This window comes from Protomyctophum bolini (genome assembly GCF_963924005.1).
Source record: "Protomyctophum bolini genome assembly, chromosome: 10".
Classification (NCBI taxonomy): domain Eukaryota; kingdom Metazoa; phylum Chordata; class Actinopteri; order Myctophiformes; family Myctophidae; genus Protomyctophum; species Protomyctophum bolini.
This window is the reverse complement of record NC_137871.1, coordinates 14,393,847-14,534,102: the sequence shown is the minus strand read 5'-3', so window position 1 is coordinate 14,534,102 and position 140,256 is coordinate 14,393,847. Positions and strand designations below refer to the sequence as shown.

General features: G+C 40.5%; 10 protein-coding genes across 15 annotated transcripts; 9 read left to right on the top strand and 1 right to left on the bottom strand.

The window, feature by feature from the left end:
• Positions 1-4,847: 4,847 nt before the first annotated feature.
• On the top strand, positions 4,848-13,245 carry tstd1 (thiosulfate sulfurtransferase like domain containing 1). 2 transcript variants are annotated; one of them, XM_080773267.1, is made up of 5 exons: positions 4,848-4,992; positions 6,022-7,530; positions 9,375-9,494; positions 11,084-11,246; positions 13,028-13,245. In XM_080773267.1, the coding sequence occupies exons 2-5, from the start codon at positions 7,518-7,520 to the stop codon at positions 13,080-13,082; spliced, it is 351 nt and encodes a 116-aa protein (XP_080629393.1). In that variant the 5' UTR covers positions 4,848-4,992; positions 6,022-7,517; the 3' UTR covers positions 13,083-13,245. The 2 variants fall into 2 exon arrangements, with proteins under 2 accessions (XP_080629393.1, XP_080629392.1); XM_080773266.1 differs by having other exon boundaries at positions 9,372-9,494.
• A 1,639-nt stretch (positions 13,246-14,884) lies between these two features.
• top6bl (TOP6B like initiator of meiotic double strand breaks) lies at positions 14,885-20,603 on the top strand (the record flags this gene model as incomplete). Its single annotated transcript, XM_080773353.1, has 13 exons — positions 14,885-14,968; positions 15,595-15,648; positions 15,785-15,903; positions 16,129-16,138; positions 16,312-16,367; positions 16,937-17,008; positions 17,336-17,547; positions 17,702-17,779; positions 18,334-18,492; positions 18,939-19,060; positions 19,178-19,288; positions 20,287-20,385; positions 20,489-20,603. The coding sequence occupies 13 exons, from the start codon at positions 14,885-14,887 to the stop codon at positions 20,534-20,536; spliced, it is 1,224 nt and encodes a 407-aa protein (XP_080629479.1). The 3' UTR covers positions 20,537-20,603.
• Positions 20,604-21,697: 1,094 nt separating this feature from the next.
• pola2 (polymerase (DNA directed), alpha 2) lies at positions 21,698-30,908 on the top strand. Its single transcript, XM_080773200.1, has 18 exons — positions 21,698-22,116; positions 22,326-22,450; positions 22,641-22,741; positions 22,853-22,916; positions 23,139-23,248; positions 23,721-23,920; positions 24,185-24,273; positions 24,404-24,556; positions 25,293-25,355; positions 25,530-25,581; positions 26,018-26,142; positions 26,898-26,936; positions 27,372-27,445; positions 28,481-28,589; positions 29,237-29,343; positions 29,647-29,703; positions 29,810-29,936; positions 30,698-30,908. The coding sequence occupies exons 1-18, from the start codon at positions 22,029-22,031 to the stop codon at positions 30,848-30,850; spliced, it is 1,836 nt and encodes a 611-aa protein (XP_080629326.1). The 5' UTR covers positions 21,698-22,028; the 3' UTR covers positions 30,851-30,908.
• Positions 30,909-37,902: 6,994 nt separating this feature from the next.
• On the top strand, positions 37,903-41,741 carry zdhhc24 (zDHHC palmitoyltransferase 24). Of its 2 annotated transcripts, none has more exons than XM_080774122.1 (3): positions 37,903-38,449; positions 38,777-39,054; positions 39,738-41,741. In XM_080774122.1, the coding sequence occupies exons 1-3, from the start codon at positions 38,136-38,138 to the stop codon at positions 39,884-39,886; spliced, it is 741 nt and encodes a 246-aa protein (XP_080630248.1). In that variant the 5' UTR covers positions 37,903-38,135; the 3' UTR covers positions 39,887-41,741. The 2 variants fall into 2 exon arrangements, with proteins under 2 accessions (XP_080630248.1, XP_080630247.1); XM_080774121.1 differs by having other exon boundaries at positions 39,733-41,741.
• An 883-nt stretch (positions 41,742-42,624) lies between these two features.
• slc24a6a (solute carrier family 24 member 6a) lies at positions 42,625-55,012 on the top strand (the record flags this gene model as incomplete). Its single annotated transcript, XM_080773997.1, has 17 exons — positions 42,625-42,739; positions 42,993-43,091; positions 44,296-44,372; positions 44,608-44,682; positions 44,798-44,882; positions 45,932-46,035; positions 48,015-48,089; positions 49,645-49,670; positions 49,955-50,008; positions 50,107-50,249; positions 50,722-50,891; positions 51,985-52,252; positions 52,348-52,514; positions 53,640-53,754; positions 54,252-54,364; positions 54,584-54,649; positions 54,902-55,012. The coding sequence occupies 17 exons, from the start codon at positions 42,625-42,627 to the stop codon at positions 55,010-55,012; spliced, it is 1,863 nt and encodes a 620-aa protein (XP_080630123.1).
• Positions 55,013-58,077: 3,065 nt separating this feature from the next.
• On the top strand, positions 58,078-66,935 carry dpf2l (D4, zinc and double PHD fingers family 2, like). Of its 2 annotated transcripts, none has more exons than XM_080774794.1 (11): positions 58,078-58,129; positions 59,039-59,199; positions 59,842-59,949; positions 62,194-62,390; positions 62,572-62,664; positions 62,800-62,884; positions 63,269-63,403; positions 63,799-63,930; positions 64,126-64,238; positions 64,842-64,923; positions 65,019-66,935. In XM_080774794.1, the coding sequence occupies exons 1-11, from the start codon at positions 58,098-58,100 to the stop codon at positions 65,102-65,104; spliced, it is 1,224 nt and encodes a 407-aa protein (XP_080630920.1). In that variant the 5' UTR covers positions 58,078-58,097; the 3' UTR covers positions 65,105-66,935. The 2 variants fall into 2 exon arrangements, with proteins under 2 accessions (XP_080630920.1, XP_080630919.1); XM_080774793.1 differs by having other exon boundaries at positions 62,191-62,390.
• Positions 66,936-69,211: 2,276 nt separating this feature from the next.
• On the top strand, positions 69,212-75,061 carry LOC308322581 (high-affinity choline transporter 1-like; the record flags this gene model as incomplete). Its single annotated transcript, XM_080773945.1, has 8 exons — positions 69,212-69,395; positions 70,726-70,839; positions 70,998-71,153; positions 71,390-71,538; positions 71,910-72,053; positions 72,458-72,611; positions 73,150-73,367; positions 74,214-75,061. The coding sequence occupies 8 exons, from the start codon at positions 69,212-69,214 to the stop codon at positions 74,709-74,711; spliced, it is 1,617 nt and encodes a 538-aa protein (XP_080630071.1). The 3' UTR covers positions 74,712-75,061.
• A 2,067-nt stretch (positions 75,062-77,128) lies between these two features.
• Positions 77,129-82,828, top strand: ttc9c (tetratricopeptide repeat domain 9C). Of its 3 annotated transcripts, none has more exons than XM_080774056.1 (4): positions 77,129-77,253; positions 79,737-80,084; positions 80,432-80,614; positions 81,653-82,828. In XM_080774056.1, exons 2-4 carry the CDS (start codon positions 79,757-79,759, stop codon positions 81,772-81,774), a joined length of 633 nt encoding a protein of 210 aa, XP_080630182.1. In that variant the 5' UTR covers positions 77,129-77,253; positions 79,737-79,756; the 3' UTR covers positions 81,775-82,828. The 3 variants fall into 3 exon arrangements, with proteins under 3 accessions (XP_080630182.1, XP_080630180.1, XP_080630181.1); XM_080774054.1 differs by having other exon boundaries at positions 81,627-82,828; XM_080774055.1 differs by having other exon boundaries at positions 77,153-77,253; positions 79,752-80,084; positions 81,627-82,828.
• Positions 82,829-83,024: 196 nt separating this feature from the next.
• LOC308322517 (uncharacterized protein) lies at positions 83,025-96,652 on the bottom strand. The gene is made up of 4 exons (XM_080773814.1): positions 95,888-96,652; positions 88,532-88,754; positions 86,324-86,542; positions 83,025-85,931 (listed from the first exon to the last, which is right to left on the bottom strand). The coding sequence occupies exons 1-4, from the start codon at positions 96,164-96,166 to the stop codon at positions 83,326-83,328; spliced, it is 3,327 nt and encodes a 1,108-aa protein (XP_080629940.1). The 5' UTR covers positions 96,167-96,652; the 3' UTR covers positions 83,025-83,325.
• Positions 96,653-102,630: 5,978 nt separating this feature from the next.
• On the top strand, positions 102,631-105,710 carry map1lc3cl (microtubule-associated protein 1 light chain 3 gamma, like). The gene is made up of 4 exons (XM_080773952.1): positions 102,631-102,796; positions 102,955-103,010; positions 103,536-103,642; positions 104,131-105,710. The coding sequence occupies exons 1-4, from the start codon at positions 102,730-102,732 to the stop codon at positions 104,315-104,317; spliced, it is 417 nt and encodes a 138-aa protein (XP_080630078.1). The 5' UTR covers positions 102,631-102,729; the 3' UTR covers positions 104,318-105,710.
• Positions 105,711-140,256: the final 34,546 nt, after the last annotated feature.

Here is a 140,256-nt window from a genome sequence, read left to right as displayed (position 1 = left end):
TTGATGGCAATTGGATGATTTGAGGCATTCAAAAATCCACCTGTTGGTGGCGCTATAACAGGCCAATGTGAAAAGGGTGGGATATATTCCTCAGCCTAGTAGGAAAGTGCGTGAAAGATTTCACGTACATTGCACGCTGCATTCATGATTTGAGGCTTTTTCTTTTCAAAACGGGCCAATCCTGCAAACTTTGAAAGCCAATGTTAGCCAATTAGGATAGAATATGAAATATCGGACAGATGGGTCTTGAGCACATGACTATAGAGATGCTGTGTAACGATTTGCAGGATTTTTGGACAAAATCTGGAGGAGGGGCCCTTTTTCCTTAATTTGGGTTAGTATTTAGTTTTGTGTGAGAGGTGTGGCCCCGTAAAATGTGTTATCTTGTGCCACAGCCTAAGTCCCTGTTTTAGTAGCTCCAACACAGCCTCACTCGTACAAATCTAACTTTGACTAGACAATTAAACACAATAAGCACAAGGAATTGACACTGCTGATTATAGTACAATTCCAATCACTGAGATTTGTGGAGAATTAAGACAGAACGAGACCTCTGAGCTGTGAATGTGACTCAAGCCGAGGCAGCTCCAACTCAGGTCTCACCGTCTCAGAGTCAACATGACTCAAGCCGAGGCAGCTCCAACTCAGGTCTCACCGTCTCAGAGTCAGGAGCGCATTCTTTTATCAAACAGAATTCGCATTAGGGGTGGTTTGAAGTGGAACTTTTCATTGTCCTAAACCTGTGTGCATGAGATAGCAAATATAGGGAAAGCGCATCAACACGCCTACAGACACACCTCCACCCGCAAATATAGGAGTCGGCAAAATGAATAATGTGTTGTGTGGCCACAAGATAACGTTTACCCATAGTGGAAGCTCCTAAATGCGTTATTCACGGAAAATGTTTATTACTTGAGGATAAAGCATGGCATAAGATGGAGCCCACCATGTAAGATATAAAATATTATTAATGACAATACTAGTTACCAGAGGCACCCAGCGCACACTCCACTCCAAGGCGGCAACAACCCAACCACCTCCCAGGCGGCAGGGCAACCATATTTTCTCATTTCTCATTTCTCATTTCATGCTCTCAGAGTACCAATATGAACATGGATCTGCACATAATCTGTGTAAGAATGATGTCTATTGATTTTGTAGTAATTGATGACATCACAATGTATAGGGCATGGTCAAGGCCAAGTTGCCAAGGTATTTAATGGGTCCCTAATCAACAGCACGTGTTGATGATAGGCAGAGGCACCGTTTTTCAACTGTGCAACAAGAGCAGTGGTCTGTATGCTGAGCGTTTGATTGTTTATTTAAGTATTTATTGTATATGCTGAGGTGACAGATCGGCTATGATAATAAATATCGTTTATTTCTGAACTCAATGAACAGTTTGTACTTCAGTTTATCAAGCACACGTCTGAACATCCTCCTTGCGTAGTGCCTTTAGTATAGGACTTTCTTTGGGCACTACAGTACAATCTGAATCATGTCCAGCATGCTCTAACAAGCCATGATGCTGGGAGTGGAGGTTTGCCGTGGGCTGGCATCTGCTATGACTCATATCTTTATATGCCCCCCACACACACACGCACACGCGCGCGCACACACACACACACACACACACACACACACACACACACACACACACACACACACACACAAACACGCGCACGCACACACACACACCACACACACACACACACACACACACACACACACACACACACACACACACACACACACACACACACACACACACACACACACAAACACACTCTCTCTCTCTCTCTCTCTCTCTCTCTCTTACTCCCTTAATTAAAACCACAGTTTGTTTCAGAAATCAACAGTATACCCCACATACAAAAGTGGACGGAGAGCAGCTAAATGTTTCATCATGTTGTTGTTGTTGTCCATGACCTATTTTGTGACAAAAATGTTGAAAGGTTGATTTATTCACCTTTATTCACCTGTATATGAGATCAGATCACACTGGAAAACCATTGGAGACAAAACATTGATAGTAATCTGGGCTCAGGTATGTTTCCTGTCTCCTGTCCCTTGCATGGTTTCACCTGAGAGTACAGTATGTGTGTCTAGACCAGACGACCATTCATCAATGATTAACAGGGCAGGTATTCATTGTATATTCTTTGGATTGGGATTTTCACAATAAAGGTACAACCAGACATACTTGAAAAAGGCAGCAAATTTGAGCCAAATGTGTGTATGTGTGATTAAACAATTACTACCTCATCATTACATACCTAATACGTATCACTGTGAACAAGTACCGTGTGTATGTAATCGTCACTCGCAGATATAGTTATATGACAGACTGAATGGATCTGAACGTTTTGACTGTTCTCCGTACTTGACAAGAGAACATTCCATGAGTCATTAGGGATGTGTGTGTGTGTGTGTGTGTGTGTGTGTGTGTGTGTGTGTGTGTGTGTGTGTGTGTGTGTGTGTGTGTGTGTGTGTGTCATACACAAAAGTATGAACTCACTAATAATACAAACAGCATATGACAATGTATCGACTCCACAGTTTCAATGAGGCCAGATTATTCACTTAACACTCCCAGGCTCATACCACACTGATTCACCACACTAAATAGCATTGTCATCACAAAACTTCAATGTATGAGTGTTCATTCCATTCAGGGACAGAGGTCAGATGCATCCGATTCATCACTGCCACGCCCACATGATCAGAATCATGAATTATCTATCTAACAATGTTACATACTTACTGTTACATAAACTCAACAGTGAGAAAACCGAGGTAGTCCTCATTGGTTCCAAATCCACACTCACCAAGCAACCCAGTTTTACCCTCACCATAGACAACTACTCAGTTTCCCCCACCCCTCAGGTTAAGAGTCTGGTGTCGTCCTTGACAGCACCCTATCTTTCCGTACCCATATCAACAACACCATCCGGTCCGCCTACTTCCACCTCCAACCGCCTCTGCCCCTCACTCACTCCCAACAGTGTCGCAATCCTGGTTCACTCTCTCGTCACCTCCTGCTTGGATTATTGTAATTCCCTCCTTTTTGGTTTCCCCCACAAACTCCTCCATAAGTTTCAACTGGTCCAGAACGCTGCTGCCCGCATAATCACCAGAACCCCTGTCATCAGTCACATCACCCCTGTTTTACACCAACTCCACTGGCTTCCCATCAAATACAGCATTGACTACAAGATCCTCCTCCATACATTCAAGGCTATTCATAACCTCGGGCCCCCCATACCGGTCTGACCTTGTCCACGTCAACATTCCCATCCGGCCTCCTGACTCTATCACCATTTTTCAAACCCACCTCAAAACCCACTTATTTAGGCAGGCATACTGACCTCTGTTGTCTCTGCTGCAAGCTGTACTTTAGTTTTTGCTAGCTTTTAACTGTTCTCTGTATTGACTGTTTTTAATCTGTTGTACTGCGACCTTGAGTGCCCTGAAAGGCACCTTATGAATAAAATGTATTATTATAATTTATTGTTTTGATTGGTTTACTGCCTGTTTTTATTTTTATTTGATCTATGTTTTACTTTCATCATTCTGGATGTTTCAGGTGTTTGGATTGTTGTTTTGTTTCACACTGTATTCTGCACTTTGTTTAAGAAATGTTATGTACATAACTAAAGTGTATTATTATTATTATTGTGTAGTAAGTTATGTTATTGAGATGTTTTAACCAATTACACATGCATTGGGCAGTGTTTATGTACAGGATTGCATTGTACACACAACACAAATGTGGTAATGGTGTACTATTATGAATTTAAATGCATAAAAACTAATGAGGAACATCATGGGCGGAGCATGAACTAAAACTCAGACAGCTTATATCACAGAAACGATCTTAAATGACTTAGTCACTTTCTGTTAACTTAACCTGATTGATTTCATCTTAAGCACACCCAACTTGTGTGTAGAATTGGTTAACAAGCAAAAAGGGGGGAACAAGTCTGTGTTGAAATAAGAACGGACAGAAGTCATGCAGATCTGGTTACACAATCATGACACCTGATCTTAAAAGGTACGATGAGCTTCAGGTTTCAGTGGCAGGAAGTTGCTTAAATGTGTTGAGATGTGAAGTTTGGTTTGATGAATGGAATACAGAACAGGAGGTGACTCTCATCATGGTCCTCCTGTTCTCCTTGCTGCAGTGTGGGTAGCGGTGGCATGTAATGACTTGTCCACTTTGCCAGGTTTGTCCCTTATAAGGGATTAAGAGGTTCAGAAAATGTTTCCCCCCCTTTCCCCTTCACGGTGGGGTTCAAAGTGGATGGAAGACGATAATAAACATGCCGCATGCATTCCTAGGACACAAACACACAAGCTTAGAGAGCTTACATATGCGCGTGAGTCAAGTGAATAAAATGCAGTTACATGAGCCTCTTATTCTTTATAAACCATGTACACACCACAAACACCCACTGAATGCAGTGGAGAATTTTAAAACAGGTCTTAAAATCAAAACCAGACACCATCAACAACTTATGAGAAACATACAAGCCTGTAGGCACAAGCCTGTCTTGTTTATAAAGAAGTTAACTTGCCAGCCAGCGCACAAAAAGTCCCTATACTCTCTCTCTCTCTCTCTCTCTCTCTCTCTCTTTCTCTCTCTCTCTCTCTCTCACACACACACACACACACACACACACACACACACACTAAAGAAGCAATGAGCAATGGGAGGGTGGGTGTAGGGACTGTGACAGAGACAAAAGAGAACTCGAGACTGGAGAGAGAGGTGGAGACTGGAGAGAGAGAGAGAGAGAGAGAGAGAGAGAGAGAGAGAGAGAGAGAGAGGCACAGAGGGGAGAAATGAAGGGGTGTTGAGGAGGAGGGGAAAGTTTTGATGGGAACAAAAACAGTGAGACGAGGAGAGCGAGCAAGCAACAGTGCATGAGGACAGAGACAGAGTGCGAGCAGTGCACAGAAGGAAACACAGAAACCATACCCATTCATCAGGTACAGTAAGACATTTTGCTGATTTGTTTGCTTTACTTCATAAAATCAATGTATGCTATGGTTAGATCCATGGTTACTCCTCAGATGGTCTGTGACTCTGTGATCTTTGATCACAACCAAAAAACTGTGGCAACAAATCTGTAACTCACTAAATGGAGAGAAAGCCTTTGGCATCGATAATTTTTATGATCAGTTTAGGGAATAGAACCAGACAGTTTATATATATTCTCATCAAATCTGTCTGGTTTGCCAACAATGATCAACAATTCTCACAATAATAATTTCCCTGACTTTGTACTTCAGCTACGTATAGTGACAAAAACATTAGCTGCATTAACATAATTGTCACTGCAAATTTTACAGATATGTATAGATAATCTAAGATTTTCTTTATTTATTTTCTAAAGCCTACACATTGTGTAGTACACAATGTCTGTGTTATAGTCAGAATCACTACTGTTGCCACACCAACCAAATGGTCCCAAGTGTCATATTTATGTACATTGATATGGTCTCAGCACTGGGGATTTTATTGTGTGCTGCTTTTGTTTATTCTTATCTTTATGCTTCACTGATTTCATCATAACACAAAGAAGTTGGGTTCTTTAGGCATTCACATATGACACGTGACGCAACGCAAACACTGAAGTAACAAACAATGAGTATCATTCTGTTATTTGCTTCACTTTGACATTTGCTTTAACGGGTGTAGTGGCTGTTCGGGGATTGGCCATCATTTGGAATGGAGGAATGCATGTTCTGGAGAGAACCAACAATCAACTTCACAATCGTTCATCATTTAAACGAACGGTTCTCTTCTCGAGATATGAGAAGGAAAGGCATACATATACAGACAGACAGACAGACAGACAGACAGACAGACAGACATACGGTACAGATGAAAAGTGCATTATAAATAAAATATTGCAGCCACAGTTTACCCATTTTGGTCATTATATCTTGATAGTGATGCACTATCTATCTTCTTACAAATATCTAAGAATCAACTTTTGTCATTTCTTTTCACAGAGATCATGTCACTTCACTGGAATCTGGCTGTGCTTATACTGCTGCTGACCCCTACCTCCTTCCTCCATCCTTCTTCATCCCACCTCCCATCCCTTCTCTGTGCCCATGCCTTACCCACTTCCCCCTCTGTCACCCGTCCACGGATTTTGATCATTAATGAGGGCCCAGACGATGACTACAAAGACTATGACGACGATGACCACAGCTCCCCTCCAAGTGTGCCTTCCATTACAAAATCTACATTCATCCTCCACCAAGAACCCCCCAAGCCCTGCAAATACAACCCTTGCATGGAAGATCAGCAGCCTTGTGCGCAGCTCTCAGAGCAAACTGGGTGCCTCTGTCCTGGCGTCAGCCGAGCTGACCAGCGGCCTCACGCTCCACTGCTCAAGGGGCTAGTCCCCGTCAGAGGCAAGGTAGAGGTCCAGTGGTGTGCCCCGTCCTCGGTGGTATCCAAGTACAGAGTGGTGGTTGAGGGGAGGGCAGCCCTGGAATTCGGGGAGGCATTGCGGAGGGGCCTGGTAGAGCCCCTGGACGTTGGGGACAATGTGTGCGTAGAGGCAGTGAACAAGGCAGGACACAGTGTTCCTTCAGAGTCCTCTTGCATGCAGTATGAGCTTGCAGAATCATCCAGCCATGGAGTGATGGCTTGGGTCATAGGAGGAGGGGTGGCCTTCATCATACTCCTCTCCCTAGCCGCTGTCATCCTCTGGAAGCGTAAGGCGTGTAGAAAAACAACATCAGACACTCCTAATGGACTGGGGAACCCTTCTTACAGCACAGAAGGACCTCTGTGAGCTGTAATGGAGAAGCCACTTATTAATTGCACTGTCAAGCCCAGAGAGGATGCGGGAAACGACTGCAGGCTAATGTGAGACAAAGCTAAATGGCTGTAAAAAAGAAACTGTGGTGTAGAAGTGCTGACATTGGGATTCAAATCATGCCTACTGTACAAGACATCAGACCCGATATAGGCCATATTAACATCTATTGACGGGTCACTAACTACCGGTTGTGTAACAATATTGTATTAGGATTGTGTTGTGTCCAGCGGCACAATGCGAAAGTTGTTTACATTATTTTTGTACATCGAAAAATATACAATTATTGTATAGTTGACATAAGAACATTTGATTTTTGTTAATGCTAAAAATAATGTGCTATATGAACTATTTTTAACTAAATTAAACTACAGGTTTATTTGCTGGCAAATTAACATCTGTAGATTTATGATTATGATAAGGTTACTAATGCTATGACAGATGGATGTAAATATTAATCTGCCCAAACTTTTGTAATAAACTAAAAGTTAAAAAAATAAGTGCATTTTGTTTTGAATGTAGTTTTCAATAATAACAATAATAATAATAGATTAACTTTTATTTTGAAGCCCTAGGTGGAAAACTGGAAATAGGAAGTAGCTGGCGAGCAAACAATGAAGGGTTGTTTTATCTCTCAAGTGTCAATGATTACCTTCATACTACACAATAGTCACAATGGCAAACGCAGGTGAGGTTTTCATATTGTATAGTGTATATAGTATATGGATCGGTTTCGTTGTATTGTACCACGTCCACGTTCGTCTAGGCTATTGCGAAAGTTTTATGTCTGAGATACCCAACCGAACCATCTCAACGGTATATTGTTGTTTGTTTGTTGGTATACCTGTGTAAAATGTTAACAAGACGATATTTGTTCAACAGTCGCTAAAGGATTTAGGTTTTAGTAGCATTCTCATTACCGTGTGCCTAGGCTAACTCCGCATGGACAATTATTGTGTATTCCAGTTCAACCATGTTGTAAACTACACTATCTCTGTAATGTCCACAAATTATACAAATAACATGATAGTTTATCTGAATGTGTTCCTCCTCGAAATGGTCTTCAGTTGGTCTAGCAAGGTTTAGTACTGTTGTAATACAGCAATGAATGACTTCGCAAAAAAATAATAGTCTCTGACTCTCTTGACTGCTGTGCCTGACATCTTGGACTAGATCGGGTTAGTTGGGAGGTGGGGGGGTGGGATTGTCAAATTTGTCACTACCTTTATCTTTCATCCCCCGTGAAGAACATATACGGTAGCTATAGACTCAGAGGCAGGATGACACATCAGGAGAGCATTTCAAATGTCACCTGCCAATTGTGTCTTGAAAACTTGATTTTTCTTTTGTTTACATATACATGTATATACGTGCTAAGTTAAGTAGCAGGGTCGGTTTAAAATGGTTTATTTAGTCTTTGTACAGCATTACACTACCATGCAAGTGGTGTATTATGTAGGAAATTAAAACCTGGCCAATCATAATTGGACTGTCTGCATGCCACACTATATCAAAGGTAATTATGGGAATTGCACACACTTGCAATGTTTGACCTAAAAGGGAATGTGAGTACTCACATGGCAAAGCAATCTTCTGGAATGGAATGTTATGTGCCCCATGAGAGATGGTTGCCATGTGCCCCATGAGAGATGGTTGCCATGTGAGCTTTTTCTTTTTTCGTGTTCAGCACATTTGACTCAAGGTAGGCACCTCGTGAGTCGTGCCCTAGCCCTGAAACATGAGTCTGTCATGATTATGAAGTACGAGCGTCATGTGAACCATGGCTATTCTTGCATAATACATCGTTACAATATTATACAGGTTTGCAAATTTCACATGACTATCCCTTTATCAAAATAAATAAAACATGTTTTTCTAAATACCGGTATGTTTGTTTACAATGAAACCTTATGACCGAGATAATCACAGCCTAGCCGGGTGCCTACAGTAAAACCACAGCTGAATCTCCTTCAAATGTCATTCTCAAGCTTTTCCAATCCTACAAAAAATCCAAAAGCCTTTCTTTTCTTCAGATGATGAATATCCTCATCTCTGACTATATATACCAGCAATACGCTCTCCCTCAGTCAGCCCACATGCACAAAGAACATAGTCTGACACTCAGCGGCTCAGCCTGATTTTTAATTAACCTTTTATTAATGAAAAAATAAGAATTGTACATTTGTACTAGTAAATCAAAGAGACAAAACAAAATGGGTATGAGAGCAGGGAGTAAGAATATCAGTGGAAGGGTGTAAGATTTGGTGTATACAGTAGCCTATGTGTGTGATTATACGAATGTGGGTGCTTTTGTTGGTGGGGCTCACATTGGACATTGGACATCAATGGACATTGATGAAGGGTGCCTAACTGCCCACCCAGTGCCCACAGTGTGAGGGTTGGAGGTTTGATGTTTTTTCCAGGAGGTTTATTGTGTGCAATGTTTATTGGGATTTCAGTTCATAAAAGGATAGTTTACGTTTTGTCTTTTCTTTTAATTTAGTCTTATTGTTTTTTTCCTTTTTCTAGCAGATATTTCCTATGCAGATCTTAAGGCACTCCTGAACAAGAGCCAGAGTCTTCTGTTGGTTGATGTTCGATCTAAAGAAGAAGTGGATAAAGGATGCATCGCAGGTTCTATCCACATCCCCGGTGAGTTTAGCTAAGAATTAGTGGGGATTATCTACACTCAAATAAATTGCTGTGAGAATTTTCACATTTTCTGATATCTTCTAGTTTCTCTCTTTTGTTGTTGAAAAGTCACAGGTCTCGTACACATACAGAGAAAGGGTGGAAAACATATTATTTTCTTTGTTTTTTTTTGTATTATATATATCTTTATTTGGATGATTCAGATGTATGTAATATAATATACCATACATAATTCATGTATGGTATATTACATATTAACTATATTGTATAATCTGTAGTGTACTTTACATCAGTAGTGTATCTCTAGTGCAAGGTTCGGCAACTTTTTGACATGAAGTGCCATGTTTTAATTTTCTTGATAGTCAAAATTATAATGTCCAACTGAATTTGATTGTCCATAGGATATACTGTACATAATGACCTTTGTTTTATTCTTCTTCTTTAGAAATATTTTCTTTCACATCAGGATCATTAGACTCAGAGAGCCATAACCCAACGATGATCTCCCAGATCAGAGTTTGTAGTTTGAATGAATGTAGAATTATGTGCAGAATGTAATTTGTATATTGATGTAATAGGACTTAATGTAACTGACTAAACCTTCTTTTGAATATTTAATTTTAAAAGAAAAAAACTCTCACACTTATGCCAGTATGCCAGTGATCACCCTCAGCTGCGCCAATGTTTGCAGCACCTGTGTGCCTAAGGTTGCTTACCCCTGCCCTGTTCTAGTGTATTGTGGCTTTATGGCAATGAAAGCATACATATTTGTAAAGCTCAACTAGGAACAAGAGTTGAAAATTAGCAATAGCTATAAACTGTGCAGCATCAGTGTCATGCTCTTTATTGGAACTGCAGTATGTTCATTTGCGTCATCCTGAGAGAAGCAACCTTCTTTTGTTGCTATTCACACAATGTGAGAAAGATCTGTCCATAAACACTATCAAACGTCCTCACGCACTGTATACAGCCCTGGGTTCTACCAAAGTTCAGCATCCCTCTAAACAGTAATATGTAAACAAGCATGCATGACGGGGACCTCACTAGTACACTAAAGTAAACTAAACAAGGACACTCACAAAATGTGTACGGTCGTATGCACAGTGCACACCCGTATGCAGCATGACCTGATGAAAAGTGACTTTGAGACCTTAGTGTCCCGGGCTGTCCCCAAGTGTCAACCCTTGAGAGTATGTGAATAGAACATAACTACCACATCTGCAGTGGTTGGAGATGGTCTCCTTATTCTTCCACTGTGGAATGTAGACTCAGGCTCAGGGTAGGACGCATACGGTACTGGTTGACAAGTACAGAGCCCAATAACTCTGGACAAGCAGGAATTCCGCCATGGATTTTTGTGGTAGATGTCTGACCTCCCTCACTAGAGAACCGGCTTTGAATCCTGAGTGATGCGAATGCAATCCTACGGATTCTCGCTTTAAACTAAAGCTGTCCAGCATTGTTCCTTCTAGAACACTATAAACATTCACATCTGCAATGTATTACATGAATGAAAGCCCTTAAAAGTAGTGTAGGTCAAATCATGAATACTTTACTCTAATGTTAATTGTGTTTCCTATCTTCCCTAGTTGATACAGTGGAAAGTGCTCTTGCACTGGACCCTGCAGAATTCAAGACAAAATATGGGGTGACCAAGCCACAGCTGGATGCACCAGAACTAATCTTCCATTGCCAGATGGGCAAACGAGGGGGGATGGCCACAGACAAGGCACGTGCACAGGGATTCCAGAAGTAAATACAGTATATGAATTGATTACTTTACATAATAATAGTAGAAGTTTCACACATAGCCTTAACGCACCATGTACACCAAGATGTTGTTTTTACTGTGCAAAGCGTATGTTTTTAATTGTTTACAATGGGTGTGATTTTGGAAACTCCAGCAGCGTTATGAGGTGCTGACTGCAATGCTGAGCGTCTGTTTTTTTATCTGCTTGCTGAGAGCAGTAATATTTTCAACTCAGGCGTTTGGAAGTGTGTTTAAGTGGTGTGCCTGGCATATTCAGCTGGGAATAAACGCTTTGGTGGACAGACACAGCCTAAAGGATGACTTGTTGTGGATATGTAATCATTACTACTGATGGTCACAGTAGTCAGTTGAAGCAATACAATGTCTGCTGCTGCTCTCAGAGCCTCGCTGACATGTACCAGACAGTATACATTGTGGGCATGGTTTTCGTCACCAAATAGTATTTACAATTCATGATATACAGTAACTGCAGAATGAATGTCAAGAAGAACCTCTAAGGTTTGTGAGTTGGTCAGGTTACTTCCTTTGCATTCGTTCCTGTGGTTCACAGTCACATAGGGTTACAACAATTGATTATTTTCTAAGCAGTTCTAATATCGATAACTGACTAGTACATTTTTTTAAATACAAATCGATTTTTTAAAATACTAGTCGCATACGGTACTTAAAACCGTGGCACACACAAAGGTAGTGAAAATAACCAATCGATTCACAACATGTCACATGGTGTCAGGGCATCAGAGTATTTGAAAGACAATTTTCCCAAGTTTGTTCTATAGACAAATCCACAGAACGCTGCACCGTTGCAGTGCCAAACTGTGCAGCTTGACACTGCAGTTATTATTGCCGCTCTGTGGATCCATCTCTAGGTGGGTGGCATCAGATTGTTGTTGTTGCTTCCTCTACTATTGTGGAAGTGACTCACTTTTTTAAGTAGTTCGTCAGGTATGTGGGCATTGAGAGCAAAGCCCCACTATCTTGTATTGCTTAACCCTGTTTTCTACCCTGAGCCATCCCAGACTAGCATGTGTTGGAAATAGGTGGGGTCATGTAGCCTGGCGCGGCCAGACTCATAGCGAGGGTTCACTGATGTTTCCTCTGGGAAGAATCTTCAGTGAATCCCCGCTATAAGGCTGGCCAAGCCAGGCTAGGGGTCATGGGCCCCAGGCCAAGAAGTAGTCGAATCAGTTTGATTTGGGAGGTCTGAAGCTTATAGCCTTTAGGGACATTAGGATGTTGGAGAACCAAGAGGTACAGTACAAGCGTAGTCAAAGTGGCATTTAGGTAAACTCTTCTGTTCTTGATATCGTCAACTCTGACCTTGACATACTGTAATTTGCATTACATTACTGAGGGAATGTTTGGACTGAAAAAACGATTCCGTTTTACCAAGATGTATTCGGAAAGCCAAGTACGAATTTTACAAGTCAGAGCTTCCTCAACCTGCATTTGGTCCTCGCTCAAGATCAAGAGTGCTGAGTCATAAGTGAACAAGAACAATTTGCAGTTACAGGCTGCTTTCATGTCGTTAATGTATAGAAGGAACAGTAACAGTAAACAGTTCTATGCAATGCCATAATGTACATACATGTAATACATAAGGCAATGTACATTCATCTTTATGACAAAATGGAAAAAGAAAGACAATTTAAGGGTCTATTTCCTCACAGAAGTACAATTGCCTATTGCATTTTTTTAAAACTTACTATCATGATGCTCTTGTTTTGATTCCTACATTCGGTGCCTTTGTCTTTTGTTTCAGCGCTCGTAACTACGCTGGTGGATACAAGGAGTGGTCTGAGAAAGAAGGGAAATGATTTAATTTAAGAAGTTGGAGAGCATGATGACTAATGTGGCAGCCTTCTGCAATAAACTATTTTTTTAATTCTTTTTTTGAAAAATGTTGAATGTTTTTTTTTTTTTACAACAAATGAATAACTGCTAGCGTAACATTAATAAATAAAGTCATATTTTAACCTATCCTTTGAAAAATGTCAAACTTTGTGGTTCACTCAAGACATTGCACCACTGAACATCAACAACTACAAGCAAGAATACTGTACAACAATCAGGCTGAACTGGACCGACAACACAGAGCAAGCTGTACTGCCATGACAAACGAATTTCCAATGTCTATCTATTGTGTGTCTTCTATGTGATACAGATCTAAAAACTTTGAGCTGGGTCCCTTAATCATCATTGTTATTCTGCACGATTTTGACACTCAATTTGGACACTTTAGATTAGTGAGGTATTATGTCAGACAGTTAGCTGTAGCAGGTTTAAACTATCTACTAATAAGATGCCCTGGCCTGAGGGCGTACACGCATCCGCCTGGGTGACGGCAGACTGCTAGGCGAGCGCTGTCGCTTTGGCATGGGGGTTCAGATCAACATATGGAATGAATTCTGTACTGGCCATATATGGAGCGTGTTCGAGTGTACAGGGTTTGATTAGATCAACATAATGGAATGTCAGAACGGATCAGCTTCATTATGGAGATCTAAGGTTTGAGGTCAGATGTAGAGTTGCTGGCTGGCTTCATGGAGATCTATTCTAGATGTCTGGTGATCCAGTCTTCTCCATATATGTCTATCCAGGGTTTGATGAGGTCAGTGTCGTGATCTTCATATATGGAGGTGGCCATATATGGTGGCGTGACGTGTCACAAGGTGTGACCATATATGGAGATGGAGGCGTGACACAACGCACTGATGAGAACACGAACACATATTGAAAGCCTGTATTTTAAATTGTTATTAAAGTCACATCTTACTAGGTCTACCGTATTTTCAAGAATTTTGACTTTTTCCAGCTAAACAATACATTTTCTGGTGGGTGGTTGCACATTTTCAATCAACCAGAAGAGGGCACCCAGGTCCAATGTGATGAGTTTTTTTATTACGTGGGGTAGGCCTATGGCCTAATTAAACCCACGCTATACGTTGATTATATGTTGGAATTAGATAACCATCAAATTCCAAAAAAGGAAAATAATCCAATTTGGTGTGGTCACTGTGGCGAGTGAATGTATGTATGATTCCATAAATTATAAAAACAATTTCATAAAATGATTGATTGGCTGCACTCTGGAAGGAACAGCAAGCGACACCGTCGTACTACGGAACATACATTTGGCTTTTGGGGGAAGTAGGGGAAAAATAATCTGGCGCGAAGCAGGAACCTAACCAGCTGTTCAATTCAACAGCAACTCATCAAGAGAACGACACTGAAGATATGCTGAGAGAAATACATAAGGCAAGTTTTACGACTTCCTTTGTACCGTTATACACTATAGCTAGCAATTATTATTAGCCTAACCAAATGTCTGAAAGAGAACTGAACATGTATAAGCTTAGTATAGCCCGTGCGGCCCGTGCCTAAATTCAATTAGTTGCAGGCAGGAAACAATTTATAATTAGGAGGCCGCAGGCATTTTCAAGGAAATCAGTTCAAGTCAGTTCACAAGGAATTAAGTTAAGGCAATCAAATATAGTAGCATTCCAATGTTGCAAGTAACGAAAAATAACCCACCATTATCAGAGGGAGACAGGGAGTCATCTTTATTTCCTTTTTTTTATTTTTTTATAATAATAATATAACCGTTATAGATTGTACAATGGCTGATGCTGTTAAGGAAGCAGAGAGAGGTGCCAGCTGGTCAGGGTTCCTCAGCAGCCTCAGCAGCCTCAGCAACAGGAGGGTTGTTGGTGCTCTTGTGGTCTAGAGCTGAAAATCACCACTGTACTGGTAAACAATTACTGTATATGATATCACACTTACAGTAACAATGACAACCACAGAGTGTATAGTCTGACATAATTCCAACTGTGTCTTAATTCTTAAAACAGCACAGGACCTGCTTGTTCCACGGTTTGAAACAAAAACAAAACTGCTTCAAAGTTGTAGATTATCGGTAGGACTAACTGGCAACAAAAATGTTGTGCTATGTTTTGGCCATAATTAGTCAAATTTCATTTATCTCAAGAAAATCAGACCTGTCTGAAGTGAGTGGTACTGTACTGTACTGTACTGTACTGTACTGTACTGTACTGTACTGTACTGTACTGTACTGTACAAGGCTACAAGCCCTTCTCCATGTGGCCTGTGTGTGTCTGTGTGTTAGGCTGCACAACAGTGACACTCGGTGGTGAACAAACGCTATAATGCTATTTTCGTGCTCAGACACGGGGACAGACCCAGGGACCCAGCCACACACATAGCTATCTATAGGAGTGGTTGCACCACTCAAAATCAAGATACAACCTGCCTTTCCAAAGCTCAAAATGTGTATACTGCCTGTGGTGTCATCTCTGACTGTGTTTACAGTTGCAGCTGCAGGTCCATGGTGCGCAGATATACTATTGGATGAAGTCCAACCAGGTACACAAACACACGCATGCTAGCACACACACACACACACACACACACACACACACACACACACACACACACACAGCCTATACTGTGCATATTTTCTTCCACTCACGCTGCCCTCTGCCTGTGTTGGTCCAAACAGACTTGTATCAAAGCCTGTTTCCTTCTACTGTCCTGTGCTCTGCCCCAGAGCCTGGCATTCAGGAACTGCGTGGCTTCACTGACATGTATGGTCCCCCCCACTTCCTGCTCTCCCTTCAGGTGACCACTTGGCAGAAGTATTTTTGCATGATTTAATAATATAAGTTCCCTTGTTTATTCCCTCTTCAATAATTATTGAAATCAAATCATTAATGTTTTCATGTCTCTAAATTAAATTGGAACTACTGTAATTTGAGTGAAAATCTTTTATATAATGATGAAGGGTGTGATGAACCTATGTCAGTATTCTGTAATTTACTTTTTTTTCCTTTTCTGTATCCCTAGTCCAGAGTGGGTACGCCGTTCAGTCCAGGGTGGCGTTTGTGTGCAGAGGATTTTTTACATGGGCTTAGTCTGGTAAACGCAGGGGTGAGGAAGGACTCATTTTAGTTGGTCATCCATCATTAGTCAAAATATTATAACCAATAGATTGTCATCTGAAAGTTGCCTCTTCTCATCTTTTCACAGGTGAATATCCACCTCAAAATGGACACGGATGAGGAGAAATGTGAACGAATATTTAGGTATGCCTTTCTTGTCCCCAATTTGGTTTTTACAACAAGAAACGAAACATAATATAGGTTCAAAATATAGAAACATGTACTGTAGGACTCATTTACTAAATGGAAAATTTGTGTCATAGATGTAAAATACTCAACCCACCGCCGCAGCGACCCGGGTTCGATACGTGGCTGTGGTAGGGTTCTTAAAGGACCACTTCACCACTTTTCAACTTCTCTTCCTATAATTGGTCCTAACTAATGTTCATGATAAAATACCACCATTTTGTCCTACTCAGTCTGTGTCTCATAGGAAGGCTGTGGGCAGTTCAGAAACCCGTCCACCAGTGACATCATCGATGGTGAATCCAAGCTAATAGAAATGGCAGGCTTTCTTTTCCTGAAAAGTTGCAATGCAAAAGTTGAAGCCATCGTTCTCAAAGCCCTCCTATGAGACACAGACTGAGTAGGAAAAAATTAGCAGACAAGAGAGATGCTTTGGCAGGCACACTGCTTTCCTCCGGCTGCCTCCGGGTCTTCCCGTCCTTCCTTAAATATTTTGCCATGTTATTGTTTTCCATGTGTGCTTGCAGTGGGAAAATACAGAGCAAAGTTATGTTGAATGACCAGTCAGCAATGATCTTGGATGTCACCTGCAGTGCACAGTGAGTAGTGTGTGTGTGTGTGTGTGTGTGTGTGTGTGTGTGTGTGTGTGTGTGTGTGTGTGTGTGTGCGTGTGTGTGTGCGTGTGCGTGTGCGTGTGCGTGCGCATTTTGTTCCTTTTTATTTATTCAAGAATGTGAAATACCAAAACAGGATGTTGTTTAGCCATCCCTGCGTTATTAGACAACACAGTGGAGGTAGACAGGAGCGAATGACGTGGCACAGGTCTTGCTTCAAATGCAGACCTACAATGTTTTCAGTATGCACAATAAGTGGTTGATCCCTCAAGATGCCCCTTGAACTTATTCCTTCCTTCCGGTTGTTTGCAGGCTGCCAGCGTGCATAGGAGAAAGAGTCTGCTGTCAGGGAGGGCACCCTGACCTTGGAGCCAAGTTGCCAATCACTATCCCCACTGAAGCCATGGACAGAGGCCTCTTTGGAGAGCTCAGCCTCCAGCCACTCACCATAATCAGCCCCTGTGTGCTGCCATACCCCAACCTGGCAACTCGGCTTACACACATAAAAATATCCTTTACCTTTTGTATTACAATATGAGATGGACGTATCATATATCATAATAGTGTGTATATTGACATATGCAAAAATACTGTAGATATATATTATCTTCCTTGATTGTATATGTGACCAGGTGTTGGTTTACAGCCCCAGTAACTTGCCACTCCTGGGTCCCTCAGCTTTCCTCAATGACCTGCCCACTAGTCTTGATTGCCAGGACCTGGGATTGAGTGGCCTCCACTGCTCCACCTTCACAGGTAACCCTCCACCTTCACATGCATGCACATACGAGTGTATATTTTCTAAAGTCTTACTTGTTTTATGTTTATTGGTTATATGTTTATTCTTCTCACATCTAGATTGTGTTTTTAGTTTAGTTTTTGTTAACTCCCCCTTTTTACCTCCTTTTTGATGATTTCCAGTTTTTTGTTATATAAGTGTATGTATTTGTATGTCTCTAAATGTTCAGATTAATTGAAAATGGTGGACCCTATTGTAAACAAGTGTAATGCTTTATGGTGTCGTCCAGAAGACAATCAATGAGTGACATTCAGTGAAATCAAATGTCACATAAAAATGCTTGTTTGTTATACAGCTCAATGCCTTTCCAAAAGAAAGACTGCTGGTAATTACAACATGTCAAAGACTTTCAATAACAAAGTATTGCACAAATGCAGTATTTACCAAAATGCCTCCAAAGTTTACTTACTCTCGAAACCAGATGCCATCATACTGGACACTTATTTTCTTCTCTTTCTGTTTCTCATCTTCTTCTCTACTTTGAAAAAGTAATATGTAATGTGTGCTGTAGATCCTATGCACAGCAGTGGCACTGTATACAGTGTGGAGCATGAAAACAGAGAAGAGTTGGAGACAGAATGGAGCATTGCCGCTATAAAGCAGAGTCTCACGCTAATTCTCTTCCTGCAACACAGTGACCCTTTCACCATTCAGCTCTCTGATGTTATGGGTGAGTCACAGCTGGATACAGCTGGAACCCATTGCCTCTGTGCACTCTCCCCCTACGTCGTCCTCAGTGGGCCATGATTTCATAATTCATACTGTGAGATGTTTTAAGGAACCATATAGGCTCTATAGGCTATGTTTGTGTATGGGTTTCCAAGAACAAATTATAAGCCATTATGTATATAGTGGTTCATTGGTTTTCACATAATTATCAAACCTCAAAACAACAGAAGATTTGCCAGAGGAGGACAATTGATTATGAACTTGAGATGAAAAAGTAGAGCCCTCAATACCCTGGAAGTACATAGCACCACAGCCTTTTTGTACCATTAAATCATTAACATAACTAACAGATTTTCAATGTTGCAATGATCTCAGCAGAACACACCTGCCAGTCAGTAGTACCCATCAGGAATGAATGTATTGATAACATTTGTAACCCTCCTGCAGCCACAGAAGAGTTGTTAGAGCGACACCTGGAGGACATTTTGAGTCACAACAAACAGGCAGTAACAACAGCACTGCAGACACAGCTAAAGAATACATTTCAAGTCCAGAGACGGAGACACAAGGTAAGCCACATCAGAGGCACAATAAAGCCAAAAATGTTACATGTTAAATATTGCCTTGTTATAGTACCGTATATAATGCACTTTAGACTTATTTGTGTTTTTACGATGATGTGTCAGGCCCAAGAGAAGCTGTGCTCAGCTCGTGAGGTGATTGTGAGTTCTGTCATCTCTATTGTGAGCAGCAGCAGTAATGTGGACTTCAGGAGTGCCTGTCTGGACAGTATGAGGGTATGTAGGAACACAGCAGCATAATGCATACATATATTCTATGCTTAAAGATTTAGAGTGAATCTCTCATTTATCAACGCGGCGTACGCCAAAATATGGGCGCACGCCGAAATCGCCGCAATTTTGTTGCGTCCAAATATCACGTCAGGTCGGGAGCTGTCGTAGGCTTTGTCCTCACCTGTTTTTCTGTCGTAGACAAGCGGAGCAGCATTGTCTGACCAGCTGACAGGCTGTCACAGGCATCTAAACCTATGTATTCACTTAGTTCTAAATGTATAAAACTAATACATATTATACACGTGAAAAAAATGATATTTTGTAAAGGCATGTCATATGAAATTGGTAAGATATTTCCAAGTGTACAAGCAATTAAAATCGCACAATTAAAAACAATGTTAAGTTAGAAGTTGGAGAGTGCAGAGTAGACTGCTGCAGCTGTGTGTGTGTCAGTGTGTGTGCGTGTGTGTGTTGTTCATGTTGCAAAAACGAGGGCGAGGCTTGATTTCATAGGGCTTAATTGCTAGATTTATTTCAGCCGTCACATTTATCAACACTAGGGCTGAAATTAAGCAAGGATCAGCTGAAGTGCGATCACTTCATAAATGCCAAACCGACGCTCGAATTTGAGGCAGATTTTACCCTCCATTGATAAATGAGGGCCTGAGTGTGGAATTCTGTTATTCCTTTTAAATTGTCTTCACAATTATGACAAGCATTTTAGCTGTACGACCTTTCGATGCGATCCTTGTGAGCTTGTAGATGATCTGCTATTTTCACTATTTGTGAAAGATTTTGACTATTTTTGACAATAATATAGAGTCATAATCTACCGATATGTTGTTATGAATGTGAGCATATTTTGAAACTGAACAGTGAAAACAAAATGCCAAATGATGTAGTTTTACTCTTAACCAGTAGTTAACCAACAGACTGATTAATGAAATTGTTTTGGGATATGTGTGCTAAAGAGTAAACGGGTGTGACATATCTGCTCCCAGGTTCATGACACTCATGAGTTGTCAACATCACTGCATGATACACTGAGGAAGGTCATATCATGTAAACTCGTTCCCAGGAAAAAGTGCTACTTGACACAGGTGAGTGGTTGGTTGCGCTCAGTCATCCAGTATCAGCCAACCCTGGAAACATATGAGCTTTATTTGTATCCATAGTATTTTACTACTTTTATTACTTCAACAGATGGACACACCTCCTGATAACAGCACTCCAACCAGGAGAGAAATCTAAGAATCCCTGTGTTTCCATATGATCAGTTCTTGAATGTGTTGTGTTTTACAGTGAATGCAATGGAGGCAATTCCTTTTTGAAAATATATTTATTTTCATGCATTACAGTGAAAGCCATTATTATTAATTCATTGCCTGTTTAACAGACAGAAATTCAACAGCATTGTAAGATAAGTTGAATATAGATAGGCCTATGTGTTTAACTGTGGGCTATAGTTTTTTCACACAGTGTTCATTTAGAACTTCATTTAGGTTTATTTATTATTGTATTTCGTCCTGGGAAAAAGTTAATACAAAAGTACACAGAACACAGTTTATTGCAGTGTTTAAACATTTGACACACACATAATGAATGTATATGTAACACTGGTTGACTTTTGTGTAATGTGGAAACCAGTTGGTCCAGATTGAGATAAACAAATTGGTATTCACATGATATGCTCAAGGCCAGTTTGGTGAGTTGGTGTACAATATATTGTAATATGCAACACAGTCAGTGTACACAGTCAAGATGTCATATGAATTAGAATAGCAAAATGTACACTAGCATTTTTTATATACTGTTATGACCACCTCAAAGGTTGCAACATAAAGAGGGACGCACAACACGAGGTTAGATGTAAAATAATACATTTATTTACAAAAGAAAAAAAGGATAAAATAAGAACAACAGGTAATTAGCAAATTCCAAAATGGGCAGTAGATGGCACTATCTCTACCCTACAGAGTTCAATTTAATTATGTTACATACCATTCCAAATCATTCCTTCTGCTCTATTGTTTTGTAAAAAAAAAAGGGGGAAAAAAGGAATAGTAAGTTAGAAAGACAATACTGGAATAGATGAGAGGAGGTCCTAATGCACATTGCCTGAATATTGGTTCACAGGACTTATCTGTAGCAAGAGTGAATTCAGCATGTCATGCATGTCATTCAAGGTTCAAGATTGTATGTTTATTGTCACATTCACATTAGCCTCGGTGCATTCACATACATATGCTGGCACCTTGGCTAGCCATCTAATAAAATGACCAGCTCAGTTCCATGTCGACTCCTGAGCAGTAGGTGGTGATAATGCACCTAACGCAGATTGGCAGTCGCCGTAAAAAACACTAAAGGAAGTGTCACGTTTTGCTTTGTGACGCAAATTCCGGCCGCCAACGACGGACGGGAGCATTTTTCCCGCGGCAAAATGAAAAGTACAGTGACAGCAAATTGATTTCGATATTATATTGTTTTGTTATTATGCATAATTGAATGGTTGTTTTGTTTGAATGGCCTTTTCCAGGAATTGAGAATTGTAGCATTTGTAAAGGGAATCGCTTTGTTATGACTGAGAGGAAAGGCTAAACTAGCAAGAGACCATCACAACATTGATCTCCTGCTGCCTTCCATTCAGCTGCTACAGTTTTGCTACAGTTTTGTAGCCTACGAGCACTTGGACTGACATTTAAGACATTAAACCGGCTAACTAATCGAAATATTACATAAAGCAATGGCGTCGTTGGTCACATCAGAAGGTTTAAAGGCAGAACTGGACGTATTCGACATAGCATGCGACGATGATTTGGTTCTGGACAAGAGTAAGTAAATGGGGTATACTGGTTAGGTTAACACACACAATGTAATTTTTTTTGTTTTAGTACAGGTATAAGAATAACCACGTTGACAAATGTAGTTCCACTATTAGATTTCATATGATTGATAGTTATTGTTTTGCCAGTTGTACTCTTGATAGATTATTGATAATATTATTATGTTCTATCTGACTCTTTACTTTTTAATCATGCAGTGTTGGAGCAATGTATTTGTAACAGACTGGAGGCAGAAGACATTGTACCAGAATGGGTGGCTTTCAGCACCACAAAAAATGGACTCAAACTCAGCTTAGACACCTTGGAACAATTTGAACATGAGGTAAGATAATCAGACATTGTTTCTGTTTGAGTACCATGTTCGATAATATGCTGGAAGTAGAAGTATAGTCAATAGACTCAATTCACATACTTTAAAATAATCCTCCTGTTGCGTTTCATGTTGGCTATGTTATATTTGTTGCACTTTCTTGTTTGTGAGTGACATCATGTACGGTGTCGTTTCTGCACAGATTTTAACCAAGAAGCACAAAGCAAAACAAAGCGCAAAACAAAGCTCAAAGAGGGATGACATGCAAAACAGAACTAGAGACATCCACTCATTGCAGGAGTTGTATCCTTTCCACTGCACACAAACACACTATGCAGCAATTCTTCTTAAAGTTGCATCTGCCTATCTGGTGATGTCGCTATAGTATGTTATGCCTTGACGTAATTTGTCCAGAATTAAAGCAGAGGAGGAGGAAGAGAACCTGCTAGACTCCTACTCCTACTCCACTCCTGCTAAGGTGAGCTCTCAATTAGACTCGGTCGGAAATCAAAAGTCAACATTACATCTGAAATAATTCATTATCATGAACTTGTATTTTGAAATAACAGCCCGAAATTGTTCAGAAACAGCAAATTTGATGTTGAGTCAATGAAACTTGTAGTTCCATGCTACGGACAAGCTCATTTTCTATTTAATGTTGTATTCATTCCCAGTTTCTTTGGTGTGTTTTTGCATCTAGAGTTCTCAGAAACGTCCTCTGACTACCCCAGAGAATCCCCACTCCAAAAGGAGTGCAGCTCTGTTATCTAGTCCAGGACTTCTGCTGTCCCCTGCCAGCTTCTCTCCCAGGTACACAGCAAGCAATACAAGCCAGCTGTCCCATTACATTCCAAGAACAGTAGGCTGGGTTTGCTGAGCTGTTGGTTCTTAAGCCTGACCTGAGGCCGATTCTACAAATGTCTTCTAAATCCTAACGGTTTTCTGAAAACCGTCTGTTATTATATGAGTGTTACTCAAACGTTTTCATGTCAAGGACGCCCAAAATGATTTGGCTGCGCATCCACATCTGAAAATATGTTTGTTCCAGGGACCCCCAGAAGCAAAGTTTTTAGTTTAAAATGTTCACTTAAAAATATATGTATTTTAAAAGATTTGCACAAATTTTCTAAATTCTTGATTAGCCCAAAATATAAAATAATGGTTAAAGTGGTTCCACAGATGCTTTCTTGGTTTTAATGGGTATACAATAAATATTACTGGGATCACTTACTGTATGTAAGCCTTGTAAGGGATTTTTATAATGTACTCTCTCCCTCTGTAGTGCAACTCCTTCTCAGAAGTACAACCAGCGTGGGGCTAAGGGGGAGGTTGTGGTAACGTTTGGAGCTGTCCAGGGCCCTCGCTGGTCTGGGAGGAAGAGCCAGGGAGAGGCGGTCCAAGTAGGGCTCCTGGAGGCCCCAGAGGACACGCTGCAAACCACCTACAAGTACATGTTCCAGAGGCTCCGTGACATCAGAAATGGTGAGAGCCAAAAGTGAAGTTCTTTTACTTTTATTTATTTGGAATGAATAAAGTGTGGGTAATTTAACATTGTATAATGTATTCCAACTCGTGGGTTGTTAAGTTCCTCTTATTCCTCTTATTCTATTTAGGTCAGACAGGCCACGTGTGCACGCGCTTTTGTAATTTCAATAAAGAAACGCAACCATACCCTACTAGAAAAAAGTAGTAGATGGAGAGAAGTTGTCGAGTCTTATTTAGGTTTTACATCTATGCCATTTCCAGTGTTGACTGAGAAGATTGAAGAGCTCGGGGAGGAGCTGAAATCTCACTTCAACATTGAGGAGTTTTCACCTGCCTCTCTACCTGCTCAGGTACTGCAGAAATCCTGGTGAAAGTGATTGACGCTTTAAAAAAAAAAAGGGTGGCGTTGTCCTTGTAAAGATTACTTAGCATTTGTGTGCATTTGTACTTTGTATACTATCTCCATCTCTCCACATCTAGGACAGTGTAACTGTACTGGGTCAGGTGTGCTGTGACAGCAATGGGAAACTCAATGCACAGTCTGTTCTCTTGGAAGTGGGACCAGAGCAAGGTGGTCAGCAAGTACCTGTGGACCTATCGGAGCTCGGAGAATACTCCTTATTTCCTGGTCAGGTGAGCAGAGGGAACTCATGCCTCGCTCCAAGTTAGATCATGTTACTGATGTGGCCAGTGTAGAACTCCCACCACATTGTGATGATGTGAAAAATGCAGCATTGATGCATGCTCTGACTGTTAAGGTCACTTAGATATGTGTTAATGGCACCCCACAAAAATCACAGGTGTATCAATAGTTAAGAGTTAAGGAACTAGGAACCAACATTGAGGGGTGGTTTCTCCTTTGCCTATGCACTGAGGTCCGTGTGCAGCAGGTTATTGGACCACCCAGAGTAACAAGAGCATGCCATGGACCTGGGAATGAGTGTCACCCAGCGTCTGACCGAGAACTCTGACAACAGTTCATGTGAATAGGTTAATAATCGAGCACACAAAACAACTGGTGGAGTGAGACATGACACTGGTATACAGTGAGAAAGGGTAACGATTCACCACTGGCTGCATGTAGCTAGTCTCAATGCAAATGCTGCTGCCTACAGTTAGGGCTGGGGGATATGGACAAAACCTGATATTGTGAGAATCGACTATTGTTGCTTTGCTTTGAGAGTTTTAAGAAATAATCATAATTAATTCTAATATAATAACGAATTGAGTGGGTAAAGGCAAATAAGAGAACAGATGGGTGACTACATGACTTGAAACAACGATTATGCCATATCACAATCTTTAATCTTAACCGGATTCTGTGTTGCAAAAATATAATTAAATTGAACTGAGCATTTGCCTCTCCCAGGTGGTCGTGATGGAAGGAATGAACACAACAGGAAAGAAGCTGGTGGCTACTAAGCTCTATGAGGTCAGTGTCACAGTGCTTGTCTGGGTCAGACTCACCCATAAAGTGCTCACCTCACCCATAAAATAATTCTTGAAACCCCATGATGACATGGTATTAACTTGACATTTTTAATAATATCTTACGTAAATCTTTCCAGTACAAATCTTTTGATTGCATCATCTTTTGTCTTTTTAGGGAGTCCCTCTTCCTTTTTATTCCACAGAGGTGAAACAGGAGATGGATCATGGTGAGGAACACATGCCATGGGGAAGCACATTGTTCTGGGTATTGCACTGGAACTCTGAACTGACCTGTAAACATATAATCATAATAAATGACAAACAACTCGCCCCAGTGGAAAGTGTTATTTTAGTTAACAGTAATTTAGTATCTCCCTCCCTCTCCCTGCTGAAATCTGAAATGATCTTGTATACAGATTTAGTTGATTGTATAGTAGTCGATCTCTGTACTGCTTTCTTTCAAAACAATCCACTCTTTAAACACATTTCTTCCATGTAGCCCATGTCTTGTAATTGCATCATCATGCTATTATTATGCCCATGGATATACAGGGTGAACTCAACAATTATAAATTAATATGATAATACCTTTTTATATAATCACCAACATGAATTATGTTTACTACCTGTATTGGGACCTGTGTTTTCCTTATTCTTACACAGTCCCTGAATCATTGAGCGTGCTGGTGGCATGTGGACCATACACTCCTTCCAATAGCCTGACCTTTGACCCTCTCCTCGACCTGATCAATGTCATCGTCAGAGACCGCCCTGATGTTTGCCTGCTGGTGAGTTCCTGCAGTGCATTCTCTTGCACTTTCTCGCTCTCTGGTTCTCTCACATACAGTATGCCCTCTTTCTTATAAAATGCCACCAAACATCAGTAGTGTCCCCCAGTCTGTCACAGTTCACCACCATATTACACAGTACGCTACGTTCATACACTATCAGTGACAAAGCAACAGGCTACAAATCATTTTCAGTGGAGGCAAACAAAATTAAGCTACAAACTGAAGCCAGAGTGCCAGACACTTGCTGTGTGACCAGTCCATAACATTACAAAAGAAAACATTGAGTCTTCAGTTGACTTGTTTCGCTCCACTGATGCAGTGAAGCGTCAACCATCTGATTCCGTTTTATCACCATTTCAACTCCTCCTGCCTCCCCACAATTCCAGCTCGATTCCATGAATGGAATGTCTTCTTTTTGTTCTCCATTCATTGTGCCAATTAATTGGGAAGGTACGTTAAGCCTGTGCCACCCGAGCTCCAACATTCTTGTCATTAACTAGTTCCTTGTGCTGTTTAAACTGACCCCACGGAAGTTGTTTTTCAGGGATGTTCTAGCCTTTTGATTGTCCACAGATTAGTGTAGAGTGAGAGGAAACATAGAGAGAGAGTGACCCGATATTCACTGAAGATTTAACTATGTGCAACTACACATAGTTACTACAGACACAAGCAACGACAAAGATGCAGTCTTCAAATGACTTTCTAATTTATGCGTTTGTTACTGAACTAATCTCTTTTTCTATCCTGTATAGCTGGGCCCCTTCGTGGATTCTAAACATGAACAGATTGAGGTACAGTTTTCATTACCACTGATGCAGCTATTAGATAAATCATATCCAGATCCCTACATTATATCTTTATTTAAGTTACTGGCAATGTATTCTCTTGTAGCCAGACGATCAGAGATCTCCAGCAACATCTGGTGGTGACATCTAAAATTCTAAATTAAATGGAGTTGATAGAACGGTGGCAAGTACGGCTGCTAACACCCAACGCCTTCTGCTTTAAAAAAAAAGATCACTGATCACCGAATATGAAGGATTGTCTGAAAGTCTCTGCATTGGTTCAGCAATGCAGTTATTTTTCAAATCTCAGAATTAATTTGTTTCCACCCAGTTCAATTGAATGTAGATGTCACCAGATCTCTGATTGTCTGGCTACGTGAGGTGCATGGCTACATATACTCAGCAGTTACTTGACTATCAACACTGTCTATTTCCTAACAGAAAGCGCAGGTGACTGAGACATTTGAGGCCATTTTCTCCAGGTGTGTGGAAAGCATCGTGGAGGGCACCAAAAGGTACATTTTCTTCTTGGGCACAGTAACATCTTTGGTGTACACTCACTGATTGTGAAGCCTGGACACTGGACACCTGAACATGAAGGAGTTGAAGCTCGACTGCTGATCTTTACAGTTTTATTTGTAATCTCAGTCTGTCAACATGAAAACTAAAAGAAAACATACAATACATGCATCAAAGGTCAATCAATAATCATTACAACTGCAACAATAAACCTGACAATACATCTATAGACATATCAAATTAAATCACATTTATGCATTGGCATTGCACATTTCCCATACATAGCCTACATTTCTAATCTACACAATGCATCCAGAATCATAAACCACCAGCCCACCATAATACACAATAGATTGAGAGAATAAAACTATAAGAATTATAATAAACACTAGTGAAGTGCCCAACAGTACAGAGAAAACATCCAAACAAAAATACCCTTTTCCCCTTTCCAGCTAGGCACTAAATCATTGAGGGTTTTTTTTAATTAGATTTTTAACCTTTTGGCTAATCTTCCAAGAGTCCAGTCAGGAATAAATGAAAACATTACACAATACATTGCATTTCAGAAATACATTACAACACACAGCGTAACAAAAGTACCGATACCTCTAGTCGTCTACTCACTCATCCGCACACACTCACGCACACACAGTCACAGCATATGCCTGCCCACAGGCGGATACAATACATTCACCTATTAGTGGACTATGCCTGGCAGGGTCGTCCTCTTCCCTGAGACAGCTGTCCATGTGGGGATCGCACCAAACATTACTTCTGTTTGTGTGATTCCGCGTACAGTATTTACCAAATAATTCCTCCTGCTGCGCATGCCAAGCTGTACTTAAATAGCCCTCTTGTGACGGCCGGAAGGAGCTGGCTTCCGCTTCCGGTTATACCCTTCAAAATAAAGGTTTAGCCTTCTCGGGGTCTGTTGCACCTCGTGCAACGGCAATGCTCTGAAATAAGAGTCACTGAATGCATGTTTTTGTAGCAATGATGTTATGTAACCCAAGGCTTCTCCTCTGCTGTAGTGTTGGCTGTCGACTGCTGTTTGTGCCGTCGCAGAGGGACATTCACCACCACTTCATCTACCCACAACCACCCTTCACCCTGCCAGACCTCAGCAAAGACCAGGCTGAGGTCAGACACATATGCAACTGTTACAATCATACATCTTTGTTGTTGTTTCTTTCACATCTCTATTTTCCACTTTTTCCCCCTGACCTACAGTATGGCAAAAATCTACTCGCAATATTTCCCGATGCAACACATGGGCTACAATATTAGCAGTGACTGGGGGCTACAAAATGAGCAGTGAATTTAACTAGGATGTGAACTTGTAGATCGGCTATTAAGTATTTTTGCAAATTGACAAAAGTTTATAAACCTTCACTTACTAAGGACATGGAAATAGGGATGCCAGGTTGAATGCGGTTAAAGATTGACTGTTTATTTGGTCATTTAAAGACCATGGTAATGACTGAGATTGTCTTTCAGATAAGATACATTTTAAATTATATAACCGAATTGTGTAAATGCCTTTCCCAGAGATTTTTCGATTACAAACTAGACCTCAGTTCCCTGCCTCCATTTTCTTTTTAACATATTACAAAACCATTATACACATTTCAAATTAAGTTTGAGAGTTTGAGATTATCCAACATAGATTTTTGGAATGTAGTCATTTTTATTATATTTATTTAGGTTAGGTACTAATAGTCACATAGTCAGATCAGTGCAAACGGTATCATAATCAGTAACAACTTATTAATGTTTGTGTTATACAGCGAGTGACCTTGGTCCCCGACCCTTGCACCCTACTCATTGAGGGCGTGACCTTTGGCCTAAGCTCCACTGACATCCTATTCCACATGGCTGGTGAAGAGATCAGCTGGTGAGGAAGTGTCTGTTTGCACATATAGAAGTTAAACTTCTTGTTTTCACAAAGGTGTATTACCTTCCCCAGTGATGGGGTGAGGTAAAGAGAAGTGAGCCACTACATTATTTCACCAAAAATGTAAAGGAAAAATGTAAATATTCACATCCACAAACCTACGGTGACACTGCTACTAGAGTCTAGTAGTCTACACACTTACCGGTATATTATGTTTTATCATCGTCAAAAGATCAACACCTGGATCTCTTTCTTTTAGTAGCCGCTGATGTTATCGTCATCAACCATTGTTTTGTATTTCAGTGCTGCCGGATCTGACAGATTTTCACGCATTCTGAAGCACATGTTGACCCAGAGGAGGTGAGAGAAACGAACATCTAAACGGAATCCACAATAAGCGTTAAATTTACAGCCTGTAAACATGTTGACAACTCCCCTTTTCCCTTCACCATGTGTGGATGAACAGCTATTACCCACTCTACCCTCCCGTGGAGGACATGAACATGGACTATGAGAAGTTCCAGAGCTATGGCCAAATGCCCCTCACCCCCGACGTTCTCATCGTTCCCTCTGAGCTACGCTACTTCATCAGGGTACCCAGCTTCCTTCCTTTTGCTGTAAAACCCCTTGCTTCAGTGCTTAAGTGTGAGAACTACTGATTTAGAAGGCATTTGTAGGACTCTGGTCTTAATTGGACAAAAGGCAGATTGTGAACTCCCCCTTTCCAGTCCAAAAAGCGGAATGGAAGCCCCTCAAATTGATCACAACCACATACAAATGATCAAAAGGATTTCACCTCTGGAAGTAGTTTAGTTTAAACTCTCGCACACATGAATTACCTATTAAGAACTGTTTACATTAAATAGAATGGCATGTGAAAGAGGGTGTGTTCTATACATACAGGGATGTAAAGCTTTAACGATTTCCCTGCACAAGGATCTTTTTTTTTTCTTCGAGTTTCTCAAATCGAGAAATTGAAATGGGACAATAATATAGTGAAGTGGCTCTTTTGTCGGTTCCAAACATTTCTACAAAAGTCCACAAAACACCCAGACTATGGCTGTACGCAGGCAAAATAATTCAATGTTCACAAGTTGAATGTCAGGTTTTTGGTTTGCATTTACTTCCATTAAAATGCATGTGTTCTCTGTGCTGCTGTTCTATTTGTGCTGGTAAAAAAAAACGTTTGTCCACCCAGGTGCATGCCCTTATAGTAATATTACATTGATGATAATGAGATTGAGACCATATAAACTGAATTCTGTTCACCCCATTATGCACACGTGCATACACTAAATATTTTTGTCTTGAATGATTATGCAGATTTCAACAAAATGTGTTCATGTGTCCGCAGGATGTGATTGGCTGTGTCTGCGTCAATCCAGGACGGCTGACCAAGGGGCAGGTGGGTGGAACCTATTGCAGACTGCTTATCCAGCGCAGTGCCCCGTTGGAGGATGGGAAGAGAGTCAGCCCCTGTTTAGCAGGCCAGGTGGTGAAGATTTAATGAACATTGAGAAATTGTTTTGTTCTATGTACAAAACTGGATTGAGTGTTAATTCAAAACCTAGAATATTAGATACGATTTAGCCATATTTTTGTACTATAAATAAATCATATTGTGTACTTTGTATGCTGCAGTCGTTTTTGAGGATGAGTTCCTCTTGCTGGGTACATCAGCCTTGTTTTTCAATAAATTATCTCCCTCTGCAAATGACAACATATGCTTATAATAAGGAAGGAAGACCTGACATGCTCAGCAGCATATTCCAAACAAATATATTACCCCCAGGCGTGAGAATTGTAGACCATTGATGTGGATTATTTCATAATAAATAAAAACCTTAAAATATCTATACGTCTCTCGAAAGGTAATGACTGTGTTGCAATATATTATATATCAAGTCACTACTGAAATCAAAATGATCTCAGTTGCTCCTCTACGTTAAGTTTCTTCAAAGGGGGAAAAACTAGTCTGGACACTACTAAATTATTTTATTGGGATTCATCCAACCCCAAATGACTCACCGGGTAAGTTTTGTTCGTTATAATAAATGGATCTGGTTTAGTCATAGAAGTGGTCAAACTCAGAGTCTGTGTCCTGGGTTTCCTTTATCTCTGAGATTGGCTGTTCAGAGAAACTCGCCAAGTCTTCACATACAACTGGAAAACAAAGGAGGCATCCATCAGACACCTAATATAGGCCTACCTGATATGCTTTTCAACTTATTTTAAGAGTGAACATACAGTACCTTCGGGTTTGTCACTGGCACTGCCTTTCTGGACATTTTCCCTTAAAGTACAGGTACGTCAAGATGAGGTTTGAGAAGGTGAACATCAATCAGACCTGTATCAGAATTTAATTAACTGTATACAGTCATACTTCTCTACCAAACAACAAAACTGTTACAATTACTTACTCTTTTTTTTGCATCTCTGCTTGTGGGGCCAAAAGATATTCAATGTCATCCTCTTCATCACTCAATTCATTAGAGTTGTCCTTTGGACTCTCTTTTCCATTGTCATCACTGATTTTTATCTCCTCTACCTCCTCTGGAATAGTATGTATGTTCCTGTTGGATCTGAAAATTAAAGAAGTGGCTTTCATGGCCATCATATGGCATATTAAGACCTAATCATGCAAGACCACAAGGGTCTTGTATGTTCTATATAGTTGTGAGGTGTATGTGTTAATGTACCTGTGGTTTTGTGGCGAGATGATACTGTCTGAATCTGAATCTCTTTCGTTCTCTGGTTCTGCTGCTGCTTGTGAGTCCTTTCCAACATCTTCACTCCACTTCTCTTCCTCTGCACCTCTCTCCCCCTCATCAGAGGCATCATCTTCCCCCTCTCTGCTTTCCTCACTTCCTACACATCTGTCCGCTTCCATTTCTCTGTCCTGAGTGGTGGCGGAGTAGTCCTCAACACTTTCTTCATCTGACCGTTCTCCATCCTCTCCTTCCCCCTCTGACCCATGTCCTTCTGTCTCATCCTCATCATACTCTCCATCCTTCTCTGGTAGACTCTTCCTCACAAACCCCTCCCCTTCATCATTCTCCCTCTCCTGGTCCTCTTGCTGGCTGCTCTCTTTGTTTTCGTCCTCTTCTCCTGTTTCCTCCTCTTTGCCTTTTTCTCCCTCATCTGCCGACACACTCGTCTGTTCGGCGCTGATGCTCTTCTCGCTCACTGTGTCATCTGTATCACCATTGTCTCCTGTCCTTGTGTTGACACTTTCTGACTCCTGTATGTGACTCACTGACTCTCTGTTACTCACCGATTGGTCTTCAGGACTTTGATTCCCTGATATTTGACTCACAGGTTCTTCTGATTGACTTAAGGACTCCTCGTTACTCCTCTTACTCCTGTTCTTCTCCACCCTCAACGGGGTGACTGACTGACCCACACTTCTCCTGATCCTGCCATTGCTTATCTCCAACGATCCGTCGCTTTCTGAACTTTGGTCCACAGAAGCTGAGGCGATGGTTGCTGCACTAAGAGTCCCAGATGACCAGTGAGTAACAAAGAAAAGAGAGAAGGATGGCATTTGTTTTTCCTGGGCTTCACTGGCTCTATACTTTCACTGTTATGCTTTATACATTTAGCTCGAATGAATGACATTAGTAGGAGGGATAAAGGAACAATGGTAGGTAATTGGAGTATTTGTTAGGGTAGTTAGTTGTTGGGGACGATGAAATAATATTGCTATTGCTATTAAAGAAGGGGTACATTTTTACACTGTTAATTTAACAATGACATTTACTGTGTAGGAATGATGACAGTGACAGTTTGTGGCTGTAAGGAAAGATTGGATTAGAAATGAGAATCTGATCAGGCCGCTTATTGCTTACTGCTGACGGCTGCCTTCATCGTCTGTGGAACGTTGTCCTGTTCTTCCTCTTCTCTCCCTCTGTTTTCGGTTTTGGCTGCTCTTTCTACTTGCTTGGCTGGAATCTGTGCTGGTCACACTGCTTTCATGGCCACTGGACAGACGAACTATAGGACACGGACACATGTAAACACAGGCAAGCATATAATCTGTCTGTCTGTCTAACTATCAATATACATATACAGGTACAGACAGACAGATGCAGGCTGTTTAGCCAATGTGAATCTCTCTTCTCACCAGGCTTAATGTCCAGCTCTTGAGAACGGTGATCGCTGCTGTCTCTGCATCTCTCGTCCCCTGTGAGTTCTTCCTTTGGCTTTGGACCTGTGCACCTCTCAGTCTCAACACGCTCCTCCACACCCTGCTGCATCAGACCCCAACCTGTATGCTCAGAAACAGAGGGCTGAGCCTGAGTCCAGGGAAGTCGGGGGCCAGGTGCCCCCCAGGAAAAGGGGCAGTCGGTCTGGGTATCAGCCCAAAGCGGTGGCCCCAGGAGAGGAACTGTGTGACGATAAGTGGATTCCGAAGAAAGCTGATAGGGCTGGACTGGCTGAGCTCTGTGTGGGGAGACGGGAGACGAGTGGGATGAAGGCCGAGGCCCATGGGAGGAACCCTGGAGGTAACTGGGCCTTCTGTCAGGAAAACGGGGTGACTGGAAGCGAGTGTGAGTCAGCCAGGAAGACTGAATTCTGGCATAAGAGGTGTCATCCAAATTGTAGTCCAGGTGACCATTTTGGCTGTAGTAGTCTTTTGGCACAGTACCTTTCTGGTTGTTCTTCTGACCTAAAGAGATGTAAGAAATACCAGTGAGGGGAGAGTGTGTGTGTGTGTGTGTGTGTGTGTGTGTGTGTGTGTGTGTGTGTGTGTGTGTGTGTGTGTGTGTGTGAGACAGAGAGAAAGGACCTTTTGAAGATGGTAGTTCTATGGAAGGCTGAGTTGCTTGTCTCTCTCTTCTCTCTTCCATTCTCTTAAGGCACTCCTTCAAACGTTTCTCCATCTTCTGTTGAAGAAACAACATATTTTAGACACACAAACTAAATTTCACACACAAAGTGTAAATTCAACTAAATTGAGGGCGTGCGTGCGTTTAAGGGGCTGTCCTGTCAGCTGTGTCATTAAAGAAACTGTAAATGGAAAGGAATAATTTTAAAATAGTATTCAGTCCCTCCAGCACTTCAATGAAGACGGAATAAAGAGATAACATTTCATCCAATTAAGAGAGAACCCCCCCAAAAGATAAAATGTATCTGCTTAAATTTTATCGTGTTCCAGTTCCAATTTAGTCTTCTCATTTTGTTGTTTCATCACTAACAGTTTGTTCAGCCTGTATCCTTCTAATTTCTATCCCGACCTGAAAATGTGTTTTCTATTTACTAAAGAGATGTAGAGACGGGGAGACACTTGATGGGTGATGGTGATTGTTTTTGCTTGATGTTTGAGTGAACTGCAGGCACCTTCTGAGCAGGCTCTTGCCAGCAGGGGGTGATCTCATCTAAGTACCTCTCATAGTCCAGCTGCAGGGGTGAAAGATGCAGGTACAGTGTAATCATGAGTTTCAAATAGTCCTACACCCGCCATATTGAGGACCAAACAGATGTTGCAAACAAATTAATTAGTTTAGTTAAAGGCCAATCAGACTGTTGTTTAGACAAATTGAAACACCTGTGTTGGTCCCCAACATGGCAGGCGTAGGACTACATTTAGAACATGGTGTCCATGACAGTAAAGTCTTGTCGAGGAACAAGAGTTGTATGTTTCTGTCTTGAAAATGACGTTTTCTCTCGATTGCTCACACCATGGAGCCTTGAATTTGTGGATGTTTTAGAGTCTCCTACTGGAGAGTCCGCCACCCACCAACCATTATTAGCTTAGGAATGCAAAAAACGAAATAAATCTCCATGATTTCAAGGCTTCATGGTGTGTGCAATTGATAGAAAATAAGTAATTTTTGGATGAACTACTCCTTTGAGTGTCATCATTGCCATGGCTTTGTTAATTTATCTGCTAAACGTTGAGACCACCACGATTGATTGATTGAATACTTTATATAGGCCTACAAAACATTTAAACAGCACACGGTACAGTCAGACATTTAGGCTAAAAGGATAACACAAAAAGGTCTTGTTTAAAAATAATATGTGGGACAGTGGGGTCAGTGGTGCACAATGCACATACAGGCCTACATGTGAAGGTCTCTGTCCTCTCTCTCTCTCACCCGTATCATTTTCATAGCAGCAGTGCGGGCCATCATCTCTCTCAGTGTTTCCTGGGCTCTCTCAAAGTCCTGCAGCAGCTGTCTGTTGTGCTGCTGGGCTCGACACTCTCTGTCCCTCAGCTCCTGCCAGCGCCACTGCAGACGTACAGCCTTGCTGCTGCTGCATGGAAGAACCAGTGGTGGAATAAGTACTCACATTGTTTTTACACAAAATATGACTTATGTTCTATCAATTACACAGCCCATGAGGCCTTGAATTCATGGTGGTTTTTATTGCTTTTGACACATTCCTAAACCAATAATTTGATGACCGCCTTGGCGGAGTCTTTGAGACTCACCGAACATTAAATTATTAGCGTAGGAATGCGACAAAAACAAAATAATCTCCATGAATTTACATTTACTTTGGGTAAAAGTACAACATATTGGCTCATTATGCAGAATGTCCTGTTTCACAATTAAGTTATCTTATGTCTACAATTTATTTAAAACTAATAATTTGAAAATAGCAGATCTACAAAGCTCACAACACATCGCAACTCGCATCACATTGTGAGCTTGTAGATCTGCTATTTTCAAATAGCCAAAAGTTTAAATATGGCTGGAGTGGTTAATGTATGTTTTATAATAAAATATATATTCAAGTTTTAACTGTAGTGGAGTAAAAGTACAATATTTGCCTCTTGAGATGTAGTGGAGTAGAATTAAAAGTATAGAAATGTGGAAATACTCCAGTAAAATAACAGTACCTCAAAATTGTACAGTACTTGAGTACATTCTGTACTTCGTGACTTTATACCACTGGGAATAACATGCGTACCATTGCACATAAACACATGGCCTACTGTATTTATGCTCATAAACAGAATAACATGCGTACCATTGCACATAAACACATGGCCTACTGTATTTATGCTCATAAACAGAATAACATGCGTACCATTGCACATAAACACATGGCCTACTGTATTTATGCTCATAAACAGACTGCCATAGCGTTTATTTAATTTTATCATCCACATACATGCACAAGCCAGGATAAGGCCAGTTGAATTGCATAGCACATATCAATAACAAGTCAATTCAAAAGTGCTTTACACAAAATATTAAGCATTGAGACACAGTAGTGAGTGCATTAATGCATAACACACACACACACACACACACACCCAATGACACACTAACTCACGGATGCTTGTAGTTGTTTCTCTGAAATGTTGAAAGGTCACCTTGCAGCTCCATCGTCTTGTGCTGTGAGACACAATTTAAAGCAGGGCCTGTCAAGCCCATATTAGCTTGTTGGATATTTATTGCATATAGGCCAATAGTGGTGGACAGTAACAAAGTACATTTACTTGAGTACTATGTGTACATTCTTGAATCTTGAGAGGCATATATGTAGGCCTACTTTCCCTGACTTTGTATTTTGGCCACTACATTTCAAAGACAACTTGTACTATTGACTCATTTCTCACTATATTTCTAGGAAGGAAAGGTATAGCCTACTAGCTACATTATGAATTAACTACTTTGAGCCCTACAAACTAGCCTTTACAAATTTGACAGAGCAAGTAGCCTAATATTTGACCTGGATCTAGTATCTCGACTCAAGTAGCCTATACCACTACTGGTTAAAACAAACAACCACTGGCTAATAAATAGCCTACATAAAGACTCTCAAGAAATGTGACATTCTTGCTAAATAAATCCTAAAGGTCTTACCTCTTTTTGAGTCCCAGTTATCGTTTTCTAAAGGGAAAAATAATAATATTTGTCACTTGTGGTTTGATGGAAGACTTTAAATGATATAGTTCAAAGCAGCCATAGCAAAGACCTCGGTGGCTTTCATTTGGACGAAGGATTAACATGGATTAAGGACACTACTCCAGGGGGAGGAACCGATGCTTATCCACCTCAAGCAGCAGGTTTTATTGTCACAGTGTGTGGCCTGCAACCCTGTTGATTCAGATTAATCACCACATTTAGAATTAAAATAAAGATGAAGATGCATGACGACATGAGAAATGATTTGGCACTTGGGAAAATACGACACAGAAATGTATACCATAAAAATAACAACAATAAAAATAGAATACAGATTATGATTATAAAATAAATACAATTGTGAGGAAAAGTAAGTAGCACATTTGTGCCTTTAATATTGGGTTTAAGAACAATAGGCCTACAATGATATTCAATGTACATTAAATACATAGATGTATTTATTGTAAATACATTAATTTAATACATATATGTATTTAATGTACACATAAGTCCTAAAATATGTTAAAAGGGCTAATAATTATTATTGTTAACAACAACACCAGCACCTGTCCTGCTCTGAACAATGAACATTCACTTGATAGGCCTACTGCAGCGTTTACAGCGGAACATATATATGCAGCAACACGTACTGGGGGGTTATATTTATATGTAACACATGCACTAGAAAGCGTCGCTCGCTCAAATCTCAATACAAGGCACAGGTTGTCAACACTACTCCAGTATATCAGCGGTGTTTGCATTGTAGTTATTTGATAAATATCACGTGGATGTCATCATGCCGTTAAGTTAGACGGCAAACGCTGCAATGATTTAGCGCTTTGATTTAGCTCCGTCTGTCCATCTAGGAAAGCAGTCCTCCCGTTGATTGCTTCTTCAAGTAAGTCGACGAGTTGAGAAAGAGAAAAAATGACCATAACCAGTTTTGCCAGCAACGTGTTCTCTCGGGTTGAGAGGGTGTGTAGCTACCTCCCCGTGGTCCTCAACACCGTGCTCGTGTTCTCCATCACGGGAGAGGTGAGCTACCTGGTCCTGATGGAGCCTCCGCTGGAGGCTGCTGACCGCACCAAGACCGTGATGTGGTCTTCCTGGTGGAAGGTTGTGCACCTGCTCGCACAGTACTTCATGTTGGGCAACATCTGCTGGAACGCCTCGCTGTTTCTGAAAACCGACCCCAGTATCAAAGGAGTGTTTTTGGGCGATGGCATGGGCCAGGGATGGAGGTAAACAAACAACACTGTTCAGGGCTTGTGTGGAGTATATATTGCGGAATCTTTCTGTTATGTCAAAGAACGATTTAGCTTTTAACCCTTAAAAATGACTCCCATATAGTACCCAAGTAACCATCACCAGGCAAGAAATGTACTCATTTCTCCACAGATACAATGGTGTTAGCTTTACCTAAAGACATCTAAATGAATTGTTGATGATTTCAAAGTTAACTAATAATTGGTTATCATTAGCTTTGGCTCGTATAGGCCTAAACAGCTGATATTGGGCATGACATGTAAAAAACAAGCCAAAAAACCCAAACATGGTCTTTTCTCTAGGTACTGTTACACCTGCGAGACACACACCCCCCCGCGCTGTTCCCACTGCTACGACTGCAAGGTGTGCGTCCTCAGGAGGGATCACCACTGCGTCTTCTTCAGCCAGTGCGTGGGCCTCCGCAACTACCGCTACTTCCTGAGCTGCCTGCTGTTCATGTGGTCGGGGCTCCTGTACGCTGTGGTGATGAACGCCGAGGTGTTCATCGTCATCCTGAAGGAGGGCGTGACACTGCACAGCGTTCTGCTGCTGCTCATACCCTGGATCATGTTGTTATCAGGTCGGTGTGTTTGTTTGTGTGGGGCAAGTCAGTGTGATGCACACACGTTTGTGAAAGAGAGTTCGTTTGACCCAGTAGTTTTTTCGTGGCAAGGACCCCCAAAATTGATACATAATTTATTTGGCCACGGACGGGCCCCCATCTGAAATGTATTTGTGCCAGGGACCCCCAGAAGAGAACATTTGTGTTCAAATATAAAATGCTATATTATTCAAAGATTTTCAAACACTACTTTCTCTTGTGACCACCCACTCTGACTTATGGTGCGCGTAAGAAAGGTGATGGGTCGCACACACACCAAGACTTCACACTGATGAAGTCTGGATAGCCTAAACGACGAACGTCTGTCATTCGATGTTATAATGAATAAAAACTAAAATGTAGTCTTAGTGTGTGCAACCCATCACCTTACAAACACTACTTTCAACATTTTTCTAAAATCTCTCAAAAATAGCAGATGTGCCTACAGAATCTGTAAACCTCGCCTGGCAAATAATTTGTTGAAAACAGACTGTAGACTGACTGCACATAAAATTTTTATTGTACCTCACTTTACTGTATAATATCGGGATGAAGATCCCAGACTGAATCTGTTGTTTTCAGGTCTTTATATAGAACCCCAGTCTGGTGCATTTTCACTGCCTGTAACATGAAACTGTCCCTTCTGTCTTCCTATAGGTCAGGTCTCAGCACGTGCATTTGCCTTTGCCTTCATTGCCGACACCTGCGTGGTAGGGTTCCTACTCGTGTCATCCTTCCTCTTCTTCCACATCATCCTGTTGCTGCGCGGCCAGACCACCAGAGAATGGTACTCGTCCCGTCGGCCCTATAACCTGGGGATCCTGGGCAACTTGTACCACTACCTGGGCACCCGCTGGTACCTCTGCTGGCTCTGCCCGCTCATCCCGTCACCCCTGCCTGGAGATGGGTTACATTTCCAGGTCACAGCGTCGCTGGAACCTGTGCGGTAACACACGCATCGCAAATGGTCGCGGTTTGATAGGCCGTCTCGGTTTCTTTTGGTGATGTGGAATGTGACTGGGTAACGAGGAGAGAAGAGAAGACCAGTGGGAGTATGGGAAAGGGAAATGGAGTTGCGGAGATTTATCTGGGTTTAGAGATAAGTGGCCTGGGTAGAGAAGCACCTAGATTGTAGTGCATGGTCATTAACAGCTGACCTTCCCTTGGTATCTGCTGCGAGAGGATGAGTTAGTGGACAGTTCTGTTATTGAACATTGATTAATCTAGACCTCTGAACTTCGACCAGTTAACAGTACACTCTACAGCAAAGCAAGGTGTGCTAATGACCTGACACGCCTTGGAAGATAACGGACAAAATCTAAATGTGTTCTAAACTCCAAGCACTGAAAATGTATTTAGACACTGAGAAAGTGAATGTTTTTTGTTTTGTTGGTATATTGTATTGCACATGCTGATTTCCTTTTGTAGTTTTTCTATCCTCAAAGTATTGGTCATTCATGAAGGTTTAGTGGCTAGTTTGCTGAAATTCACTTATTTATAAGGTCATAACAGTATCATGAGCCTCCTTTACACAGTTGTGTATTCGTCAAAAGTACCAAAACATAATGTTTACATCTTTTCCACATCTACTCCTAGTCTAGAGAAACACAAGTTGGGAGGATTTTGCCAATTCAAAACGAAGAAAATATTGCAAATGGTGTGCATTTAAAGCCTATACTCTATCCTACCATGGCTGGATGAATAGTTAACACACTGGATGAATAGTTAAATGAAATGGGGCAAGCCAAGAATTTGTGCAGAAAATATATGGAAATGGAATGTGTAAGTGTCATTAAGCTTATTGATTGCTGTGTGTATAAATTCTGGCTATTGGAAGCAGGTTTGCTCACATGCTATGTATGTAGTTTGAGGCTTTTAGTCTCTGTGTCAGATTACATTGCCTGTGTTGTCACTATGCATGTATTAATAGCTTAAAGCCTTACCTTGCAGACTGGACACGTTTTGCGGAGAAAACGCAAAACATCCAAGAAATACAGCAGTGTGCACTGTGCACCTTTGAGCTGCAATCCATAACTTATTAATGAATAAAACTGTAATTTAACCTCTTATGCTAGAGTATGTTAACCCATTAAGACTGGGAAAGCATCTGGGTAATTTAAAATTCTTGCATTGGCTATTCAAGGATAGCAGATATACAAGCTCACAGCGCCTCACGTCGTGTCGTGCTGTGAGCTTGTACAATGTACAGAGTACAGTATACATCTGCTATTTTTCAACATTCAAAGACTAATTTTGAATTACAAAAATCTTTGAGAACTACTGAATTAGGAGGCATTGCCGCATTTCTAGAATCAGTCTCGACTCTCAAGTCTTTAATGCAATCTATAGCACATCTGCAGTGGTTGGAGGTGGTATTCCGGTACACCCTGGTGTCAGGATTCGGGTAGGGCTGGTTAATGTGTCTGAAAGTGTGTATCCCCTGTCCACCTCTTGCATGAGGCACATGCACTAGACTGCATGGGCTGGGGTACAAATCCCAGGGTGGACATATGAAGTTATGGATTGCCGATTTAATTGCCAGTATTCTATTTCCTTCCACAGCTTGTTTTGTTTCCAATCATAATTTCAGCTAGAAACAACCGGTTCTAGTTGAACTTTCTTTATTTTTTCCTTGTTCCATTGTCTTGGCCTTTAAATGCAATACACATGCCTTTATTTTGATTGACTTTTTTGTTTGTCTTAATTGCACATAGGCTATAATATGCTACAATGTTGTATAAGTGTAAGTAATTGACATTTTAAATAGCCGGTTTATAATGTGATTTATGTTTGATTACTTGAATTATTCAATTGTTATCTGGCTTTATATTTAATTTTGTCCGCTGATACAATGATGTAGAGTAGACGGCCTATACTGAATTCACAGTTATAGCCTACATGTTTGAATCTGCTTTCATAACCACGAGTAAGTTACGTGAGAAATATAAATATTTTAAGTTTCCCTTTTTCCTTGATAAGCAGCCTAGTATAGGCTATATAGGCCTATACTGGTTGTCTCGAAAATAGACCAGAATATGGGCGCCGGTCGCCCCACCCAAGAGGCGCGCTCACTGGTGGTCTTTTCAGTGACACCTCGAAAACACCCCCCCGCCCTGTGACGAAATGATAAAAGGAGAACCGTTTATCGGGGATGAGAGAGATGAGAGAGTTGGAACGCAAGGGGATGTGATCAAAATCTGAGCCTGTAGGGACATTTTCACCTCAAACCTAATTCTTCGTGCGCGACGTCTATAGCCTACTCTACTCTAGCCTAGGTAGTGGAATTTATTGTTTACTAGTCTGTCGTCTCTGTGAAGGGATGCTGCGTTGGCGTTGATTGTACGACGCCGCGAGATGCGACTGATGATCCACGACAGTCAACTGTAAGTGGATGGAGCCTACATTCAAATCAACGGCACAGAAAATAATAGCAATCCAGTAGCCAGAGAGAGTCGGTAGGTACCAGTACCGTACCACCACCATGACTACCGAACGCCGCCGCGACATGTTCTGAGTCTGGAGACCGTATAGGCAGCAGCGCGCGGCGAAATGAAGGCGCCGGCGGCGGTGAGACAGAGGCGCACGCGGCTCCTCCTGCGGTTCTGCGTCTTTGGAGTCGGTGTGACTGCAGCCAGCTGCTTCATGCACTTTCTTCACGTCACAGGTGCGTTGCCGACGGTTCTTATATCCAGTTGAAATATGATGCTTCACACCGACTATAGACTTTTGAATATACTGCAACAAATAGGCTAAATTCAATACAATACAGTTGTAAAATGGCTCCATTAACTGATGCTGCATGGCATTTAGGCTATATAATATACAGGCCTAAATTTAACAATTTATCTGTTTATTAATTTGTATGCATGAACAAAAAATATATATATATATATATATATATCATTGTGTCTCTATAGAGTGTCGAGGAACCAGTGAGGATGATGTCTTGACCTGGTCCAAGAGAGAGCTCGACCATGAGAGAGAAGGCAACCAGACCTCAAACACCCCTACAGCTGGTAGGAAGTGTGTGTGCGCGCGTGTGTGTGTATGTGTGTGTGTGTGTGTGTCATGGAAAATAATAATAAAGATATAGTGCATGGTTAAACATTGATCACTTGTTGTGACTGAAGGCATTCAGCTGCACACCAGAGCTGGGGGAAAGGGCATCAGAATGTGATAAAAGTAGGGCTGGATGAGATTATGGTTATAGGGCTATGATAGTCCTGCAGGTTACACAGTCAAATTCTCAGCGTTACAGAGGCTACAAGTTTCCATGTGGCCATTCATTTATGGGGATTGTGTTGTGCTGTGTATAGTGTATGATAAGGATTTGCAGTTGGCAGTAAAGATACATTAAAATGTCCTCATGTGTGCATGATGGAGAGTGACATTCTATCTCTTCATCTGTTTTATCTGACCTGACCGTGTCATGCATCAATCTGTCTAGATCTTATCTGACCTGACCGTGCCATGCATCAATCTGTCTAGATCTCCCCATCGATCTTCATTGGTTTCTAAGTGTGCAGATAGATGCTTAGACACAGGCCTTTGAGGCTCTAGTTGCTAGGAAACGGAATGCTGAATTTCATGTCCTTGGATGCTGGAGCTGTGTGGAACTGTTCAAAGTGGCTGCCCTATCGTAATGACCCACTGATTGGTACCCTCTCATCAGGAGCTCTCACTGTGTGTGTGTGTGTGTGTGTGTGTGTGTGTGTGTGTGTGTGTGTGTGTGTGTGTGTGTGTGTGTGTGTGTGTGTGTGTGTGTGTGTGTGTGTGTGTGTGTGCCTTAAGGTGTGCGCATGCAATGCTAAAGAAAGAGGTAGATAGGAGAAAGTGAGAGAGGTTGTGGATGTACACAATATTATAATTCTACAATTGTTTATTTTGTGGTACTGTCAGTAAGTATTACATATCTGTGCGTTTGGATTTACAATAAAGATTTTACAGCTGAGATTGTAATAGTTTTAGCTTATATGTTTAGACACAAAGTTATTAAAGGCTGAAATAAAAAAGGGAAGCTATACATATTGTACTATGCCAGTAGAAACTCATAATATTATTCCTCATAGTAAAAGGAGACAAATAAGTCACTAAATAAACCTATAGGCTACATTCAAAAAAGTTCGAGAACAATTCCATTCAAAATCATTGTATTATCAATCTTTCTCTGATGTGCCCTTGTATAAAATACTTGTCATCTCCATATCAATGTCCTCACAGCCATTCATGAGTTTCCTGAGGACATATTTACCCCGAAGCAGAGGCAGCAGGGAGCAGTAGTCCTACATGTTCTTTGTGTAAGTATGGTCTTGCAAAAAAGGTAATTCAGCTTGAATGTATGGCTGAATGTACACACACATGCACGCACGCACACACACACACACACACACACACACACACACACACACACACACACACACACACACACACACACACACACACACACACACACACACACTCACCTACTGTGATTAGTGTCAGAGTCAAATTCACTAATACACTTGACAATAATCTGTCTTCTGTAAACCCTAGGCCATCTACATGTTCTACGCCCTCGCCATCGTGTGTGACGTTTATTTTGTGCCGTCCCTGGAAAAGATATCGGAGGTAAGGACTCCAGGAGGAATCATAAGTGCCAACAATGGAAAATGTTTCCGTAGTTTCTGAATCTATAGCAAACAAACAGATCCTATCACTGCCCTCACTGGCCTTTCCTTTACAGAACCTTCAACTCAGCGAGGATGTTGCTGGGGCAACCTTCATGGCAGCCGGGAGCTCTGCTCCTGAGCTCTTCACCTCCCTGATTGGTCAGTATGGGGAATGTATAATCATCGATACTGTTTGAGTTCCGTGTATTATCATCAATATCTGCAATCATATCGGTCTTCATCTGATTGGGCCTCAGAGCTCCAATCACCTGAAATCACATTGATCTTCATCTATAAAATTCACACGTGTGTGAAGTGAGCGGCGCTCTTATCATCATACATCATCACATTCCGTGCTCGGCCAATCAAATAATCACATTCCGTGATGCACACAAACACACAAAGCTGGCCATAGGGGCGCACCTCAAAAGTCACAATCCTGTGAAGCGAGGGGCGCTCTTATCATCATACATCATCATACATCACACACACACACACACACACACACACACACACACACACACACACACAAAGCTGTGCATAGGAGGGGCTAGCACCCCTCAAAAAAGGTTCCTGCTGATCCAAAGATTGGGCTTTGTTTTGTGATTTGTGTGCCTGATTTCCTGTGTATAATAGCAATCTCTGATTTAAAAAAAAAATGGGCTGTGGTTGCCATAACAGTAGCCTATATTACGATAACATAGTCTTCTTGGGCATAAGATAGGCATGTGTATAACGTCACGTGTCATAAAAAGTAAGTAAGGATCGATTAAGTCTAGTACTCCAACAACATCTACATAAAACAATGGGGTTTAATTTTTTGCTATTGTAAATTATCTTCACAAGTGTTTAAGTGTAGTGTTGTGATCAACTCTTGAAACTGGCTGTAGTCCCAGCTTTCCCTAGGTGGCATAAACTGTTTCCTATCCCGGTTCAGTTTCTCGTAGCTTCATATGATTTGCCTGCCATCAGATTTGAACAGGAAGCGCACATGAAGGTGTCATTTGTGTTCCCCGTTCGAATCTGCTGCCAAGCCAATCAAACAAAACGTATGCCACCTTCTGGAAACCCGGCACTACAGCAAAGATCATTAATTTAGGACTAGGACTGGTACATAAATAATGGTCTAATTAAGTAGGCAGCAAATTTGGCGTTTACCTGACAGTTAGGTAAGGAAAAAAACATTCTCTCTTTCTCTGTTCCTTCAGGAGTGTTTATCACAAAGGGAGACCTTGGTGTGGGAACCATTGTAGGATCAGCTGTGTTTAACATCCTAGTCATCATTGGCATTTGTGGCATCTTTGCTGGCCAGGTAATTTAAATGTCCACACTGGAAACTTTACTGTTGAGGCTCAACCTTCTAAGTGTTTTGCTCAAATTAAAGAAGTAACTGGTGTGATATTGATTCAGATTGCAGTCACATAATATATAAATGATATAAATGAACTGATTCCAATTATTGGTGCAGAATACAGACTATGTCTTTATTGTAGAAATATACGTTCAATGTTCTGTAAGTAACAATTGTCTACTCTGCACCGCCAGTGCAAGTGTTTGGTGATTTATTGGCAGTGCATTAACCCAAGTAGGCATATTGTAGGCTACTTAAATAAATAAAAATATCCAAATTTCTCGACTTCTCAGAGGCAAACATTATACTTTTCATCATCCTTCGAGTGCCCTCGGGATCTGCGACACAAGCTGCTTCCACTGGTCTCTGTTGTCTCATCGCCACACCAAGTTCACTCACAGCCAGTCCTGTGTCCCTACTCAGAACATCTGGAAATGTGAGAGGTCTTGTTCCTCTTGATGGGCAGGGAAGTCTACAGAATAATATCCAAAATGACCTGGTCTTTTGCTTTTTGTGGCAGTGTCCAGCAAAGCGGAGTTTTCTCGTTTTCTTTCTGCCACAACAACTGAATAAATCTGAGCTTTAGTGGGATGGTCCTTCCATGAGAGGTTCTGGACAGCATGAGGAGTCTTGTGTATGTTCCGTCAAGACGATCCCGAAACTCCTTATTCATTGTCCATGTTTCGGCACCATAAAGAAGGATACTTTCCACACAGGCTTTGAACTGGTTGATCTTGGTAGCTCTTAAGATGTCTGACTGCTATATAAGATGTAGCTTATTGCAAGCGCTCCAGGCCTGTCCTTTCCTTGTCAGGAAGTCCTTTCTGCTACTGACTACATATGATCCAAGATATTTTAATTCCTCAGTTTCTTTGATGGCACTGCCGTCCATGGAGCGGATGGTTGGGTGAACAGAGTCTTCATTCAGAAGCAGGCATTCTGTCTTTTTGGCACTGAGCAATAGACCAACTTTGGCTGCTGACACTTCTAGTGATGTTAAAAGCTCTTGAGCTGAGTTTATGTGTTCCTCAAACGAGGACGAGGAGATGGTATCCATCGCTTGCCTAAGGACATAGTCAACGACAATTACAAAGAGAAAAGGAGCGAGTGTGTCATCCTGAAGGATTATACTTTTACTTCACTACAATTATTTGAAAACGTTAGTTTAAACCACTTTAGCCTAATATATATTTTGGCCATTTGAAAATAGTCGATCTACAAGCTCACAATACATTGCGGTGTGACACATTGTGAGCTTTTAGATCTGATATTTTCAAAAGATTGTAATACATTGATAACATTTGAAATGGGACATTCTGCAGAATGAGTACTTTTGGTACATTTTGATGGCAATACCTTTGTACTTTTACTCAAGTAAATGGTGAATTCCAGACTTTTACTAGAGTATTTCTACATTGCCGTATTGCTACTTTTACTATCCCAACTTTCAGCAGCAGTCACAGATTTCCCTAGGGAAATTTAATTTCAATCTTTGTGATACAGTGTTACTAGACAGTAGACACCTTTACAAACACATTGTGAAGAAAGTTCCTGGTAAGGAATCTATTCCCAGATTTCTTTTAATGTCTAATTATTTGGTGGATTTGTGTTCATCCTTGAATACTGACGTGCACCAATAACTCATCAACCAAAGGCTAAGTGAGTGTGGACTATTGTTTGTGAGTCTGCATCTGTTACATAATAAAATGGGCATTGCTAGCAATTCAAGGGCTGGAGCAAGGCTAATGAAGTTGAGCATGCCATTTCATTTATTCTGATGAACACCTTTCTATTGATGTAATGTGTGTGTGTGTGTGTGTGTGTGTGTGTGTGTGTGTGTGTGTGTGTGTGTGTGTGTGTGTGTGTGTGTGTGTGTGTGTGTGTGTGTGTGTGTGTGTGTGTGTGTGTGTGTGTGTGTGCGCGTGCGTTCACTTTCTTAGCCCATTATTCTGAGCTGGTGGCCACTCTTCCGTGATTCTATCTTCTACATCCTATCCATCCTTGTGCTTATTCTGGTGAGAGCCTACAGTTAAACCATTTAAAACAAAAATTGCCCAAATTTCGCCCTCCCTCCAAATTGATATATAAACTCAGCAACAAAAGTTCGGAAACTTAACTTTGGTCCATTATGTCTCCTCTTTAATAATACCAATTGGTATTATTAATTTATATCCTTTTAATCGTTGATTAGTCATCTTTACAACAAGTTATAGATTGTATGGATCAGGCGTTGGAATGAGCAACACAGCTAAACGTGTGGGTAGCGCCTCTAAAAGTGGTTGGTATTCACCCCTTTGCTTAGTGGATTGGATGATTGCACTCTCCCACAGTAATATGGGAAAAGAACAGATATTGGCAATTTTTACACTTCATTAACTTTACACCCAGTGTTAGGGAACTCGGGACGAAGATCCATACGCAGCCACAACATCTTTTTGTCATTATTGACAATTTGTTTCATTTGCCTGATTCTGCTGCTTAACAGATGAGATCCCCCAAGAAGTTAACTTGTTTAGGTTAAGAAGTTAACTTGTTTGGGGCAGTATCTCTCTCACCGGCAAGACAGAACTTGAAGTTGTCATCATTGAAGGCAATGTCAATCAATTCAGAATCTGGGACCTAACGCCATCCTCCAGGATGATGACACTCGCCCCCACAGAGCTATAGGATCATCATTCATCACAGAGTAGTCTACCTCCAGCATTTTGGCCTGCCGTGAGTCTAGACCTCAACCCATTTGAACACTTGTGGGATCAGCTTGGACCACCCGCTACAGAGTTCCCTAACACTGAGTGTGTTTTACTGTGGGAGACTAAGCAACTCAAAGCAAGGGTTGAATACCAAGCACTTGCCATTTTGGCAATTCTTTTGGAGGCGCTACCCACACGTTTAGCTGTGTTGCTCATTCCACGAACACCTGATCTTTACAATCTATACCTCGTTGTAAAGGTGTATATAAAATGCAATACCAATTGGTATTATACAGTTGGAGAAATATTGGACCAATTAAGTTTCCGAAATTTGGCCATGGATCCCCACCTGAAAATGTTTTGTGCCAGGGACCCCTGGCACAAAACAGATGTACAAGCTCACACTGTGAGCTTTTGTATCTGCTATTTTTGAACAGCCACATTTTGCTGGGGACCCCCTGGAACACTGGCCCCACTTGAGATCCACTGCTCCGCTTGATTTCTGCAACTGCCACTCCACATTCAGCTCTATACTTGAAATGGCTGCGGTTAAAAACTCTGATGTTATGCATAGAGTGCACCACGATACAGTAAAATGAATGTTGGCACCTATCTGATCAACCGCTTGAGAAATATAATGGGAAAACTAATTTAAGTGGGGAAATGGAACTGCCACTTGCACTCTGAAGATTAAAGTGAGTGGAGTAATCATAGAAATGTAGGGGATTCTAATGGGAGAAAAGTAAAACATTCAGTGCTGTGATACTGTAACTATAAAGTGTTGTTGCTGGTGCAATTGCCATTTTGAACATTTGATTAGTTAGTGTTTTGGGGACTTTTGGTGTTATTAAGTTAACATATAATTAAATTTTAATTGCAGGTGATCTACGATGAGAAAGTCATGTGGTAAGATTCTGAGAAAAACACAATTATAGGATACTAGATTTAATTTGCAGCCAAGGTTATCTTTGATGTGACAAATTAAGTTTAGCAAAATAATTCCTTATTTGTGTGTGTGTGTGTGTGTGTGTGTGTGTGTGTGTGTGTGTGTGTGTGTGTGTGTGTGTGTGTGTGTGTGTGTGTGTGTGTGTGTGTGTGTGTGTGTGTGTGTGTGTGTGTGTGTGTGTGTGTGTGTGTGTGTGTGTGTGTGCGTGCGTGCGTGCGTGCGTGCGTGTGATGCCTTGTTTCAGGTGGGAGACCATAATTCTGATCTCTATGTATTTAATCTACATCGTCATCATGAAGTGAGTACTGACTGAGCACTGTTGAAAGAATGGAAATGCATGTCTGCACAGAGCCTACGTGGGTTTCTGTCTTTTTCCACCACTGTTTCTGTGTGTAGGTTCAACGGACCACTTCGTGGTTTAGTGGAGAGGCACTGTGGCAGAGGAGACCAGCCTTGTCTGAGCAGTCTGCGACGGACCACCGCTGTCGGACACATTGGAGACTGTGACACTGATATGGTGCCGCTAAAGCCAGGTGTGTGTGAGTGAGTGTGTTTGTGTGAGAGGGAAAGAGAGAGGCCACCATCAAGCTACACTAATTCGAGAGGATGGCCATGGAGTTATTTTCTTTTTTCCAAAAACATTTTTTACTATATACAACTATACATCAAATGATACAAATAGAGTCTCTTTTTATTGCCATATGTGAGATGGGAAACTCTAACGTTTAAAACAGAGCCTGTGGCACAATTCAGACTGCCAACAAAAGCTCACTCTATTCTCCTGTGGATACAACCAAATGGAAGTAGGCTAGTCCACGTCAATTTATGAGTGTGTCTTGTCTCACTATCTTGTACCCATTTCCTTCCTTTTCTCACTTTTCTGTAACTTCTGTCTCTGTAACTTCTCCATTTACTTGATCTGTGTCTTCTTTATCGCACTTTCTTTCCCTGCCTCTGCCATCTCCTTCTCCTGTACGCTCCGCCCTTCCCATCATTCAACAACACTCCTAGATGCGTGTGCAATGGCTGGTCAGGATTCGGGGGTGGTGATGGTAGATGAGCTACTGAGTCTACACCCTCATCAGCTCTCCTTCTCAGAGGCAAGCCTCCGCCTTCTCATCACCCCGCATTTCTCCCCCTACACCCGCCTGCGCATGGCAGGACGCATGGTCATCAATGAGGTACACCGCATGCTGGCAGACCCGAGGTTAGCCTGTTCACTCATGACATGTCATCAGAAAACCAGGGTTTTTCTCCCAAGTAGGTGGTTAGGAATGTACTAGGTACAGTAGGGCATGTACAGTCGGCAATATAGACGGTAGATACAGTAGGGGGGGGGGGGGGGCAGGTGGGAGCTTAGAAAGGTAGGTACAATAGGGAGGCTGGTACGGCAAGAGGTTGGGAATGTAGCTTGGATAATATGTAATACCATCTCCTGGAAAGAACAGTTATAAGATTGTAGTCTACTCACCAAAGAGCCTCAGGGTGGTGCAGGGGTTTCTGCCCAGCACAGAGACTGGGGTAAGGGGTTACATTCCTGAGTCCACAGTGCCTCCGACTGGGCGCTCCAGTGAACACAATTGGCCGTGTTCGCATGTTGGAAGCCAGCTGTGGACTCCTACAGATTGGTCGAGGTGCCTATTTGCACACATCCCAGTGAAACTCTTCACTGTCAACTGTATCAGAGCAGAGGACACATGTGGTTGTCTACCTTGTCTACACACTCCCCATGACCAAGTAGAAGGAGTCAGAAACTAAATTGGGAGACATTTTTAAACGACGTGCTCACACAGAGAGACATGGTCCATTGCTCTGCAAAGATGCATGTTAATAATGATCCAGCAGTCACCCTTTGCCCTGACCCTATCCTTCACTCCACTCTTGCACTCCACTTCCTTGCCTCTGTGCTTTTGCATGCTGATCCCAACTGCAAGTAAGAATGTCAGTGCCGTCCCCTCATCTGCAGCCATGCTGCTGTGTATGGATATTGACAATGTGTATTTGAAGACATGCCCGGTTGACACAGTTTCCCTTGATCCAGTGTTCATGTTCCTATGATGTTTGTATGATGTTCCTACATTGTTCCTATGCTATTCTTATGTTTGGTGGTCATCCAAATTAATTTCGGTTGAAATTCGGTTGAATCCTTTTAAAATAAATTTCCGTCTTCTCTTTCTTATTTCTTATACCCCACCTGTCTTTCGCCCCTACTTTTATTGTCTTTCTTTCCCGTTCCGCCCTCCACCCTTTCCCCTCTTCTCCTCCCAACCACAGAGGCAGAGGTTAATCCGTGCTCGGGGCCTAGAGGAAGGCGGAGCCAGCACAGGTGAGGAGGGGGGGTCATGCGTTGGCGGTCCGTGGGGGAGGGAAAACGGGGCGGCGGCAGAGGGAGACGGGTCATCCCTGGAAGGAGAGCGAGAGAGGGACAGGGAGAAAAGGATGACTGGAGAGGAGATCCAATCTAAAGAGGATATGGAGGAAGAGGAGGAGCAAGACGAAGACGAAGATGACGTGGCCCCATTCAGACCCTTCACCATGCCAGGTGAGTGGGAAACAGATATAACACACACACACACACACACACACACACACATGCACACATGCACACGCGTTGAAATTATTTGTACGTCTCCGCAGATACGTGTTGTGACAGTTTCAAGTGGCTTGTATCGTGGCCTGTGAGCATACTGCTTCACTGCAGCATTCCTAACTGTGCACTTCCACGATGGGAGCGCTGGTACCTACTCACCTTCCTGGCCTCTGTCCTGTGGATAGCCCTCTTCTCCTACCTCATGGTCTGGATGGTATGAAACACTCAACACACACGCAGAAACACTATGCTCATGTGGATGTAGATACACCCTGTGCGGTGCAGATGTAAAGTTCCTGACCACCACTGTGGTTCGAAGCCTCCATGGTGCCGGCAACTCTGTCACTGCGTTCGTAACTCGTATAGGTTGGTCAACAGGACGCAGAAGTGGGAAGAATAGCGTGATCTATCTGCCCTAAGCCCTCTTGGTGAAACTACTGTAAGAAGGCAACTTCACATCAAGGACAAACTTGTTTGTTTGTCTACTCTACTCTACACTACACCCTCCCAAGAGCAACCAGTAGGGGTCAGCAGTGACTAAAGGACTAGAATGGAGAAATTGGCATATTGAATATATTATTAGATTTATTTGATACACTGATAATGTGCATTCACAACACATGCAGGCACACCTTCCTGCTTCCACACATAGTGGATTCGATAGATATGCATAAATACTTGCACATACTCATACTCATTTTCTTCTCTATCTATTTTGTCAACTTCAAACAAATGGCACAGGGACGAGACAAGAGAATAAGCTCTGTCTCGGTTAATCCTCCTGCTGAAGCATGTTAAAACACACACACATATACATTTGGCTTCTCATTGGCTCGACAAAAAAGAGTCCACCTTTATCAAAGCAAAGAGAAATAGGGATTTAGATGCAGTGACTATCATTATTCTGACAACAGCATGCACAGTACACGTAGCTCTAGCTAGATAATTAGTGGGTTCAGTGAACCTGATATCGAACAGTTCTGGTTATGATTAGAAACAAGGCTTGCCAATAACAAAGGACAGGGCTCCAGTTAACGGCATGACACTCCAGATCAGTCCCATAGTAGGGTTGTACGTTGCCTCTGTTATTCCGACAATGAAGCCACCTCCAACAAATGTAGCTGTGAGAGAGACACACACACACACACACACACACACACACACACACACACACACACACACACACACACACACACACACACACACACACAGTTGAATGTCAACACTGCTATGCTATGCAAAATATTATGTGCATTCACCACAGCGCACACAGAAAAAAGGAAATGTCAGACAGTGATGTCTACACAAAGTCACATGCTTCCTCTGCAACTCACTCCAGGTGACCATAATCAGCTACACTCTGGGAATACCGGACGTCATCATGGGCATCACCTTCCTAGCGGCTGGCACCAGTGTCCCGGACTGTATGGCCAGCCTCATTGTCGCCCGTCAGGGTATGTGTGTGTGCATCATATTTGAACTGGGGACCCCCAGAATAATTATATTTGAACTGGGTACCCCCGACCTTGACAAGCACTTGAGTTATGCCTAACTCCTGAGTTATAGGAGTTAGGCATGACATTTAGTTTGGTTCCACAGATAGATCAGCAATTCTTTTTTTTTTTTTTGCCTCTTTCTTATATTCTTTAATAATTTGGACAATGTTTGACGGTTTTTTATAGTATAGTTTGTTGATTGCTCTTGAATATAATGTTTTCTCTTTAATGTTTTTTTTACATTGTCACTTTACTGTCATCTGGGGTTGACAACCACTGCAGTAGTAGATATTGACCTTGAATATGAATCTATTGCTGAGGTGGAAATAGCTGGCAGATACAGCACATACAGCAGTTAACCATGTTATGTAGACATTGTCCATGGTGAACCCATGTGTGTTATGACAATATTTTTGCTCTGTATTTGTATTCTTGAATGTGTATCTGTGTTGTAGGCATGGGGGATATGGCGGTGTCCAACTCCATCGGCAGTAATATCTTTGATGTACTGCTGGGGCTGGGTTTCCCCTGGGCACTGAGGACACTCATAGTCAACTATGGATCTGTGGTAAAAATCTGCTATTGCACATATCATATTACAGTGTAAGCAACATAAACTGAAAATGTATCAATTAATTCAAAACACACTCTTTTTAAGTGTTTAGCTTTATAGCTCATTGTCTGTGATGCTTCACTTACCAAGGTATCGAAAAAAAGCTGGTTCCCCCTTAGGATAAAACTCACGGGAATACGGCCAACTAAGTCTTTGCTCCATAATGCTTTACAGGTTTACATCAACAGTAAAGGCCTGCTGTATTCTGTGATTCTGCTTCTGGCTTCAGTCATGCTCACTGTGAGTACTATTACCTAACTGTCTGTACCTATCCATCTTTTCGCCTGTTTCCATGTAGAATGAAATAAACAAATACATATTATTGATGAATACTTGTGTACTATTTACACTAGTGCAAACACCTGAGTCTTCATTTAACTATAATGTAACTCTTTACATGATAATATATACATGTAGTAAATAGTTGTTTTGTGTGTGTGTGTGTGTGTGTGTGTGTGTGTGTGTGTGTGTGTGTGTGTGTGTGTGTGTCAGGTTCTAAGTGTCCATCTGAATCGGTGGAGGTTGGACCGCAAACTGGGGTTCTCTCTCTTGTCTCTCTATGCCGTCTTCCTGCTCTGCGCCATTGGCTTTGAAAGGCTGTAGTGGGCACGCACGTGCACACACACACACACACACACACACACACACACACACACACACACACATACACACACACACACACACACACACACACACACACACACACACACACACACACACACACACACACACACACACAGTCACACACACACACACACACACACACACACACACACACACAGAGAGATGGGGGGGGGGGGGGGGGGGGGGGGGGCAATAAATACTGTGATTGCTTCTACATACACAGCTACCATTTTTGGTCATATATGAACGGAATGCATTGAACAGCATTACTACTACATTGGTGGGCCAAAAACTGTACGTTTTATCTTTGATATCTGAATATTTTACAACATTTTATACCAGGCACCTCCAGTCCACGAGTAATTAACCTGCCGTCAAACACAATAATGCACTATGTCACACAACAAATGTATGTGTTGTATATATATAGTACTGTACCTACACTTTATGTGTAATACTTTATGACTGCCACGTAACCTCAATGATCAAACTATCGTCATATGTTTATTCAGTGTTTGGCTGCCTCTCAGTCAGTGTATGGTTATTTTACGTAGATTTTTATTGTATAGCTCTCTGACATAGCATGGCTGACCCACATCTCCTAGATGATTGCACTAAGCCACTGTTGACTTTACCATGGTAAATAATACCTCTCTGTCCTGAAAGCTTCTTAGCACAAAGATTGTGTTTCTGTTATGACTCAAGTCAGCACAAAAACAATGTAATTACAAAGATAATTTTATGCTTAAGTGTTTTAAGGACACTCCCTCCCTTGCATTGAATGCATTTGTTTGGAGAGAAAACTGAGTGTTTGTTGAGTGCAATAAAATCCTATGTTCTGTCTGTGTGTACATTTTTACTGTAAAATAGGCATATTGTGTTCAGTTTTTGAGAATGTAAACCATTAGTTTTCATTACTTTAATGCAAGCTGTATGGAAGCAGGCCATGCAAAACAGAGACAATGAATAAAGCCCAATTTATATACTTTTCTGCATGATGGTGTCACTCACAGCAAATAACTGATTTTTCAGTTAAAGTGGATACGCCACTTTAGTTATTTTCAGCGAGCAATGTGGTTACCGTATGTTGTGCAATAAAGTATAAATTAAGCCTAGTTTATGCGACGTCCCATGATTGTGAGATCATTCACCAAATCTGCCCGCATCTGTGAACATTTTCAAAACATTCCCAAAAACTAAAAGGTCTGGTTCTTTTATTGTTTGCATATATATATATATATATATATATATATATACACACACACACACACACACAGTATATATATATATCACTAAAATGAAATGTCAAATGTCAAGGTCACAAGCAAGAGAAGTGCAGGCAGGGTTTGCATCCCCAGGGACATTTATTTAATTTGTTTGTTTATTGGTTTATCAAGATAAAAAAGAGAGTTTGCCAAAACTGTTGGACAAACAAACTTGGATACATCATCAGTGTTTCAACCTGGAATCTTTGGGTGTTTCTGGGTCTTGTAACAGACAAGACAAACAGCTCCTCCAAGTCATTGGTTCCAAACCTTTTTATACTGAAGTACCAACTACAGGAGCGTATACCTGCCCTTTTTGTTCCATTCCTAAGCCAATAATGCTGCTGCTCTGACAAAACTCTATAATCACTAATCAGCACAACTGATAATATTTCTAATGTGATTAATCCATGCTGTGAAGCCCATTTCAGCATGGCTGGATAGCCTATTTCAACCAGCTCAGAAGAACTAGTAATATAAATATTTCATTCCACTTTTGTCTTTTTTTCTCATATCTTCGTATCTTCTCCTGCTGTTGGTAGTCTGTGCCTGCTAGCAGTTCCCACCTGATGTTGTATGGGAGTTCCGACTGATTCAGACCATACTGAATAACTGCTACTGTAGCTTACATAATGTCTTGGCGTTCTTCTGGAAGAAGCTGTGTATAAGGTGTGTTCAGCCAGGGATTGATCTCATCTCAGCCCCCAAAGCCCAAATACAAACATCTTTGTCCCGATGATGATGGCAGAGTGACATGCTGAATCAGGTGGTGTAGTACCTCTGGTGTTAATTAAAGACCAGGCCATTGTGGTTGTGTCCAACTTGTACATGCCATTAGTGAGTGTAATGACACTCGACCATGGATAAACATGACCTTCTCCAAGACACAGGCTGACGTGGTAGTACCTCCCCTCTGGCTCGGGTTGAGCCTTCCAGCGGGGTCAAGCTCCCATCATCGACTCCATCCTACAGTAAGTAGTAAAGTACATCTGGCTAGCTTCACAATGCATCACATTGTGAGCTTAGATCTGCTATTTTCAAATGGTCGAATAATGTATATAGTGTATATGCAGTGGAGTGAAAGTACAATATTTGCCTCTGAGATGTAGTGGAGTAGAAGTAAAAGAAGTATTGAAATATGGAAATACTCCAGTAAAGTAAAAGCTCCTCAATAGGAGTGGTGTGGGGTCACCACCATGCCATCTTGTGGTGGACATTTTCTCAAAATTTGATTTTTGCCACAGACATACAAAATAAGTGGTCACTGTGGTCAATAGGCCTAGTAAGGTGTCTCCAGGCCGAGGAAACTTTTTAAATATAGCCAGAAACCATAGGCAGAGAATGGGGAAGGCTGCCTTCCGAAGGCAGCTATTAAACAGTTGTAAATTGAATCTAGTCATATTAGCCAACATAATTGTGCACCTTGTCACCTTCACTATTTTATTCTATTCTATTCTATTCTATTCTATTTTATTTTATTTTATTTTATTTTATTTTATTTACCCTGTCATATAGTTGTTATATGCATAGAGTTGTATGACACCATCACTGTCTATTCAGATGCATCATGCCGAATGAATGGTTGTGTTATACGTGTAAATATGTTATTGACTAATTAACTGTATCGTTATTATAAAATTAAAAATATATGAAATTCAAATAGGCAAAAAATAAATTAAAATAAGAAGCCCCTTTGAAGCCAGTCGAACCAGAGTGGAACCATGAGTGGAACGTGATAATAGTAGTATGCGCATTGCGCATGCGCCGTGGTGGCATTCACACAACTGCATCAAGCAAACATGGCGGCGGCCGTCGACAGTGTTGTGAAAGTGTAAGTTTACCCTTTTTTATTGGAGAACAAGAACTACAACACCGATAAGGTTATGAATGCAGATTAAAGTAACAAGAGCCCAGGCGGCCTGAAAAATGCAAATGCCGCATTCGTGGCCTCGCAAGACAGCAATGATCCCCCAGAGGGTAACATTAGCTAACTGTGCTAGTCGTGCTAGCCGTGGTCAGCAATGTATTGAAATGATGCTACCACTGAGTAGCTCTTTTTCTTGACAAATTAGCCAGGCAGTGAAGTGCTTTGATAGTTTTAATTCGCGACAAACATCACATTATTACTAGCTGATGGTTCAAACACAAATAGGAATGTTAGTGATTTGTCAGCCTGCCTGTCGCATTTTTTAAGATGAAAGGGATGTGCTAATAAGCCACCTTTTGTTCTGAATATGCTCGCAGCACCACTGCGCTAGTCTAATCACAATGGAAACACAATGATTTTAGTTGTTGCATCTAAAAGGTGTCGCTCTTTACTGTCGTTTATTCAGAAACGAGGGAAATGGAACATATCTATCTAGAACAGAACGTATATACTAACATTTTACTGGTATGGGTAATGTGGGTATTACTATTTTTGGTATGTTGTGGTAAATGTATTTTTTAGGTACAACCGACGTAAGTGTAGTCTTTTTCTGGTTTTAATACCATTGCAAAAAAATTATAAAACCCACTTTAAGTGCTAATATATTCTGCTATTTTCACCACATTTGACATCTCTTTGACAAAAAAAAAAAAAAAAGTTGAGGTATTTGTTCCAAAATATCTTAATTTGATTTAGTCCCTACTACCTATCACCCTGTCCTACTTATTGTAAACTCTACTTCCAATAATATTCTGTTCATCACTGGGAGTCGGACTGATTATCTTATTTCTGTTGCCATCTTCCGCATTTCAGACTGGGCGAGCAGTATTACAAAGATGCTATGGAGCAGTGTCATAGCTACAATGCCCGCCTGTGTGCAGAGCGCAGCATCCTTATGCCTTTCCTGGACTCTCAGACCGGTGTGGCCCAATCTAACTGCTACATCTGGATGGAGAAGAGGCACAGGAGTGCAGGTCGGTGTTGGCAGATTTTGCGAGAGAAATAAGCAACCAGGTCTATGTAAACTAGCCCAAAAGAAGCGCCTGTTAGGCCACATGAGCAGTGAACGCTGTAACACCTGTGTGTAGTGAGGGGCTCTCTTACCATTGTACTTCATTCATTCATTGTCAATGGGGATTTAATTTTTTTTAATTTGTAGGACAAAATTAGCCGATTTGCTTGTCTACATATGACGTAAATTCTCCATTCATTGTCAATGGCATTTAATGTTTGTGTTAACACAAAAATCTACACTATAGCTGAATATAGGAGGGGCTAGTGTCCCTCAAAAACCTATACACACATTGGCTATTTGAAAATAGACAATTACTGTACAAGCTTGTAGAATGTCTATTTATTTTCTTCTAAATGTGATAACAGATTTATGGGTCCCTTTCCCTTATTCCTCTTTGCTTTTGTTGAAGTGAATTTAAGATCAGTCCTATTTCAACCATACAAATGCATCTGCGCTGTGAGCTTGTAGATCTGTCATTTTTAGATTTTTGAAAACTACACATCGGCATGCTTAATTGCAGGAAACAGTCCAAGGACTTTTACATTCTGTTTGACTAGAGGGACATATCTTCACAGTGTGTGTTGTTAATTTATTTGAACAGGTGTGGCTCCAGGGCAGCTCTATACCTACCCAGCCCGCCGTTGGAGAAAGAAGAGACGTGCCCACCCTCCTGAGGATCCACGGCTGGCCTTCCCGCCTCTTAAAACAGGTATTTGAAACATTCAGCTAGCCTTCCTGTCCAGTAGCCTTTTCTTTTGTCCCCTCACAAATTTAGTTGTGGGTATATAACTGACTTCTGTTGTTATATAGTGGCTATAACTAAAAATACATTGCATGGATGCACCTGGGACGTATCCTCACTCCTCAGTGATGTTTGCTGAGGTCAACCGGGTTTCGGGTCTTCCAACATCATACCCCTCACTCAGGCGACCCAGCCGGGTTTGATCAAATCCCGACTTACGTCCCAGTAGCTACTCTCGATCAGTCCATCAGGGAATGTGAAAGGCCACACAATCCGTTGCTCCGCAACTACTCTGCCGGGACTGGGAGGCTGGGAGCACCAAATTCTGGCGCGTGGAAGGACTAGGCTCTGTGGGTTGACGACTCCTGTCCGGGCCCCTCCTACGTCTCACCAGGTCCACTCCTGCTCTCACCAGGCCCAGGACCTATGCGTTGCACCAGACTCCCAGCACCAGGCACTCCATTCAGGAGTGGTGGATTATAATTGCCCTCCTAAAGGCCTCACGAGGTTTGTTGGGCTTCCTCCTCACGGAGGACACAGGCTGGGGCGCTAACCCATACTGCTCACCAGGGTGCCGTCTGCTTTCCGGCTGTCACCCGTCTCTCCGGTGGTCACCAGACTATACCTGGTTGTCACATGGCAACTAACTACAGAAGTTATCTAACGGCACTTTTCATAATAGATTAGGTGATTCTCTTTAAAGAACAAAGATGTTTGTTTGTTATTTATCTAATTTATGTGTGTTTATTTGTGTAATTTTCGGAGTGTCTAATGTCTATTGCTGTAATTTGATCTGCTCTGCTTCATTTAGGGCGGGGTAGTCCTGACACACACACACAGGATGTGAGGTCGCCTTTCCTCCCCAAAATTACACAAAATTGGCGACACCCCCTTCTGTGACGAACACGGAACTAAATAACTCCAAAAAACCCTTGCTAAACCACCAGATGACACCGTGGCATAGCCGACGACATTAGCCTTTCAATCCTGGTGCCTCGGGTTCGAATCCTTCTCATCAGTGTTAATTTTAAGGTTTTTATGAAAGTCTGCCCACATTGTGAGAAAAGTCTATAGCGGTAAGAAAAGACCATAGCAGTAGTTAGACAAAAAACTGTTACAATGACGGAGGAGGCGCGTCGTCTCGAGCGAGTCGCCGTGCTGAACATTGTGAAGGCTGCTAGATCCGACTCGGCGCTGTTCAAGCTATGTACCGATCCGTAAATTATTACCCCCCCAGACAATGTCAGAGCCAATCAATATTTCCCACCATGGAGGAAAGATGGGCAGTGCTGTCCTCCTTGAATGTGATGCATGACTAGGGGCAAAGCAGTTCCCTCCTCCTTGAATGTGATGCATGACTAGGGGCAAAGCAGTTCCCTCCTCCTTGAATGTGATGCATGACTAGGGGCAAAGCAGTTCCCTCCTCCTTGAATGTGATGCATGACTAGGGGCAAAGCAGTTCCCTCCTCCTTGAATGTGATGCATGACTAGGGGCAAAGCAGTTCCCTCCTCCTTGAATGTGATGCATGACTAGGGGCAAAGCAGTTCCCTCCTCCTTGAATGTGATGCATGACTAGGGGCAAAGCAGTTCCCTCCTCCTTGAATGTGATGCATGACTAGGGGCAAAGCAGTTCCCGCGTGCGTCACAGGAGGGGACGTCGCCAATTGTGTGTGATATCGGGTAGGAAATGCACCCACAGGACAGACATCAAAATCTGCTGTATGCACAGCTTTGTGTGTTTACCACGGAATGTGAGGATTTGATTGGCTGATGTATGATAAGAGTGCCCCTCACTTCACACGAGTGTGATTCTTAATACACCAATTAGTAGAATGTATATCATCTCACATCAAGCAACGTCCAATCAAGCAACCAATCCAATACTGAAATAAATCCGTAAATAAAAAGGTGAATATTAGGTTTACGAATATGGTTTAGTAATCTATATTGATGATCGCTAATAATTGGCATTTCATAACACTTAAGGTGTCTACTGTCTAGCTACCCCCCCTCCCCCACCCGTGGCCAATCACCCAAATCACTGCACTGAGCTTGTATTGTATATCCCACAACAACTCCAATCAGCAAATGTCAGCCAAACGTAATGGATGCATGATAGTCAGCCCCCGTCTCTTTGATTCTGTCGTGTGTTTTTGTGTTGGTCTATTCGCTTTTTTGTCTCTTCTTTTGTGCGTGTTCCCACACAGCTGACTTGGAGCTGGGTCTGAAGCGTGATGCCTTGGGTGCAGCGGATGGCAGCAGCCTGGAAGCCTTGCTGAAGGGGGAGCCCCTGGAAAGGAGAGGGGGATTGTCAGATCACCGTGGTCCTGAGGATGACCAGGCCGTAGCCGAGCCTGCTGCCGCCGCCTCCGCATCCACCCACACTTCCTCTGGACGTATCCGCAAGGTCAGGCTTTTGGGGTCCTAACTGGGCAGCCCCATGAGTTTCTATGGCTCCTGAGAGTTGGCTTGATTGGTCTTTTATGTTTCTGTAGTTTGTAAGTCTGTACTGAGGCCATTTCTTTTTTTAGTTTTATAAAGTCAAGTACTGTGCTTCCATCACTAATCTTGGTTCTGACCCTTTGCAGAGAGTCTTGGACCATGATGACTATCTGGATGACTTGGATGACGACGACTTTGAGGACGAGACTCCTAAGAGGCGAGGCAAGAGCAAGTCCAAGGTGAATTTCATATCTCATCCTCTAAGCATGTGTGTTATTGTATGTACTGTATTTGTTGTTTTATTCTATTGCATTGTCAAGCCCAGATGACAAGTGTTATTTGTTTTAAGTGTCTTTTCTCCTGTGTTTCTGCAGAGTCGCAGTGAGAGGAACGGCAAGAAGAAAACGGAGGCAGCTGCTGCAGCTCTGGAAGAGAGGGACAAACCTTATGCCTGTGACAGTAAGTGAATTGTGTGTGTGTGTGTGTGTGTGTGTGTGTGTATGTGCACACCTACTGACGTACTGTATGTGCATGTCGGAGAGGGGCAGTTGTGTGCTTAGTTGTGTGGGATAGTTTTTCGTTTTTTTTTTTTTTTGTGCATGTATGTAAAAAGCAAGACGCATCATTATCTGTAAAAGAACAGCCTGCTGCTATGCATGCTTTGATTTGAAAGAGCTCATCAGGAACTGCTACAAGTTTGACAACATACTAAGTGGAGCAGCCACACAATATCTTTGTTCTGCTTTTCGTTTGTTCTGCTTTTCGTTTTCAAGTTCAAAGTTATAACCTTAAAAATAAACAAATACCGTAACGCTGCTATATAACTGTGTATGTGTGTGTCAGTTTGTGGGAAGCGCTACAAGAACCGACCGGGCCTGAGCTACCACTACACACACTCTCACTTGGCAGAGGAGGAGGGCGAGGACCGAGAGGAGATCGAGGCACCACCCACTCCTCGCCAGCCTGAGGAACAGAAGAGTGAGTCTCACTCAATGTTGAGAGAGAGAGAGGGGTGTATACAGTATGGGTAGATAGCGAAGTGACAAAACAAAATCATGGAATGCAGTAGTAGGATTAGGGTTCCCAGCACTATACTCTGTTTGTCAATAAAGCTGTTGCATTACATCTATTATCTTTGGCATATCCAATGCTGTGGTAGTAAGTGCAAAGAATAGGAGACATTTCCCAGATTTGATTAGTCCCATAAAAGGCACAGTGCATTTGGCTGACATGGCATTCAAGAGGTTGGTAAAACAAATACTCTCATGAAGGTGTTGATTTAAGAAATTATTGTATAGATACTTTATAATTTTTTAGATGAGACAGATCGCCGTGTAGTGAATTGTGTTTTTGTTTTCTGCCCTTGTTCTCAGCACCTAAAAAGGGTCCAAATGGACTGGCCCTACCAAACGACTACTGTGACTTCTGTCTGGGAGACTCTACCTTAAACCAGAAGACTGGCCAATCAGAGGAGCTTGTGTCTTGCTCTGATTGTGGACGCTCGGGTATGGACCAATATTTGTTTGCTTATTGCACTTACCTTGTATTTTGTGTTACCCATTCATTATCGGCGAAGCCAAACAGCTATGCAACCTATAGAACCATGATGTTTTTTAATTAACTTAGTCAATCACATTTCATTGTTTTTACTGCGTCTCCTTGTGTTCTGAAAATGTCTTCATTCCCACCTAAATCACCAGGACACCCAACATGCCTACAGTTCACAGCAGTGATGATGGCTGCAGTGAAGACCTACCGCTGGCAGTGCATCGAGTGCAAGTGCTGCAATGTCTGTGGCACCTCTGAGAATGATGTGAGCACTTCATCTTCCTTTCTTACTGCTGCACCTTTCCAGTGCTATAGTATACATAATCACCTGTGCTTCATCACAATGGCAATAAAGTTAACACTACTACTAAAGAGGGTGCAAAAGAAAAAAAAAAAAACATTCCTGTTTTGTCCCCAAAAAAGGAAATGGATCTACTCTTAAGAAATTGTGTTTTCATCATAATAGAGAATTCGTTTTAATCACCCTAAGATGCATTACTGCAAATATGTAGTGCATGTAATGATGCATGTAAAAACCAGAGAAGTACAGTTAATTGACCATCTTCACTTAACTAATCTCATATGGACAGGACATTTAGATCCCCTTTTGTTTGAAAGCTGTGTTGCCGAATAAAGTTTTGACATTTTTGAGCCCCTCCTATATACAGGTTTAATGTTAGTTTTTAGTTTAATGTTTGTTTTAAAAACGCCATTGACAATGAAGGGAAGATTTGCGTCATATTGTCTCTTTATTGTTAATGGCATTTAATGTATGTGCTAACATGAGTTAGACTTTAATATATTAGCACCCCTCACTTCACACGGGTGTGATTTTTATACTTTATCTCATGCCGTCTCTTGTTTACAGGACCAACTGTTGTTCTGCGATGACTGCGACAGAGGCTACCACATGTACTGTCTCAGCCCCCCTATGACCGAGCCCCCAGAGGGTACGTTTTGAAACTGAAATTACATGGTCTGAAAGTCTGGCACTATACTTAATGTTTAATGACGCCATGACGGCCATTTTTGTGTGCGTTTTCAGGGAGCTGGAGTTGCCACCTCTGCCTGGCTTTGCTGAAGGACAAGGCCTCCATATACCAGCAGAACCAGAGCTCTGCCACCGAGTGATTGTCACTACAACAAGGTTCACCCTCGGCAATGGGAACCCATTACTCCCAGTCCGCTGCTGCAGGGGCTCCGTCCACATACGGCCTCGCCTCATAAAGAATCAACTACGGAAGCATTGTTTTCATCTACTGCTTCAAAAGGGGTGGGGGATCATTCCAACATAGACCAACAAATAACTTAATTTATCATTATTGCCCTGTCAGTCAAGACCCCAAGCAAGGTGTGCTTTCATACAATTAACACAGTCATACATGTGTGAGCGTGTGTATGTATGTATGTATGTATGTATGTATGTATGTATATATATATATACACACACACACACACACACACACACACATATATATACACTTGCGTGCGTGCGCACACTCTGTACGGTATATGAGAACTGTGCATGAGGTGGAAAGTTAAAGGCATCAACGAATGCCAGGTGATCATTTGATCACATACGTGTAGCCATATTTATTCACCAAGGCAATGAGAAAATGGCATTTGATTAACTAGCAAGGTGGACTGCTAACGGTTTGTTTTGTTGCCAAATATCTATTTTTAACTCACTGGATGGGGACGAAAGAAAACCATCAAACAAATGGGTTTTCAATATAGATCCCATTTACAAGGGATATTGTTATTACTAGTGGACTTTTGTAGTGGCGTTTGTCTGCGTACCTCTGTTCAAAGCGTTTCTATATTGGAGAGGTCTTCTCTGTTGGTGCCAAGGTACCTAGTCTGAAATAATCATTGTCATCACTTCATTATATGATATCACTCTGCTGCTCTGGATGGTTATTCTCAAAGGCATTTTTGGTCATCTATATTTTATTCATAATCACTGAGACAGATTACTTAAATATGCCTTTGGATAAAGCAGAGCCCTATTCTTGGGGCTAGACTCTAGTTTTGAGCTAATCATGTTATGTGGACTCTTCCTCAACAAAGATAGAAAGGCATTCAGCTGGTGAGACAACTTTTGTCAATGGAAGTGCTTGAGTGTATTGCCATAATAATCCACTTGGCTCAATGGTGTCACTTAACGACCTTGTTGTTTAGGGATGATTTTTTCCTTTTCTTTTTGTGCCAATTATTAACCTCAAGATTCAAGACCTACACACAACACCTACTTTTTATATTTTTGCCATTATGGTTGAAAAGGCCAAAAGCCAGGACAGTTTGTTTTGATTTGTATCTAGTTACCTGAATCTCTTGATATCAGACTTTTGTGTCAATGAACTTATCTGGCACCGAAACCCTTTTCAAGAAATCATGTGTCCCTCAAGCATCAATCCCATAACTTTATATATATATATATATATATATATACACACACACATATATAAAAAGACCTTGAGAAATCCATTGCTGTCAGACTGGTGACTCTAGATTGAATGGTCACGTCGTGTTGATTATGTAACCGCTTTTATCATTTCCTTGTCCCACTGAGGTAGATTTGCATGCAAATCACACCCATATGAATGCACACAGACACTCAGACTATTATTTTTATTTTATTTTTTACATTTTGTATACCGTATATTACTTGATATTCCATTGGTATTGGGAGTTTTTCTAGTAGAATTTTGTAAAGTATACAGTATAGTTAACGGCTTAAATTGAGGGGGGGGGGGGCACTAATGCATTGTATGTATTGTATTGACTTTTTCTATTTTGTTATGACGGTGACATGTCTGAATTTCTTTTGTGGTTCTGATTCCATAATATGAGTATTTGTACTGGTAAAATGTACTTTGTCGTACTTTTATTTTTTACATTTCTTTTGGTATTGAAACTGATTTAGCGCTACTAAAATAAAAAAAATATCCATGTATCTGAATTACAACTGATTTTTTTTATGTCATGTTACAAGTTCAACGCATTTTACTGGCTCCAGTTTGCCTCCCAGTATTGAAACCAAAACGCCTGCCTCAGCCTCGGTTCCCGAGGCCCAGAGCAGTGGCTGGTGAATCTGCCAGCTGGAACAATTAACTGTTCTGCTGCTCTTGTCCTCCAGATGTCCCCAGTGTTCCCCTTGTCACACAGTTGTCAGTGAGTCTCTTCTGTTGCACCTGTGTACAGTAGGCTGTGTTGATTGTTCTCAGTCAGTGTTCCCTTGTCACGGTTGTCCGTCTTCTGCTGCACCTGTGTTGATCTTGCGTTTATTTGCGTCCTAGTCGCCCTGCCCTGTCCCCTGTGTACCAACCAGTTGCGACTTTGGAGTCTCTCCGAAGTCTGTCCAGGTGATGAGCAAACGGATTATATTAAAAATGCATAGCCTTTATTTTCACGCGAGTTGTCATGGAAGCATGCCCAACATGACACCAGCAGTACCATCAATGCATGTACAGCCTAATGCATACAGCACCAAAAATGAAGATTGGATTAATTGCTTAACACTTTTGGAGAAGCTAGAACAGAGGTAAGATAAATATATATCCTTAACTAATTGTTGTATAGCATAATTCTATATTAATGTTTCACACTATCTTGCTGGCTGCTGATCAAAGATCAAGTATGCTACCAAGGTCACACGGCCAATTACAGATTATGCTACATTGCTACTAAGGCTGATTTTAAGATCATTTATACGTAGACTAATATTTAATCAGTTGTTTGAGTTGAAGAGATAGGCCTATCAGTTGGTCAAACATTAGAAATGGGTAGGCCTGTTGATTTTTGCATATGATTTTTATATAGGCTTTATATATAGACGATTTTAAATTTTCTGTGTTATTCGTGTCCTCACTGTTTTGCCTGATTCACTGCCCTTTTAGCTATTATTTTATTTTATTATTTGATGTCTTATGCTTTTTTAAGCACGTTGAGCTGCATTTCATGTCATGAAAGGTGCTATACAAATAAAACAAATATTTGTATACAAGAATACATTTAATGTATTCTTTTTGCAGCAATATGGTAGAGGGTCATGAGAAACGGTCAAGAACTGAAGCTCACAGTCACAGTCATTCGTCAAAGGATCTCTGACCTTTAGATCTCCCAATTATATGATTGTATATATGATCTACTTTATCCACTCCTGGGATTTCTGTAGCCTTGGTTAACCACTCCCCCTTGAAATTTCCTTTCATTTGTTAAATACCATATTTCACTGTATATGCCAAATACACATTCAGCAAAGGAGTGCAGATCAAATTATGATTAACCACGAGTCACTGTAATCACAAGTTAGTGTAGATAAAATGCTTGTGTAAATCATTTTGGGCAGGCCAAATACTTGAATGTGGCACTTAGAGGACATTTAGTTCATTAAAAATGACGGACAGTCTTACTCCTTTTCGAAAAGAGCAACATATAACAAGAGTTCTTTCACAGAAGAGGAGTTCAAGGTCTCTTCTTAGATATGGAGAGAAACGGTGTATTGTAAACGTCAGGCATGTGAAACACCTGCCCATATTTCACTCTCCACATGGATATACTATACTGTATGTGGGAGTGGGACATAACTGTATTATCACTGGCGGGTCAGTAGAGGCCACAGGCTGCATGTTGCCCACCACTGTTGCATCATAACATGACAAATAATATTGTACTAAATAGTATTCTACAAAATATTCAAAAATGTACTTCGTAATTTGTACTTTGGAATATTTTGTTTTATTAAAAGAAAGTACTTTAACTGTTTTTAACTGAATTTGTTAACATTTTACCAGGAGTAGCAAGTACTCCAGTACTTTAACTGTTTTAAACAAAATTTGTATAGAGTATAGAGTATAAAGTAATCACATTTTGTACTTCTGAGTCTGATAAGGATCCCTTGTGGGAGGAGAACTGGTCCTTGAGAAACCTGGGTGCAAACATGAGCATACACTAGAGATGGAGAGAGACAGCGTGAGAGCATGCAAGTGAGAGAGCAAGAGAAGGAGAGAGATAATCATATGTAGCCTATCTCTAGAAAAATATATGGTTACCAATATAGGATATGGCCTAAAACCAACTATCAACACAAGAAAAGTTGGGTGCGTTAGACAAGGTCTCAAATTATTAGCCGTTAGGCACCCTTCAACAGGGTGGGCACTGGTTAGTGGTTACTGGAACACAGACTGCGCTTTTAGATATCTTATCTATTCTTTTCAGAGAGTTCACAAAGGCAAGATGGACTTCAATGTTCCAGGATTGATTGTAATGATACTCTTCTACTTGTTGGTGCTTGGAACCGGCATTTGGGCCTCTGGAAAGTCCAAACGAGTTGAGAAGAGTTTCCCAGGGAATCAAACCGAAGTACTACTCTTGGCAAGTCGGAGAATCAACGTGTTAGTCGGTATCTTCACTATGACAGGTGAGTGCTATTTAAAGTGTGCAGTTACATATGGTCTATGGATTAAAATGTGCTTAATATAGACCTATTGGTTAATAAGAGTTCAGAGTAGGCTATATATTAAATGTAATTTCAGTTTAAATAAGTGATAGTCCGGCAGCCGGGGTTGACGGGTGGGAAATTTGGTATATAGTCTTTTTTTTTATTGGCCTAAAATATTGTCGATATAGGTAGGGTGTCCCTCCCCCAGATGTCCCTCTTTGCGTGGGACAGTCCCTCATTTCCAAGACTTTTCAGGCGTCCCACAAATTGAGACCGTGTCCCACATTGTGACTGACAGGCAATATTGCATCAGTGTTCAAATGCCCTAATAGTTAGTCCCACATTGTGACTGACAGGCAATATTGCATCAGTGTTCAAATGCCCTAATAGTTGGCCTTCTGTTGTAAAGCTCTCTCATTGTCTCTTCCTGCAAGATGTGTTTTTAAGCCTGTTAAAATAGCATACAAATAAAAATAAAGCATGATTTTAAAACAAAATGTGAGACACCAAAGGAGTTTATACATGATAGCCAATAGGCCTATGGTCGAATATCAAGGCATTTAATAGCAACTCAACCCCGTCCCCCCATCCCACTTGTCCCACACAAGCGATACTTCTGTCCCTCAAATGAGCAGTTTGGATCTGGTCACCCTAGATATAGGCCTACATACATTCATGAATCCACTTGCTGACCGGCTGTGGGTATCGGGCATTCTTTTATAGGGGTTTCTTGTGACCATAACATTAACATCCCATGGCAGGCAAAAATGGGGCTATGGCTGTTTTTAGCCCAAGGAGTGTATTTTCTGCTAAACTAATGCTTGGAATGGATTCAGAATCATGAAAACCCCCTAGTTTGACTCGTGAGTCGTCACACACTACATTTCTGACAATTGTTTTTGCCAATTTTGGTAGGGTCACAAGAAACCCCTATAAAATAATTTCCCAGTACCTACAGCCGGTCAGCAAGTGGATTCATGAATGTATGTATACTATATAGACAACATTTTAGACCAATAAAAGAGACTATATACCAAATCTCCCACTTTAAACAAAAGAAGCCTGTCGGCTGCCGGACTATGAGGCTGCCCTTTTAACAACAGTGTGGGTAACACGCAAATACTATGGGAAATTGTGTTTTTATTATGGGTCAACTGAACAGAATTACATTGAATCATTTGTCAGAACTGGGGTCAGCAATGAGAGATGGCAATGTGCATTTGCAGATGTGTGTGTGTGTGTGTGTGTGTGTGTGTGTGTGTGTGTGTGTGTGTGTGTGTGTGTGTGTGTGTGTGTGTCTCTCTCACAGCTACATTTGTTGGAGGTGGCTTCATTGTCGGAATAACAGAGGCAACGTACAACCCTACTATGGGACTGATCTGGAGTGTCATGCCGTTAACTGGAGCCCTGTCCTTTGTTATTGGCAAGCCTTGTTTCTAATCATAACCAAAACTGTTCAATATCAGGTTCACTGAACCCATTCTGTAGCTAGAGCTACGTGTACTGTGCATGCTGTTGTCAGAATAATAGTTCATGATTGTCACTGCATCTAAATCCCTCTTTCTATTTGCTTTGATAAAGGTGGACTCTTCTTTGTCGAGCCAATGAGAAGCCAAATGTATGTAACAATGATGGACCCATTTCAAATCAAGTATGGGAAAGTAATAAGTGGTATACTGTCTTTCGCTTCACTTATATCCGATGTAATCTGGGTGACTGGAACTCTTATAGGCTTAGGTAAGTGACAATAGATTCAACTTCTTTAACTTTGAAAATGTTAAAGAAATAATTTTGCATGATCTAGTATTAATCTCTGCATGCAAACTTTTGTCACGCAACAAACTGTTGCATGTTATACTTATAGACTATGAATCTTGTGTTCCTAAATGAATCTTTCACACTTTGAATATAATATACTGTACTAATTGACTTTTGAATTAAATGTATGCATGTGTTCTGGATTACCTTTGTAGGCGCAACCATGAAAGTGATTCTAGAATTGCCCTATGCTGTCTGCATCTGCATCTCTGCTGGAGTGGCCATTATTTACACACTGCTTGGAGGCTTCTACTCTGTAGCATACACAGACATCATACAACTCATTCTCATATTTATCAGTATGGTGAGTACCTGAATTGTGTTCACCAACCGACTAAAGCAACAATTTACATTCTACATGATCTCTATCTGCTGACTGAGCAGTCTTCACGTGTGTCTCACAGAGGTTGTGCTGAAAAGTTTAAACTCTATGAAAGAGAACATTACACGTCCTGGTGTGACATTGTGCTAGACAGACGCTCTGGGGCGGATTTGCCCCGGGGCGACTGTTTTGGGTCGAGCATTCTTGTGTTCATGTTACCATGATAAAGGTCTGAGCATGCCAAAATAGTGCTTGACCAGTCAAGCACTATCACATCAGTATGGATTGTATGGTAAAGTTGTTTCTAAACACTTTGATCAGATATGATATCTCAATCCTTGTGTTTTTTGTAGTGGCTGTGTGTTCCCTTCATCATGATGAACCCTACATCAGTTGACATCACCAAGACTGCTCTCAATGCTACTTTCCAGGCCCCTTGGATTGGCAGTCTGGATGGAGGAACAGCATGGAGATGGATTGATAATTTCTTGTTGTTGGTGTGTGTGGAGAGAGTGCCTTAGTAAATATTTAGGAATCCGAGTTGATAAAAAACTTGATTTTAGATTTCATAATGAAAGTTATGATCAAAACTCTGCTTTCTATATAGAAATAAGAGTTGTTTTGCCATGCGCTACAGACAGAAAATAGAATCAGTGTTTTATCTGTTCCAGACAAAGAAAATAATATTGTCTGACTGAGAATTTATCATTGTATCATTATGTCCTCCGTGTCACGTTTTCTCTCTAAGACGTAAGAGAATCATTTGTATTTTTGTAGATCTATAAACCATTATCCTACCTCTTTCAATCCAAAACACTGAAAGTCTGAAAGGTGTTGTGTAATGCTTCAAAGTTTCAGAGTAAAAATGTTATGTGATTGTTTTCTACTGTTCTTTCTAAAGACTTTTGGCAATCTAGGCTATCAAGTCTTCCACCAGAGGACGCTGTCTGCCCGCTCTGCAGCCACTGCCAAAATGACCTGCTTTTGTGCAGCTGTCCTCATCTGCATCTTTGGGATCCCTTCTGTGCTGATTGGAGCGGTAGCTGCATCAACAGGTACATAAAAGAGCATTGGATAATGATAATAGAGAACAGATCACTGGCGTCTGGCCCCCTTCCATTCTCACCTTTTGGATTTTCCTATCTATTTGTATAATATAGAATATTAAACATGTAAGAAAGTAGGAGCCATGTGGCCTGAAACATCTCTTGTTTCTGTAGCATGAGGCCGGCTTGATGTACAATTAGATCTCCTGGCTATTCGTACGGCCCCTGACATGACAATAGTATGAAGAAGACAACCACATGATAACATGTTACGTTGCCCTCCAGTGTCACCCTAAAAAGAGCATGCCAGGATTTAAAGGAATGCACTGTCACAACTAGTTCCATGCAAGGGCTACTAACTTTGATCAGAGGTGAACAAGCTTCTAATACTCTCTTGTTGTTTAAATTCAGACAATACTATTCGGACAATATTATCAAGCTGTATTTGATAGTGGGCAACATCCCCATTCTATGCCCAAACCCACCTAAAAGCCCTTGACAATGACTGACCACCTTGTCCAACATCTCATTTATATGTGAATCTTAGACTGGAACCTGACCTCATACGGTTCACCCTCTCCATATGAACGTGGGGAGGCAGGCATGATTCTGCCCATCAGCCTGCAGTATCTGGTCCCTCCTTACATCTCCATTTTCGGCATCGGGGCTGTGGCTGCCGCTGTGATGTCTTCAGTTGACTCGGCTCTGCTTTCAGCCGCCGCCGTCTTTGCCTCCAACATCTACAAGAACATCCTGAGGAGCCAGGTGAGGTGGATTTAAACAGTCAATAGGAAAAAGATATAGTCTAGGGGTGAAATAACAAACCATCTTAGCAAATAAAGTTGCTGTTGGGTGTAAATTAAACTATTTGTAAGCAGCCCTCGATTGATGAAAGAATGACAAGGTTGGGTGGTCCCGACGGGTGTGTTTATTTACTCCAACACCGTGAAAGGATATAGAATAAATACAGTTACAATCATCGAATAATTTCATAGTTTAACTAATAAAATCTGTGCATTAAACTTGTCACTTCCGTAGTACAATCAACAATAAAAATGAATTTAAATAATTATAAGACGAGTAACACAGGAAAAATGCACAATAACCAAAAGTACCACAACCAAACGAAAACCAAACAAAATACAATCATGACAACAAAATAAGACAAACAATAAATAAAGAATATAACAAACTTCAAACTAATTAAATTATTGCAGAACCAACTGTCACCAGCAGTTACACTATTGTTATAATTGGTAGTTGTAGTATAGGTTGCAGTGGATGGATTGAACATTCTAAAGCCGAGAGGTGAAGATGGTGAGGATGAAGAGAGGGACACGTGAGCAGACAGCAGTTTAACCACTTGAACCCCAGCATCCATATTCTGGGGGGAATATTAGCCTAAAATAGCAGATCTTCAAGCTCGTGAGCTTGTGTAAGATCTACTATTTTTGGCAAAGAGATTTGGTGTAGGTGGAGAAAAAAGCAGTACAGAGCCAACTTTGGTCCAGATTACTAAGTCTAGGTTTAAGTGGTTATCAAAGCCAGAGCGTTGTGAGAGAAGGGGCGAGAAAAGCCCAACTTCTTTCAGCTTTTTCCTTTCCCCTCCAGGCCTCATCAAGAGAGCTACTGTGGGTGATCCGTATCACTGTGGTAGTGGTGGGCATGGCCGGTACAGCGCTCACCTTTCTGGACAATAGCATCATGGTATTCTGGTTCCTGGGAGCAGACATAGCCTACAACATCCTCTTCCCTCAACTTGTCTGTGTCCTTTTCTTCAGTGTCTCGAATGGCTACGGTTCTATTATGGGTTTACTGGTAGGGGTGTCACTGAGGTTGTTGTGCGGGGAGCCGTCAATTGGGTTACCAGCTGTCGTTCACTTCCCGGGCTGCACTGTGGAGGATGGCGTTTACGTTCAGTGTGCTCCCATCAGGACGCTCTCCATGCTGTCCGGCATCACTGCCACTTTGTTGTTCTCCTCCCTGACTTCATTCCTTTTGAACAGAGGCTTGTTTCCCGAGAGGTGGGATGTATTCCAAGTGAAGGCCCAGCGGTTGCAGCAGTTACATTTAACCAATGTAGCCGAAACAGACAATTTGACAAACTGAATGTCTGAAATCACAAATGAATGTTGCAGAATTGATGCTTAGAAAAGTAAAGTGTTAATACAACATTTTATTCATATCAGGAATAAAAATGTGTTGAATACATATTAAATAGAGAACGAGTGTGGTGGAGCTACACTAACTCCGACCACTTTCGGCGCCATGTTTGTTACAGGATCCATCTACTCCAACTACTATTGTACTACTTTGTTGAGCAAGCAACTACTTATTGGACTGTGTATACCATATTCCATTGACGTCTCTGTTTACTAGTGCAGTGTTGTCGTTTTCCATGTTTTCCTTATAATCTCGATACTTTAATAATAATGTATATTGTATATTTATACCATAATGAGTACTTTTATTTTGGCACTTTAAGTACATTTTGATACTAATACTACTTTTATTGAAGTACATTTTGAATTTTTGACTGCTGCTACTCGCAATGCTCAGACCATCGTGCCACCAAGGATTACCAGCAAGAGGAGGAACTTGCATCTCTGATGTTTATTTCACCAGTAGCCTATTGATAGACTATAGTAAACAATGCAGCCAATACGGCTTCACGTTGCGGCGTTCAGAATATGTTTTTTATGCTGTTCAGACTAGGCTTAGAGAGGAAGCCTTTTCCACTAGGTCGCTACTACGGTCGCTAGTAGAGGTAGGTGAACATGCTGTCCAGACGCTTTTAAACCAGCTGGCAAAAATGTGAGCACTTGCCCACCTCTTATTATTATTATTTTTTTGCAGAGTACTGTATATTTGTATGTCATTAAATGTTTTGATGAATTGAGTATGAAGGACCCCAATATAAACAAGCCCAATAGGCTTTCTTGGGTTTAAATCCTCTTAACAGACCTTGTATTGAACTGTACTTTCCTGTGCTTTTTTCTGAAAACTAATAAAGTATTCAATCAACCTCCATCCAGCCACCAACGTAATCAAAAAAGAACCAAGATTCCTTTACAGGATCTCCTCACTGGTCAACAAAAACACCTTGAAGACCTTAACAGGAGCCCTCGTACAAGGTTTCTTTGACTATGCATGCACCTCTTGGTACCACAGCTCCTCAAAGGCCCTTAAAACTAGGCTCCAGACTTCCCAAAACAAACTGGTCAGGCTGCTACTTGTCCTCACCCCCCGAACCCACCTCACCCCTGCCCACTTTGACCGGCTGGAATGGCTTAGGTTTGACGACAGAGTACAGCATCTTGCAATGGGTCTGGTCCACAAGATTCGATACACCACCAAGATACCCATAACCCATGTACCTGTCTAGATACTTCCTTAATGTTAACGAAGTCCACACCCACAACACCAGAGGAAGTGCAACGAACCATGTACAACCCAGATTCGGCACAAACAAGGGACTAAATTATTTTCGCTCCTACGCCACCAAAATGTGGAACGCCCTACCAACAGTCATTAAGACATGCAAATCCCTTGACTCCTTCAAAACCGCTCTCAAAGGGCACCTACGGACGGCTGCAATTCGAAACTGGCCTCCGTAAAATCTGAATCCCCCCACCGCCCACCCCTTTTCCCCCTCACTGTATGTTTCTTTTCCCTTTTTACCTCCCTTATGATGAATTCCCGTTCTGTTCTTTGACTATATAGAAGTGTCTATTTGTATGTCTCTAAATGTTTTGATGAATTGAACAAGGTGGACCCTCTTGTAAACAAGTGTAATGCTTAATTGGGTCGTCCACTCACAGTTAACAGTCTTTGTATTGTGTTTGTGCTTGAAATGTACTGTAATTGTGCAAACTGTTAATAAATATTTCAATCAATCAATCAATCAATCCCTCCCCCTCTCTCGCTCCATGTTTGTACTTTATAGCCTGCTACTACACCATCTCAGAGGCAAATATTGTGAAAACGTTTTACTCCAGTCCACTACAATTATTTGACAGCTTTGGTAACTTTTCAGATTTAGGTTAATATCAGATCAGCAATTTCTGTGTGACAAATTCTGAAAACATTTAGTAATCTCTGTCTACTTTTACTTTGGTAGGCCTACTATGTAATTTTGATGCCAATACATTTTCACTTTTACTTTTGCATACAGGTCTTTTAGTAGTATTTTATGCTGTGGTTTTGCCACAACTTAAGATAAAGATAAAAAGTTAAAAGAGTACTTCCACCACTGTATATTGTCAGACTCAGTGCTTGCCTTGCAACTTGCAGAGCAGTTGAGAGTCTGAGACCCTAAAAGCCTAATCTCCCCTGGCCAAGGGCCTAGCAGTAGATCTAGTTTTCCCACTCGGGTTCGAATCTAGGGTGCTTAGTCTACACACTTGCTAGATAATGTTTGTAGCCTACCTGTTAAGTTTTGGCTACAGTTTACCCTGCTATGACACATCTGGGGCATTAGGTGGCAGTATAAACCATCAAGTTCAGACGTCTCGACCACTGAAGAAGACAACCAGGAACAACATCCAGTATGATGATCAGTTTAATATCAACCTGATCAACTCATCATGTTGTCAACGTGAAGAACTTGTCTGCAAATCATTGTGAATTTCAATTCACAGTTGCCTGCGAGGTGAGATAATATTTTTTATATTGAACCAGACCGTATCATTGACGTAAAGTCAGCATGCTACAATAAGAAAATTATGTTTGTCATTGTGTGTGTGTAAACTAGCATATCACCCTGCAGAGAGGAGGTCCTGTTTACGTTCTCTTCATATCGCAGAACGCAGATACATGTTGGTTTATTACACACATTATGTGGCAAAACACGTCATACTTTCAAAACAGAAACTATATGTTTAACATCCCATACCCTCTCCTTCAAAACCACCATAAAAGAGTACCTGCAGGCTGAATTTTGTAACATGGTCCCTGTATAAAGGCTAAGTTTAACACCAGAAATGAGTGACCAGGGCTACCAACATTGGACTGTGAAAATAATCCAGGAGATGTTTTGGTGCATGTAATTTCCTGGTGAATTTTGAGTTTGATACTTTTATCAGGCTTGCTTTAGTAGCAAAAATGTACAGTATCAGCCATTAAAACGCAAAAAGTAGGCCTAATGACTGAGTGATGCAATGTAATCTTACCCATCTTTAAGTAGAAAAAGTGCCCCTCGGTCCACAGGTCTCCGCCAGGCCAGGTCAGGTTGTGGCCTCCTGGTGGCGCCAATGTGAAAAGGGTGTCATTTCTTCTTATGCCTTTGATGGCAATTGGATTATTTGAGGCATTTTGTTCAAAAATGTGTTTAGCAAATATCCACCTGTTGGTGGCGCTATAACAGGCCAATGTGAAAAGGGTGGGATATATTCCTCAGCCCAGTAGGAAAGTGCATGAAAGATTTCACGTAAATTGCATGCTGCATTCATGGTGGTGCTATAACAGGCCGTTCTAGACAGTTTGGGGCAGAGGTTCATCATTGGCATCCATCATTGGGAGTGTGCAAAGTTTGGCATTGACCGGGTAGGTTAAGTGTAGCAACAGTAAAAACGGCTTATTTTACATTCCACAGACCAGAAGACAGGCGTTCAGGTGTTAGACGGGATATCTCGTGTTGTGTTTATAGACTGTTCTGTTGCGTCTCCTCAAAAACGAGCACTTGCCTGGTAGGGCTAGCCTGGGTTCCAGCCTGATTCGCTCACGTTCCGCAGATCTGAGCATAGTGACATTTTCAGATCCGCGGAGGTGACCACCGAACTACAACATGACGTCACGAGCCGCGGTGAAGAGCAAACCACTGCCACCGCTCCAGCCCTTCTCTCTGTTTTTACTGACCACCGCTCAACGTTATTTCAGCTCCGGTGGTCAGCACACCACCGGAGCGGTGGTCACCTCACCACCGAAAATCCAGACTATGAATAGGCCTTTAGTGTTAACGCATGATAACCATTCATTATTTCAGTGAACATCTCTACTCTGTATGATTGCATGCATGCACTGCCCAGACAATGCAGGAGTCCTGCAGAATGCAGGAGTGTTGGCAGCCCTAGAAATGACCCACCCCCCAAATGTTTACTGTACAATGTACTGTGTATGTTTTTATTGCTACTAGTGTAGTGTTGATCTCTTATATATTTTTGTATATTATTGTATTTCTTTAAATGTTTCAATGAATTGAATACACAGGATCACAATGGGAACAATTCCATTGGGTTTTTTTGTGTTATCCTTTTGTATAAAGTAATCAATCAAACTGACCTCGTGACCTCAGAAGAATGAGACTTGATTTGTTTCGATACTAGAATGCTCGCCTCAAAACACAGTCACCCCGGGCATACAACCAGTGGAACTGCTCAGCCTGGTATTCCTAAACATAGTTTATGAAGTACACTATGCTTAAACGGTTAAACGTAACCTTATTCCCGAACTTAACCCCAGTAAAAAATATGCCTAACCCTAAACTTATTTCTAACCTTATTCTCAGTAAAACAAATACAAGAATACAAGAACCGCCCCACCGAGTGGTCGACGGAAAGAAATTAGGGTGTTTTTAAAGCGAGCATTCCGGTTACTGATTTTGTGTAAATGAAGTGTAAGTGTAAATGAGCATAATTTTGTTTTTATCCCACGATTTTTTCACCCAGTGTCAATTGTCTAATGTAATCCTGGGCACTAGACCCTCTCTGCAAATTGGGGAGAGCAACGGACTGAACTCATGCTTCCTTCAATGCACGAGGAGTCCAAGCCGCTTCTTTTCACCTGACAGTGGGAAGTTTCCCCGATAGGACATAGCGCATGGAACTTAAGGAACACGTTTTTCCAACCAGTTCCTTTCCTCTAGCCTGGCTTTTAGGCCAGACTCATTCGCGTCTGGCCACTGCAAGGCTACCAGGGGGAGGCAGTTTAGAGACCAGGATTACTGCATGCTTTTTGTGAGGGTACCTACCCCAGGGGACACAGGGAGGACATGCAAACACGGAAATGCCCTTTTGTCAACCCAACCCAGGGTATGGGGCCGGGGACTGATGGCATGCCATAATTACTTCTTTAAACTATTTTCTACAGAACAAATTATTCTAGATTCAGTTAATCTAACTAATAATAATCTCATAGGAATCTGGTTCACAGCTGACATGGAAGGCCCAGAGGTGCTTGGGACAGCGGCAGCCAACAGTGCTTGTGTGAATGATGTGAACATTAAGTCTAAATCCACCCGGGTCAAACCTAACGCCCTGCTACAAGAAGCGGCCCAGCTGAAAACGGAAGGCAACACTTTCTACCAAGAGAAGAACATCCGGTCAGCCATTGGCCGCTATCACCGCGCTCTGCTGATCCTCCGAGCCATTGACACCGATGTGATGATGGCAGTGAAAGGGTTTGGACCGGAGATGCCCGTTCTCTCAGCGGCACAAGAAGAGCTGCTGAGAAAAACACAAGTGGACTGCTACAACAACCTGGCAGGCATGTAGTAATTATGAATACTTTTAATGTTTACTCCAGTCAGTGTTGATGAAACAAAAATCGCTGACGAAAACTAAAACCTAAGCTATGATGACTAAAACTAGGACTAATTATATTGACAATTTGTTGTTGGGTCAGTCAGTGGAAAAGAGATCCAGTAGAATTAAAAGACCAAGTCAATGCAAGTTTGGTAATGCACCATGCCAACTTGTTGCATTACTTGATGGTGCGCTTGTTGCGCTTACCTGTAGCTAATACGTGCCTACGTGGGTTGATTTGATTTGTTGCCTATTCCTACTACTACTTTAATGACCTCCCATGCCTCATGTCTTCCCCTCTTATCTCAGCCTGTTTGCTCCAGAGACCAAGTGTCGACTATGCTCGCGTGCAAGAATATAGCCTGCGTGTCCTGCAGTGGCGGCCAGCAGACATCAAAGCTCTCTACAGGGCTGGTGTGGCTACTCTGGAGTTAGGGGATGCACAGACTGCTAAACAGTACCTCATTCAGGCCAGCAGGGGGCAGCCCAATGGTAAGAAAAGATCTGACACATTTCTGACGCATGCAAAATGTCTACACAAATGTGGTTTTTACTTAAGTAAAAGGAGCAATACTGCAATATAGAAGTACTCTGTTACAAGTAAAAGTCTGGAATAAAAAAATTACTTGAGTAAAAGTACAAAAGTATTGACATCACAATGTACTTGGGGCAGCAGTGGCCGAACGGTTTGCGGAGCGGTCTTGATATCGGAAGGTCGCTAGTTCGTATCCCCGGACCGGCACGTTAAAATTACCACCGCTGAAGTGCCCTTGAGCAAGGCATTGAACCCCTACCATGAAATGTTCTATGAGCAGGGCCTGGCTGTAAACAAGTTATTGAGCTTAGTCCAGTTACCCTGGGTAAACATACTTAAATACTCATTATGCAGAATGTCCCATTTCAAGTTTTCAAATGTAATAATAATGGATTGCATTTATATAGCGCTTTTCTATGCACTACGTGCTTACTCAAAGCGCTTTACAATGGTCCATTCATTCATACATTGCGAGGTGAAGCGGCGAACAGTCGACGCCAGCGTCCTCTTCCCACATTCACACGCCAATGGCGGCAAGCTCACACCGACCAACTAATTGGAGGCAATGTAGGGTTCAGTGTCTTCGACATGTAAACAACAGGATTTGGGATTCGAACCGCCGACCCAGGCATCATTGGATGACCTGCCTACCTCCTGAGCCACAGCCAGCCACCCTAATGATGTATATAAATCTTTTGAAAATAGCCGGTCTACAAGCTCACAATGCGTTGCATCGCAACATATTGTATGTTTTGTAATAATAATCCAAATGTACAAAGTAACTAAAGTTTTAAAATAAATTTGTATCGGAAATACTCAAGTAAAGTTCAAATACCACAATTGTACTTAAGTAAATGTACTTAGTTACTTTACACCACTGAAGGATACTTGCATGTGCAGGACTCTGTGTGATTGGCAGCTGATTGCCAATGGCGATATGCATTAGGTTGTACTTTGCGTCTATTACAGATGCTAATGTGAGGAAACACTTGCAGAGGGCAGAGGAGAAGCTGAACCAGGACTTGCAGAGGGAGAAGGCAATGTATCAAGGCATGTTCTCCACAAGCTCGAGGACCAGCTTAGCAGAAGAGGTCAACCAGAGCAATGGGACTGGTGAGGGAGTCCGCCAGCTGGTGACGGGGGTCTGCCAGCTAAATGTCGCGAACAAGTAAAACAAGCCTCGCCGTCCCTCTCTGACAGAGACTGACACGGCAGAGATCACACAAAACAAGACTGAGATATTGTTGTTATGACTTGTCCCAACTCGCTAAAGGCTAATTTATTATGCTTTAGCGGAGTGTTGTGCAACATGTCGCTAGACAGCTTGATGTACTGGTATTTGAGAACCGTGTCGATTTCTTCCTAAACTTCTTGACATCTGCGTCCGGAAGGCATGTGGCAAAAGTTTCTTCCCACTACAGTGGAGACTTGGGGTTTCATTTCCCCCCCAGGCTGTGGGACACATGGCACTACAGTACAAGGGGGATTGGCATAACCAATGACCATGTGATCCGCCTTCTACAGACGGATACGGTGAGGGATGGGTGGATCAAACTGTATTAACCCTGCAAATGTTTCCTATTAAACTTTTCTGCCATGGACAGGAAATGTTTCCGTGTTCCCGGAAGTTCTTCAATTTTGTCGGTCTCGCTTCTTAAAGGGGCTAAAACCGTGGCGTGTAGATGGCGCTGTTTGCAGTTAATGATGTGTGAAGGCCCCAGGTCAGCTAGTACCTTTTGAACAAAAACACTGACATGAGTCGCATTGGCATTTTCTTTTCCTTCGCATTTTGTGGTTAAGTGACAATACATTTGCATAACCATAAATTATGCTTAACATCTTCCTACAGCCTTGAGGTGTGCATGAAGAGAGGTTTGTATCTGAGTTGAAGGAAGGTTACACTCAAGGGAGTTCTGGAGTATATTGGACAGGTAGAGTGGAAAAGACAAAGTGTGCTGAAGATGGCTCAGAAATGGTATACAGGAGAGCTGGTTGCCTAGCAACAGGACAGAAATGAGATTTTTCAAGGGTCAGAAGTGAACATTACATGAATTGTATGAAGACTGTTTAGTACAGTGCTCAAAGCCCTCATCCCCTCAAATTGTGATTGTATGTGTGTGAATGTTCCTTTCATGTGCTCACTTAGTTGAAATAAATGTTTTATTTCATGTTGATGCTTGGATGTCCTATTCTAATTATTTGATCATAAATTATATAGCCTTGTGTTGTAAATAACACTATCGGATAAAATATACATTAGTCACAATACAGACATTAAATGTTTCTTTTATTAATTGTATTCCACAAAAAGCCACATTTGTCTCAAATTATGTTTCAATATTACACATTGCAAAATCCTGAGCACTGCTTCAAGTTGGAGTATTTGCTTGATTTTGGCTATTTTATTTGGCCATTATGATTGTACTTCGAAGGCAGTAATTCCAAATCAAAACAAAAGAGGAAGCTCACATTCTCACAAAGCCATTGTCACTGAACAAAGTCACGGAGCAACATGCAGAGAGGAGCGTGCACAAACACACTCATACACATCTTACTTAGAGCCACAAACTGCAAATACTTAGGACAGTAGTGGCACTCCCTTTGAATAAGATAACGTTAATAGCTTTTTGATTGTAACATTTGTGAAAGAAAACAACTTTGAAATGTTTCACTTCTTGGTCGATTTGCGTTTGAGACTCAGCGACCTCATGGAGCCAAACATTCTCCTTCCCAGGTCCCTCAACGAGCGAGAGCGCCGGAGGGGCATCCTTGTAGGGGACGGAGAGAAGGAAGGCGAGGAAAGTGGCGGAGAGAGGGAGTGGCAGCTGCCCTCAAGGCTCTGAGAATGAGAGAGGTTGTAGAGACTGACCGTAGAGGAGTCGTGATTGTCCTCCCTCCTTCCCCCTAACGGTCTCACCCCTTCCTCCAAAGTGAACTCCAGACCACCACGCCCCACATCTAGGGAGGACACCCAGTGTACACCCCTCAGGGGCGCTTCTTTCTGGATACGAGGCTCCAGCATTCCCTGGGACTCGCTCCGGAACAGAGCCCTCCTGGTTAGCCTAAAGCTGGAACTGTGCTTCTCCCAGCCGGTCTTCTCAGTCTTGTTTGAGGAGCTGGGGGAGCCTTCTACTTTGGGTCTCTTGTCTTTTCCACTGGTCATGGCCTTCGCCTTCCTCCAGCTTCCGCTGCTATTTCTCCGCCTCCACCCATATCCATATTCTTCTCTGTCGATCTCCTCCTTTTCGCTCTCTAATTCTTTCCCCCGGAAACGACCCTCCAGGCCCCTCCAGAGTTTTTTGGAGGATTTCCTGGGCGTTGGGGCTGCCGTTTGTTCCTCTGCCTCTCCATCATTGTCCCAGGTAGAAGCATAATTCTCTCTGTTGCTGGTGAAGCTGCTAACTGTAGACGCTCTGATCAACTCACGGGTCATGTGCTTCCCTTTGTAGAGACCCCCTCCCTCCGCCCTCCTCCAACTACCACCCGTGCTTCCACTGCCCTGTCGGAGTGATCCTCCACGCGGTCGTATGCCTTGGTGATCCAGTGGCGAGCCTTCAGTCCGGAGCCGTGGCAGGGAACACTGGGTGGGAGCATCCCGCCGAAACACAGATAGAGGTGTGGGACCCAGTGGGGAAGGCTGGAGAGGGCGTGGCGGGGAACGCCCCCTGTGTTGTGGGCGGTAAGCGGGGGAGGAGGCAGCAGAGGAGGGCGGGTCGGACGCCGGCGGAGCGTGTTGGTAGTGGCAATGTGAGGCAGTATAGTGGAGAGCTGGGGCATAAGCAGACTGATATGGGTGTACAGGGCTGCTTGAATGCGACAGCGGGGAGTGTAAGAGAGGAGGTGTGGGACTAGACTGAGACTGGGGGGAGTGTGACAGCGGAGGGGTGAGGCCAGAGAGGGACTGTGGAGAATGAGTGACGCTGAGGGACAACTGTATGGGTCTCTGTGGATTCACGTCGGTGTCTAACGATGCACTGAGGAGGTGCACTCTAGAGTAGTCATGTGACTGCTCCTTCTGGGGCGGCAAGTTGCATCGGATGATCCCAGACCGTGGCCTTTGGCCCTTCCCCTCCTCGGCAGTGTCAGTCTGGAAGCAGTCAATGTCCAGCTCTACACCTTGCTCCATCAGCCCCACCACCACAGCTCTAGACAGGCCAGAGACGCGAGAGATCTCCCCCACCATGTGCGAGTCCTCAGTCAGCTTGGGGCTAGAGCCGGGCTCTTGGATCATGCTACTACGCTGAGATCCAGGAGCCGACTCTGAGTTGGCACCAAACACTGACATTCCAGGCCCTGATGCAGCATCACTGCTCCAATCCATAGAACGAGAGAAGGCTGAGTGGCCAGATCCACAATTGATTCCAAGACCTGAAGTAACTTCCAGACTCCGTTGGCTCAGGGTTGAGGGGCAGGTGGAGATGCGAGGCCGTGCTCTAGGAGCAGGGGTCAGGGTAGAAGAGGACAGAGAAGTAGAGGAGACTGTTGAGGAAGCGGAAGCAAAGTCACCTTTCAAAGCACCACAACTTCCATTTCTGGAGCTGTCCACCAAACCTGGGCTTGCATTTAAACCAGGAGTCAGGTTTAAGTTGAGGTTGAGATGCAGACTTATATTCACATCTTCCCCAGTTGCGGATGGAAGATTCCCCAGGTTGATGGAGTTTCTGCTGGCTCTTTTCCCAATAGTACTCAGATTTACCCGGGCTGCGTTCCCTAGCAGGGACTTGCAGGGTGTGATGCTGCCCCCCGCCAGGGCGGACGGTGTGGTGCGGCTCTCGAAGGCGTACAGTGACTGTGTGGAGCCATGACCTCTCCCAGGTGTTCGGAGGCACCTGTGGTTGACTGAGCCTGGCGTGGTTGCCAGAGTAAGGTCAGATGTGGAGGAACCACAGCGACTGCGGTATTGGCGAACCAACCGTGAGATGTACTGCTCTAGCTGGGTGAGAGAAGGAGGAGGCTGGTGGCACGGAAGGGCCAGGTTTGGGGTGGTCGTGGTGACTGGCGGTTCATCAAGCAGGACGGATGGTTCCTGACTCTGTGCGGTGAAGAGAGGGCTCTGGAGTGCCACAGCGTGTAAGGGGCTAGGGTAAGGATACAACTCCTTGGTCCGACGGGACACGAGGTCCATGCAGTACCGTGGGTCCAACTGAGGTCTTGAATGACGGGAGAATGTGGAGGAAGAAGAGGTGAGGTCAAGGAGAGAGAGAAGGGACGAAAGATGAGGGTCACTGAGGCTGGAGCAGACGTCAGACAAGAAGCTCAGACCTTCCAGGTCACCTAAGACGGGGGACAAGAGAAAAGGGAATTGGTATGTATATTCAATTCATAATAATTCAACTGAAATGGATGGGAATAAGTGCAAACGGTAGTACAAGTACACGACGCAGAGTAGTAGCTCCACATCAATATTAAAGAGCAGCGGCAAGTGCTTTTAAGAGAACTAGGAGGCAGTTTGATGCACCCGTTTCGAATGCCATCAATGCATTGAAAGGTACACAGTCACATTTAGGGTTAAATGTCGCCGCTATCAAAACAGTAGCCATGATAAACACAGAATGCAGGCTTTCTTTTCCAAAACAAACACGATTTTTTTTTTTACATTTTTTTAATACATTGATAGCATTCAAATCCACTATTTGATGAAGGAAATGTCAGGAGTCTCTCCTCACCGGACACCGGTCTCCCTTCTCCCTGGCTGCCCTGCACTGCAGCCTGCTGCTGCTGACCTGTGGTGTCTGACCACTGAGTGTCACTGTGGTCACCAGACTGAGGCCTCTGCTCCCACAACTTGAAGGGTCTGGCCAGTGGCACAGAGACTCCTTGAGGAGCCTCACTGGACACAGAGTAGCAGGAGTCTGACAGAGAGCTCCCACTCACTGAGTAGAAACCTGGAAGGAGAGGACAAAATATTTTAAATTAACTTGGTGTAAGTTTCATTTTGGAACTTTTCATTCTGACATTTAGCAGAAACGAGCCGTTGGCACACCTACAAAGTGCATAAGTCGGGGACCGAACTAGCAGAAAATAACTCGCTCACACAAAGTCACAAAACCAAGTGACTTAGGAAGTCACACTCTTTACTAAAAGGGGCGGGATCAGCATGATCCTTTTCAATTAGGCAATTTTACCAGAGGGGTCCAGTGTCAGGAGCTGACTTAGCCCAAAAAATGACTCAGGCCATTAGTTTAAGGTTAGGTGAAGATATGTAAAAATCTTTTTTGCAACATTTTCCCATCTATTATTTATTTACAAAACCAGGCACAACTATGCTGTACTTCTGTGTCAAACATGGAAAGGAAGTGGGGGGCCTCCAAGACGTGTACAATATAGTGTGATATACAGGTATATAAGTGTCATTGGTTCCCCATGCAATGTAGGTGGCTATGAACAAGGAAGTGGGTGCTTAACTTAACTTAAAACACTCAAAACGTGTTGAAAGTAACTGAACTAAACCTTCCAAGAAAATAAGGAGTATTGGCGCCTGCTGTATATGTAATAGAGAAAGCAAATGTTGTGTTTGGGCGTAATAGAGATAACATGAGACAAGAATAGAAGTGGGAATGGCTATGAGTTGAGCAACAAGGACTGAAACCAGGGTTGGATTTGCTGGTGGGAATTGGGGAGGAAATCCATGCCTCTGCTAGTGCAGTTCACTTGTATTAGCAGTGGGGATATGTTTTTATTTCCTTTTGGGAAATGTAAACTGTCTGATGTTTATCTATTTTTGCTATAACACAATTTCATAAAATATACTATAGGTTCACCATCTTAACCATGATGTCCTTATTTTGGGAAAAGTTTAAATGATACAAAAATAAAAAGATTCAACACGCTCAAGTGTCGTGACAATACGTGTGGTGAACTTGTAGATTGGCTAGTTTTACAATATGTCTACGACTAAGTATATAGGGCTTAATTGGGTAAGTCGATGATGTTGATTTACCCTAAGTGCAACATTGACAGTAAAACAATAAAGGAAGATGAATGACTGAGCACTAATTTGAGACAGCTGCGAGAGAGGAGTAAACAAGGTTTGGTTTAATATTTAATGGGACCTATCACACCCAGGCCAAGGTGAGCTACTTTCAAGAAACCACAACAGGCAGTATTAGCTATCATTTCGTCACTGTCAGGTGGAAAACGTGAATGCCCCAAACCGTTCACATTCAGGAAATTGAGAAAATTAACCTGTGTTCCAATGTATCCAATGTAGTTATTATTTAGTTATAAACTCTTGTTAATGGTTTTCATTGGTTAAATATTCATGAAAGCCACAGTCTGACAGACCACACCACTTTCAGTTTCAACCTGGCGCCCCCGTTTTAGGCAAAATAGTTGCATCATTACACGTTTTGAGATTATAGATCGGCTTTGCTGTCACTGTCACACACACTAGTATAGTATAAAACAGGACATTATGAAAATAAGATAATATAGAGATTTTTCTGAACATAGCCAGTTCTGAGTAGGCTAATTATTCATATATTCAATGAGCTCAAAGTCAAACAAATCTCTTATTGAATCCTTTCACACCAAATCGGAAGTTTGCTCCACATGTTTTGATTTTGTAATTGAATACAATTTGTTGTTCTGTAAGGCTGAAACGGTATTAATACCAAGTCAGCTGTGCAGAAATTTGCACAAAGAAATCCTTTTGGCTAACTCTGGTCACTAAGGATTTAGCCCAGATATTTGACGTATCTGTTGAAGTACTTGAGATGTTTCAGATTAGATAATTGGATTCACATTTACTGGCAAAAATCATATTGAAACCCCAACCCTACATACAGAGATTATGGACAATCGCCAATTAAGTAAAGTGTGTGTGTGTGTGTGTGTGTGTGTGTGTGTGTGTGTGTGTGTGTGTGGCGCGCTACCTGAGCTAGGTCTGGAGTCACTGTCCACTTGAGCTGTACCACTTGGGTCTGGCGTTGGGGGAGAGAGCAGATCAGAGGGTGCATCCCAGGACAAAGTAGACCATCTTGAATTAATAGTCCCGCCACTTCTGGAATTGACTTGCCCCTCCACTGGGGTCTCTCCGCTGTCCAATTGGGTGGTCTGACAGGGTGGAACCACAGTATCTGAGCTGGGAAAGGGATCCTGAGAGAAAACAAAAACACAAACGTGAGGAGGCTGTGTTGAAAGAAAGCATGATTTGACTAGTCTCATTGAAGTCAGTTTATATAATATATTCTATAGTAATATATTCAGGCATTCTTCTTCAACATTACAACTTACAAAAATACCCAAATACCTATGTGACACCTAAAAGATCTGTAAGCTATGACTTCATCAAGAAAGAATTTAGCCTGTTTGCACTTAAAGCTGGCGATGAATGGTGACTGATGACAGACAGCCGAACCCCAGGGCAGACAATGTTGAAACCAACGACTCCTAAACTTCTATGGACGTCTTTGATAGAACATGCTAATACGGAATATGTTCTACCAAAAGACCTGTCACTTGTGCAAGAGTTAGGTCTGTCATGCCTCCACTACGGTGCAGGTGAAGAAGTGTGACCGAGCAGCACCTTCAATTCCGACAGCGCCTACAACATGTCTTCATAGGCCTTGACGTAATTAGAGACCATTGGGAACAGAAGTATAGGGTTGGTCGTCCATAATATTGCCATCCATACACACAAACAACAGTGACGTCACCACTGAGACACAGAGGTAATAATTAAGTATAACTACTTTGCTACTCTGCACTGTACTCTTACCAGGGGAGGATCTACTTTACGTGAGTATGTTTATTTCGTTTAATTTGTCTACTATCATTTGTACAATTTTAAAGAAGCCATTACTCCAATACATTTACCATGCCCCCTCAAAGAACTTATTACATTGGCATTCTAAGGCAAGCCAATGATGACCAGATGTGATTGCTTCCAAGGAAGTTGGCAACAGTAGATCATCACTCATTATGGCTATAGAGTATTGTATCCTGTAAAAATTAATTGAAGTAATGGGCTGAAGTATTGTCGGGAAGGAAATCTCATGCAGTATTCTAAAATGTGCCCTAAAATTATAGACAAATAGTGATAGTTTCTTTTTAGTTTTTTTTAAACCTGTGACAGTACAGGCTTTGCCTTCGTTAAGACTTTTACTCGAGTGGTATTCTGAACAGTGACTTTCACTTTTACTGTCATTTCACTGTCTAGTGAGGTACTTTTTTATGTTACAGAACAAAACAGCAAAACAGTAAATAGGAGAAAAACAAGGAAATGTTTCTTTCACCACTGCTGAGGCCCAAACAGCAAGAACAGCAGCCATTTGCTACTTGATTAGGTGAGTAATACCATTTCCCAGATTAGTGTGGGCTTGGTCCAGCATGAATGCCCCCCGTTACACAGGACTGCATGAGCTATACATTAGGCTGATCGAGTTGGGACAACAAAAACATTGTCGGTAGCGGTTGGTGTTGATCAATCCCCTTACTGAGGAAACAATACAGGTAGGGACTCACTGCTGAGCTTAAAGAAGAGAGACCGCAAGGGGGTAGAGGAAGTAGAGAGGAGTGGATTTGGAGGATAATGGCAAAAGACAGATGACGTAACAAAGACCAGCAGGAGTGACAGAAGGGAAGGGCATGCAGGGGGATGGAGGAAGGGGCAGCAAGGAAGAAAGCGTGTTAGACTTTAACCTGTCTTAAAGCTTATCTCCTCTCACCCCTCTTAGAGAATGTCACAGCATTTGGGTCCCATTTTACTGGACATTTGTATTTTTCTACACTTTGTGCGTTTAGTCATGAGAGTCAGGGCTGAGTGGGTGAGTGCATGAGAGAGAGCAAGCCAACAAGGTAGAGAGGGAGAGAATGAAAAAAAGGAGTGACTCACTAATGTAAAGGAGCTGTGTGTGTGGGGCTGGGAGGGGGTGGTTGCCGGGGTAAAGACAGAAGGGCATCTTGAAGGACCCCCCCCCCACCCCACCCCCGCTTGATAAATAACACCCCACCACCACGACACACACGTATATTATATTCTTCTAGGCAGCCACCCCCTCTTCACCATAGCTACAGCTGTTCTCTGGTGCACCCTCTCTCTCTCTCTCCTCTCCTCCCACACAGAACTAAAACACCAACAGGCCCAGTGAAATATTTAACCCATCCTGGACCACTAACATTTCTGACACAATTCATGCTAATCATGTTGTATCTTCAATACAGATCAGATGGATACCATGCCATCTTCTTAAGTTGTCACAAAATTCCGTCTCTCACTCTCTCTATAATGCTTTCACTCTGATGCTTTAAAAGAATGCATGCATAAACACACAGTCTTGGATAGTTACATCTACCCTTGTAACCTTTAACCGCGACTTCAATCCTCACCAACGCGTGGCTAACCATCATGCTTATCCTAACCCCAACTTAATCCAAATTACTGTAAAGCCACTCTAGAATATTAGCCACTGAGAGAAGGACCTGCATAAGGTCCTCAATTTAATTTAAAGATGATTTTCTGCATCTTTCAATCCATATAGCCGACAGACATTTTAGGGACACATCCAACACACAAATGCACATCAATATTATGCCTTAGCAACATAATGCAATGCACATTTTGCCGTATAATGTTACATGGAGAGGAGCATGTGATCAAATCATAGAGACTGACAGACAAGCAGGTGGGGGTCTGCAGACTCTGCACAGAGCTCTGCTGTAATATGATATCCTCTCTGTGAGGGAAAGCAGCACAGCCATTTCCCCCACCGGAACAATATGTACAAAATGCATAGGCTGATTTGGTAATAACAGGAATGCATACCTGCATTAAGTGATACAATTCAGCCAAATATTGGCGTTTTCTTTTGTTTGTTTTTTAGAAATGTGGCTGATATGTTTGTTAGTTTGACAAAACAAAAGGATGGAAACAGCATATTAGAGAGATTTACTTTCTTGTAGCACATGGTGCAGAATGTGTCTATTTATACATAATTAATGAGGCTGTATTAAAGGTAAAAGACCATGACATCCCATGCTTTTTGAACTTTCACTATTTCCGGTGGTAATGCATTTTAACACCCATCGGGTACAAAATGTGATTTTCATTATGATTCAATGAAACAAATGTATAATGTTTTCACTGAGCTTTCAGAAGAGTCCTGCAGCAAGCCAGAGACAAAAGAAGTTTCACTCCAGAAAAGGTAATAGCTTTCCTTTTAAGACGATGCTTTTAAATCCCAAAGCAAATTCTAAAACAGACTCATGACATTTGGTCTCAGGACAAGAGTTCAGCTTTGTGGCAGTAAAGGTAGCGACACACACGCAAGCAGCCCAGTCTAACTTGAAGAATTCAATTTCCAACGAACAAATGCTGGAGCTTGGCAGGTTTGTTCATTCAACAGCGTATGAAAAACTAACACTTATCAGTGTACCACTGGTTTGTCCAACAAAAGAAAGGTACAGACTAGAGCTACAGAAAACAGTGCTGTTTTACAGATATCACACCCAGTGCTGGTATCAAATTCCCAGCAAAACCAAACTGGTGAAGCAACCCGCTGTGTTTCATTATCGCTGTGTGTGTGTGTGTGTGTGTGTGTGTGTGTGTGTGTGTGTGTGTGTGTGTGTGTGTGTGTGCAGCTAATAATGCAGACAACCAATCGGCATACAGTATGTCTTGTGCATCTTGTGCATGGACAGCAGGCCAAGGACCTCAATTCCTGAATATTTTTTAAATCAGTCAAGGGTCAATGACAATTATCACATTTAATAATAATTTCAGATATGCAAACTTTATGCTGCATATTTTGCACTGCACTGTGTTTTTCATCTAGTTTGTTCATCATCCCACATCACACTCACAAGTTGCCAACAGCAGCAATTTAAGAAAACTCCTGTAAGCAGTGCACAAAGATGTGCACTCACACATTGCATACTGTTTCCTCTCGTTTGGAAAACCATAGCTACTGTATTTGATTTTTATTTAGAAGAACTTTTTGAATGGACTATTTTGGTTTAATTTAGACCATTTAGATTTTTGAAACAGAGCATTAAAAAGTAAAAATATATTAAAATATACGCCCATTGATTTTCCATTTTATGCCACATTCTTAATTCTGACTGAGTTAGTCTTCTAACAGAATCCAGAGTCCCGGCAATTGGCCATGCTTTCACCAAAAGTAATATAGCCTTATGTAGCGACACTTGGACGATAATGTGACAGTAGAGAATTAATGTACTGTATAACAGAAAGGGAGGACAGTAGACAATGAATGTGTATGAGAGGGAGGTTAGACAATAGACAAAGTATATGAGAGATACATACAGTAGAGAGGATAATTTGAGATTTGCACTCTACTGAGTGAACATTTACATTTTAAGCTATTTCTCTCCCATTCTTGTAGATACACCTCAGGCTCAGCCTGGTCATATACAAAACAATACAACTTTTTGTGTGTCTTCTGAACAGACTCCAGACACAACTTCCAGTGGCCAGAGGATGATACGGCCATGATGGCAGCAACGGAAAAAAGAAGAACACAGATAACTCATCTCCATTTACGCAAAATGTATGCTAGCGTCGGCGGAGTTCCAGCTTGGACAGAGGGCAGCGTGCCAGCCAACTCTGCTACATTACCGGCTCCCTTCGGAGGTGAGGATGACTAATAGCGTTCTGCCTCACTGTAGGATGCCTCAATGCCACAGGGTGATCCACACTGGAGATGTATAGGTGGGTGGTGTTGGTGAGAAAGGCAGGCTGCACATTATGGACATTGCCTGGACTCCCTCATTTCAAAACGAAGGCGATTAATTTCACTGCACCAGGGAAACTGTTTTTTAATGTTATTGTAATTTGTCCCCTTTTATTATTAGCGTTTCATATTGTATCCTCTATGGGTTTTGTTTCACATGAATAGAATACACTGTTCTACAATGGTCTGATTTAAACATAGTGGAACACACGATATTATGTTGATTTACCTACTGTGGGCAATGACGACAGGAATACAAATCAATTTTGTTTACAGGGTTTCTGGTAGCTCAGCCAGATTGAGCACACATTGACATTGTATGATCCCACTGAGCATGAGGACCTGGGATTTTTAATCTGACTCCATTGTTTTATCGTAAGCCTCTCCCGTCTCTCTGTCCTTGGTTTCCTGTCTCTCTACAGTCTACAGACTGACCTCTGAAATAAAGCCCCCCCCCCCCCGGCCACCCCCCCCCCTTAATTATCTTCAATTTAGGACACCCCATCTAATATTTCTAGATTAACCTGTGACCTCACCAATTTGTCTAGGTAATATACAGACAGCAAATGGAGAACCGAGTCATTCGTGGACCGAAATAACCTATGTGTAGTTTTAACTGTTCTATGAAGCAACCTTACCGTGAGAAACTCTCCACTGGGTACTCTCACAAGTGCCATTGCGGTGTTTTCCTAATTCCGTCTCTATGGAGTAGATCAAATTCTTCATCTTGGTGACATCACAGCGGTTCTTAATTCGCTGGGTTCAGGTTTGAGGAGAAAGTGGTTCAGGTTCACACACACTGAATGGAGGTCATGAAAACAGCAGACTATCCTCACAGAGAAGGTTCAGGATGTCTTAGTCCTCTTTTCAGACCTTGTCTTTGTGTATTATATATCAACCCACATTCTCCACATTCTCGGCACAATAAGAGCTGTAGATCATTTTCACCACAAGGTTGGGAAAGGGGTCAAAAGCGCGTGTGTGTGTGTGCGTGCGTGCACACTATGTGCACACACTTTGTGTGTGTTAGCATGTGCTGGTTTGTGTTCAGGCAAAAAGGGGAGAAGCAGGGATTCTATTATCAACTGTGTGTATGGTACGTACATATGCACACCCACTCCCATGTGAAATGTGAATGTTTGAACAGTCCCCTGAGTTATCTCATCTGACTAGTAGGGGAAAACTGCACTTTTGGTCCAGAGAAAGAGGATCACAGCCAGGGTCACACTTATAGAACGGACCTTCACACAATTCAGTCAAGGAGTGACTACCGTATCTTCAGTTCAGACCAGTGTGTTCCACCAGTAAATAATGACTCATGTTGCCAGTCATTGTGTCATTGCTTTAGCTGTCCTGGCTATGAGCCAAATAGCTCTGGGGAGTATTAGTAGTAGTACTGTAACTGTAGGCTATATTCTAACTACAAGTTCATTGTCACATGTAGGTTTACACAAGCAACAGAATAGGTGAAATTACAAGCTTCCACAAATTGTGGTTTCAGAAGATAATCATGGGGAAAGGAAAATGTCAAATAGAAAAACAACCATATCAATTATACATAAGATCTGTACTAAACAAATGTAATAGTAATAAGGCAGAGTCGGCAGACTGAGTACCACAGTCACTTGTGCAAGTAAGAGACATCACTTGGCATCAGATATCAAGTATGGAGTTCAGTGTATGGAGTATATCCACAGTCGGAATAGAGTAACAGTATATTCACAGTCTTGTATTTCTATATATTGTTACCTGTTCTAGTTTTATGTTTCTATGTTGCCTTTCCCAGCTGTAATGTGTAATCAGTCCTCATGTGTATATTTAGTCTTGTTCCCCAGTCAGTCCTTGTATAGTCATTGTTTGTGTCACATCATGTCTGTGATTGTGACATTTTCTCTATTAAATCACCAATGTTGGGTTTTAAACTCTGCCAGGTCTACCTGCCTTGCTGTCCTGCATTTGGGTCCTCGATCACCACACCACCATATCGTGACAGTATGTATGTATAATTTAATATATATTGCCAGAATTCGCACTACTAGTCATAAGTGATAGTACTAATGTGTCACTAGAAGCTATTCATGTTTACATCTACATTGAGATTATGAATTATAAACCATCAGAGATTTTGGTCAAACACTCATGTCTTAAAATGCTCACCAGTAAATTGTATTATGGAGATACAAGACATTCCAATAGTGCATAGGCTACATACATGTGTCAGATATTCATATATAATCACATAACTTCATGCAGTTCAGTATGTGGTACTGTATCCCTGACCCGAATGACATTACTTACACGTGACGGTTAAATACTGTTGTATAATTAATCTCATGCTGCATGCATGGTCGTTTGGTCTATCACCATCTGAACCATGTTGAGTATTCAGGCACAGCCATGTGCAGCCGGGGCCAGCGACAGCTGAGCTGCATCGACAATGGCTTGTTGGCAGATCACCATCATCCCTGCGTTCATATTTAATAATTATGTAAAGTGGAGATCCGGGCTATAAGCAAGAAGACAGACGGGCGGACTGACCTGTTGCCGGCGGGTTGTCGCAGCAGAACCCTGGTCGGTGTCGGGGGCAGTAGAGCTCTGGGGGTTTCCCAACGTGTCCACCACCACCTCCCGCTGAACGACGGGGCCGGTGGATGAGGATCCGTCCACCAGCAGCACGGCGTCCACCATCTCCAGGTGCTTGCACCTGAGAAGCTCCAGTTCCAACACCCCTGCCAGCGTGGCTTTGAGACGTTCGTCGATCCGGACGCGCTCGGTTCCGGACCAGAGAGAATTCACACAGCTGCGGCGCCCGGCCATTCTTCTAGTCTAGTGTGTGTGGGGGCTGGCTGCTGGCAGGGGCAGGATGCACTGCACTGCTGCTGTGCCGCTCCGCTCCTCTTCACTGGACGTCGCTCGGTTACGGTGGAATGGCTGGATGAATGAATGGGCTACGGTCCAGCAGTACCAGCCACCAGTGCAACATATGTTCGGACAATCGACAATAGCGACATTGTAGACACGACTTGCATCTCGAATTAATACGATATTTGGCTAAATACGCGGATACGGGCGACTCATCATCGCATCCTGATCCCAGACTAGTGCCTGCCTTTCCCCGTCAATTTAGCTGACTGGCAAATGGCAATTTGATTAAATTTAGATCCATTCCACATGTAGCTGCTGAAGTAGGAAGGATAACCATTAATCCATTCAGTTTGCTTGTTGGCGTGTCTTAATTTTTATTTTGGGAAAATAATCCCTATCCATGATACTAGTAGGAGTTGTGCGTGCATTTCACAACAGATCATTGGTAGTCCGTGCGTACGGTGCAACAATGCTGATAGATAACGTTACATGTGGGATCAAGAAAAAAAGTGTGCGGTGAGGAGGAGCCAATGCACCAGAGCCAGTGAGCCACCATGTGATTGGCTAGAGAAGTTTTTCGAATGGACGCATGAAATCACTGCTCAACTTATGAATATACTGTAGTGTATAGCCTTATTAGCCTATTATTATTCTTGGTCTACATGCTACAGCAGTGACTAAGCTGCTCAGTGCTCAATTCGATTTACTTTTTATTTGTCATTTTCATGTTTACACATCTTTACAAATATATATACTTTGTCATACATACATGAACCTAGAAGAATTGGGGGGGGGGGGGGGGGGGGGGGGGGGGGTGGGGGGGGGGGGGGGGGGGGGGGGGGGGGGGGGGAAATACAACACCCAACTTAATAATCAAGCAAGATATACAGTCAAACAATCCAGGTGCCATTTTTTTACCACGATCCTCTCAATTTATTTTTAATATTATATACCGGTATACCAGAGCGGTGCCCGTGGGGAAGCCCTACTTGTCTTGGAGTGATGCTGTAAAGTGTAAATGCATACGGAGTGGGGGTGTGAAGGCCTTTTTGGGTTGGCCGATAGTCTTGATGCAAGTTGGAAATTAATGCCCCACCCAGATATTATATCCAAATATTGAGTATGCAGCCAGCTTGTGGAGTTCTGTGTCAGCATGCCCAAATATGGAGTGTTGTGAGGTCAGAACAGGCCAGCTCCATATATGGACGCTGGGCAGAGGCCTTTTTGGGCGGTTCTGGACAACGGTGGGTCTGACCGACTCGACACGGGGCACTGCACCCCCTGCTATGCTGTGGAACGTGCGTCTCGAATTTGAAGTTGGTGAGGCTAACGGTTCATGAGTTATATGGATTACATACATACATACATACATATATACATGCATACATGCATGCATACATAGTCATACATACATACATTCATACAGAGACTTAATTGGTGCATTTATAGATAGATAAATAAGTAATAACTGTTGTCGTTACAGCTTGGGACAACTTCAAGATAATATTTTGTTATATTTGATTGATTGAAATATTTATTAACAGTTCGCAGAATGGGTACATTTCACATGAAAGCACAACTCAATACAAAGATTGTTACTGTGGACGACACAGTGATAAAGCATTACATTTGTTTACAACACCATTTTCAATTCATCAGAACATTTAAAGACTAACAAATATACACTTATATAAAAACAGGAAATCATGTAAGGTGGTAAAAATGGAAAAGAAATAAACAGTAAGGGGAGGGGGAATTCAGATTTTACGGGGGCCAGTTCCGAATTGCAGCCGTCTGTCTGTGCCCTTTGAGAGCAGTTTTGAAGGAGTCAAGGGATTCATATGTCTTAATGGCTGTTGGTAGGGCGTTCCACATTTTGTTGGCATAGGAGCGAAATGAATTTAGTCCCTTGTTTGTGCCGAATCTGGGTTGCACTTTAGTTTGTTGCAAATGCAATTCATTATTATTATTTGTTGAACTCCCTCTGGTGTTGTGGGTGTGAACTTCGTTGACATTGAGGAAGTATTTAGACAGGTAGGCCTACATGGGTATTTTGGTGGTGTAGCGAATCTTGTGGACCAGCTGTGCACATGATGTACACATTCATTATTTACTACAACATGATACCCAGTCACAGAGGTGGGTCCTTGAACGGGCATGCTGCATGGGCCCAGGGGTCCACTGTCCAAAGGTCAAGATGACTGGCCCCACCATTATAACCACTGTGACTGGTCCAGGATATTCGTCAGATATTGATCCCCATAATAAGGAAAATGAACAAATTGTATCCCGAATCTTTCTCTAAAATAAAACCCACTATACTTTCCCCATAAAATATACAAGCATAAACCTCACTTCTACCTATTCCATATCATGAGTAGGCCTAAATAATTACTACGCTACTATATTATTTATATAAAGCAAGTGTTCGTGTACATATTAGATTATTATTATTCAATTCCTTTTATGATAATCATTCGAAATAAAAATAGGCTACTCCGTTTAGATTGGATATCAGAATCAAGGTTCAAGGTTGTACTTTATTTTTACATCTTGTGTACAAGTACAGTAAAACTTATTTTTGTTTGGCTTCCTTCCAGGATGCGGAAATATCTAGATTTAATTTTATTATGCACGTTCTGTTCTGCTTTTTTGCAGAGCTGCACACGGACAGTAGACGAATCCAATATGATATCGGGCTGATGTAACACTATGTTTTAACCGTAAATTACGAGACGATTTAACTAAATCATTACAAAACTCAGTAGCCTACTACAGGGAAATAATGTGAAATTATTAGATGTTCCATCCATCCATCTTCAACCGCTTATCCGTAGTCGGGTCGCGGGGGCAACAGCTCCACCAGAGTGCTCCAGACTTCCCTCTCCAGAGAAACATTAGTGACTTCCTCCTGGGGGATTCCGAGATGTTCCAAGGCCAGTGAGTCGATGTATTTCCTCCAACTGCGCCTTGGTCTTCCCCGGGGTCTCCTCCCAGTGGGACGTGCGCCCGAGAGGCATCCTAACCAGATGCCCGAACCACCTCCAGCTGACTCCTTTCCAGGCAAAGGAGCAGCGGTTCTACTCCGAGTCTCTCTCGTGTGACTGAACTTATCACCCTATCTCTAAGGGAGATGCCAGCCACCTGTCGAAGAAAACTCATTTCGGCCGCTTATTCGCGATCTTATTCTTTTGGTCATGACCCACACTTCATGACCATAGGTGAGAGTAGGAACGAAGATTGCTCGGTAGACAGAGAGCTTTGCCTTCTGGCTCAACTTTCTTATTATTAGATGTTGATATTTTTATTTTCAAGGCATTCTTTTCACTGGCCCCACCGGGCAAGTGCTTTGTTCATTATGGTGGCCCTGATGGCTTAAAAAGTAGGCCTACATCCAGGCCGTCGACCGAATCATAGTCTGTTTTGTAAAACACTGTACCCTCGTATTGTACTGCAGTTTATGAAACCATCTCGTATTTTGACACAACTTGCTTTTTCCCCCTTTATCTGAGAAAAAATATGACAAGTTATCAAAAGAGTGTTATATAAACAGTGTGCAGGTGTGGGGGGCAGGAGGGGGCTGAGGCATTGTCAGGACCAGGAGCCCATAGACTGGGCCAGTCTTACCTAAACGTTAAAGGATGTCAATGCAGGAAGCCTAATGTAATCTGTGTGTGTGTGTGTGTGTGTGTGTGTGTGTGTGTGTGTGTGTGTGTGTGTGTGTGTGTGTGTGTGTGTGTGTGTGTGTGTGTGTGTGTGTGTGTGTGTGTGTGTGTGTGTGTGTGTGTGTGTGTGTGTGTGTGTGTGTGTGTGTGTGTGTGTGTGTGTGTGTGTGTGTGTGTGTGTGTGTGTGTGTGTGTGTGTGTGTGTGTGTGTGTGTGTGTGTGTGTGTGGTGTAAGTGTAATAGACCTATAATACAAATGAAATATTATTATGAAGAGTGCTCTAAATATTGTTTTCCTTCCAAAGTTGTCGTGCTTCCGAAACTCTTGGCTGATTATATGTGTTTAGGTTAATAATATAGTGAAAACACTGCCTCTAATCGCCCTCCCTCTCCCCTTGGCCAAATACACATCTACTACAATGCAAGCTAAATGTAGTGTTCAACCAGCAGAGGGCATTCTCTGCCTGGCCTACTGCATAGCCTGACCTGAATTCTAAAACAAAACCTCCATCCTTCAGTTTGTGTCTTCTTCATCAGTGGTGATAGGCTACTCAACACCAGTCAAAGTATTGATACTTCTGGTCAAAATGTACTCTACTACAAGTGCAAGTTGCTCTGTCAAGTTTGTTGTACTTGAGTTAAAAAGTAGCCTACTGGAGTACTTTGCTCAAGTAAAGTACAGACACTCAAAGCATTTACTAAAGTACAGTACTTAAGTAAATGTAGCCTACTTAGTTACTGTCCACTTTCATAACACCTTGTGGAGAAACATATTGACCGTAATGGTATAGGACAGTCTGTTTTCATGTAATTCAAATGTAATTTCTATGTAATTATGTATCTTGAAGAAACAATGCTATATTATAAGCATGAATATCATGCTTATAAATAATATTTAAGACCATATTATGGTCATAAATATTCTGTTGTCCATGGTTTTAGTTTCTAATCGTGTGTGTGTGTCCTTTTCTTTTTGAGCAGTGCCAAGTGCTCCTAACTGTGTGTGTCATGTCCAATTAGTCCAATTAAGACTACACTGAAGAGAGGCCAGATCAACCCCTCTTCACTGGAGGAACTCGCTTCCTGTCGCGACCTCTGGCGTTCTCGTTCCTCACAGGGAGTGCAGTATATGGAAAGCCAGCGCACACAACACCGTGCAGCAAAGCGTGCAAAGAGGCATGCCCCCAAAGTCACCCCTGTTCCCCCCCAGTACCGCTTTTATATGCCCGATCCGCAGCCTTGACTGTGGAGCCAGGATCGGACTATACAGCCACTAGACGACTCACAAATAGGAGAAGATGGTCATCATCGGACACATGGACAACTACAAGCATGACCTATTGACCCTTGCAGCTGTTTTGAGCAGTCAGTTAAGTGGGGTCGCATTGGACGGTCACACACACACACACACACACACACACACACACACACACACACACACACACCAGGAAGGAGGGGTAATTACAACCCTGTGCTTAAGTCAACAACTGTGCCTGACTCCAACGCACCACTCACTTCACATTGCAGGTGAGATTTTTTGCAAGCATATGACTTTCACTACATTTCAAATGGAAATGACCTTTTGAGCCGGCCAATCTGTGGAGAGGAGCAATTCCCCACAGCAGCAGGCACTCTCCAGTAAACAGTCTCATGATGGCACAGGTCTCCTCCACTTCTCATCAACTCTCCACCTCAGAACACCGGAAACAACCGATAATACCAAATACAAAATAACCTAATTACGGCTGGCCGTAACAGGGGACCATGGGACCCAAACGTACAGAAAATACATTCAACCCCATAAGTCTTTCCACCACTGGCTGAGCCCAGTGCCAAGTGCATGTCAGCAGAAATTAACTGAGTTGAGCCCACCCGCACACCAACCTACCTCAAAGGACCCAGTGGCACTACAAAACAAATCACTGTACCTTGATGATCCCTTTCCCATCTCCTCCTTTTCACTCAGTGTTTACTGAAATCCATCAATCCATCAATCCTCATTAATTTTAAAGCTTAGCCTTGTGGAGTTGTACGTAATAATGTGTCATTTTTGGCCACCATTGTGAGACAATACAAAGTAACCCAAAATAATGATTGGCCAGGTCCATTGGGCAGCTTTTGCTCAAATGTCCAGGGGGAGGCTGGGGGAGTCTTACGTACATCCATTTTGGGCATCAAACCAATTGATAGGGGGATGCATCTTAACTAGGGACATAATAGTTGTTCCTGGATTGATTTTACTAGAGTTTCATGAGGTAAATATAAGTCATTGCAATGTCCTGCAAGAGTGGAAGCTGATGGAGGATAGAGCTCTACTGGTGGAGACACTGACACTGTTGTCTAACTGCCTTATTATTATGTTCCATTTATGCTTCTCAGTGGTCGGGATGCCCTAATTACATTAGCCTGGTTGGGATGCCCTAATTAAATTTGTGTGTGTATACATGTTTGCATGTGCACTTGTGTGTATGTCATTGTGTGTGTATGTTTGTGTGTGAGTGTGTCAGTAGCACTAATGTCTCAGCTCGATGTGAGAACACTCTATGAGGTAACTAGTATGTGTGAAACTGGTCTGAACTAATAAGGGCAAACACACACACACACACACACACACACACACACACACACACACCACATGCTGGTCACCAGCACAAGGAGTGTGCCTTTGTTTGTTGGTGTCACATTTCGACCCCTCCCTGCCCTGGGCTATAAAAGCCAAGCGGAGCCAGCAGTCCAGTGGGGTTTGCTGCCTTCCACCCGAGGGGACTACCGTCAGCCCGGGCATAAGACCACAACAAGCCACAGGACTATATCACCTCTGGTCTCAGCAAACCGCCCCAAGCAGGAAACATGGCACCCTACCTGTATGAGAAATCCATGGACATGATGATGCCCTTCAAACAAAGGAAATGCCTTGGTAAGTCACTCATAAAATATCTTATCTCAGATCAAGAATCAAGAAGAGCTTATTTGTTAAATTCTTATACAGCTCCAACCAGCTAAATGTTGGTGGGATATGGTCCATTTTGTCATTGGGTTCTTCTTGGTAAACACAATAATTTCCTTACTTTACAGCCACAAGACAAGATGAAGTGTGCAGTATTCGCTCCAAATTCCCAAACAAGCTGCCTGTGAGTATGTCCATTATACCAAGACATCAGAGGCACATATGTACTTCCCACAGATTACAACCACACACGGAGATTTTGAAAACATGACCAATAAGAAATAACTCCTAATATCTGATGGGCGAAGTACAACAATGTGCAAACACAGCAGCAAGATTTGTGAGTTGCTGTGATAGGAGAAGGATATCAAACGGAACACAACCACCCTAAAGACTAATCATTGTGTATATTCCTGCACTATACCTGCATCCAGTGATCTTGGTACATAGAAATTGATCTATTGAAGATTCTGACTTTCAAATGTACATAATCTTTGTTTTGATTGTATTGCTGTATTGCTGTATTGTGCTTTCTGCTTTGGCAATGTAAACGTATGTTTTCTCATGCCAATAAATCCCTTTGAATTTAATTGAAATTCAATTGTATGGCTTGTATTTATTTGATCAGCAGTTATGGTAGATTTAGATTATGCTTTTTTTCATTGCACTGATAGTTGATCTCCAATGTTTATTTGTTGTTTGCATGCAGGTAATTGTGGAACGCTATATCCGTGAAAAGACACTTCCCTTATTGGACAAGACAAAGTTCCTTGTTCCTTTCGAGCTGACACTGGGTCAGTTCCTCTGCCTGCTCAGGTAAGGAGTCTAAGGACATGTGAGGGGGGTCTGTATGTGTATCTTACACTGGGTCAGTTCCGCTGCCTGCTCAGGTAAGGAAATGTGAGGGGGGTCTGTATGTGTATCTTACACTGGGTCAGTTCCTCTGCCTGCTCAGGTAAGGAAATGTGAGGGGGGACTGTATGTGAGTGAGTGTGTGCATCATTTGAGCTCCCAGTCCATATCGTCTTTGAGCTCGTAATCGGCTATTTGTTACTCTTTTGACTGTTTACTCAGCAAGAATCCTGAGTGTTAATTTAACTCTGACTGTAAGGTTGGGTCTTTACAGGGTTATTTTTTAGTTTTGCCAAGTTAAATTAACCCTGGATTTTACTGTGTAACATGGACATGCCATTAGTTATTTTCATTCTCACTTTGTTTGCTCGGTCCTGAAATTAGCAGATCACATATTGCTCTACATCTGTCATTCCCTCTAACACCTTCCCTTCCCTTTTCTTTCCTGTCAGGAACAAGATTTATCTGGAATCAACCCAAGCGCTATTCCTCCTGGTCTCAGAGAAGAGCATGTCCTGCATGTCTGCCAGCATGGGTGAGGTCTATTCCCAGTACAGCGACGCTGATGGCTTCCTCTACATCACATACGCCTCGCAGGAAATGTTTGGGGCTTGCCCAGGAGCCACGCCACCCTGCTGAGCCCAGCACAAAGTGCACCTGGGCAGGAATGAAGTAAACTGGAGGACTGGAGTAAAACACACCGAGCTGAGACAGGCAGAACTGAACTGAACCAAACCGAACCAAAACAATCCAAGCTAGTCAGGTTTTGTCCACTCTCATGGCCTACCTGTATACCAACCTACCTCAAGGAACCCGCTGGTACTATACAGCATTACATGTACCTTGATGGTCCTTTTCCATCTCTTCCTTTCCTGTCTGGCACTAAGCTAAGACCAGACAGAACGGACAGGACAAAATGATAAATTATTTGATGACCTAATGGATTCCAGAATCCATTAGGTCATAGAAGAAGAAAAAGACTCTTAAGAAGGATTAATTTTCATGGAAAGTCAGTAGATTGATTATCATGTTGCTCCATTGATCAGTCCAGACAGGATGCTTTGTGGGGCATTAATGCCACCACAGCCTGCCGATCGTTTTAGATAGGAGTTGGATATTCTAGCAATGACATACGATGAAGATTGTGTTTTGCGAGTACTCTGAGGTCAGTCCTGAAGCTTAAGGAGATACTATGATTTATTTTGTTATATTTCTCTTCATGTATGCTGGTTACAATGTGAGGATACAAGAAGTTTATACGACAACATTCACTACATGTAGCATTATTAGGGCTACAACTAGAAATTGTTTTCTTTGCCATTCGATCAAATCTTTTTCGATCAACGAATGATGGAGAAGCCTGTTCTTTTAATTACATATATAGCAGTGAATCGATAAACCACTTAAGCCCTATTTTATACTTCGTCACACAATGGTGTTATGAAAGAATAGTAAAAATAGCCAATCTACATGCTCATATTGCATTGCGATGTGACACGGGTTGATTATTGATTTTTATTTAAGTATTGTTTATCGATTATTATTTTCATAATCGATTAAATTGATTAGTTCGATTAGCTGTTGTACCCCCAGTCATTATTGTAACCAGTGCCTGTCCGATGATGAGAAGTAACAGCTTGAAATTCTAAGTATCAAAGTAGCCCTTTTTAAATATCCAATGACAGCCCTGTCCCTGCCTCCTCCTGTCCTGAGCCTCCATTCCTCCTCCTCCCTCTCCTGTCGTCTGTACCTTCATCCACTACCTTCTTCTCTTAGACTCGCTGGGCGTCTGCTGGTCATCAGACTCGTTCAGAGCACTTACTGCATCTTCTCCTTCCTTCCTGTTTTCCATTCTGTCTTTCCCTCAAAAAATGTGAAATTGTGCTCTCGTCTTGTCCTGCACACCGCGGTTCATCATTGGAATACACTCAGTTGTTGACGTAGGCATTGGTTTTATGTCAAGCTGATGTGGTTTCTGGTTGCTATCCAGCTGTTCAAAATTGAAAATAAAGAAATTCTCATTCTTTTAATACATTGGTGTTGATAGTTTGATGCGTTACCTTTTTAAAAATAGTAAGATTGTGTACGGGTTTAGCCACTAAAACCTCAGCAATAAAACACATCGCAATCAGCTATTTTCAGTGAGTGTGAAAACAAATAATACACGAGTATAGACTCAACAATAAAGGCCTTGCCTTTGTGACCAACGATTTTACATGAGACTGTTCATGTTTCTACAGCTTTAAAAAAAAATCCCCATACCTGATGAATGCAGTCTTATAAACACTGATAAAACGTCTCTTATTCAAACCATGAACGGCTTATGAGTAAGACTGTTCGTACTAAAAATAGAACTAATATGACATGACTTGGCTATGAATTCTGTTTTTAGAGCATTCGTACTTGTAGGCCTTACATGTTTGTTTCTAAAAGAGAATTCTAATCAAGTCTATGAACTTTGAATGAGCATAAATGTAAAGCTATGCCCGTGTTACCACGGAAACACAGTGTTATTTGAATATCACGTATGGTGCAAGCAGACTTGCAATTACACACACACACACACACACACACACACACACACACACACACACACACACACACATTCCTCACCTGGGTCTGAGATGCCATCTCTGTACACATAGCCATGTTATACCGAACTGGTCAACTATCTGCAGGGGTCAGTATGTCAGAGGGGGATGGGTACAGAGTGCAAGAGACGATTGGAGAATTTAGAGAAGCTGTGGAACTATTTTTAGACATTTCAAGGACAACTAGCTGTGACCCGATAACGAAGAGAACGGGTGATTGTCAGAGAGAGATGAAAGAGGAAGAAAGATGGAAGAAGAAACAGAAATGAGGAAAGGTTGTTACGCACGCACACACGCACGCACACACACGCACGCACGCAAGGTCATTTATTCCAGCATTATTATTTAGCCAATGACATCAAAGCGGATGCATCAGAACTGATAAAAAAGGATTTTAATAGACTGCTGGATACTCTCTGGGAGACTGGAAAGAACATAGCCATTTCGAGTCCTCTACCGGGTAGAGGACTCGAAATGGCAGGGTAGAGTCTACCCTGTCTATATGGGGATGTGAAGTACAGTCGCCTTCGCCAATTACATCTTTGGCTGAAGGAATGCTGTTGGTCCTGGAGCATTCCCTACATAGATAACTTCACTGTTTTTTATAACAGATATTACCTCTTCAACAGGGATGGAGTGCATTTAAATAGGTTTGGAGCCAAGTTGCTTTCTATGAATATTTCTGATACATTGCAAGCTCTCTGTCCATATCGCCAAATGCCTGAGAATTGAAGCTATGTATGTCCAAGCTCTACAGTAGCCCAATTAACTTACACTCCTCAATTCTCACCCCAGTCTAGGCTTGGGCAGCTAAGTAACCATGAAAATACTGCCCCGCTAATATCATTTTTACCACTGCAGTTATCTTTACCACCTACTTTGCCTGATATATATATTTCTTAACAATATATATATATATATTTTTTTACAAACAGACAATACAACAAAACAATACATAATACAGACAATAAAATACAATTACTTAAAAATGAAAAACAAACAAAAACCAACAAAAATAACATACAGTACATACATATATAAGTACAGTATAATAAAATAATGGCACTTGAATGGTAACAACAACAAAGTCAAACAGCAAACAAGACCAAACAGCTGCAGAGAATACAATTAGGCAATTTCAGTTTCCACATGTGACCATGACCATAACTGTTAATAAATATATCAATCAATCAAAACTCAATCTCTTATCAGACCCAGTGTTACATTTCTATATACAGGTTTAATGTTTGCTTTTAGTCAATTGACAATAAAGATAATTTAATGTTTGTTTTGACACCGTTTGTTTTACATCGTCATCATTACATCATAAGCTATACCGAATTCCTTCCTCGATGTTGTAAGATCATAAGAGCGCCCCTCACTTCACATGGGTGTGATTTTTTCAGCAGATTTTTGTTCAGATTTAGTTTTAGTCTTTTTAATAACAAACCATTTAGTCTTATAGTCCTATGTCGTCTTCTGAAAATGTTTAGTCTTAGTCTAGTCTAAGACGACTAAATATCTAGTCTTTTAGTCTTTACTATTAGTATTTTACTATTAGTATTGTAGTAGTCAACAAAAACTAATTGATATTGTTGTAGTTCAGATGTTGGGACAATATTATAAATGTTCACAACTCACTGACACCATCTACAGGACACAACGAGAAGTGCATCCAAATACTAGCACTACATTTGTATGGCGTTAAAATGTTCTGTTGAATTGAATATTATAATGATGTACCACAATGGAAACAACAAGCCATAGTGCTTTATTTATAAATCCTCTTAACAGACCTTGTATTGAACTGGACTTTACTGTGCTTTTCTTTTCTCTACAAAGTGTTAAAGTATTCGATCAATCTGATGAAATTACTGCTACTTTTCCTTTCCATATGGTGAGTTGTGACTCACAACTACCGGTAACTTACCGTAACTCTGTCTTCCTCTTTGGCCCTGGGCTAAGGAGTGGTCACGCTGTGTGCATGTGTGTGTGCGTGTGTGTGTGTGTGTGTGCGTGCGTGCGCGTGCGTCTTTACAGTGGGGATTGTGAGCGGGGGGTGAGCGGGGGCGGGGGGGTTGGCTTGAGGCTGTGCTGCGGTGGGATCCATAATAACGTACGTGCATGTATTTAAGTCATCAGGTCGTGCGCGCCACCTCTTGGTCACACCACCACCACACACACACAGTCACTGACACGCCCAAACAAGCACGCTGCTAGTGTTTGTTACAAGACGTTTGTTTTAATATTACACCTCGGAATGTAACTTTTATTGACATGAACATGGAGTTAATGAGAGTCGACAGTGTTTTTTACCAGCTGGCGGAAAACTAAAACAAAGAAGCACTATATAGTTAGTCTACAAGAAGCTGATCAAAGACGTAGGCCTTTCATATCATCCCAGCTCCACAGGTGCAGTGTTTGTTGCAGGTGTTCGCCTACTGTTAGCTTTAAGATCAGTGCTGCCTTTACTTTACTTTTACACAACACATCGGGCCCGTTGTTTATTTATTCAGCATTTGAGCCACGGACCACCGTTTGATGACATTTAGCCTCTCAGACCCAAAACGAAAGAATATTTTGTTGCCGTTGGATAAGAGTTTAATTGTCGTCCACACTCCCATGCTGTGTTGATGTTGGTACCATTAGGAGAGATAACAGGCAAACGTTGATCGAAATGCTATCTAGACTTCTGTTAAATTAATTAGCCTAATGCTGGCATTAAACAATTTTTTTTTTTTTAACTGTTGACTGGTCCATTTGGTTTCATTCTATCTCAAGAGTTAAGGATCTTAAGGGTCCATTTGGTTAAACTCATATCTGCATGTGGACCACCTGGAACCACCCTCAAGGACCACTGGTGGACTGGCTTATTTTAGCTGCTTAATTACCTTTAAAGGAGTTGATCATTTCACTTTGATGCAAATAGTTAAGTGGTTCCCAAACTTTGTCATGTCAAGGACCCCCAAATTGACACTATAATTAGCCCGCGGACCCCCATTTGAAGAGATATGCCAGGGACCCCCATAAGAGAAGATTTATAAGGCTCTAGCAGTGATTCTCAACCCGTTTATAATTTCAAGGACCCCCAGTTTGACATGCATTAGTCTACAGACCTCCATTTAATGGCATCTCTATCTCTGAGACCCCCAATTTATATTGTAAAATCAATGTTTATTTAATTCTGAGAGTATATAAATGGATCCATTAGGGTCCATTTGGTTCCAAACTATCATTTAGCTGGGGACCCCCTGGAACTCCCTCGAGGACCCCTGGGGGTCCCCGCACCCCACTTTGGGAACCACAGGGGTGTGTGTGTGTGTGTGTGTGTGTGTCTGTTTGGACATGTTGTGAGCTTGTAGATCTGCTATTTGTATACATTTCATACAAGTCGTCCCCCTGGGTCCACAGTTGATATAGCTTAATGTGCAACATTGTGATTTGGATTGCACACGCACACCCCTCTGAGTCAAGTGACTATAATTGACATCACCAGCTGGATTGGTAGTGACTGTTCAGTCGTGTTGTTGCCTATCTGTATGGTGTTTTGTCTTTTTGAGTGGTGCAACCACTCCTATAGACCGATTAACAGAGGGTTTCCTGGGTGCGGCCATTACTGAGGTGTACCATTAAGCGCAACAGCACTGATTAGCCTCACCTGGCCTACGGAGCACCTGCTCCATGGATTACACCTCAGTAATGGCCGCGCCCAGGGCACCCCTCTGTGAATCGGTCTATAGACAGCTGTGTGTGGGGCCCGGTGTCCAGAAGCACGGAAATATATATAAACATTGACAAAACACAAATTGTTCACTTTAGGAAACCATCTGTAGAAAGGAGTCCATTTACATTTATGTGTGGGAGGACTGTATTAACATACACAAAGACATACAAATATCTTGGCCTCACTTTAGATGAGCATATGAACTTCAAGGAAGGCACTCAGGTTCTTTCTGATTCAGCTGGTAGAGCCCTGGGGTCAGTACTGAATAAGGTGAAAGCCTGTAAGGATTTAGGATATTATACATATCAGTCTTGTGTATGCCCTGTTTCGGATTATGCCTCTGGTGTATGGGGTTTTCCGAACAATGAAAGTTGTAACACAATTCAAAATAGAGCCATACGGTCATTTCTTGGCTATTAGCGGCGATATGGGATGGATGCCCGCAAATATCAGACACAAAGGTGAGATGTTGAGACTTTGGAATAGACTTGTTAATATGTCCGATGACAGACTGACCAAAAATATTTTTAACTGGGACATTTCTAATGGTTACCCCTGGACTAATGAAGTAAAGTCTTTATTCTTTAAAAATAATTCATTTATTTATTTAAATAGACTATGCTGTAATATTCATGAAATACAGAACTACCGGTATATGTTCCTTGGGTATAAGGAGAGTTGGGCTGTTGAATTATGGTACAAACCAAAACTAAGAACATATCGTCTTATTAAAAATAATTATGGCCCTGATCCTTATGTTACACAAAATATATCCAAAAGTCAGAGATCTTTTTGTGCACAGCTGCATTCTGGGACCTTACCATTAGCTTCAGAAACGGGTAGATTCATTGGTACTCCTGAGGAGGAGAGTCTGTCTAGTGTGTGATTTGAAAGAAATTGAAAATGAAATTCATCATTCAAGTGTATATAGGGCTTAATGTGGCTGATGTGTGTTTTGTAGTAATGATCTAAAACTGTGGGACTCAACCAGTGGTCCGGGGACCACCAGTGGTCCTTGAGGGGGTTCCTGGTGGTCCCCAATGCAGCTAAATGATGTTGGTAACCAAATGGACCCTTATGGATCTTTAACTCTTGAGAGGCTAAATGTCATCAAATGGTGGTTCCGTGCCTCAAATGCCCCAATAAATAATGGGCCTTGATATGAAGAGGGTTGAAAACCAATAAACCACTGATCAAAATCTATAAACTAACATATAGTAACGACATTTTTTCAAATTAATGTAGTGGAGTGTAGCTGTCCCAGTTATGGTGGGCAGTTTTTACGTTGTCGCTTGGGATAAATAAAAAGCCCTCTCGATATCAGTTGGGACGTTGTCTTATTTCTGCACCAGATGAAGATGGTTTAGGAGCAGTTACATGGAGTAAAAGTAGAATATTTGCCTCTGAGATGTAGTGGTCCTGGAAATTGAAATACTCAAGTAAAATACAATTATTTTTTTCCACTGTTTTTGTACTGTTGTTTTCCTATAAACCACGTCCACCGTTTGTGTAACTATCGTGCCAGAAGGAGTAATGTCACGTTTTGCTGGACGGCGAAGCTATGCCCAATTTTGGTCCGAAATTATTTAAAAAAAAAAGTTTTCTTGTTTGAATTATTTTTTCAATTCCAATTGACAATGAATGGAGAGTTTACGTCATGTGTGTCTGAGCACATAGACATACGTTACGTCATGATTCTGTACGATGACAAGACAAGAGCACCGCTCAATTCACACAAGTGTGATTTGTATTTGTACAGCTTTTGTCCCCACACGTCTCAATATTTGCAATTTGCAATATATTGACAATGAAAGGAGAAATTAAGTACAGTACAGTACAGTACAGTACAGTACAGTACAGTACAGTACAGTACAGTACAGTACGGTACGGTACGTTACAGTACAGTACAGTACAGTACAGTACGGCAGCGGTGGCCGAACGGTTTGCGGAGCGGTCTTGATACTGGAAGGTTCGCTAGTTCGTATCCCCGGACCGGCACGTTAAAATTACCACCGCTGAAGTGCCCTTGGACAAGGCATTGAACCCCTACCATGGAATGTTCTATGAGCAGGGCCTGGCTGTAAACAACTTCTTGAGCTTAGTCCAGTTACCCTGGGTAAACATAGTTTCCTTTCCTTTACCACTCACTTCAGACGGGTCTGATGTTTTTCTTAATATATATCCTTTTTCTTGTTTATTTATTAAGGAGAATGATGCCTGGTGCTCTTGTCTGGAACCATCCTCAGAACAGCGTGGGGGAGAGGTACAGATTTGTCTCCCTGCCTCTCCCCGGCCTGTGTACCCGGCAGACCGGTGAGTTGTAATTTATTAGTTACATAGTGTTACAATGCTATTACAATATTACAATTTATTACAGTGTTTCAATGCTATTACAATATTACAATGTATTGCAGTGTTTCAATGTCATTAGCCTTACACTGTTATCGCAAGGTTACTACAATAATGTTAAAATGTTACAATGTTAAAAAACGTTTTCGAGGGAATTTGAGTAGGTTTTGGTCATCCCTTTACATTTTGAGGCATTTGCACTTGAGTTTTTCCCCAATATTTTTAACTTCTACTAACCACTACATCTCAGATCCAAATATTCTACTTTTACCTCCACTGCATTTATTTGAAAACATTAGTTTCTAGTTACTTTGCAGATATTGTTTTATATTTATTACAACACCATTTGGACCTGAGGACAATTCTACAAATGTCTTCTAAATCCTGACAGTTTTCTGAAAAAACCCATGTATCTTGTCGTTCCCAAACATTTTCATGTGAAGGACCCCCAAAACCATCTGAAAATATGTTGTTCCAGTGACCCCCCCCCCCAAAGCAAATATTTTAGTTAAAAATGTTCGCTCTGAAAGATTTGCGCCACATTTTCAGGATTTTTCAAAAATAGCAGATCTACAAGCTCACATTTTAAAACTTGTAAAGGGACATTTTGCAGAATGACTACTTTCTACTTTTGGTACTTTATGTAAAATTTTTAAAGTAATACTTTTGTACTTTTGTTGAAGTAGCCTACATTTTAAATTCTGACTGGACTTTTACAGAAACAGTATTTCTATACAGCACTACTGATACTTTTACTTAAAGGACAACGTTAGATTTCCTTCGACCAAGGTTCATGTTTTAAGTTATTAATGAAAGTAAAAAATGAGTACATTTTCTTTCATTTGCTGCTTTCTTTCGTTTTAGCGATTTTACCCATTTTTGACATGGGGGCGGGGACATTCGAACATGGGGCTAAATATGTTTTCTTTTTATTTTACACAAAATGTTATAGCAATTTATTTATTTAAATTTTTTACTATAGTCCTACTAGACCCCAGGAAATTACATCTGGCCACAAAAGATCACGGGATCTGTTGAATGTGACAAACTGACATCCCCCCCAGCCAGTATCCTCCTCCACATTCAGTTAATCCCGTGATCTTCTGTGGCCAGATGTAATTTCCTGGGGTCTAGTAGGACTAGTAAATAATATTAAAGAAATCACCATAACATTTTGTAAAAAAATATATATATATATGTATTTAGCCCCATGTTCGAATGCCCCCGTCCCCCTGTCAAAAATAGCTAAAATCGTTAAAACTAAAAGAAAGCAGCAAATGAAAATAATAAACAATAAACACTCATCTTTTGCTTTCTCTAATAACGACCTAAAACATGAACCTTGGTTGAACAAAACTAAAGTTCAGAAATGAGATAATTCCAACACTGCTTATACTTTTTAATAGTATTCATCATTGCTGTTAGAAATATGCGAGCGTGCACGGCTGCACACTGTTTCACCCGTAACTGTTTTGGACATGCACGGTTTCTACCCCGACCTTTCATCTTCTCTTCTATTCTTTGCTTTAATAAAGTTATTGGTTTTTGTGGTCTCTGAGTTTTTAATCGCATTTTGCTTTATTTTAAGTAATTTTTTATAAGTAATTTCTTTCTTGCCTTTCTATCACTAGTTCTTCACTAGTGTATGTGGTGCGTGTGTCGGGTCGTGTCTCTCATACAGTTTCTAATCATTTGATTGGAGCTGTATCGTTTCACGTCATTTGCGTTGTGTTATTTGCCGGTAAAGCGCCATCACGTCAGTTCACATCAGATATGAACACAGGCTGGTATGTGATGTGCATTTATGTGATATTTTTATGTGATTATTTCACAAAATGCGGATAGCTCGTTGCACGCCATGCACTCTGTTCATTGCCCTTGTGTTCTAATGTCATCCTCAGTGTTGTATGTTGTGTTTCTGTATTGCTGACAAATACTGGGGTCCAAAGAATGCTTCTGCCATTGCATAATTTGCACCTCGTATAATGTCAATCGACCACAAATGGCATACGTGTAATGTATATTTAAATGTGGGCAATTCTTTTGAAAACCCTTTACATCGATTTTAAAATAAAAATGTGAGACAACTGGCTAGAAAAACTGACCACAAACCTAAGGCCAACTGCTTGGGCGGAGACCAAGAATCTTTTTGTTTTGTTAATGTTCATAAAGCGCTCCAAGTGCTTAAAGTGACAGTCCAGCAGCAAACCTCTAGGTCAGGGGTTCCCAAACTTTTTTGGACCAGGTACCCCTTTTGGGGTAGATATTTTTCCAGGTACCCTCTCATCCTCGCAACACGGATAACAATATATTTACAACCACAAGCAGTGTTTCCTGCAGGAACAAGCTTTGGCATGGTGCTGGGCACAGGCCGCAATTTTGATTAATTAGATTAATTAATTGGATTCATTAATTAATAAGATGAATACATTAAGATTAATTTGTATTATTGCTCTTGTATTGCTATTGGAGACACTGGGGGGACACTGGGCAGGCACTGAGGAGGCACTGGGGAGACACTGGGGAGGCACTCAGGGGCACACTGGGGAGGCACTGGGAAGGCACTCGGGAGGCACACTGGGGAGGCACTCAGGGGCACACTGGGGAGGCACTGGGGAGGCACTCGGGGGCACACTGGGGAGGCATTGGGAAGGCACTCGGGAGGCACACTGGGGAGGCACTCAGGGGGACACTGTCTAAATGTATACGTCTAAATGTAGACGTTTAAATGTAGACGTCTAAATGTATACGTCTAAATGTAGACGTCTACATTTAGCTTTAAACACTTGTCTGAGGAGTTTTCCTTAAGGTATTTGTGGAGTGAGTCTTCTTCTCGATTTCAATTGTATAAAGACATAATCATGGCTATCATTTATAGTCCGTTATGATTCAAATTGTTTTGAATGTGATTGCTTTTGGACCTGTAAATTACAACAAAACCAACTAAGGCACTGGTGTGGTACTACTGGTTTACCAGAATTGGGTTCAACTCCCTGCGGTGCCCTCAATTTGTTGTATTTACATGGTTCAATTTCTGCTCATTGTTGCCTTTTCAGAGATGATAACCCCCAGGTTCTTTACTGTGTTTGTACTCTCTACAGTTGGGTTACAAGTCTATTTAGGGACAAGCCCGAAGGGACTCTTGATTTTCTCTTCTCCTTCCACCAAAAATCCTCAAATTATTAAAAACGGCGTGCTATAGTATGCCGTACGATATAGGCTATAGCCCATGGTCCAAAATGATGAGAAACGAGAACTTTTTTCAAAATACATGGGCTATAACCCATCGTTTTTTTCATTTTTAAAAAATCCTCAAATGATGAAAAACGGCGTGCTATAGTATGCCGTACGATATGGGCTATAGCCCATGGTCCAAAATGATGAGAAACGAGGATAACTTTTTTTTTTTTAATTAAAAAAAACATGGGCTAGCCTATAACCCATCGTTTTTTTAATTTCTTTCAAATCCTCAGAAATGGTGAAAAACGGCGTGCTATAGTATGCCGTACGATATGGGCTATAGCCATGGTCCAAAATGATGAGAAACGAGGATAACGTTTTTTTTCAAATTTTCAAAAAACATGCAGGGCTATAACCCATCGTTTTTTTTCATTTTTTTCAAATCCTCAAAAAATGATGAAAAACGGCGTGCTATGATGATGGGTTCTTCTTATTATGTGTGAATATTTCATATTTTTTTATTAAATCGTACAAGGCGTTTGGAAATTAGTGAAAGGCACCGTGGCTTCAACCAGGTCTCACCAAGGAATCGACTTTGATTTGGAACATTTTTGGTTCATTTTGGCATAGACATGGACATTGCAGCATATGTTAGCATTAGCTGCAATGGGTTCTTCTCATTATTGCGAACTCAGTGATTGCGAACCCAGTGAGCACTTACTATGAGACCTAGCAGATCATGTCTGTCTGTCTGTCTGTCTGTGTGTGTGTCTGTCCCGCTATCCAAATATGGAGTGTGTTGCATCAGCAATCACTCAGCTCCATATATGGCCACAAAAGGGGCCAGGTCCACTCAGCTCCATATATGGGCACAAAATGTGAAAATTATGTAATATGAGCCAGATTGTAGATTGGCTATTTTAGTATTTTTCTTGTTTTATTTATTTAACTGTCTAGGCCTATTCACATGCAATGAACTAAAGTGTCACAAAGCAACACGAAAAGCGATGATAATAGTACTATTAGCCAGCTTCTGCTGACCTATATGGGGTGCGAGGCCCTGCATTGCTCAATAACCTGCTTTGATGACACTTTTGTCCTTTTGTATGTTTAAATCAAATGTCAAATTATAGTTCAAAGACACCAAGAAGATAGTCTGTGATTACAATATCAATTTAAAATGTATTACCCATTTCTTGTTTCCTGTTTTCCACTTTATTGTGATTTTAAATGATCCTTCACCTGACTGTGGACCAGCCCAGTGTCTCTGACATTAGCTCCGAGCCTCTCTCTTCACCGTCCAATGGCTGCCATCAGTCTCCGTCCACTCATCATCCGCCAGCCTACCTGCTGCCTCCTCCTCCTCCTCCTCCTCTTCCTCCCCCTATCCAGCTCATCGCCCCTGGACTTCAGCCCATCGCCCCCCAGCTCCATGCGGCGAATCTGACGATGAGAGCGCCCCTCACTTCACATTGTTGGGATTCTTCAGTGGTGCAATTATATATACGCACGCATGTTTCATGATAAATGCTTTTATGTGATGTATTCCCATGCTTTTGTTCTTGCTTAATGTAAATCGCTCTGGATTAAGAGCGTCTGCTAATTTCTGCAATTTCCGCAATTACAATTTCCGCAATTTCCATTTCCGCAATTTCCGCAATTTCCATTTCCATTTAGTTTACTATATTTACTATAGTGTGTAGTTTTTCATTGTCAAAAGTCAAGAAAATGACATTGTCATTGTCCACGATTATAATCGGGCCCCAGTATGCAAATACCCATGATTGTGTGCCTCAGTGGGCCAACGGATAAGTCAAATGATATCCGTAGTATACCTAGTAGAAGTGTGCCGGTTCGAACCCCGACATATTCAAATCTTTACTGACACTTTGCATTCCACACTAACATCAACTAGCACAGAAAATCTGTGTTGTAGTAACCAGCACGCTCGGTCGAGTTCCATCGATCTTCGTCCTTTTTTTGTTCCAAGTGTTTCAACAATGTTGCAACTTCCGGGCCACCGATTGCCCGGTGCCCGGATCGTGCAGGCTACCATTGGCTGGTTCCAACTGGGGTTCCAACCCAGGAGCCAATGGTGGCATGGTCCCGCCCCTACCTCTCAGTAATTCCAAAACAGCACGGCGGCGGCCATCTTGTTACAGTGTGCGGTGGATGGATGTATTCATAATTTTAATAAATCGTACAAGGTGTTTGGAAAATATTTAAAGGCAGCAGGGCTTTCTCCAGGGGCCAATAAGGGAACGATTTTAATTTGGAACATTTCTGTCCATTTTTGGCTTAGTTATGGACATGTAGTATCTGTTAGCATGTTAGCTAGCTGCTGGATGATGATGATGATGATGATGATGGGTTCTTAATATTATGTGTGAATATTTCATATTTTTTTATTAAATCGTACAAGGCGTTTGGAAAATATTTAAAGGCGGCAGGGCTTTCTCCAGGGGCCAATAAGGGAACGATTTTAATTTGGAACATTTCTGTCCATTTTTGGCTTAGTTATGGACATGTAGTATCTGTTAGCATGTTAGCTAGCTGCTGGATGATGATGATGATGATGGGTTCTTCTTATTATGTGTGAATATTTCATATTTTTTTATTAAATCGTACAAGGCGTTTGGAAATTAGTGAAAGGCACCGTGGCGTCAACCAGGTCTCACCAAGGAATCGACTTTAATTTGGAACATTTTTGGTTCATTTTGGCATAGACATGGACATTGCAGCATATGTTAGCATTAGCTGCAATGGGTTCTTCTCATTATTGCGAACGCAGTGATTGCGAATCCAGTGAGCACTTACTATGAGACCTAGCAGATCATGTCTGTCTGTCTGTCTGTCTGTGTGTGTGTCTGTCGCTATCCAAATATGGAGTGTGTTGCATCAGCAATCACTCAGCTCCATATATGGCCACAAAAGGGGCCAGGTCCACTCAGCTCCATATATGGGCACAAAATGTGAAAATTATGTAATATGAGCCAGATTGTAGATTGGCTATTTTAGTATTTTTCTTGTTTTATTTATTTAACTGTCTAGGCCTATTCACATGCAATGAACTCAAGTGTCACAAAGCAAAGCAACACGAAAAGCGATGGTAATAGTAGGCTACTATTAGCCAGCTTCTGCTGACCTATATGGGGTGCGAGGCCCTGCATTGCTCAATAACCTGCTTTGATGACACTTTTGTCCTTTTGTATGTTTAAATCAAATGTCAAATTATAGTTCAAAGACACCAAGAAGAAAGTCTGTGATTACAATATCAATTTAAAATGTATTACCCATTTCTTGTTTCCTGTTTTCCACTTCATGATAAATGCTTTTATGTGATGTATTCCCATGCTTTTGTTCTTGCTTAATGTAAGTCGCTCTGGATTAAGAGCGTCTGCTAAATGCCTAAATTGTCAAATTGTAAATTGTCCCCTTGCGCGCAGGGTCCGGCCCATTCCTCTCTGTTATGTCATATGACGAGCATTTAACTTTTAATATCACAATTATTGTAGCTAATCTTTAACTGAATCTGGAAGTATTCCTTTATTAAATGATTCTTCATAGTCTGATTCCAGACTATGAAGAATCATTTAATAAAGATGTAACTGATCAATTTTCTTTTGTGACTTTCGCCTTTATTTTATATGGAGGGACAGTCAGTGGTGTAAACTTTATTTATCTAGCACATTTCATACATAAAATGCAACTCTGTCACATTCTGTCTCTCCCTCAGTCTCCACACTGGCCTCCCATATCCCATTCCAGCACACCCAGTTCCATTTACACACCTGTCAACTACCTAATCAGCCCAGCAGTGAACACTTCTCCAATCAACCTGCTCACTATAAAACTGGACTCAGTACAAACACTCATTGTCAGTTCATAACCTGTGTCACAGATGTCCTGCCTGTTCATGTGTTGACTTTGATGTCATTCTGATTCATGCCTGATTCCTACCTGCATTCCCCTGTGTAAGATATCTCGTAATTCTTTATTAAATACTTTATTATTATACTCTAGTTTGTTGTGACTTTGCTCCTGGGTTCAACTCTGTCTGCATCCTTGACAACTAAAGTACTTCACATATTAAACTTTATTTATATAGCACATGTCATACATAAAATGCAACTCAAAGTACTTCACATGAAAATAAAATAAAAAATAACAAGCAGCGGAATGCCAGAAACAAAAAGTAGGTCAATCTACAATTAGCAAATAAAAATAGCAATACAAAACTAAAACATTAAAAATGGTAAGGAAATTTGTATTGGATAATACATTTTAAATTGATATTATTAGATATTCAACTTTATTGACATTTATAATTAAATTGGTGTCTTTACACTGTAGAATCCATTGTTGTTTGTTTCTGTTGCTTAACTCTGTTGCTTTAACTACATATAAGTGTCTATTTGTTTGTCTCTAAATGTTTTGATGAATTGAACAATGCCCTTTGTTCAATTCATGCCATACTATAGCACGCCGTTTTTCATCATTTTTGAGGATTTGAAGAAAATTCAAAATTTCAAAAAACATGGGTAATAGCCCATCGTTTTTTGAATTTTTGAAAAAAATGTTATCCTAATTTTTCATCATTTTTGAACATGGGCTATAGCCCCTACCGTACGGCATACTATAGCACGCCGTTTTTCATCAATTTTGAGGATTTGAAGAAAATTCAAAATTTCAAAAAACATGGGTTATAGCCCATCGTTTTTTGAATTTTTGAAAAAATGTTATCCTCATTTTTCATCATTTTTGAACATGGGCTATAGCCCCTACCGTACGGCATACTATAGCACGCCGTTTTTCATCAATTTTGAGGATTTGAAGAAAATTCAAAATTTCAAAAAACATGGGTTATAGCCCATCGTTTTTTTAATTTTTGAAAAAATGTTATCCTCATTTTTCATCATTTTTGAACATGGGCTATAGCCCCTACCGTACGGCATACTATAGCACGCCGTTTTTCATCATTTTTGAGGATTTGAGGAAAATTCAAAATTTCAAAAACATGGGTTATAGCCCATCGTTTTTTGAATTTTTGAAAAAAATGTTATCCTCATTTTTCATCATTTTTGAACATGGGCTATAGCCCCTACCGTACGGCATACTATAGCACGCCGTTTTTCATCATTTTTGAGGATTTGAAGAAAATTCAAAATTTCAAAAAACATGGGTTATAGCCCATTGTTTTTTGAATTTTTGAAAAAAATGTTATCCTCATTTTTCATAATTTTTGAACATGGGCTATAGCCCCTACCGTACGGCATACTATAGCACGCCGTTTTTCATCATTTTTGAGGATTTGAGGAAAATTCAAAATTTCAAAAACATGGGTTATAGCCCATCGTTTTTTTAATTTTTGAAAAAAATGTTATCCTCATTTTTCATCATTTTTTAACATGGGCTATAGCCCCTACCGTACGGCATACTATAGCACGCCGTTTTTCATCATTTTTGAGGATTTGAAGAAAATTCAAAATTTAAAAAAACATGGGTTATAGCCCATTGTTTTTTGAATTTTTGAAAAAAATGTTATCCTCATTTTTCATAATTTTTGAACATGGGCTATAGCCCCTACCGTACGGCATACTATAGCACGCCGTTTTTCATCATTTTTGAGGATTTGAAGAAATTTCAAAATTTCAAAAAACATGGGTTATAGCCCAACGTTTTTTTAATTTTTGAAAAAAATGTTATCCTCATTTTTCATCATTTTTGAACATGGGCTATAGCCCCTACCGTACGGCATACTATAGCACGCCGTTTTTCATCATTTTTGAGGATTTGAAGAAAATTCAAAATGTCAAAAAACATGGGTTATAGCCCATCGTTTTTTGAATTTTTGAAAAAAATGTTATCCTCATTTTTCATCATTTTTGAACATGGGCTATAGCTCCTACCGTACGGCATACTATAGCACGCCGTTTTTCATCATTTTTGAGGATTTGAAGAAAATTCAAAATTTCAAAAAACATGGGTTATAGCCCATCGTTTTTTGATTTTTTGAAAAAAATGTTAACCTCATTTTTCATCATTTTTGAACATGGGCTATAGCCCCTACCATACGGCATACTATAGCATGACGTTTTTCATCATTTTTGAGGATTTGAAGAAAATTCAAAATTTCAAAAAACATGGGTTATAGCCCATCGTTTTTTGAATTTTTGAAAAAAAAGTTATCCTCATTTTTGTTCCCTCATTTTTCATCATTTTTGTACATGGGCTATAGCCCCTACCGTACGGCATACTATAGCACGCCGTTTTTCATCATTTTTGAGGATTTGAAGAAAATTCAAAATTTCAAAAAACATGGGTTATAGCCCATTGTTTTTTGAATTTTTGAAAAAAATGTTATCCTCATTTTTCATAATTTTTGAACATGGGCTATAGCCCCTACCGTACGGCATACTATAGCACGCCGTTTTTCATCATTTTTGAGGATTTGAGGAAAATTCAAAATTTCAAAAACATGGGTTATAGCCCATCGTTTTTTGAATTTTTGAAAAAAATGTTATCCTCATTTTTCATCATTTTTTAACATGGGCTATAGCCCCTACCGTACGGCATACTATAGCACGCCGTTTTTCATCATTTTTGAGGATTTGAAGAAAATTCAAAATTTAAAAAAACATGGGTTATAGCCCATTGTTTTTTGAATTTTTGAAAAAAAATGTTATCCTCATTTTTCATAATTTTTGAACATGGGCTATAGCCCCTACCGTACGGCATACTATAGCACGCCGTTTTTCATCATTTTTGAGGATTTGAAGAAATTTCAAAATTTCAAAAAACATGGGTTATAGCCCAACGTTTTTTTAATTTTTGAAAAAAATGTTATCCTCATTTTTCATCATTTTTGAACATGGGCTATAGCCCCTACCGTACGGCATACTATAGCACGCCGTTTTTCATCATTTTTGAGGATTTGAAGAAAATTCAAAATGTCAAAAAACATGGGTTATAGCCCATTGTTTTTTGAATTTTTGAAAAAAATGTTATCCTCATTTTTCATAATTTTTGAACATGGGCTATAGCCCCTACCGTACGGCATACTATAGCACGCCGTTTTTCATCATTTTTGAGGATTTGAAGAAATTTCAAAATTTCAAAAAACATGGGTTATAGCCCAACGTTTTTTTAATTTTTGAAAAAAATGTTATCCTCATTATTCATCATTTTTGAACATGGGCTATAGCCCCTACCGTACGGCATACTATAGCACGCCGTTTTTCATCATTTTTGAGGATTTGAAGAAAATTCAAAATGTCAAAAAACATGGGTTATAGCCCATCGTTTTTTGAATTTTTGAAAAAAATGTTATCCTCATTTTTCATCATTTTTGAACATGGGCTATAGCTCCTACCGTACGGCATACTATAGCACGCCGTTTTTCATCATTTTTGAGGATTTGAAGAAAATTCAAAATTTCAAAAAACATGGGTTATAGCCCATCGTTTTTTGATTTTTTGAAAAAAATGTTAACCTCATTTTTCATCATTTTTGAACATGGGCTATAGCCCCTACCATACGGCATACTATAGCATGACGTTTTTCATCATTTTTGAGGATTTGAAGAAAATTCAAAATTTCAAAAAACATGGGTTATAGCCCATCGTTTTTTGAATTTTTGAAAAAAATGTTATCCTCATTTTTTTTCCCTCATTTTTCATCATTTTTGTACATGGGCTATAGCCCCTACCGTACGGCATACTATAGCACGCCGTTTTTCATCATTTTTGAGGATTTGAAGAAAATTCAAAATTTCAAAAAACATGGGTTATAGCCCATCGTTTTTTTAATTTTTGAAAAAAATGTTATCCTCATTTTTCATCATTTTTGAACATGGGCTATAGCCCCTACCGTACGGCATACTATAGCACGCCGTTTTTCATCATTTTTGAGGATTTGAAGAAAATTCAAAATTTCAAAAAACATGGGTTATAGCCCATCGTTTTTTGAATTTTTGAAAAAAATGTTATCCTCATTTTTCATCATTTTTGAACATGGGCTATAGCCCCTACCGTACGGCATACTATAGCACGCCGTTTTTCATCATTTTTGAGGATTTGAAGAAAATTCAAAATTTCAAAAAACATGGGTTATAGCCCATTGTTTTTTGAATTTTTGAAAAAAATGTTATCCTCATTTTTCATCATTTTTGAACATGGGCTATAGCCCCTACCGTATGGCATACTATAGCACGCCGTTTTTCATCATTTTTGAGGATTTGAAGAAAATTCAAAATTTCAAAAAACATGGGTTATAGCCCATCGTTTTTTTTAATTTTTGAAAAAAATGTTATCCTCATTATTCATCATTTTTGAACATGGGCTATAGCCCCTACCGTACGGCATACTATAGCACGCCGTTTTTCATCATTTTTGAGGATTTGAAGAAAATTCAAAATTTCAAAAAACATGGGTTATAGCCCATCGTTTTTTGAATTTTTGAAAAAAATGTTATCCTCATTTTTCATCATTTTTGAACATGGGCTATAGCCCCTACCGTACGGCATACTATAGCACGCCGTTTTTCATCATTTTTGAGGATTTGAAGAAAATTCAAAATTTCAAAAAACATGGGTTATAGCCCATTGTTTTTTGAATTTTTGAAAAAAATGTTATCCTCATTTTTCATCATTTTTGAACATGGGATATAGCCCCTACCGTACGGCATACTATAGCACGCCGTTTTTCATCATTTTTGAGGATTTGAAGAAAATTCAAAATTTCAAAAAACATGGGTTATAGCCCATCGTTTTTTGAAAAAAATGTTATCCTCATTTTTCATCATTTTTGAACATGGGCTATAGCCCCTACCGTACGGCATACTATAGCACGCCGTTTTTCATCATTTTTGAGGATTTGAAGAAAATTCAAAATTTCAAAAAACATGGGTTATAGCCCATCGTTTTTTGAATTTTTGAAAAAAATGTTATCCTCATTTTTCATCATTTTTGAACATGGGCTATAGCCCCTACCGTACGGCATACTATAGCACCCCGTTTTTCATCATTTTTGAGGATTTGAAGAAAATTCAAAATTTCAAAAAACATGGGTTATAGCCCATCGTTTTTTTAATTTTTGAAAAAAATGTTATCCTCATTTTTCATCATTTTTGAACATGGGCTATAGCCCCTACCGTACGGCATACTATAGCACGCCGTTTTTCATCATTTTTGAGGATTTGAAGAAAATTCAAAATTTCAAAAACATGGGTTATAGCCCATTGTTTTTTGAATTTTTGAAAAAAATGTTATCCTCATTTTTCATCATTTTTGAACATGGGCTATAGCCCCTACCGTATGGCATACTATAGCACGCCGTTTTTCATCATTTTTGAGGATTTGAAGAAAATTCAAAATTTCAAAAAACATGGGTTATAGCCCATCGTTTTTTTAATTTTTGAAAAAAATGTTATCCTCATTTTTCATCATTTTTGAACATGGGCTATAGCCCCTACCGTACGGCATACTATAGCACGCCGTTTTTCATCATTTTTGAGGATTTGAAGAAAATTCAAAATTTCAAAAAACATGGGTTATAGCCCATCGTTTTTTTAATTTTTGAAAAAAATGTTATCCTCATTTTTCATCATTTTTGAACATGGGCTATAGCCCCTACCGTACGGCATACTATAGCACGCCGTTTTTCATCATTTTTGAGGATTTGAAGAAAATTCAAAATTTAAAAAAACATGGGTTATAGCCCATCGTTTTTTGAATTTTTGAAAAAAATGTTATCCTCATTTTTCATCATTTTTGAACATGGGCTATAGCCCCTACCGTACGGCATACTATAGCACGCCGTTTTTCATCATTTTTGAACATGGGCTATAGCCCCTACCGTACGGCATACTATAGCACGCCGTTTTTCATCATTTTTGAGGATTTGAAGAAAATTCAAAATTTCAAAAAACATGGGTTTTAGCCCATCGTTTTTTGAAAAAAATGTTATCCTCATTTTTCATCATTTTTGAACATGGGCTATAGCCCCTACCGTACGGCATACTATAGCACGCCGTTTTTCATCATTATTGAGGATTTGAAGAAAATTCAAAATTTCAAAAAACATGGGTTATAGCCCATCGTTTTTTGAATTTTTGAAAAAAATGTTATCCTCATTTTTCATCATTTTTGAACATGGGCTATAGCCCCTACCGTACGGCATACTATAGCACCCCGTTTTTCATCATTTTTGAGGATTTGAAGAAAATTCAAAATTTAAAAAAACATGGGTTTTATAGCCCATCGTTTTTTTAATTTTTGAAAAAAATGTTATCCTCATTTTTCATCATTTTTGAACATGGGCTATAGCCCCTACCGTACGGCATACTATAGCACGCCGTTTTTCATCATTTTTGAGGATTTGAAGAAAATTCAAAATTTCAAAAAACATGGGTTATAGCCCATAGTTTTTTGAATTTTTGAAAAAAATGTTATCCTCATTTTTCATCATTTTTGAACATGGGCTATAGCCCCTACCGTACGGCATACTATAGCACCCCGTTTTTCATCATTTTTGAGGATTTGAAGAAAATTCAAAATTTAAAAAAACATGGGTTATAGCCCATCGTTTTTTTAATTTTTGAAAAAAATGTTATCCTCATTTTTCATCATTTTTGAACATGGGCTATAGCCCCTACCGTACGGCATACTATAGCACGCCGTTTTTCATCATTTTTGAGGATTTGAAGAAAATTCAAAATTTCAAAAAACATGGGTTATAGCCCATAGTTTTTTGAATTTTTGAAAAAAATGTTATCCTCATTTTTCATCATTTTTGAACATGGGCTATAGCCCCTACCGTACGGCATACTATAGCACGCCGTTTTTCATCATTTTTGAGGATTTGAAGAAAATTCAAAATTTCAAAAAACATGGGTTATAGCCCATCGTTTTTTGAATTTTTGAAAAAAATGTTATCCTCATTTTTCATCATTTTTGAACATGGGCTATAGCCCCTACCGTACGGCATACTATAGCACGCCGTTTTTCATCATTTTTGAGGATTTGAAGAAAATTCAAAATTTAAAAAAACATGGGTTATAGCCCATCGTTTTTTGAATTTTTGAAAAAAATGTTATCCTCATTTTTCATCATTTTTGAACATGGGCTATAGCCCCTACCGTACGGCATACTATAGCACGCCGTTTTTCATCATTTTTGAACATGGGCTATAGCCCCTACCGTACGGCATACTATAGCACGCCGTTTTTCATCATTTTTGAGGATTTGAAGAAAATTCAAAATTTCAAAAAACATGGGTTATAGCCCATCGTTTTTTGAAAAAAATGTTATCCTCATTTTTCATCATTTTTGAACATGGGCTATAGCCCCTACCGTACGGCATACTATAGCACGCCGTTTTTCATCATTATTGAGGATTTGAAGAAAATTCAAAATTTCAAAAAACATGGGTTATAGCCCATCGTTTTTTGAATTTTTGAAAAAAATGTTATCCTCATTTTTCATCATTTTTGAACATGGGCTATAGCCCCTACCGTACGGCATACTATAGCACCCCGTTTTTCATCATTTTTGAGGATTTGAAGAAAATTCAAAATTTAAAAAAACATGGGTTATAGCCCATCGTTTTTTTAATTTTTGAAAAAAATGTTATCCTCATTTTTCATCATTTTTGAACATGGGCTATAGCCCCTACCGTACGGCATACTATAGCACGCCGTTTTTCATCATTTTTGAGGATTTGAAGAAAATTCAAAATTTCAAAAACATGGGTTATAGCCCATTGTTTTTTGAATTTTTGAAAAAAATGTTATCCTCATTTTTCATCATTTTTGAACATGGGCTATAGCCCCTACCGTATGGCATACTATAGCACGCCGTTTTTCATCATTTTTGAGGATTTGAAGAAAATTCAAAATTTCAAAAAACATGGGTTATAGCCCATCGTTTTTTTAATTTTTGAAAAAAATGTTATCCTCATTTTTCATCATTTTTGAACATGGGCTATAGCCCCTACCGTACGGCATACTATAGCACGCCGTTTTTCATCATTTTTGAGGATTTGAAGAAAATTCAAAATTTCAAAAAACATGGGTTATAGCCCATCGTTTTTTGAATTTTTGAAAAAAATGTTATCCTCATTTTTCATCATTTTTGAACATGGGCTATAGCCCCTACCGTACGGCATACTATAGCACGCCGTTTTTCATCATTTTTGAGGATTTGAAGAAAATTCAAAATTTCAAAAAACATGGGTTATAGCCCATTGTTTTTTGAATTTTTGAAAAAAATGTTATCCTCATTTTTCATCATTTTTGAACATGGGCTATAGCCCCTACCGTACGGCATACTATAGCACGCCGTTTTTCATCATTTTTGAGGATTTGAAGAAAATTCAAAATTTAAAAAAACATGGGTTATAGCCCATCGTTTTTTGAATTTTTGAAAAAAATGTTATCCTCATTTTTCATCATTTTTGAACATGGGCTATAGCCCCTACCGTACGGCATACTATAGCACCCCGTTTTTCATCATTTTTGAGGATTTGAAGAAAATTCAAAATTTCAAAAAACATGGGTTATAGCCCATCGTTTTTTGAATTTTTGAAAAAAATGTTATCCTCATTTTTCATCATTTTTGAACATGGGCTATAGCCCCTACCGTACGGCATACTATAGCACGCCGTTTTTCATCATTTTTGAGGATTTGAAGAAAATTCAAAATTTCAAAAAACATGGGTTATAGCCCATCGTTTTTTGAATTTTTGAAAAAAATGTTATCCTCATTTTTCATCATTTTTGAACATGGGCTATAGCCCCTACCGTACGGCATACTATAGCACGCCGTTTTTCATCATTTTTGAGGATTTGAAGAAAATTCAAAATTTAAAAAAACATGGGTTATAGCCCATCGTTTTTTGAATTTTTGAAAAAAATGTTATCCTCATTTTTCATCATTTTTGAACATGGGCTATAGCCCCTACCGTACGGCATACTATAGCACGCCGTTTTTCATCATTTTTGAGGATTTGAAGAAAATTCAAAATTTCAAAAAACATGGGTTATAGCCCATCGTTTTTTGAATTTTTGAAAAAAATGTTATCCTCATTTTTCATCATTTTTGAACATGGGCTATAGCCCCTACCGTACGGCATACTATAGCACGCCGTTTTTCATCATTTTTGAGGATTTGAAGAAAATTCAAAATTTCAAAAAACATGGGTTATAGCCCATCGTTTTTTGAATTTTTGAAAAAAATGTTATCCTCATTTTTCATCATTTTTGAACATGGGCTATAGCCCCTACCGTACGGCATACTATAGCACGCCGTTTTTCATCATTTTTGAGGATTTGAAGAAAATTCCAAATTTCCAAAAAACATGGGTTGTAGCCCATTGTTTTTTGAAATTTTGAAAAAAATGTTATCCTCATTTTTCATCATTTTTGAACATGGGCTATAGCCCCTACCGTACGGCATACTATAGCACGCCGTTTTTCATCATTTTTGAGGATTTGAAGAAAATTCAAAATTTCAAAAAACATGGGTTATAGCCCATCGTTTTTTGAATTTTTGAAAAAAATGTTATCCTCATTTTTCATCATTTTTGAACATGGGCTATAGCCCCTACCGTACGGCATACTATAGCACGCCGTTTTTCATCATTTTTGAGGATTTGAAGAAAATTCAAAATTTCAAAAAACATGGGTTATAGCCCATCGTTTTTTGATTTTTTGAAAAAAATGTTATCCTCATTTTTCATCATTTTTGAACATGGGCTATAGCCCCTACCGTACGGCATACTATAGCACGCCGTTTTTCATAATTTTTGAGGATTTGAAGAAAATTCAAAATTTCAAAAAACATGGGTTATAGCCCATCGTTTTTTGAATTTTCAAAAAAATGTTATCCTCATTTTTCATCATTTTTGAACCGTACGGCATACGAACCGTACGGCATACTATAGCACGCCGTTTTTCATCATTTTTGAGGATTTGAAGAAAATTCAAAATTTCAAAAAACATGGGTTATAGCCCATAGTTTTTTGAATTTTTGAAAAAAATGTTATCCTCATTTTTCATCATTTTTGAACATGGGCTATAGCCCCTACCGTACGGCATACTATAGCACGCCGTTTTTCATCATTTTTGAGGATTTGAAGAAAATTCAAAATTTAAAAAAACATGGGTTATAGCCCATGGTTTTTTGAATTTTTGAAAAAAATGTTATCCTCATTTTTCATCATTTTTGAACATGGGCTATAGCCCCTACCGTACGGCATACTATAGCACGCCGTTTTTCATCATTTTTGAGGATTTGAAGAAAATTCAAAATTTCAAAAAACATGGGTTATAGCCCATCGTTTTTTGAATTTTTGAAAAAAATGTTATCCTCATTTTTCATCATTTTTGAACATGGGCTATAGCCCCTACCGTACGGCATACTATAGCACGCCGTTTTTCATCATTTTTGAGGATTTGAAGAAAATTCAAAATTTCAAAAAACATGGGTTATAGCCCATGGTTTTTTGAATTTTTGAAAAAAATGTTATCCTCATTTTTCATCATTTTTGAACATGGGCTATAGCCCCTACCGTACGGCATACTATAGCACGCCGTTTTTCAAAATTCAAAATTTCAAAAAACATGGGTTCTAGCCCATTGTTTTTTGAATTTTTGAAAAAAATGTTATCCTCATTTTTCATCATTTTTGAACATGGGCTATAGCCCCTACCGTACGGCATACTATAGCACGCCGTTTTTCATCATTTTTGAGGATTTGAAGAAAATTCAAAATTTCAAAAAACATGGGTTATAGCCCATCGTTTTTTGAATTTTTGAAAAAAATGTTATCCTCATTTTCATCATTTTTGAACATGGGCTATAGCCCCTACCGTACGGCATACTATAGCACGCCGTTTTTCATCATTTTTGAGGATTTGAAGAAAATTCAAAATTAAAAAAAAACATGGGTTATAGCCCATTGTTTTTTGAATTTTTGAAAAAAATGTTATCCTCATTTTTCATCATTTTTGAACATGGGCTATAGCCCCTACCGTACGGCATACTATAGCACGCCGTTTTTCATCATTTTTGAGGATTTGAAGAAAATTCAAAATTTCAAAAAACATGGGTTATAGCCCATCGTTTTTTGAAAAAAATGTTATCCTCATTTTTCATCATTTTTGAACATGGGCTATAGCCCCTACCGTACGGCATACTATAGCACGCCGTTTTTCATCATTTTTGAGGATTTGAAGAAAATTCAAAATTTCAAAAAACATGGGTTATAGCCCATCGTTTTTTGAATTTTTGAAAAAAATGTTATCCTCATTTTTCATCATTTTTGAACATGGGCTATAGCCCCTACCGTACGGCATACTATAGCACCCCGTTTTTCATCATTTTTGAGGATTTGAAGAAAATTCAAAATTTCAAAAAACATGGGTTATAGCCCATCGTTTTTTGAATTTTTGAAAAAAATGTTATCCTCATTTTTCATCATTTTTGAACATGGGCTATAGCCCCTACCGTACGGCATACTATAGCACGCCGTTTTTCATCATTTTTGAGGATTTGAAGAAAATTCAAAATTTCAAAAAACATGGGTTATAGCCCATCGTTTTTTGAATTTTTGAAAAAAATGTTATCCTCATTTTTCATCATTTTTGAACATGGGCTATAGCCCCTACCGTACGGCATACTATAGCACGCCGTTTTTCATCATTTTTGAGGATTTGAAGAAAATTCAAAATTTCAAAAAACATGGGTTATAGCCCATCGTTTTTTGAATTTTTGAAAAAAATGTTATCCTCATTTTTCATCATTTTTGAACATGGGCTATAGCCCCTACCGTACGGCATACTATAGCACGCCGTTTTTCATCATTTTTGAGGATTTGAAGAAAATTCAAAATTTCAAAAAACATGGGTTATAGCCCATGGTTTTTTGAATTTTTGAAAAAAATGTTATCCTCATTTTTCATCATTTTTGAACATGGGCTATAGCCCCTACCGTACGGCATACTATAGCACGCCGTTTTTCATCATTTTTGAGGATTTGAAGAAAATTCAAAATTTCAAAAAACATGGGTTATAGCCCATTTTTTTTTGAATTTTTGAAAAAAATGTTATCCTCATTTTTCATCATTTTTGAACATGGGCTATAGCCCCTACCGTACGGCATACTATAGCACGCCGTTTTTCATCATTTTTGAGGATTTGAAGAAAATTCAAAATTTCAAAAAACATGGGTTATAGCCCATTGTTTTTTGAATTTTTGAAAAAAATGTTATCCTCATTTTTCATCATTTTTGAACATGGGCTATAGCCCCTACCGTACGGCATACTATAGCACGCCGTTTTTCATCATTTTTGAGGATTTGAAGAAAATTCAAAATTTCAAAAAACATGGGTTATAGCCCATCGTTTTTTGAATTTTTGAAAAAAATGTTATCCTCATTTTTCATCATTTTTGAACATGGGCTATAGCCCCTACCGTACGGCATACTATAGCACGCCGTTTTTCATCATTTTTGAGGATTTGAAGAAAATTCAAAATTTAAAAAAACATGGGTTATAGCCCATCGTTTTTTGAATTTTTGAAAAAAATGTTATCCTCATTTTTCATCATTTTTGAACATGGGCTATAGCCCCTACCGTACGGCATACTATAGCACGCCGTTTTTCATCATTTTTGAGGATTTGAAGAAAATTCAAAATTTCAAAAAACATGGGTTATAGCCCATCGTTTTTTGAAAAAAATGTTATCCTCATTTTTCATCATTTTTGAACATGGGCTATAGCCCCTACCGTACGGCATACTATAGCACGCCGTTTTTCATAATTTTTGAGGATTTGAAGAAAATTCAAAATTTCAAAAAACATGGGTTATAGCCCATCGTTTTTTGAATTTTTGAAAAAAATGTTATCCTCATTTTTCATCATTTTTGAACATGGGCTATAGCCCCTACCGTACGGCATACTATAGCACCCCGTTTTTCATCATTTTTGAGGATTTGAAGAAAATTCAAAATTTCAAAAAACATGGGTTATAGCCCATCGTTTTTTGAATTTTTGAAAAAAATGTTATCCTCATTTTTCATCATTTTTGAACATGGGCTATAGCCCCTACCGTACGGCATACTATAGCACGCCGTTTTTCATCATTTTTGAGGATTTGAAGAAAATTCAAAATTTCAAAAAACATGGGTTATAGCCCATCGTTTTTTGAATTTTTGAAAAAAATGTTATCCTCATTTTTCATCATTTTTGAACATGGGCTATAGCCCCTACCGTACGGCATACTATAGCACCCCGTTTTTCATCATTTTTGAGGATTTGAAGAAAATTCAAAATTTCAAAAAACATGGGTTATAGCCCATCGTTTTTTGAATTTTTGAAAAAAATGTTATCCTCATTTTTCATCATTTTTGAACATGGGCTATAGCCCCTACCGTACGGCATACTATAGCACGCCGTTTTTCATCATTTTTGAGGATTTGAAGAAAATTCAAAATTTCAAAAAACATGGGTTATAGCCCATCGTTTTTTGAATTTTTGAAAAAAATGTTATCCTCATTTTTCATCATTTTTGAACATGGGCTATAGCCCCTACCGTACGGCATACTATAGCACGCCGTTTTTCATCATTTTTGAGGATTTGAAGAAAATTCAAAATTTAAAAAAACATGGGTTATAGCCCATCGTTTTTTGAATTTTTGAAAAAAATGTTATCCTCATTTTTCATCATTTTTGAACATGGGCTATAGCCCCTACCGTACGGCATACTATAGCACGCCGTTTTTCATCATTTTTGAGGATTTGAAGAAAATTCAAAATTTCAAAAAACATGGGTTATAGCCCATCGTTTTTTGAATTTTTGAAAAAAATGTTATCCTCATTTTTCATCATTTTTGAACATGGGCTATAGCCCCTACCGTACGGCATACTATAGCACGCCGTTTTTCATCATTTTTGAGGATTTGAAGAAAATTCAAAATTTCAAAAAACATGGGTTATAGCCCATCGTTTTTTGAATTTTTGAAAAAAATGTTATCCTCATTTTTCATCATTTTTGAACATGGGCTATAGCCCCTACCGTACGGCATACTATAGCACGCCGTTTTTCATCATTTTTGAGGATTTGAAGAAAATTCAAAATTTCAAAAAACATGGGTTGTAGCCCATTGTTTTTTGAAATTTTGAAAAAAATGTTATCCTCATTTTTCATCATTTTTGAACATGGGCTATAGCCCCTACCGTACGGCATACTATAGCACGCCGTTTTTCATCATTTTTGAGGATTTGAAGAAAATTCAAAATTTCAAAAAACATGGGTTATAGCCCATCGTTTTTTGAATTTTTGAAAAAAATGTTATCCTCATTTTTCATCATTTTTGAACATGGGCTATAGCCCCTACCGTACGGCATACTATAGCACGCCGTTTTTCATCATTTTTGAGGATTTGAAGAAAATTCAAAATTTCTAAAAACATGGGTTATAGCCCATCGTTTTTTGATTTTTTGAAAAAAATGTTATCCTCATTTTTCATCATTTTTGAACATGGGCTATAGCCCCTACCGTACGGCATACTATAGCACGCCGTTTTTCATCATTTTTGAGGATTTGAAGAAAATTCAAAATTTCAAAAAACATGGGTTATAGCCCATCGTTTTTTGAATTTTTGAAAAAAATGTTATCCTCATTTTTCATCATTTTTGAACATGGGCTATAGCCCCTACCGTACGGCATACTATAGCACGCCGTTTTTCATCATTTTTGAGGATTTGAAGAAAATTCAAAATTTCAAAAAACATGGGTTATAGCCCATAGTTTTTTGAATTTTTGAAAAAAATGTTATCCTCATTTTTCATCATTTTTGAACATGGGCTATAGCCCCTACCGTACGGCATACTATAGCACGCCGTTTTTCATCATTTTTGAGGATTTGAAGAAAATTCAAAATTTCAAAAAACATGGGTTATAGCCCATCGTTTTTTGAATTTTTGAAAAAAATGTTATCCTCATTTTTCATCATTTTTGAACATGGGCTATAGCCCCTACCGTACGGCATACTATAGCACGCCGTTTTTCATCATTTTTGAGGATTTGAAGAAAATTCAAAATTTCAAAAAACATGGGTTGTAGCCCATTGTTTTTTGAAATTTTGAAAAAAATGTTATCCTCATTTTTCATCATTTTTGAACATGGGCTATAGCCCCTACCGTACGGCATACTATAGCACGCCGTTTTTCATCATTTTTGAGGATTTGAAGAAAATTCAAAATTTCAAAAAACATGGGTTATAGCCCATCGTTTTTTGAATTTTTGAAAAAAATGTTATCCTCATTTTTCATCATTTTTGAACATGGGCTATAGCCCCTACCGTACGGCATACTATAGCACGCCGTTTTTCATCATTTTTGAGGATTTGAAGAAAATTCAAAATTTCAAAAAACATGGGTTATAGCCCATCGTTTTTTGATTTTTTGAAAAAAATGTTATCCTCATTTTTCATCATTTTTGAACATGGGCTATAGCCCCTACCGTACGGCATACTATAGCACGCCGTTTTTCATCATTTTTGAGGATTTGAAGAAAATTCAAAATTTCAAAAAACATGGGTTATAGCCCATCGTTTTTTGAATTTTTGAAAAAAATGTTATCCTCATTTTTCATCATTTTTGAACATGGGCTATAGCCCCTACCGTACGGCATACTATAGCACGCCGTTTTTCATCATTTTTGAGGATTTGAAGAAAATTCAAAATTTCAAAAAACATGGGTTATAGCCCATCGTTTTTTGAATTTTTGAAAAAAATGTTATCCTCATTTTTCATCATTTTTGAACATGGGCTATAGCCCCTACCGTACGGCATACTATAGCACGCCGTTTTTCATCATTTTTGAGGATTTGAAGAAAATTCAAAATTTCAAAAAACATGGGTTATAGCCCATCGTTTTTTGATTTTTTGAAAAAAATGTTATCCTCATTTTTCATCATTTTTGAACATGGGCTATAGCCCCTACCGTACGGCATACTATAGCACGCCGTTTTTCATAATTTTTGAGGATTTGAAGAAAATTCAAAATTTCAAAAAACATGGGTTATAGCCCATCGTTTTTTGAATTTTTGAAAAAAATGTTATCCTCATTTTTCATCATTTTTGAACCGTACGGCATACGAACCGTACGGCATACTATAGCACGCCGTTTTTCATCATTTTTGAGGATTTGAAGAAAATTCAAAATTTCAAAAAACATGGGTTATAGCCCATAGTTTTTTGAATTTTTGAAAAAAATGTTATCCTCATTTTTCATCATTTTTGAACATGGGCTATAGCCCCTACCGTACGGCATACTATAGCACGCCGTTTTTCATCATTTTTGAGGATTTGAAGAAAATTCAAAATTTAAAAAAACATGGGTTATAGCCCATGGTTTTTTGAATTTTTGAAAAAAATGTTATCCTCATTTTTCATCATTTTTGAACATGGGCTATAGCCCCTACCGTACGGCATACTATAGCACGCCGTTTTTCATCATTTTTGAGGATTTGAAGAAAATTCAAAATTTCAAAAAACATGGGTTATAGCCCATCGTTTTTTGAATTTTTGAAAAAAATGTTATCCTCATTTTTCATCATTTTTGAACATGGGCTATAGCCCCTACCGTACGGCATACTATAGCACGCCGTTTTTCATCATTTTTGAGGATTTGAAGAAAATTCAAAATTTCAAAAAACATGGGTTATAGCCCATGGTTTTTTGAATTTTTGAAAAAAATGTTATCCTCATTTTTCATCATTTTTGAACATGGGCTATAGCCCCTACCGTACGGCATACTATAGCACGCCGTTTTTCAAAATTCAAAATTTCAAAAAACATGGGTTCTAGCCCATTGTTTTTTGAATTTTTGAAAAAAATGTTATCCTCATTTTTCATCATTTTTGAACATGGGCTATAGCCCCTACCGTACGGCATACTATAGCACGCCGTTTTTCATCATTTTTGAGGATTTGAAGAAAATTCAAAATTTCAAAAAACATGGGTTATAGCCCATCGTTTTTTGAATTTTTGAAAAAAATGTTATCCTCATTTTCATCATTTTTGAACATGGGCTATAGCCCCTACCGTACGGCATACTATAGCACGCCGTTTTTCATCATTTTTGAGGATTTGAAGAAAATTAAAAATTAAAAAAAAACATGGGTTATAGCCCATTGTTTTTTGAATTTTTGAAAAAAATGTTATCCTCATTTTTCATCATTTTTGAACATGGGCTATAGCCCCTACCGTACGGCATACTATAGCACGCCGTTTTTCATCATTTTTGAGGATTTGAAGAAAATTCAAAATTTCAAAAAACATGGGTTATAGCCCATCGTTTTTTGAAAAAAATGTTATCCTCATTTTTCATCATTTTTGAACATGGGCTATAGCCCCTACCGTACGGCATACTATAGCACGCCGTTTTTCATCATTTTTGAGGATTTGAAGAAAATTCAAAATTTCAAAAAACATGGGTTATAGCCCATCGTTTTTTGAATTTTTGAAAAAAATGTTATCCTCATTTTTCATCATTTTTGAACATGGGCTATAGCCCCTACCGTACGGCATACTATAGCACCCCGTTTTTCATCATTTTTGAGGATTTGAAGAAAATTCAAAATTTCAAAAAACATGGGTTATAGCCCATCGTTTTTTGAATTTTTGAAAAAAATGTTATCCTCATTTTTCATCATTTTTGAACATGGGCTATAGCCCCTACCGTACGGCATACTATAGCACGCCGTTTTTCATCATTTTTGAGGATTTGAAGAAAATTCAAAATTTCAAAAAACATGGGTTATAGCCCATCGTTTTTTGAATTTTTGAAAAAAATGTTATCCTCATTTTTCATCATTTTTGAACATGGGCTATAGCCCCTACCGTACGGCATACTATAGCACGCCGTTTTTCATCATTTTTGAGGATTTGAAGAAAATTCAAAATTTCAAAAAACATGGGTTATAGCCCATCGTTTTTTGAATTTTTGAAAAAAATGTTATCCTCATTTTTCATCATTTTTGAACATGGGCTATAGCCCCTACCGTACGGCATACTATAGCACGCCGTTTTTCATCATTTTTGAGGATTTGAAGAAAATTCAAAATTTAAAAAAAACATGGGTTATAGCGCATTGTTTTTTGAATTTTTGAAAAAAATGTTATCCTCATTTTTCATCATTTTTGAACATGGGCTATAGCCCCTACCGTACGGCATACTATAGCACGCCGTTTTTCATCATTTTTGAGGATTTGAAGAAAATTCAAAATTTCAAAAAACATGGGTTATAGCCCATCGTTTTTTGAATTTTTGAAAAAAATGTTATCCTCATTTTTCATCATTTTTGAACATGGGCTATAGCCCCTACCGTACGGCATACTATAGCACCCCGTTTTTCATCATTTTTGAGGATTTGAAGAAAATTCAAAATTTCAAAAAACATGGGTTATAGCCCATCGTTTTTTGAATTTTTGAAAAAAATGTTATCCTCATTTTTCATCATTTTTGAACATGGGCTATAGCCCCTACCGTACGGCATACTATAGCACGCCGTTTTTCATCATTTTTGAGGATTTGAAGAAAATTCAAAATTTCAAAAAACATGGGTTATAGCCCATCGTTTTTTGAATTTTTGAAAAAAATGTTATCCTCATTTTTCATCATTTTTGAACATGGGCTATAGCCCCTACCGTACGGCATACTATAGCACGCCGTTTTTCATCATTTTTGAGGATTTGAAGAAAATTCAAAATTTCAAAAAACATGGGTTATAGCCCATCGTTTTTTGAATTTTTGAAAAAAATGTTATCCTCATTTTTCATCATTTTTGAACATGGGCTATAGCCCCTACCGTACGGCATACTATAGCACGCCGTTTTTCATCATTTTTGAGGATTTGAAGAAAATTCAAAATTTCAAAAAACATGGGTTATAGCCCATCGTTTTTTGAATTTTTGAAAAAAATGTTATCCTCATTTTTCATCATTTTTGAACATGGGCTATAGCCCCTACCGTACGGCATACTATAGCACGCCGTTTTTCATCATTTTTGAGGATTTGAAGAAAATTCAAAATTTCAAAAAACATGGGTTATAGCCCATTGTTTTTTGAAATTTTGAAAAAAATGTTATCCTCATTTTTCATCATTTTTGAACATGGGCTATAGCCCCTACCGTACGGCATACTATAGCACGCCGTTTTTCATCATTTTTGAGGATTTGAAGAAAATTCAAAATTTCAAAAAACATGGGTTATAGCCCATCGTTTTTTGAATTTTTGAAAAAAATGTTATCCTCATTTTTCATCATTTTTGAACATGGGCTATAGCCCCTACCGTACGGCATACTATAGCACGCCGTTTTTCATCATTTTTGAGGATTTGAAGAAAATTCAAAATTTCAAAAAACATGGGTTATAGCCCATCGTTTTTTGAATTTTTGAAAAAAATGTTATCCTCATTTTTCATCATTTTTGAACATGGGCTATAGCCCCTACCGTACGGCATACTATAGCACGCCGTTTTTCATCATTTTTGAGGATTTGAAGAAAATTCAAAATTTCAAAAAACATGGGTTATAGCCCATCGTTTTTTGAATTTTTGAAAAAAATGTTATCCTCATTTTTCATCATTTTTGAACATGGGCTATAGCCCCTACCGTACGGCATACTATAGCACGCCGTTTTTCATCATTTTTGAGGATTTGAAGAAAATTCAAAATTTCAAAAAACATGGGTTATAGCCCATAGTTTTTTGAATTTTTGAAAAAAATGTTATCCTCATTTTTCATCATTTTTGAACATGGGCTATAGCCCCTACCGTACGGCATACTATAGCACGCCGTTTTTCATCATTTTTGAGGATTTGAAGAAAATTCAAAATTTCAAAAAACATGGGTTATAGCCCATGGTTTTTTGAATTTTTGAAAAAAATGTTATCCTCATTTTTCATCATTTTTGAACATGGGCTATAGCCCCTACCGTACGGCATACTATAGCACGCCGTTTTTCATCATTTTTGAGGATTTGAAGAAAATTCAAAATTTCAAAAAACATGGGTTATAGCCCATCGTTTTTTGAATTTTTGAAAAAAATGTTATCCTCATTTTTCATCATTTTTGAACATGGGCTATAGCCCCTACCGTACGGCATACTATAGCACGCCGTTTTTCATCATTTTTGAGGATTTGAAGAAAATTCAAAATTTCAAAAAACATGGGTTATAGCCCATCGTTTTTTGAATTTTTGAAAAAAATGTTATCCTCGTTTCTCATCATTTTGGACCATGGGCTATAGCCCATATCGTACGGCATACGTTCTAGTCTCCTGAAGAACATTTTCACTGTCCATCTAAATTCCAAACGGATGGTTAAATATAAGTTCCCGATCATACCTTACATGCCAGTGTGGCACAGGGGATAAACCTGGGGTTTATAAACAGAACATTCAGGGTTCAAGTCTCCTGAAGAACATTTTCACTGTCCATCTAAATTCCAAACGGATGGTTAAATATAAGTTCCCGATCATACCTTACATGCCAGTGTGGCACAGGGAGATAAACCTGGGGTTTATAAACAGAACATTCAGGGTTCAAGTCTCCTGAAGAACATTTTCACTGTCCATCTAAATTCTAAACGGATGGTTAAATATAAGTTCTCGATCATACCTTACATGCCAGTGTGGCACAGGAGATAAACCTGGGGTTTATAAACAGAA

What these genes read in the sequence shown, in the direction of transcription:
- tstd1 (XM_080773266.1), top strand. An exon ending in AGGTTCTATCCACATCCCCG is followed by an intron (nt 9,495 to 11,083) that starts GTGAGTTTAGCT and finishes TATCTTCCCTAG; the next exon opens with TTGATACAGTGGAAAGTGCT. An exon ending in CGTGCACAGGGATTCCAGAA is followed by an intron (nt 11,247 to 13,027) that starts GTAAATACAGTA and finishes CTTTTGTTTCAG; the next exon opens with CGCTCGTAACTACGCTGGTG.
- pola2 (XM_080773200.1), top strand. Translation starts at nt 22,029, where the DNA reads ATGGCGTCGTTGGTCACATCAGAAGGTTTAAAGGCAGAACTGGACGTA. An exon ending in TGGCTACTAAGCTCTATGAG is followed by an intron (nt 25,356 to 25,529) that starts GTCAGTGTCACA and finishes TTGTCTTTTTAG; the next exon opens with GGAGTCCCTCTTCCTTTTTA. An exon ending in GCCCTGATGTTTGCCTGCTG is followed by an intron (nt 26,143 to 26,897) that starts GTGAGTTCCTGC and finishes TATCCTGTATAG; the next exon opens with CTGGGCCCCTTCGTGGATTC.
- zdhhc24 (XM_080774121.1), top strand. Translation starts at nt 38,136, where the DNA reads ATGACCATAACCAGTTTTGCCAGCAACGTGTTCTCTCGGGTTGAGAGG. An exon ending in GGCATGGGCCAGGGATGGAG is followed by an intron (nt 38,450 to 38,776) that starts GTAAACAAACAA and finishes TCTTTTCTCTAG; the next exon opens with GTACTGTTACACCTGCGAGA. An exon ending in CTGGATCATGTTGTTATCAG is followed by an intron (nt 39,055 to 39,732) that starts GTCGGTGTGTTT and finishes GTCTTCCTATAG; the next exon opens with GTCAGGTCTCAGCACGTGCA.
- dpf2l (XM_080774793.1), top strand. Translation starts at nt 58,098, where the DNA reads ATGGCGGCGGCCGTCGACAGTGTTGTGAAAGT. An exon ending in GAAGAGGCACAGGAGTGCAG is followed by an intron (nt 59,200 to 59,841) that starts GTCGGTGTTGGC and finishes TTATTTGAACAG; the next exon opens with GTGTGGCTCCAGGGCAGCTC. An exon ending in GAGGCAAGAGCAAGTCCAAG is followed by an intron (nt 62,665 to 62,799) that starts GTGAATTTCATA and finishes GTGTTTCTGCAG; the next exon opens with AGTCGCAGTGAGAGGAACGG.
- ttc9c (XM_080774054.1), top strand. Translation starts at nt 79,757, where the DNA reads ATGGAAGGCCCAGAGGTGCTTGGGACAGCGGCAGCCAACAGTGCTTGT. An exon ending in CTGCTACAACAACCTGGCAG is followed by an intron (nt 80,085 to 80,431) that starts GCATGTAGTAAT and finishes CTCTTATCTCAG; the next exon opens with CCTGTTTGCTCCAGAGACCA. An exon ending in CAGCAGGGGGCAGCCCAATG is followed by an intron (nt 80,615 to 81,626) that starts GTAAGAAAAGAT and finishes CGTCTATTACAG; the next exon opens with ATGCTAATGTGAGGAAACAC.
- LOC308322517 (XM_080773814.1), bottom strand. Translation starts at nt 96,166, where the DNA reads ATGGCCGGGCGCCGCAGCTGTGTGAATTCTCTCTGGTCCGGAACCGAG. An exon ending in CGACAACCCGCCGGCAACAG is followed by an intron (nt 88,755 to 95,887) that starts GTCAGTCCGCCC and finishes GTTTTCTCTCAG; the next exon opens with GATCCCTTTCCCAGCTCAGA. An exon ending in AGAAGGGAGACCGGTGTCCG is followed by an intron (nt 85,932 to 86,323) that starts GTGAGGAGAGAC and finishes CCCCCGTCTTAG; the next exon opens with GTGACCTGGAAGGTCTGAGC.
- map1lc3cl (XM_080773952.1), top strand. Translation starts at nt 102,730, where the DNA reads ATGGCACCCTACCTGTATGAGAAATCCATGGACATGATGATGCCCTTC. An exon ending in AATTCCCAAACAAGCTGCCT is followed by an intron (nt 103,011 to 103,535) that starts GTGAGTATGTCC and finishes GTTTGCATGCAG; the next exon opens with GTAATTGTGGAACGCTATAT. An exon ending in CAGTTCCTCTGCCTGCTCAG is followed by an intron (nt 103,643 to 104,130) that starts GTAAGGAGTCTA and finishes CTTTCCTGTCAG; the next exon opens with GAACAAGATTTATCTGGAAT.